This window comes from Crinia signifera, chromosome 6 (genome assembly GCF_055691185.1).
Source record: "Crinia signifera chromosome 6, ASM5569118v1, whole genome shotgun sequence".
In the NCBI taxonomy this organism is placed as follows: domain Eukaryota; kingdom Metazoa; phylum Chordata; class Amphibia; order Anura; family Myobatrachidae; genus Crinia; species Crinia signifera.
Genome location: NC_139222.1, coordinates 287,953,121 through 288,097,299, shown reverse-complemented (window position 1 = coordinate 288,097,299; position 144,179 = coordinate 287,953,121). Strand labels below are relative to the sequence as shown.

At 44.9% G+C, this 144,179-nt stretch overlaps 6 protein-coding genes and 1 gene segment (V, D, J or C); 2 read left to right on the top strand and 5 right to left on the bottom strand.

Annotated features, from left to right (window-relative positions):
* Nucleotides 1-6,136: 6,136 nt before the first annotated feature.
* On the bottom strand, nucleotides 6,137-9,621 carry LOC146009786 (trypsin-like). Its single transcript, XM_083150246.1, has 5 exons — nucleotides 9,540-9,621; nucleotides 9,276-9,429; nucleotides 6,941-7,198; nucleotides 6,539-6,671; nucleotides 6,137-6,383 (listed from the first exon to the last, which is right to left on the bottom strand). Exons 1-5 carry the CDS (start codon nucleotides 9,619-9,621, stop codon nucleotides 6,234-6,236), a joined length of 777 nt encoding a protein of 258 aa, XP_083006372.1. The 3' UTR covers nucleotides 6,137-6,233.
* Nucleotides 9,622-27,898: 18,277 nt separating this feature from the next.
* Nucleotides 27,899-102,168, bottom strand: LOC146009469 (trypsin-like). Of its 2 annotated transcripts, none has more exons than XM_083149888.1 (5): nucleotides 102,071-102,168; nucleotides 31,526-31,679; nucleotides 28,698-28,951; nucleotides 28,247-28,383; nucleotides 27,899-28,095 (listed from the first exon to the last, which is right to left on the bottom strand). In XM_083149888.1, exons 1-5 carry the CDS (start codon nucleotides 102,084-102,086, stop codon nucleotides 27,946-27,948), a joined length of 711 nt encoding a protein of 236 aa, XP_083006014.1. In that variant the 5' UTR covers nucleotides 102,087-102,168; the 3' UTR covers nucleotides 27,899-27,945. The 2 variants fall into 2 exon arrangements, with proteins under 2 accessions (XP_083006014.1, XP_083006012.1); XM_083149886.1 differs by lacking the exon at nucleotides 102,071-102,168 and adding an exon at nucleotides 31,790-31,835.
* On the bottom strand, nucleotides 54,528-57,679 carry LOC146007338 (trypsin-like). Its single transcript, XM_083145688.1, has 5 exons — nucleotides 57,634-57,679; nucleotides 57,373-57,523; nucleotides 55,368-55,621; nucleotides 54,930-55,066; nucleotides 54,528-54,778 (listed from the first exon to the last, which is right to left on the bottom strand). The coding sequence occupies exons 1-5, from the start codon at nucleotides 57,671-57,673 to the stop codon at nucleotides 54,629-54,631; spliced, it is 732 nt and encodes a 243-aa protein (XP_083001814.1). The 5' UTR covers nucleotides 57,674-57,679; the 3' UTR covers nucleotides 54,528-54,628.
* LOC146007337 (trypsin-like) lies at nucleotides 74,802-77,892 on the bottom strand. The gene is made up of 5 exons (XM_083145687.1): nucleotides 77,847-77,892; nucleotides 77,583-77,736; nucleotides 75,659-75,912; nucleotides 75,215-75,351; nucleotides 74,802-75,063 (listed from the first exon to the last, which is right to left on the bottom strand). The coding sequence occupies exons 1-5, from the start codon at nucleotides 77,884-77,886 to the stop codon at nucleotides 74,914-74,916; spliced, it is 735 nt and encodes a 244-aa protein (XP_083001813.1). The 5' UTR covers nucleotides 77,887-77,892; the 3' UTR covers nucleotides 74,802-74,913.
* LOC146007336 (trypsin-like) lies at nucleotides 92,417-94,812 on the top strand. The gene is made up of 5 exons (XM_083145686.1): nucleotides 92,417-92,462; nucleotides 92,625-92,778; nucleotides 93,697-93,950; nucleotides 94,264-94,400; nucleotides 94,550-94,812. The coding sequence occupies exons 1-5, from the start codon at nucleotides 92,423-92,425 to the stop codon at nucleotides 94,697-94,699; spliced, it is 735 nt and encodes a 244-aa protein (XP_083001812.1). The 5' UTR covers nucleotides 92,417-92,422; the 3' UTR covers nucleotides 94,700-94,812.
* A 9,299-nt stretch (nucleotides 102,169-111,467) lies between the features above and the next one.
* LOC146009785 (trypsin-like) lies at nucleotides 111,468-114,499 on the top strand. The gene is made up of 5 exons (XM_083150245.1): nucleotides 111,468-111,507; nucleotides 111,618-111,768; nucleotides 113,454-113,707; nucleotides 114,022-114,158; nucleotides 114,308-114,499. The coding sequence occupies exons 1-5, from the start codon at nucleotides 111,468-111,470 to the stop codon at nucleotides 114,455-114,457; spliced, it is 732 nt and encodes a 243-aa protein (XP_083006371.1). The 3' UTR covers nucleotides 114,458-114,499.
* Nucleotides 114,500-124,264: 9,765 nt separating this feature from the next.
* On the bottom strand, nucleotides 124,265-124,883 carry LOC146009784 (T cell receptor alpha variable 9-2-like). The segment is given in 2 exon segments: nucleotides 124,265-124,599; nucleotides 124,739-124,883. Coding segments are annotated over 2 exon segments (480 nt in total).
* Between the last annotated feature and the right edge of the window lie 19,296 nt (nucleotides 124,884-144,179).

Below are 144,179 nucleotides of genomic sequence, written 5' to 3'. Positions count from 1 at the left end.
ACATGCACTGACACTAGGGGGAGGAAGGTACAGGTGGGAGACATTAGTCACAGGAAGAGGAGCAGCAGAACACGAGGACACGCACTGACATTAGAGGGAGGAAGGTACAGGTGGGAGACATTCTTCACAAGAAGAGGAGCAGCAGAACACAAGGACATGCACTGACACTAGAGGGAGGAAGGTACAGGTGGGAGACATTAGTCACAGGAAGAGGAGCAGCAGAACACGAGGACATGCACTGACACTGGGGGGGGGAAGGTACAGGTGGGAGACATTAGTCACAGGAAGAGGAGCAGCAGAACACGAGGACATGCACTGACACTAGGGGGAGGAAGGTACAGGTGGGAGACATTCTTCACAGGAAGAGGAGCAGCAGAACACGAGGACATGCACTGACACTAGAGGGAGGAAGGTACAGGTGGGAGACATTCTTCACAGGAAGAGGAGCAGCAGAACACTGGGACATGCTAGAGGGAGGAAGGTACAGGTGGGAGACATTATTCACAGGAAGAGGAGCAACAGAACATGAGGACATGCACTGACACTAGAGGGAGGAAGGTACAGGTGGGAGACATTCTTCACAGGAAGAGGAGCAGCAGAACACTGGGACATGCTAGAGGGAGGAAGGTACAGGTGGGAGACATTCTTCACAGGAAGAGGAGCAACAGAACACGAGGACATACACTGACACTAGAGGGAGGAAGATTCAGGGGAAATCTGAGGAAGAATTACTTCACAGAAAGAGTAGTAGATTAGTGGAATAGCCTACCATCAGAGGTGGTAGACGCAAATACAGTAGTACAATTTAAACATGCTTGGGATAAGCATATTGATATCCTTACAAAAAAATAAGGATCAAATATGGTTTGAGGTAACAGGTTTAAAAAAGGGGCAGACTAGATGGGCCAAGTGGTTCTTATCTGCCGTCACATTCTATGTTTCTATGTTTCTATAGACAATGTTGACCCAATGACCCATGCCCCAGAACCAATATGGGTTTTCATGAAGGCAATAATGCCTTTACCTTGACGCGTTTCACTCCATAGGGGTTTTACCAAGAATTTATCTAGTCATTCTTAGAAATAGTTACTAAAAAATACAACCTTAAACATTTGAAGAAAATAACTCCAAAAACCTAAGAGAATTAATTGGGAGATATCCGTATTGTAGAGGAGTTTTCCTTTTTTTTTTATTTATCTTAATACTGCACAATCGTATTTCTATTTCCTGAGTAGATTCTGTTTTTATTATTATCTTATGTGTGTGCTGAGCTCATGAAGTATGTTTGGCTTTATGTCTTTATCTATGTATGTAACCACAAATAGGGAAACATAACCATACAGGACAAATAGCGATAACAGAGTATGCTGCCGGTGAATGGAGACGTGAACCTGGAGGTTCTCATAACCTTTGTGTGCACCAAGAAGACCTTGTGTCTTAACCTTTATGCTGGTGTTTCCACATTTTTGTGTCCATGTCTCTAATCACATTCTAAAATCTCTCCAGGCTTGCTTAATACAGGAAAGGCTCCCAAAAATGGTGTGGTGATCCAGCCCCCCAGAAAGGTGAGCAAGTATCCCTTATAGTTGGCATAGTCTGAGGTGGACCTGGAATTGCATCTTCATACTCCCCCCCCCTCCCCTTTATACAGTATCTGCTTTTTTGGCAACGTATAGTGCTGCAGAGCCACGTTGACCCGAATGCCATGCCCCTGGTCAGCCCACCTTTCTGTCATGCCTCCTATTTGCCTACCAAGCAGGGTAGGGAACAGGAAAATAAGTACTCATCTATATTGCTGATGGTTTCTTACAGTTGCCCGAACAATTTGACATATTTGTTCAGAAGAAATTACTGTATATACTCAAGTATATGTCATCTCGAATATAAGCTGAGGCACCTAATTTTACCACAAAAAAACCTGGGAAAACTTATTGACTAGAGTATAAGTCTAGGGTGAGACTCACCTGCTCTGGTTCTCTGAGAGCTTGTTGATGTTGGTTCACAACTTGGTTTTCTTGATGTGTGTTACTGCAGCTGGGACCCAGGTTGGACTCTTGAACAGGCAGCTCCTGGAAATGGCTGAAGTACCACAACACCCAGCAAATCCCGCCTCCTGGAAGGTGCATGTCTGGCTGCTCTGCTGACTCCATATCACCCCTGGTGCAGCAGAGTGACAGGTGTGATGCATGAGCATGGACAGTGGTTGTGCTGTGTACACAGCACATCCCTGCAGAACCCTTCTCTGCTAAACCCCCTACTTTTTGTATATATCAGGACACCCCAGGACCCTGTGTGCGTGTATGTGTGACAGTCGGGCAGAGAGCAGTGGGCTGCCGCAGCCCAGCTGTCTTCAGAGCAGGTCTGCTGCTGTTTGAAATCTTGCGCAGTCATGAGCCAACCGATTGGCTGGCAACCTGGCGCAAGATTTCAAATAGCCGCAGAACCGCTCTGAAGACAGTCGGGCTGCGGAAGCCTTATGCTCTCTGCCCGGCTGTCACACATATGCACACACAGGCCGGGGAGATCAGGCAGTTCTCACTCTCACTGATGCAGGCAGCGTCCGGCGGAGCCTTGGACCTGTTATCTGGTATAAGCTATTTAGCATAGAAAATGTGCTGAAAAAGTTGGCTTATACTTAACTATATACGGCACATTTGAAAAAAAAATCTGGGTTTTTATTCTTCAAACATGTCCTGTTAATTTTAACAATGATAATAAAAAAAAATTTTTTTGCAATTTCAAGTACGTGAAATAATAACACATTCTTCTTCTTTATCTTCTTCTTTATCTTCTTCTTTTTCTTATTACATTCATTTATGAGGAGCCACAAGTGGTTGGTAGAGCTGTACATTATAATTAGTATTTTCTAATAACACTGCAAAGAAATACATTGTCATAGAGAAGTGAAGATTTCCTAGAAGGTAGGGTTTCTTTACGGTCAGGGCAGTTTTAGTTTGTAATTCTGTGCCAGAAGTACTGTAGTGTCGGCAGACTCAATAAATACATTTAATAGAGGGCTAGACAAATTTATAGCAGAGAAAAACATGCAGGGTTACAACCATCAAAGTAATGTACATTAAGGGACCGGTCAGTGATTCACTGGACACTAACTGAGGGGCGTCTAGCTTAAAATTAGTCAGTTAAGTCACATGTATTTCACATGGCTTGAACTCGATGGACAATTATCATTTTTTCAACCTTACAAACTATTTCAATAATCTTGATCAGTAATTTATCCAAATAACATATAAAAAAATAAACCCGTACTGATACAAAAAGCAACATAAAGCCTGAAAATATATAATACATAAACAATACAGTCTATATGGAATGTCAATTGGTGCTGTAGTACAGTAAAATTCTCTTTTCACTCTGTGGTTGAGTGACCCATAATGTATTTCCTAAATGTAACACAATAAAAACACCCTTTATTAAGGGTCAACCGATTTGCCTTACTGGATGTTACAGGTCTCCTATTGGGTGTATATAACAACTCCTTCAGTGTATTATCTGGACTCCCATGTTAAATGCACCCCATTTTTTCATACCCCTACTATCCAACTACGCATGGAGTTTATTCTATATAGTGTGGCGAGCGCAGCGAGCCACCGTGCCCGAAGCGTGGTGAGCGCAGCTAGCCCCGCGAGGGGACGCGGTCTCATAAGAAAAACGGGAGTCCAGATATTACATAAGTACCCAGATTTTCTTTGCCGATTACCTTCAAAAACTGTGTGCAAGTGTACCTAGAAATATTGTTTTTGATGGCACAAGGTGGTCACACCACATATTGATGTGATTTTGATTTCTCTCCTGTACACTCACTTTGATACAGGTAGTGTAGTTCTGATGTTATTAGTAATGCACTAAATTTGTCCTTAAGGACTTTTTTTATATAGTATACTTAAAAAGATTGACTTTGGTGGTAGAATTCCCTTTAAAAATTGGTTCTTCTTTTAATAATTTTCTTTTTTATATCGACTGTTTCATAAAGTTTATGTTAAGAGCCATATTTGGTTATATGCAGTATGCCCAATCATATTTCAGGATAGTTAGAGAAATCAGTTCTTTCGATTTTCCAACCTTTTTCTTGCTGTTTTCTATAAGATGGTTGGAAAATCTTTAAATCAATTGTATTTAGATAATCAGGATATTTTCTTATGTGTAGTTTGTTTTTAATCTTTAAATCTGCCAATTTGGTGTATTATCCAACCACCTTCCTTGATGTTCATTTGTGATATCTAACTGTTAATTGGATTTTAAAGTTTTGCTATGGATATGGACATTATTTGTCCAAAAAATTAAATTTAAGAAAATTATTTCAGTTTCATTGCAGTTAAAAATAAATAGATTTTTAAAATATTTGAGGAAATATAAAAAAACACTCATCATCTCCCCCTATACAGAAAATATCATCTATAAAGCAGATCCATCATACAAGGTTTGCCCCCTCTCTTCTGTATAATGCAATGACCTTTATGTCCTAGTAGTCAGTGAAGAAATTACAATACTGTACAATGCTGTGGCAAACCCGGTGCCCATCGCTGTCCCAACTTGCTGTAAATAAAAAGTGGCATTTAACTAAAAATATTTAAATATCATCCAAGATTAATGTCTGGTGATCATACAGATCACTGGACTTTAACAATTGGGTTGATAACTAGTACAAATGAGAGTACTAGATGTGAGCTACATGGTTAATCACAGATCCTCAATTGCTGGCCTTAGAAAATCAATTATATTCTTGTTTTAATGAAATCAAGGTTCTAGCAATCCCAATAAATCCTTCAGAATACCAACTTTTATACAGCGGTTCCTCCAGCATTTGCTCCAACCTCAGCCTAGTGCTTCAGCTTCTCCACAGTCACTCTGCCCCATGGTAATACAAAACACACCTTTTAATGAAACAGTACAAGGTAAACAAAGATTGGGCCATTACTAGTGCAAGGTTTAAAAGTACCCTTAAAATAGCATACACAGCCCACTAAGCCTCAGTGCAGCAACAGTGGTAATCCGTCCACCCCCTGAAATTCAATAGATACACTACATCAACCCTCAGAACAGTGGCCTAGCAATAGCTCCTGCACACCCTGTGGTGACTTGGTAGTACTGGGTGACTTGTGGGTGTTTCGGGGTCTATGGCGGAGTCTATTGCTAACACTATCAACATTAAAAATGCCCCTGAGATAATTATTATGGATTCGAGAGGAGGCAGTGACTATTTTGGGAGGGACATTTTTAATGGTTCAAATGTGACAGACACAGACTCTGGCAGCGGTAGGAGGTAGGGTGAGTCGACTGACAATGAGCAGGTACCGTGAGGGTGGGGTTTTTGAGGGGTGGCGCATTAAATGTTTTCCAGCAGGGGAGGGGGTGTGGTTTATTATTTATAGTTATGCCACTGCTTCAGAAGTGATGAATGGCATGTATACTTTAAAAGCACTTTATCTCCATTATCTTTTCTTTTCCATGTGATATCCACTGAGCCAAGAGATACATTATTGTTATACAGGACACTGGATTAGTGGGTAGGAGGACTAGAGGGAGCACCACGAATCGTTGCCTGTCTATGGTGTGCACCTACAGCACTCTCTGGTAGGCAGACATATTTGTACATTGGACAGTGTCCCGTTAGAGTTGCTATTCTGTATTTTTGAGCATTGGCTGTATGGTGCTTGCTGCTGTACATCTTATTTAGTCCCTCTTCTAATTGCTGGAAAGACTCAGATTTCTCTCAGCCAGTTGCTTTATGCATCCATGAAGTGGAATCTGTGTGCATGTCATGTGGTAAGGATTACTGTCATTACAAAGTGCCTTCAGACTACACTGTGCCATGCAGCAATGGCTGGCAGAAATGGGCAACATAGTAGAAACGGGTCTCTCTATCCCTCCCAGCTATTAGTACCTAAACCCACAAAACATTCACAGCTTATATAGTAAGACACCCAGAGCAACTGTTATCTCTGTAACCATGATATGTACTAAGCACCACTTCACTAATACACCAATGTTATCCAATGTGAATTTTGTAAAGACGTGTCTCTGTTTCAGATTGCCGAGATACAACAATTGCAGTATTAGGGTTCATGCTGACTCTATGGCAATAAGTACAATAACATCAGTGTCACCCATAAATACGTTTATTCAGAATATACAGCACAAAGTTTTATTTCAAGTGAAAGGCTTGAGGATAAACATGAGATGAAATGATCTGTATAACAATAATATGCAGGAGCTTAGTTGCTGGCCAAGGTGCTGGAGATCCAGGAGTTGTAGTTGCAAACCTTGGTGTAGACACCGGGGTAGTTCCTCAGGGCACATCCGTATCCCCAGGAGACAACACCCTGGAGCTGTCCGTTACAGACGACGGGTCCACCAGAGTCTCCCTGAACAGAGGAGGGAGATTGTTAGATATATAACGTCATGATGGCTGCTGGGTAGTTACAATGCTGCCTACTGTGCGATCATGCCACTTGTATACATCACACACACACATTATAGTGATACCATCAGTACTATAGTGATACAGCAGGGACATTACCTGGCAGGAATCCTTGCCACCCTCAATGTAACCAACACAGATCATGTTGTTGGTGATCTCTCCTGGGTAGGCGCTGGTACACTGAGCAGAGGTCAGGATGGGGGCGTTCAGGCACTGCAGCTGGTTTGGCATGCTGGCTGCAGAGAAACACATTCAATTTAGTCTATATTCTCCCATCTTATACTGTACATTGCTGTAATATGTCATCATACGTCCAGTATTTGGGCTCCACAATATACCATATCCATTCTGTTGTAGGAGGGAATGCATTATTCTAGTTGGAAATGTTCCTAATTACGGTATAATTGTATTAATGTCTACATTTGACACTATTAGCGTTACTTTGTTAACCATGTCAGAAACGAATGATCCAGTGCAAGCAATGGACTTTGGTTCTGTAACTTACTGCCGCTGCTGAGAGTGTTTCCCCATCCGGAGATCAGACAGCTGGTGCCAGCGGCTGCGCAGCCAGAGGGCAGAGATGCAGTCTTGACGTAGGCGTTGAGGGTGGCGGGGGAGGCGAGCTTGATCAACCAGATGTCGTTGTCCAGAGTTCTGGAGTTGTAGCTGCCATGTCTGATGACCTTGGCGGAGTTGATGAACTGCTCGGTACCCTCACTTGTGGCGATGTTATGTTCTCCCAGTCTGACCTGGACGCTCCTGGTTGGATGGAAATTCAAGACAATTAGCAATAGTAAGAAAACCTAGAACTTCAGGTGATGACTGATGGAGTGGTAGGATGGATAGGACGGATTAAATTCTCATACCAAAGGATATTGACTATTTCAGACCCTGAACAATACTCAGGCTTTTCACTGGCTGACCTGAATGATTACCCCAGTATGAAGCCCCATACACACGGGGGAGATATATTGCTCAGTTTCTCCTTTTCATCAGCGACCAGAGATGGTCGCTGATGAAAAAGAAACTGCCGGGGGGAGCCCGGCAGTGGTAATCAGCTAGTCGCATGAGCATGTTCCTGCGACCAGCGATCACTACAGGGGTAAAAACTGGAGCGCGCACCCGGCGATACAAAATCGCCCCCGTGTGTACGCACCTTAAGGACTTCTTTATTCACAACTAACCAACTGACCCTCCTATCAAGCAAGAATCAAGCCAGTTATTTAGTTAACCCAGGAGTTGCCAAACCGATCTTCAAGATCTACCAACGGTCTACGTTTTCCAAATCACCTAGCTGGAGCACAGGTGCAGTCATTACTAACTGTCACATTTACGAGATCACCTATCTGGTGCACAGCTGTAGTCAATACTATCTGTCAAATTCCCAGATCACCTAGCTGGTGCACAGCTGTAGTTATTACTAACTGTCACATTACCCAGATCACCGAGCTGGTGCACAGGTGTAGTCATTACAAACTGTCACACTCCCCAGATCACCTAGCTGGTGCACAGGTGTAGTCATTACTAACTGTCACATTACCCAGACCACCTAGCTGGTGCACAGCTGCAGTCATTACTAACTGTCACATGTCACATATCACCTAGCTGTTGCAAAGCTGTAGTCATCACTGTCACATTCCCAGATTACCTAGTTGGTGCACAGCTGTAGTCAACACTAACTGTCACATTCCCAGATCACCTAGCTGGTGCACAGCTGTAATCATTACTGTCACATTTTCAAACATCCTGCATTTATTCCTACTATAGATCTACAGCTTGCCTGAGAAACATGAACTGTTGGTAGATCTTGAGGACAGGTGTGACCATGCCTGGTCTAACCCCCTAGTAATCCATGAATACTTAGTGTCTGCTAAATTATTGTACATATGCCTTGTAGCAGTGAGAAGCAACCAACCCACTAACCAACCAACCAACAAACAACCTAACAAGTCCTGGGGCACAGGTGCAGTCATTACTAACTGTCACATTTACGAGATCACCTAGCTGGTGCACAGCTGTAGTCAATACTATCTGTCACATTCCCATATCACCTAGCTGGTGCACAGCTGTAGTCATTACTAACTGTCACATTACCTAGATCACCTACCTGGTGCACAGCTGTAGTCATTACTAACTGTCACATGTCCCATATCACCTAGCTGGTGCACAGATGTAGTCAATACTAAATGTCACATTCCCACGTCACCTAGCTGGAGCACAGCTGTAGTCATTAGTAACTGTCACATGTCCCACATCACCTAGCTGGTGCACAGATGTAGTCAATACTAAATGTCACATTCCCAGACCACCTAGATGGTGCACAGCTGTAGTCATTACTAACTGTCATGTGTCCCATATCACCTAGCTGGTGCACAGCTGTAGTCAATACTAACTGTCACATGTCCCATATCACTTAGCTGGTGCACAGCTGTAGTCATTACTAACTGTCACATTACCCAGATCAGCTAGCTGCTGCACAGCTGTAGTCATTACTAACTGTCACATTTCCCCAGATCACCTAGCTGGTGCACAGCTGTATGCATTACTAAATGTCACATTTTCAAACATCCTGCATTTATTCCTACTATAGATCTACAGGTTACCTGAGAACCATGAACTGTTGGTAGATCTTGAGGGCAGGTTTGACCACACCTGGTATAACCAAACAATCATCAACCACCTAGTAAACCATGAATACTTAGTGTCTGCTAAATTATTGTACATATGACCTGTAGCAGTGAGAAGCAACCAACCCACTAACCAACCAACCAACAACCTAACTAGTCATACAACCAACCTTTATGGACACTGTCTACGTGATAATGGTTGTACTTACGCCTTGTAGCAGTGAGCAGCAGAGACCACCCACAGGCTGGTAATGAGGGTTCCACCACAGAAGTGGTATCCAGAGTTCAGGGACACCTGGTAGGGTACAGCGTTCTTGGTACATGTGTACCCTCCGACGATCTTATCATCGTCCTCAAAGGCAGCTATAAGAGAGGACACTGACTAGCACCTTGGCACCGTTACACAATATAACATACAGTAAAGCCACCTACCACCAGATGCACCAGGGTATCTGTAAGGGAATGAGACTCACCGGCGGCTCCGAGGAGCACACAGATCACGAGAAATTTCATGGTGGACAGAAGTTCAATGAGTGGTTTTCTGGACTCCAACATGCCTATTTATATGTTTTACCTCTGTGTGTACATTGCACAATGTGTCCGTATGGCCAAACCTCTGTTAATGTGTATAAAATATGCATTGCTATCATTTGTGTGTTACTGTTGGCCTTGAAAGTTATCAATACTCTTGGAAAGTTAAACATGTTCTATATTTTCTCTTTAGCGTTAGGCATCTGCTTGGGGATTTCGCAGAACGGCCTGCCAGCCAGATACCCGCTGACAGCTGTGCATGGAAACTTACAATAATGTGTGACTGTGTGTGACTGTGTGAGGAGCACATTCTTTGTATCAGGAAAAACATATTTACAACTGCATTTACCTCTAATACAATGTGTTCATTCTATGGATATTTCTCAATGAACACAGTAGCTTCCAAATGGAGGAAAATCATCATACCTTAGTGATGGTGACCATGAGTAAGAACCATCAATATTTTCTTTGCTATCTCATGTGATAAAATTGATCAAAATCAATTTCATTACGATCCTCATGCTAGGTACAATATAATATCATATTGTCACATTACTAATAAATATGAAGAAACAAAGTTAAATCACTAATTAAACAAACATCTGACTATAAAACTAATTAGGTGTACAGATGGCTTACTGGCACAGAACCACAACAACGTGGTCTACGGCCTCATAATAGACGCCCATGTCCCATGACACAACAAGGTGCAGAACGGTCTCAAGCTTCATCTTCATTGTATATTGTCTAGCAATGAAGGGTTGCGGCCTAATAGAATCTGCCATAGTGGACAAAGGAAAAGGATCTACAAAACGATCAAACCGCAAATTAAAAATGTATATAAACTGTCATATCGGCCACTGTCAGAGGCTGAAGAGAAGGTCTTCAACAAAGGCCTCTCGTTTGTGCCCACAAACAGGCACAATGCATATGGATGGAAAATCGACCTCCACAGAATGAGTAGAAATCTCCCCCTTCCTGAATTCTTCTAACACCAGACTCCCAAAAGTAAAGATGGCCCACTTACAGGCTTTTTGCAATCCCACAGTAGATCCACCTTTAACCCGCCCTCCCAAAATGCCCCAATTAAAACATTTACTCGCCTCATGGATGCTTCTATGACCAGATTCTCAGCAGTTCCTATACCCCATCATTCTACTCTATCCGCAAGTAAATCCAAAGCACTTTTATCACTCATTGAGGATAAGAGCATAAACCTTTACCCCACAGATAAAGGTGATTGTTGTACAAAATCTTATAGATCAGAAATAATGGGCCAGCTTTCTAATCGACAGGTTTAGCAATAATTGGCAACTGATCCTACTGATAAATATTGCAATGAGTTGACCATGATTTAAAAAAAAAAAAACAGTGACATTCTCATTTAAAAGATACCACCACCTTTCTCATTTGTCTGAGCCAGATCACAGACATACCCCACTACAATTATGTCTACAATGGACGTTACATCATTGTACACGTCCATTTCACACAATGAAGGACTTTTAGCTAGGGAATAATTTATGGAGGGCCTTGGGGATAATTTCAAGTTGGACAAGCTGCTTTTTCTCCATTTATTGGGGTTGGTACTAACCAGCAACTAATTTCTTTATGGCGGCCAAATATATCTACAAGAAGGCTGTGCCATGGGTTCCACTGTGGCCCTGTCATATGCCAATGTGTTCATGGTGGAACAGGATAGGATATTCTTTGCCAATAACAGATACAGTGCTAATATCATCATGCTGTGTAGATATATATATGACCTATTCATGCTGTGGGATGGTGATAGCCTCTTTGGTAGACTTGTGGACACTATCAATAGTATGCCCCGGCAAATTAAACTTACCTACTTCTGGAGCCGAGATCACATTGCCATCCTGGATGTGTCTGTTTACCTCAAGGATGGCAGTATCTCTACTAACATCTTTTATATGAAAGCACTGACCACAATGTGCTTCTCCTATCAAGCAGTCACCACCCTCCCCCCGATTAAAAGCTGCCCGCATATGTAGCAAAACAACAGACCTACCTGTGCAGTTGGATGTCATTATCAACAAATTTTGTGAAAGAGGGTACCTGTTGAGTCCTTTTTAAGCTTCAAAGAATAAAGTACTAAAGCTGTATCATAAAAAATTACTCAGCCAAACAGCAACTCTAGCAAAAACAAAGTCTTTCTGCAGATCACCACGTATGACTTGAAGAGCCTACGAGTTTAAATGTCTGTGTTTTGCTCTTTTGCAATATGACTTTCCCATTGACTTCCTTTAATACATGCTGAAGACATACTATGACTGCCAGAACTAGTATGGGGTTGGTCCTGCTCTTCTATAACTCATAACAACCTTTTTATGTGTTGACCATATTCATGTTGATGTTATTCTTTTGTCAACATTTTTCCCATGTCAACCTTTTGCACGTTGACCACTTGATGTCACAAAACGTACCAGGAAAGACTAAAAGACCTTAATATTTATACTTTAGAGCAGAGAAGGGAAAGGGGGGACATGATAGAAACTTTCAAATATATCAAGGGTTTTAACAAGGTACAGGTGGGAGACATTCTTCACAGGAAGAGGAGCAGCAGAACACGAGGACATGCAATGACACTAGAGGGAGGAAGGTACAGGTGGGAGACATTCATCACAGGAAGAGGAGCAGCAGAACACGAGGACATGCACTGACACTAGAGGGAGGAAGGTACAGGTGGGAGACATTCTTCACAGGAAGAGGAGCAGCAGAACACGAGGACATGCACTGACACTAGAGGGAGGAAGGTACAGGTGGGAGACATTCTTCACAGGAAGAGGAGCAGCAGAACACGAGGACATGCACTGACACTAGAGGGAGGAAGGTACAGGTGGGAGACATTAGTCACAGGATGAGGAGCAGCAGAACACGAGGACATGCACTGACACTAGAGGGAGGAAGTTACAGGTGGGAGACATTCTTCACAGGAAGAGGAGCAACAGAACACGAGGACATGCACTGACATTAGGGGGAGGAAGGTACAGGTGGGAGACATTCTTCACAGGAAGAGGAGCAGCAGAACACGAGGACATGCACTGACACTAGAGGGAGGAAGGTACAGGTGGGAGACATTAGTCACAGGAAGAGGAGCAACAGAACACAAGGACATGCACTGACACTAGAGGGAGGAAGGTACAGGTGGGAGACATTAGTCACAGGAAGAGGAGCAGTAGAACATGAGGACACGCACTGACACTAGAGGGAGGAAGGTACAGGTGGGAGACATCCTTCACAGGAAGAGGAGCAGCAGAACACGAGGACATGCACTGACACTGGGGGGAGGAAGGTACAGGTGGGAGACATTAGTCACAAGAAGAGGAGCAGCAGAACATGAGGACATGCACTGACACTAGAGGGAGGAAGGTACAGGTGGGAGACATTCTTCACAGGAAGAGGAGCAGCAGAACACGAGGACATGCACTGACACTAGGGGGAGGAAGGTACAGGTGGGAGACATTCTTCACAGGAAGAGGAGCAGCAGAACACGAGGACATACACTGACACTAGAGGGAGGAAGATTCAGGGGAAATCTGAGGAAAAATTACTTCACAGAAAGAGTAGTAGATAAGTTTAATAGCCTACCATCAGAGGTGGTAGACGCAAATACAGTAGTACAATGTAAACATGCTTGGGATAGGCATAGTGATATCCTTACAAAAAAATCATGATCAAATATGGTTTGAGGTAACAGGTTTAAAAAGGGGCAGACTAGATGGGCCAAGTGGTTGTTATCTGCCGTCACATTCTATGTTTCTATGTTTCTATAGACAATGTTGACCCAATGACCCATGCCCCAGAACCAATATGGGTTTTCATGAAGGCAATAATGCCTTTACCTTGACGCGTTTCACTCCATAGGGGTTTTACCAAGAATTTATCTAGTCATTCTTAGACATAGTTACTAAAATACAACCTTAAACATTTGAAGAAAATAACTCCAAAAACCTAAGAGAATTAATTGGGAGATATCCGTATTGTTATCTTAATACTGCACAATCGTATTTCTATTTCCTGAGTAGATTCTGTTTTTATTATTATCTTATGTGTGTGCTGAGCTCATGAAGTATGTTTGGCTTTATGTCTTCATCTATGTATGTAACCACAAATAGGGAAACATAACCATACAGGACAAATAGCGATAACAGAGTATGCTGCCGGTGACTGGAGACGTGAACCTGGAGGTTCTCACAACCTTTGTGTGCACCAAGAAGACCTTGTGTCTTAACCTCTGTGCTGCGGTTTCCTCATTTTTGTTCTGTGTCCATGTTTCTCATCACATTCTAAAATCTCTCCAGGCTTGCTTAATCCAGGAAAGGCTCCCATGGTGGTCCAGCCCCCCCAAAAAGGTGAGCAAGTATCCCTTTGCACCCCACACCAGGAGCCAATAGTTGGCAGTCTTAGGTGGACCTGGAATTGCATCATCATACCCCCCCCCCCCCTCCCCTTTATACAGTATCTACTTTTTTTGGAAATGTATAGTGCTGCAAAGCCACGATGACCCGAATGCAATGCCACTGGTCAGCCCACCTTTCTGTCATGCCTCCTATTTGCCTACCAAGCAGGGTAGGGAACAGGAAAATAAGTACTCATCTATATTGCTGATGGTTTCTTACAGTTGCCCGACCAATTTGACATATTTGTTCAGAAGAAATTACAGTATTTTTTACTTAGCACGGCGCCCATCGCGGGCATTGAATTCACAAAAAAATCGGGTGCGACGCGACCGACGCGATGCCAGCGATTTCCCATAGGGAACAATGTTAAATGTCTCAATTGACCCGATTTTTCCATAGGAAACAATGTTAAATGGCCCACAGAGGCCAAATAGGCACCCTGAAGTGTGAAATGGCCCCCACAATTGTTAACGCCACCCCACGATCAACGTGAACCCGAAGCGTGGTGAGCGCAGCGAGCCTGCGAGGGGCAGCTGTGCGCTCGCCACACTATTCTATTCTCAACTCCACGCCGACGTGGATAGTGGGGGTATGAAAAGGTCGTAGGACGCGTACCGCCGCCCCTCGCGGGCTCGCCACGCTTCGGCTTGACGTTGATCGTGGGGTGGCGTTAACAATTGTGGGGGCCATTTCACACTTCAGGGTGGCTATTTGGCCTCTGTGGGCCATTTAACATTGTTTCCTATGGAAAAATCGGGTCAATTGAGGCATTGAACATGAAAATCGGGTCAATTGAGACATTTAACATTGTTCCCTATAGGAAGTCGCGGGCATCGCGTCGGTCGCGTCGCACCCGATTTTTAGTGCATTCAATGGCCGCGATTTAGCATAAAAAATTTGCTGAAAAAGTCGGCTTACACTTAACTATATACGGTACATTTGAAAAAAAAATCAGGGTTTTTATTCTTCAAACATGTCCTGTTAAATTTAACAATGATAATCAAAAAATTATTTTTTGAAATTTTTCAAGTACGTGAAATAAAAACACATTCTTCTTCTTTATCTTCTCCTTTATCTTCTTATTATATTCTTCTTTTTCTTATTACATTCATATATGAGGAGCCACAAGTGGTTGGTAGAGCTGTACATTATAATTATTATTTTCTAATAACACTGCAAAGAAATACATTGCAGTCCTTCTGTTTGTATAAATCCACTTTTCCAAATAACAGAACAGCACAATTCTTTTTGTAATTGTCATAGCAAATCTCTACTTGAAAATTATTATTTTTTTTTTTTTTTTGCACCTGGCGTTCAGTGTGCAGTTCTGGGCCCACACCATATAAAGGCTATTATTGAATTGGAAAAGGTACAGAAAAGGGCAACTAAACTCATCAGGGGGTCTAGAGTAATTGAGCTAAGAGGAAAAATGATTCAGTTTTGGGTATGTTTGTGTCCGTGAAATGGCATTTATGAGGGGATATGATCAATATCTACAAATATATCAGTGTTCAATATAGGGAACAGTTAGGAACTCTGTTTACTCTGAGGACTATGCATAGGACACACAGGTACCTGTTGAGATTAGAGAAGTGAAGATTTCCTAGAAGGTACTGTAGGGTTTCTTTACGGTCAGGGCAGTTTTAGTTTGTAATTCTCTGCCAGAAGTACTGTAGTGTCAGCAGACTCAATAAATACATTTAATAGAGGGCTAGACAAATTTATAGCAGAGAAAAACATGCAGGGTTACACCCATCAGAGTAATGTACATTAACCCCTTCCCGACATTTGACGTACATTTACGTCATGGTCGGGAAGCACTTCCCGACACATGGCGTAAATGTACGTCATGGATTTAAACTGTCACCGCGTCTATAGACGCGGTGACAGTTTCAACATGTCTGCTGTCCCTGACAGCAGACATGTCCGTGCATGCCCCGGGGGGGCTGCGATGCCGCCCCCCCGTCGGCGATCGCTGTGATTGGCTGTTCAGTGTGAACAGCCATTCACAGCGTTTTCCTGTGTCACCGGCGAATAACGTTCGCCGGTGACACGGGATCAGAGGTGATTGGTGCTGTAAAGTACAGCACCAATCACCGCGGGGTGTAAGGGTGACACTGGTGTCACCCCACCTCACCCCGCCCGCCCCCAAAGGCCGTGATTGGTCCGTCGGACCGACGGACCAATCACAGCCAAGGAGGGAGATTTAAACAAACGGTGACTGCACTGCAGACGCCATTCCGGTCTGGAAAGCGTGCAGTGCGGTCACCGTACCCCCCTGCCGCCATACTGACCAGAAATACTTGCTGCAATACTTACCTGATCGCTGCTGATTGCTTCCTGGATCCTGTGCAATAATTGTGCCATACTGTGATATTGTGCTGCTGCACTGTATTAGTATTAGCTAGATAGATAGAGAGATAGATAGAGATAGATAGAGAGAGATAGAGAGAGATAGAGAGAGATAGAGAGAGAGAGATAGAGAGAGATAGAGAGAGATAGAGAGAGATAGAGAGAGAGATAGTGTCAGAGAGTGCTATATTTTGTGCTGCTGCAGTGTGATATAGTTATAGATAGAGAGAGAGAGATAGAGAGAGAGAGATAGAGAGAGAGGCCTACTGACAGAGTGCTATATTTTGTGCTGCTGCAGTGTGATAGTTATAGAGAGATAGAGAGAGATAGAGAGAGAGAGATAGAGAGAGATAGAGAGAGATAGTGACAGATTGTGCTATATATTTTTTATATAACTGACTGCTGCCCCCTCCTTTTGTGCTGATCAGTATAAATTAACTGATCAGTAACTTTTTGGGGGCGCAGGTTTTTTTTTATATATAGATATACCTGTGAGTGCTGCTGCTGCAGTGTCATAGAGTGTTAGATAGTGTTAGATAGTGAGAGATAGAGAGATAGAGAGAGATAGTGATAGAGAGTGCTAAATTTTGTGTCTGCTGTCCCCGCCTTTTGTGCTGATCACTATATCTGAGGTGATCAGCAACTTTTTTGGGGGTACAGAGGTTTTTTTTTTTTTATATATACCTGTCAGTTGCACCAAAGGTTGTGCACCTGCTGCACCTCACTGGTAATCAGTGTCGCATCACTGATCACCTTTTTTTTTTGTGTGTGTGCTGTGGGGTATTTTTTTAATTTTTTTTTTTACACACACTGTGATTTTGTGGGTGTCCTGTGGCCGCTGTGCGCTGATCAGTGACGTACATCACTGATCATCTCTTTCGGCACAGGGTTGATCTATTTTTTTTTTTTTTTTTGATCAAATTCCTGTTGCCTTTGAGCGCTGTTCAGTGACAGACGTTACTGACCAACATCTGTGCTCAATTTTTGGCGCAGGACCTTTTTTTTTTTAACCCCTTCCTTTTTTTTTTTTTTAACCCCTTCATTTTTTTTTTTTTTTATTGGTATAAAGTATTTTTTTTTTTTTCTGCACCACATACACACTACACACTACATACCCCCCGGATTGAAATAAAGTTTGTGCCCCCCCTACACTATACACGTGTTGAAACATTTCACTACCGGTAACACAAAAATAAAAATGGCATCCCAAATGTCCTCCCAAATGTCCTCCCAAATGTCCTCCCAATCATCCAGGAGAATGTATTCAGTGGAGGAGGCATATGCCATGCTTGCTTCTGACTCTGACACAGCCAGTGATGCAAGCGGGGAATTTGAAGGATTTGCCTTAAGCTCCTCTTCCTCCTCTGCTGATGAGGGACCCCCTCAAAGACGCCCCCGTAGATCAGCTGAGATTCCCCCCCCAATAATTGATCTAGTATGGACCCCACCACCAGACAATTTTGAGCCCCAGGTTCCTGAGTTTTTGGCCATGCCAGGAATCCAATTTGATTCCACAGGTCTCAGAGAAATTGACTTTTTCAAATTATTTTTCTCTGATGATTTTATAAATTTAATGGTGGACCAAACTAATTTATATGCCCAGCAGTTTATTGCTCAAAACCCCACGTCATCATTTGCTAGGTGGACCCCTGTAGATGCAGTAGAGATGATGACGTTTTGGGGTCTGGTGTTTCATATGGGCATAGTAAAAAAGCCAGAAATTAGGCAATATTGGAGTACAGATGTTCTGTACAGTACTCCATTTTACCGTATGGCCATGCCCCGGACTCGATTTGAGACAATTCTTAAATTCATACATTACACCGATAATGCACAGTGCCCACCCAGAGATGATCCCACCTTTGACCGGCTATTCAAAGTCAGGCCGGTCATTGATCATTTCAGTGCCAAATTTGAAGAGGTGTACATCCCTGAAAAATTTATTTGTATCGACGAGTCCCTTATACATTTTAAAGGAAGGGTTAAATTCCGCCAGTACCTTCCCAGTAAGAGGGCAAGGTATGGCATAAAAATGTATAAACTGTGTGAAAGCACCTCAGGGTACACCCACAGGTTTAGGGTTTATGAAGGGAAGGATTCAAGAATTCAACCGCCAGAATGCCCCCCCTCCCTCGTAGGTGTTAGTGGGAAAATTGTCTGGGATTTAGTGCACCCCTTCCTGGATAAAGGTTATCACCTCTATGTGGATAACTTTTACACTAGCATCCCCCTGTTTAAGGCCCTTGGTTCAAGAGGTACAGCAGCTTGCGGTACTGTGCGCAAGAACCAAAGAGGCCTCCCAAAAACGCACATTGCCCAAGTAATGAGAAGGGGTGAAAGCAGGGGAATATGCACCGAAAATATGTTGTTGGTCAAATATAAGGACAAGAGGGATGTCCTTATACTGACAACAATTCACGGAGACAGTACCACCTCCGTCCCTGTACGAGGTACCAGTACCCACACCTCAAAACCTAATTGTATCCTGGATTACAATAGGTACATGGGCGGAGTGGATCTTTCAGATCAGGTACTGAAGCCGTACAGTGCCCTGCGGAAAACAAAAATCTGGTACAAGAAGGTGGCCGTGTATATCATCCAGATGGCACTGTATAACGCTTACGTGCTATTCCGTTCTACCGGCCAGAGGGGGACATTTATGCACTTTCAAGAGGAAGTCATAAAGGGCCTAATATTTGGGAACCAGCAGGCAGAGGGCCCCAGTACTTCTAGTACTGGCCCCCGTATTGTACCAGGGCAGCATTTTCCTGATGAAATCCCCTCCACTGGAAAAAAGGGCAGGACACAAAAAAGGTGCAAAGTTTGCTATAAAAAGGGAATAAGAAAGCAAACTATTTTCCAGTGTGACACTTGCCCCGACAAACCCGGCCTATGTATAAAGGAGTGTTTTAAATTATACCACACATCTATGGAATATTAGGTTCATAATTTCACCGTGCTTCGGGGGTCTTGCTAATGCCACATAGCACCCACCATTCATTCCACCAGAATCTGAGCCGCAAAATCCAAAAATCACTCCTTCCCTTCTGAGTCCTGCCATGCACCCAACTGGTATTTTTTGGTCACATGTGAGGCATTGCCGTACTCGGGAGAAATTGGGGCACAGATTTTGGGGTGCTTTTTCTCCTTCATACCTTCTGAAAATGAAAAATTTTGAGCCAGAACTGCATTTTTGTGTAAAAAATGTAATTTTTCTTTTTCACTGCCCACTTGTATCAAAATTGGTGAAACCCCTGGGGGTTTTAAATGTACACTATACCCCTAGATGAATTCCCTGAGGGGTGTAGTTTTCAAAATGGGGTGACTTGTGGGGGGGTTCCACTGTATTGGTGCTTGGGGGGTCTTGCTAATGCGACATAGCACCCACCAAAATTCCACCAGAATTTGTGCTGCAAACTCCAAATATCACTCCTTCCCTTCTGAGTCCTGCCACTTTTTGGTCACACATGAGGCATTGCCGTACTCGGGAGAAATTGGGGCACAGATTTTGGGGTGCTTTGTCTCCTTCATTCCTTGTGAAAATGAAATATTTTGAGCCAGAACTGCATTTTTGTGTAAAAAAATGTAATTTTTCATTTTCACTGCCCACTTGTATCAAAATTGGTGAAACCCCTGGGGGTTTGAAATGTACACTATACCCCTAGATGAATTCCCTGAGGGGTGTAGTTTGCAAAATGGGGTGACTTGTGGGGGGGTTCCACTGTATTGGTGCAACATAGCACCCACCATTCATTCCACCAGAATCTGTGCTGCAAAATCCAAAAATCACTCCTTCCCTTCTGAGTTCTGCCATGCACCCAACTGGTATTTTTTGGTCACATGTGAGGCATTGCCGTACTCGGGAGAAATTGGGGCACAGATTTTGGGGTGCTTTTTCTCCTTCATACCTTCTGAAAATGAAAAATTTTGAGCCAGAACTGCATTTTTGTGTAAAAAATGTAATTTTTCTTTTTCACTGCCCACTTGTATCAAAATTGGTGAAACCCCTGGGGGTTTTAAATGTACACTATACCCCTAGATGAATTCCCTGAGGGGTGTAGTTTGCAAAATGGGGTCACTTGTGGGGGGGTTCTACTGTATTGGTGCTTGGGGGGTCTTGCTAATGCGACATAGCACCCACCAAAATTCCACCAGAATCTGAGCTGCAAAATCCAAAAATCACTCCTTCCCTTTTGAGTCCTGCCATGCACCCAACTGGTATTTTTTGGTCACATGTGAGGCATTGCCGTACTCGGGAGAAATTGGGGCACAGATTTTGGGGTGCTTTTTCTCCTTCATACCTTCTGAAAATGAAAAATTTTGAGCCAGAACTGCATTTTTGTGTAAAAAATGTAATTTTTCATGTTCACTGCCCACTTGTATCAAAATTGGTGAAACCCCTGGGGGTTTGAAATGTACACTATACCCCTAGATGAATTCCCTGAGGGGTGTAGTTTGCAAAATGGGGTGACTTGTGGGGGGGTTCCACTGTATTGGTGCTTGGGGGGTCTTGCTAATGCGACATAGCACCCACCAAAATTCCACCAGAATCTGAGCCACAAAATCCAAAAATCACTCCTTCCGTTCTGAGTCCTGCCATGCACCCAACTGGTATTTTTTGGTCACATGTGAGGCATTGCCGTACTCGGAAGAAATTGGGGCACATATTTTGGGGTGCTTTTTCTCCTTCATACCTTCTGAAAATGAAAAATTGTGAGCCAGAACTGCATTTTTGTGTAAAAAAATGTAATTTTTCATTTTCACTGCCCACTTGTATCAAAATTGGTGAAACCCCTGGGGGTTTGAAATGTACACTATACCCCTAGATGAATTCCCTGAGGGGTGTACTTTGCAAAATGGGGTGACTTGTGGGGGGGTTCCACTGTATTGGTGCTTGGGGGGTCTTGCTAATGCGACATAGCACCCACCAAAATTCCACCAGAATCTGAGCTGCAAAATCCAAAAATCACTCCTTCCCTTCTGAGTCCTGCCATGCACCCAACTGGTATTTTTTGGTCACATGTGAGGCATTGCCGTACTCGGGAGAAATTGGGGCACAGATTTTGGGGTGCTTTTTCTCCTTCATACCTTCTGAAAATGAAAAATTTTGAGCCAGAACTGCATTTTTGTGTAAAAAATGTAATTTTTTCTTTTTCACTGCCCACTTGTATCAAAATTGGTGAAACCCCTGGGGGTTTGAAATGTACACTATACCCCTAGATGAATTCCCTGAGGGGTGTAGTTTTCAAAATGGGGTGACTTGTGGGGGGGTTCCACTGTATTGGTGCTTGGGGGGTCTTGCTAATGCGACATAGCACCCACCAAAATTCCACCAGAATCTGAGCCGCAAAATCCAAAAATCACTCCTTCCGTTCTGAGTCCTGCCATGCACCCAACTGGTATTTTTTGGTCACATGTGAGGCATTGCCGTACTCGGAAGAAATTGGGGCACATATTTTGGGGTGCTTTTTCTCCTTCATACCTTCTGAAAATGAAAAATTGTGAGCCAGAACTGCATTTTTGTGTAAAAAAATGTAATTTTTCATTTTCACTGCCCACTTGTATCAAAATTGGTGAAACCCCTGGGGGTTTGAAATGTACACTATACCCCTAGATGAATTCCCTGAGGGGTGTACTTTGCAAAATGGGGTGACTTGTGGGGGGGTTCCACTGTATTGGTGCAACATAGCACCCACCATTCATTCCACCAGAATCTGTGCTGCAAAATCCAAAAATCACTCCTTCCCTTCTGAGTCCTGCCATGCACCCAACTGGTATTTTTTGGTCACATGTGAGGCATTGCCGTACTCGGGAGAAATTGGGGCACAGATTTTGGGGTGCTTTTTCTCCTTCATACCTTCTGAAAATGAAAAATTTTGAGCCAGAACTGCATTTTTGTGTAAAAAAATGTAATTTTTCATTTTCACTGCCCACTTGTATCAAAATTGGTGAAACCCCTGGGGGTTTGAAATGTACACTATACCCCTAGATGAATTCCCTGAGGGGTGTAGTTTGCAAAATGGGGTGACTTGTGGGGGGGTTCCACTGTATTGGTGCTTGGGGGGTCTTGCTAATGCGACATAGCACCCACCAAAATTCCACCAGAATCTGAGCTGCAAAATCCAAAAATCACTCCTTCCCTTTTGAGTCCTGCCATGCACCCAACTGGTATTTTTTGGTCACATGTGAGGCATTGCTGTACTCGGGAGAAATTGGGGCACAGATTTTGGGGTGCTTTGTCTCCTTCATACCTTCTGAAAATGACAAATTTGGAGCCAGAACTGCATTTTTGTGTAAAAAAAATAATTTTTCATTTTCACTGCCCAGTTGTACCACAATTGGTGAAACCCCTGCGGGTTTGAAATGTACACTATACCCCTAGCTGAATTCCCTGAGGGGTGTAGTTTGCAAAATGGGGTCACTTGTGGGGGGGTTCCTAACTTTTAGCATGTTATGGTGCCTAGAAACCTACATGGTGCCTAAAAAATAATCTCATAAAAAGGAGGCTCCAAAATCAAGTAGGTGCTCCTTCTATTATGAAGCCTGTGGTTTGGTCACCGTGCACACTAGGGCCACATATAGGATATTTATGAAAACAAAAGAATTGGGGGAATCAATTTTTAGTCACATTTCTCTAGTAAAATGTACTGTGTTCCTTAGAAAAATGTATTAAAATTGCAAATCTGCAAAAAAAAAGAAATTTTGAAATTTCACCTACACTTTGTTTTAATTCCTGTGAAACACCTAAAGGGTTAACAAACTTCCAAAATGCTGTTTTGAATACTGTGAGGGGTGCAGTTTTTGAAATGGCATCATTTATGGGGGTGTCTCACATACAAGTCCCTCAAAGTCACATCAGAACTGAACTGGTCCCTAAAAAAATCAGTGTTTGAAATTTTCTTGAAAATTTGAGAATTTGCTATTCATATTGTAAGCCTCCTAGTGTCCCAAAAAATTAAAAGGAAGTTGAAATAATGATGTCAACATAAAGTAGACATATGGTCTATGTTAGTTATTCACTATTTTGAGTGGTAAGATTATTTGTCTCACAAGCAGAAAATTTAACATTTTGCAAATCGCTAAATTTTCCATTTTTTCACGATATTTTGGTATTTTTCACAAAAAAACACAGACTGTATCGACGAAAATTTACCACTAACTTGAAGTACAATGTGTCACGAAAAAACAATCTCAAAATCACTGGGATAAGTAAAAGCAAAAAAAAGTTATCCCCACTTAAGTGAGACATGTCAGAATTGAAAAAAAGGGCTCTGTCAGGAAGGCAAAAACAGGCTCTGTCAGGAAGGGGTTAAGGGACCGGTCAGTGATTCACTGGACACTAACTGAGGGGCGTCTAGCTTAAAATTAGTCAGTTAAGTCACTTATATTTCACATGGCTTGAACTCGATGGACAATTATCATTTTTCAACCTTACAAACTATTTCAATAATCCTGATCAGTAATTTGAATCCAAATGACCTGATCACCCCTCAGATTTGACACCCACGGTCCCTGCTATTTCAAATTGGATCCAGCACCATCCCTACCAGGAGAATTATACTCCCAGCGGATTTGATATAACCATCAACCATCTCCACACTCCCAGTGGGTGCAACATTTGGGATACCCACACATCCATCCGAGGCTTCGATACATCTGGAGGCACGCCACCCCCTTAAACAAGCCCGGCTGAGATTACAGAGGTTCCAGTGTTCCCCCAAGTACCATTTTCAAGACCCATCTGGTACCACATCCATCATGGCTGTGAACTAATTATTCCTCACAAAGTGAACTGGCCCCTCACTTTGCTACAACAATACAGGAGAATCCAATATCTCCAGGTGTGGATCCACCCATCCAATTCCACCAACAGGATTCCAAACACAGGACCTACCAATTGGACTGGACTTTTCATACCGATCTAAGGGTGACTATATCATCAGTGTCATTTTTAATAATTTTTTACTGTTATTTTTAATTTTGTCTCTATTTAATTTATGTAAGAGATTCATAATAAATTGTACAAACTCTTTTTTCATCACACACCTGACCATTTTTAATTGATTAATCCATCATAAATGTTTACACCATTTTATATTATTTAGTGCAGTCAACCACCTCCTCTTTTGTTCTCCATTGTATTGGGGTTGACTCCCCCTTTTCTAGACTGCTGCTTCATTAGCCAAACCTACTCAGACATCAGCTCCTTTTTGTGGATATTCATATCCCCTTATTTTCTTAGGACACACAGGTACCTGTTGAGATTAGAGAAGTGAAGATTTCGTAGAAGGTACTGTAGGGTTTCTTTACGGTCAGGGCAGTTTTAGTTTGTAATTCTCTGCCAGAAGTACTGTAGTGTCGGCAGACTCAATAAATACATTTAATAGAGGGCTAGACAAATTTATAGCAGAGAAAAACATGCAGGGTTACACCCATCAGAGTAATGTACATTAAGGGACCGGTCAGTGATTCACTGGACACTAACTGAGGGGCGTCTAGCTTAAAATTAGTCAGTTAAGTCACTTATATTTCACATGGCTTGAACTCGATGGACAATTATCATTTTTCAACCTTACAAACTATTTCAATAATCCTGATCAGTAATTTGAATCCAAATAATATATAAATAAATAAATACAATAAAATAAAAAACCCGTACTCTTACAAAAAGCAACATAAAGCCTGAAAATATATAATACATAAACAATACAGTCTATATGGAATGTCAAGTGGTGCTGTAGTACAGTAAAATTCTCTCTGCGCTCTGTGGTTGTGGGAATGAGTGACCCATAATGTATTTCATAAATGTAACACAACAAAAACACCCTTTATTAAGGGTCAACCGATTTGCCTTACTGGATGTTACAGGCCTCCTATTGGGTGTATATAACAACTCCTTCAGATTTGGACCTTGATAGGCAATCAACAACGACAGGATTGACTATATTCCACCACGTTTGGGCCATACAGTAAGCCATAATTGCCAATTATTTTATATGGAGGACAGGGTGATATGTACTGTAAATTCATGTCAAATTTGATGCCAAGCATTATGCTTTCTGGGTTCTGCAATAACTTTAAACTCCATGGAGTGTCATAACACATATTTTCCATGCCGATTACCTTCAAAAACTGTGTGCAAGTGTACCTAGAAATATTGTTTTTGATGGCACAAGGTGGTCACACCACATATTGATGTGATTTAGATTTCTCTCCTGTACACTCACTTTTTTTATATAGTATACTTAAAAAGATTGACTTTGGTGGTAGAATTCCCTTGAAAAACTGGATTTTCTTTTAATAAATTTCTTTTTTTATATTGACTGTTTCATAATGTTTATGTTAAGAGTCATAGTTGGTTATATGCTCATTCATATTTCAGGATAGTTTGGAGAAATCAGTTCTTTTGATTTTCCAACCTTTTTGTTGCTATTTTCTATAAGATGGTTGGAAAATCTTTTAATCAATTGTATTTAGATAATCAGGATATTTTCTTATGTGTAGTTTGTTTTTAATCTTTAAATCTGCCAATTTGTTGTATTATCCAACCACCTTCTTGATGTTCACTTGTGATATCTAACTGTTAATTGGATTTTAAAGTTTTGCTATGGATTTGGACATTATTTGTCCAAAAATTTAAATTTAAGAAAATTATTTCAGTTTCATTGCAGTTAAAAATAAATTGGTTTTTAAAATATTTGAGGAAATATAAAAAAAACACTCATCATCTCCCCCTATAAAGAAAATATAATCTATAATGCAGATCCATCATACAAGGTTTGCCCCCTCTCTTCTGTATAATTCAATGACCTTTATGTCCTAGTAGTCAGTGAAAAAATTACAATACTGTACAATGCTGGGGCAAACCTGGTGCCCATCGCTGTCCCAACTTGCTGTAAATAAAAAGTGGCATTTAACTAAAAATATTTAAATATCATCCAAGATTAATGTCTGGTGATCATACAGATCACTGGACTTTAACAATTGGGTTGATAACTAGTACAAATGAGAGTACTAGATGTGAGCTATATGGTTAATCACATATCCTCAATTTCTGGCCTTAGAAAATAAATTATATTCTTGTTTTAATGAAATCAAGGTTCTAGCAATCCCAATAAATCCTTCAGAATACCAACTTTTATACAGCGGTTCCTCCAGCATTTCCTCCAACCTCAGCCTAGTGCCTCAGCTTCTCCACAGTCACTCTGCCCCATGGTAATACAAAACACACCTTCTAATGGCACAGTACAAGGTAAACAAAGATTGGGCCATTACTAGTGCAAGGTTTACAAGTACCCTTTAAATAGCATACACAGCCCACTCAGCCTCAGTGCAGCAACAGTGGTAATCCGTCCACCCCTGAAATTCAATAGATACACTACATCAACCCTCAGAACAGTGGCCTAACAATAGCACCTGCACACCCTGTGGTGACTTGGTAGTACTGGGTGACTTGTGGGTGTTTCGGGGTCTATGGCGGAGTCTATTGCTAACACTATCAACATTAAAAATGCCCCTGAGATAATAATTATGGATGCGAGAGGAGGCAGTGACCAATATTGGGAGGGACATTTTTAATGGTTCAGATGTGACAGACACAGACTCTGGCAGCGGTAGGAGGTAGGGTGAGTCGACTGACAATGAGCAGGTACCGTGAGGGTGGGGTTTTTGAGGGGTGGTGCATTAAATGTTTTCCAGCAGGGCAGGGGGTGTGGTTCATTATTTATAGTTATGCCACTGCTTCAGAAGTGATGAATGGCATGTATACCTTTAAGGTACTTTATCTCCATTCTATTTTATTTTCCATGTGATATCCACTGAGCCAAGAGATACTTTCTGTTATACAGGACACTGGATTAGTGGGTAGGAGGACTAGAGGGAGAACCACGGAACGCTGCCTGTCTATGGTGTGCACCTACAGCACTCTCTGGTAGGCAGACATATTTTTACATTGGACAGTGTCCCGTTAGAGTTGCTATTCTGTATTTTTGAGCATTGGCTGTATGGTGCTTGCTGCTGTACATCTTATTTAGTCCCTCTTCTAACTGCTGGAAAGACTCATATTTCTCTCAGCCAGTTGCTTTATGCATCCATGGAGTGGAATCTGTGTGCATGTCATGTGGTAAGGATTACTGTCGTTACAAAGTGCCTTCAGACTACACTGTGCCATGCAACCAATGGCTGGCAGAAATGGGCAACATAGTAGAAACGGGTCTCTCTATCCCTCCCAGCTATTAGTACCTAAACCCACAAAACATTCACAGCTTATATAGTAAGACACCCAGAGCAACTGTTATCTGTGTAACCATGATATGTACTAAGCACCACTTCACTAATACACCAATGTTATCCAATGTGAATTTTGCAAAGAGGTGTCTCTGTTTCAGATTGCCGAGATACAACAATTGCAGTATTAGGGTTCATGCTGACTCTATGGCAATAAGTACAATAACATCAGTGTCACCCATAAACACGTTTATTCAGAATATACAGCACAAAGTTCTATTTCAAGTGAAAGGCTTGAGGATAAACATGAGATGAAATGATCTGTATAATAATATTATGCTGCAGCTTAGTTGCTGGCCAAGGTGCTGGAGATCCAGGAGTTGTAGTTGCAAACCTTGGTGTAGACACCGGGGTAGTTCCTCAGGGCACATCCGTATCCCCAGGAGACAACACCCTGGAGCTGTCCGTTACAGACCACGGGTCCACCAGAGTCTCCCTGAACAGAGGAGGGAGATTGTTAGATATAACGTCATGATGGCTGCTGGGTAGTTACAATGCTGTCTACTCTGCGATCATGCCACTTGTATACATCACACACACATTATAGTGATACCGTCAGTACTATAGTGATACAGCAGGGACATTACCTGGCAGGAATCCTTGCCACCCTCAATGTAACCAACACAGATCATGTTGTTGGTGATCTCTCCTGGGTAGGCGTTGCTACACTGAGCGGAGGTCAGGATGGGGGCGTTCAGGCACTGCAGCTGGTTTGGCATGCTGGCTGCAGAGAAACACATTCAATTTAGTCTATATTCTCCCATCTTATACTGTACATTGCTGTAATATGTCATCATACGTCCAGTATTTGGGCTCCACAATATACCATATCCATTCTGTTGTAGGAGGGAATGCATTATTCTAGTGGGAAATGTTCCTGAATGCAGTATAATTGCATTCATTTCTTCATATTATACTATTAGACTTTATTTCTGTTTTAATATATTTTTCATCCTTAAATAATATTTATTTCAGTAAGAAATAACTTCTGTAAACAGATTAATTGTGCAAGTAATGGACTTTGGTTCTGTAACTTACTGCCGCTGCTGAGAGTGTTTCCCCATCCGGAGATCAGACAGCTGGTGCCGGCGGCTGCGCAGCCAGAGGGCAGAGATGCAGTCTTGACGTAGGCGTTGAGGGTGGCGGGGGAGGCGAGCTTGATCAACCAGATGTCGTTGTCCAGGGTTCTGGAGTTGTAGCTGCCATGTCTGATGACCTTGGCGGAGTTGATGAACTGCTCGGTACCCTCACTTGTGGCGATGTTATGTTCTCCCAGTCTGACCTGGACGCTCCTGGATGAATGAAAACACAGGACAATGAGACAGAGAAGTATAAATCTGGTTCCTGAGAAAAGTAAGGCATTCTGCAGACAATGGTGAACATGTATCCTTTATCGGAATTTGACCATTTTGACAATCTATACTATGAGGAATAAGGGCATCCAGCAGAAGAGATTCCTTCAACTGCATACAAAAACTCAATAATCTTCACTTCTTGTAAGATCTCACGAGCAGGGCCCTCTCTACTCTCATGTTATTTTCATTCTCTTACTTAAACCATCTACAATGGTACCAAATCCTGTGGTTTTCTGCCACCATGATACTTATATCAGTGTCCTCTGCTAATGCAGCGATGGCTATGTGCCCTGTACTTGTCCTACACTGAATTTGTTGTTTCCTAATTTGCATTCTTGTTTATGTACTCTAATTAGGCACTGTGGACCTTTTGATGCCATATAAGTAAAGCATTATTGTAATAATTATAATGTGGCCCTTCTGACAGCTGCTTCTCTCCACAACTATCCATCCTCAATGCTACAGCCCGGCCGGCTCATTGTCCTCTCTAAACACACTTTGAACACATTCCCTCTCTTACAAGCCCTACACTGACTCCTCTTCCAAATCCAAATCAAGCTTTTCACCCTCACTTACAAAGCCTCACCCATTCCTCTCCCACCTACATTTCTGATCTTATCTCTCTTTACACTCCCTACCGCTCTCTTCGCTTCATAAATGCACACCATCTCTCCTCCCAACTGGTTATTTCCTCCCACTCCTGCCTCCAAGATTTTTCCCATTGTGCTTCCAACCTCTGGAATTCTCTACCTCTCCCTCAGATTCCCCACCTCTCTACAAAAGGTTAAATGAGCTGTCCAGACTGAGTTCTTCATCACACCCAGCCATCTTTCATTCTAAGCACTCACACTGTCTACCCCTTCTATGTCATCCTATCTCTATACTTGATGTGGCTATGTGTATACAGTATATCATGTACCTGTCCTACATTGTACTGCATGTCACCATCTTCTTGTATCACTCATTTGTTTATGTATTTATTAGCCAATGTGGAACCCTGATGGCACCATATTAATGAACAATAATAATACTAATAATACTACTAATTATAATTAATCACAGAGCTACAATGTATCATTAGTAAAATGACAATGTTAAAATACTAAAATCAGATCTAAGACCAGTATCTCTTAATTGTAGTGTTAAAAAAAATAAGTCCAACAAAACTACCTTTAACAGTGTAATAATTCACTAATAGGAGTGATACAAATGACCTACAAGTCTACAATCTCTGATGTGCAGGTCACATCTAAATAGCCAAATAACCAGCCTACCACATAGCTGATCAATGAACTAATTAACCACATCCAACCACCCAACCAACCAACCAACCAACTGATCACTAAACCAACCAACCAACCACCCAAGCAACAAGCCAACCAACCAACCACCCAACAAACTGACCAACCAACCACCCAACCAACCGACCCGCCAACTAGCCATACACAGGGGTGCCGAGAGAAGTGGGAGCAGGTACAGTTTACCCAGGCCCATGCCTCCCAGAAGAGCCCTGGTCTGGACACACATTTTTTTTAAATTGGTGGCGAGTGCGCCGGAATCAGCTGTTCAGCAGCGGCATTGGTAGTGCGGATGTGGGCAGACGTGGGCTGGCGTGCTGGCAGCAGCATCACAGAGGTCCTTCTGAGTGTCGTTCCACTCTCTGACTCCAGGGCGTAACTTGGGAGTTTACCGTGGCTCGGCGACAGGAGGACACTTAGGGTTAGTAGTTCTTGGGTGCCGGGAGGAACTGGGTCAGAGAGAGGCCACCACAACGGGTGTACCACCCACTCTGCAGAATCCAGCCGGCCGCCCTCCCCACATTCCCACCCCAACCGCCACCAGCAGGTGCCAGTGCCATATCTCCAGCCCAGTACTCCCAGACCTGGTTCCCCACCCACGTCCACCCATGTCCAGGTCACTGTGTTCCAAGGAAGGTGGGTGGGTGGTTGCTCTGTGTCTGCTGCTTCCCTGCATGCTGATGGGGCTGACATCCGACTCTGCATGTATCCCCTGGCAGAGCATGTACTGTAACTCCATGACAACGAGAATGTTAACCCCTGGCAAAGCATGTAACCCATGTCCGAGCATATAAATCCATGGCAACGAGCATGTTAACCCCTGGCAGAGCAAGTAAATCCTGGCAGAGCAGGTTAATCCCATGGCAATGAGCATGTTAATCCACTAATTTGCAATGAGCATTACGGTGTGTGGAATAAAGTGTAATGGGCATTATGGTATGTGGTAAAATATGTAATAGGTATTACGGTGTATGGCATAATGTGTACTTCCCACTACAATGTGTGGCATAATATGTAATGAGCATTATGGCACGTGTTATAATATGTAATGGGTGCAGTGGCGTAACAACGGGTCCGCAGAGTGTGCGGGGAGCTACGTCCGTGGGGGCCCCAGGAAGTTGTTGTACTGGGGGGGGGGGGGATTTCTCTTGGCGGCCCTGGCCATACAACAATCCATTATGGACACTGTCTACGTGATAATGGTTGTACTTACGCCTTGTAGCAGTGAGCAGCGGAGACCACCCACAGGCTGGTAATGAGGGTTCCACCACAGAAGTGGTATCCAGAGTTCAGGGACACCTGGTAGGGAACAGCGTTCTTGGTACAGGTGTACCCTCCGACGATCTTATCATCGTCCTCAAAGGCAGCTGTAAGAGAGGACACTGACTAACACCACGGCACCATTACCCAATATACCATACCATTGTGCCACCTACCACCAGAAGCACCAGGGTATCTGTAAGTGAATGATACTCACCGGCGGCTCCGAGGAGCACACAGATCAGGAGAAACTTCATGGTGGAGAGATGTTCAGTGAGTGGTTTGTTGGACTCATGGTCCCTATTTATATGTTTTACCTCCCCGCGTGTACATTGCACAACGTGTCCCCGGTTAATGTGTATAGAATATGCTCTGCTATCACTTGTTTGCTTCTTTGACAGTGGCCTTGACTGTTATCTCTATTCTTAGGAAAGTCAAACATGTTTTAGACTTTTCTTTTCAATATATATTTATTACTTATTGGTCTTCAACTTCTTATATGTGTGTAACAAGTTTTACATTTTTTGGGACAGAACTCTATACTTTACATACAGTATGTATTGATTTTGCAATATGTCTTCTGTATAACACATTCCAAACACTGATAACTAATGAACATGTCGACTTATTTCATGTGTGGACCTAGTGACTGTCGAACTTTAGTGGTGGACCTAATGACTGTCGACCTAAGGAGCCTGGTTGCAGGATCCTTGTGGGGCAGCAGGTCATGCTGTACCGGACCTGCTGCGCTGCTATGTGTGGATGTAGCTTTACTATGTTTCATGACCTCCTGTGTATGACCCAGCCTGAATTTGGACCTGTTTTGACTACCAGATTCTGACCTGGCTAGAAGACCATAGTAACATACAGATGGAGCAAGCTCTTATTAGAGCTGTTCCTGGAGATTCTATCGCAAATCGCTGCTGTGCGCCATCCACCAGAAAGGGGCGCATGCACAAGAGATGCTCCCATGCCCCCTTTATGATCCACCCCACCTCAGCCCTCTGCCCCCTCCCCGCGGCTCCCTGTTGCTCACCCGTAGCTCCATGCACCCCACCTTAAACCTGCCCGTCTCTCCATGCTCATGTGTGTGACCCTGTCAGATGCAGCACCTCTACATTTGTACAGGTTGAGGTGAAGGATGCTGGCAAAATGTGGTACACATGGAATGTTATTGTAAGAAATAGGTATGATAATCGTGCTTGGCGCCAAAGTTTAGGATATAACAGGGTTTATTGATACAAACACAATTAAAATGTTAAGAACATGTTAAACACAATACAGTGTGTAAACACACAAAACACAAGAAAATATTGGAAGTATTAAAATATTGGAAGTGTGAATCTTCTTACCCCTAAGGGTATTTGGAGCCAGCAAGGATGGAATATGGCAGGATGCAGTCCGGATTGTGCACAGCACAGTTGTGTAAAGTATTTTTCTGAGAGCCGATTCTCCAATCTGTTTTTTGGTGTTCTATATCCTTACTTGGGGAATTGACCAAACCCTGAATCGGCTTCTCTTCAAGGGAATAGACTCATATAAAAGAGCTCTAATAGATTGACCTAGGTCAGTCTCTTTTCCGATTCTATTTTTGTGGTCCAATTGAGCTGCTAATATGAGTTGTTTCCTTAATTATAATGATAGACTTGCTCGGAGACAAACTATTTTTTCTAAATGGGATCAACCCAGTGATGATAGTAATTCCAAGAATGTTAATGTTAATAATTTGAAGGATGATTTTAATCTTTTCGAGGATCTGTTGAAATCAGAAACAAAAAATTGGTTGGATGCAACTAACCTCCAAAAATATCTAGATAAAAAGATGATCCCCAGGGGACTTCGTCTTTTTAAACCTTCAGTATTTGGTGAAGATACAGCATTCCAAGAAAAATGGGACACAACTCTTGACAGATGTTCATTTGCACTTTTGGAGTTAGTTATTGAGTATAGGATACAAAAGACAAAATCCTTTGAACAACAAATAGAGACTCTAAAAGGTAAATTAGAACCATCAAGCAATAGTAGAGAATACAAGGAAAGGGACTCAGCCACTATGGATAAAATAAACAGATTTGAGCAGAATATAATAGATATGAAATGTAATAAATTTCAAAGAGATCTAGAGGATTACAAATCTGGGAATATCAGAGCATATAGGACTAAGAATAAATCCAAACACCAAATAAGGGATTATCCCCCCCAAAAACAATCAGATAGAGTTCAAAATATGAGAGTAAACGATAAAGGGACAAACTATAGGGAACAAAGAGACCAACCATATAGAAAAAAATCCTATCGGTCTAACCAAGGAAGAAGGGACCAATATAAAACCAATTCGGCATCAGACAGAATAGAAAGAGATCCAGGAGCCAGACCTAAAACTAACATATACAGTGAAAAGAATGAATCAGTTTTTTTTAGAGAAACAGAATTACCAGACAGGGAAAAACTACCAAGACGGGACTCCCAAAAAGAGAAGACTCTCAAGTCTAGAGGGGGAAGGGGGGGCAAGAAAGTGGAATTAAGAAAACAGAAAATTAAAGCACAAAGTGACACAAAAGGAGAGAATAAGGAAAAAATTATTTTTAACTTATCCTCTAAAATTTTGACCCCCGAAGAAACCAACTTACTAAGCAAAGGTCTTAAATTTTGCCCCTCCACCCCCGCAAATTTATTTTCTCTATTTGTAGAATTAAATAGATACATTCGTACACTCTGCAGGCAGAAGTATTTTGCAAATAAAAAACTTGATAATTGGGAGAAAACGCAATCCCAATTGTTTTGGATAGTCATGATGACATTAGCTACACTTTTAGCCCTTCTAGATGAAAATCTGATAACAACAGAAGGTGAAAATCCTTAAAAAAATAAGAAAAAATATTTTGACATTGATACATCCTCAATAAAACATAAATCAGATTTCTTTCCGATAAAGGCAAAGGGAACCCACATAGAGAGTTTTTACAAATTAACTCTAGATGATTTCAAAACATTATGTTCAACCAATAATAAGAGGAAGAATTTTAGTGATAACCTAACCAGAGGGAAGAAAAATCTTCTTGAGAAATTGATGAAAGATAAAACAGTAATAATAAAACAGGCAGAAAAGGGGGGGGGGGGGGATTATTATACAAGATAGAATCGACTATGTACAGGAAGCATCTAGACAGTTGGACGATGTCAGTACTTACCGCAGACTACTTACTGATCCAACTCTGGAATTTACCAGAGAATTAAAAACTTTACTTGATCAAGCCTTGATGATCAATATTATATCAAAGGAAGAATATCGCTTCCTATATGTGGAACATGCAGTTATTCCGGTTTACTACCATCTTCCAAAAATTCACAAATCCCTCACATCACCCCCGGGCCGTCCTATTATTTCAGGTGTTGGGTCTTTGTCTTTAAATCTTTCTCACTATGTAGATACTCACCTCCAACCACGAGTTCCCACACTAAGGTCATACATCAATGACACAACTCATTTTCTCAATTTAATCAGCCAAATAAAATGGAAAAACTCTTACGCTTTTATGACTCTTGACATACAGAGTTTGTACTCTAATATTCCCCACATATTGGGTGTAGAAACTGTGGAGAAGAGATTGGGTTCTGATAGTGACCTCAGTGTATACCACACTAAGTTTATTCTGGATTCTATTAAGTTTATTCTTAGTCACAATTATTTCATATTTTTGGGCACCTTTTACCTTTAGACAATGGGGACGGCCATGGGGACCAGGTTTGCGCTCAGCTATGCCAACCTCTACATGGGGTAGGTCGAAGACCAACTTGTGTGGAGGGGCGGCTGGGATGCAAACCTGGTCCTGTATGGCCGTTACATTGATGACCTATTTATTATTTGGGATGGGGATTTATCCACTGCACTTTCTTTTGTTTCACATTTGAATTCAAATTCCTTTCATCTCAAATTCACTCACACTTTTCACCAGAACACGATAGACTTCCTGGATATCAGCCTGACAATCAAAGACGGTCAAATTCATACCTCCAATTTCAGGAAAGAAGTTAACACCAATTCCTATCTGCATTTTAATAGTATGCATCATCCATCGTGGAAGAAAAACATTCCCAAGGGACAAATGCTTCGGCTAAGATGCAATTGCTCCAACTTGGATTCTATTGAGAACCAAGCTTGTGATCTGGGTAAAGCCTTCATTTCAAGAGGCTATCCCGAACATCTTGTAAAAGGAGCGATAGAAGAGGTCAGGAATTGTGACCGTGTCTCATTATTGAGGATGGATAAAAATAAAAATACAAAAAAGAACAGTGAACAGGAGGAAAACAAAAATAATAAATTACCTTTCATTTCCACATTCAATTCACAATATAGGGAGATTATAAATATAATTAACAAAAACTATAATATCCTCAGACAGGACAGTACACTTTATAGTATATTGCCCAACAAACCGACCTTTATCTTCAGAAAGAATAAGTCTTTGAAAACCCTGTTAGCCCCTAGCGAACTGAAGGAAATTACTGAAACAAATACAACAGACATAGCCAATAACAGCTGGCTAAATTCTAAACCCAATGGATGTTTCAAGTGTGGGAGAAATTCCTGTATCACCTGTAACTTTATCCAAAACAAAACAAAAACAATAATGATTGAAGGAGATAAAAAACCTATGGAGATAAGAGGCTTCATAAACTGTAACACGGATTACGTGATTTATTTATTGTCCTGCAGTTGTGGACTAAAATATGTGGGCGGTACTACGAGACCCTTACGTGTAAGGTTCCTGGAGCACCGTAGGAACATTCTTAATAAAAATGTACTCCATAGTGTCTCCAGACATTTTATCGAATACCATGAAAGTGATCCAAAACATTTAAAACTTCTGGGATTAGAACATATCAAAGTTACGAAACGTGGAGGCAATAGGTTCAAGACCCTTTGCAGCCAGGAGATATTTTGGATGTTTAAACATAATTCATTATATCTGAATGGCCTTAATGAACAAATGGAACTTAATGTGGTTCTCTAGAGAATCCAAGAGATCTATAAAGACTGTAATCATGATAAGTTTTGCTTTTGATTATTACAGGGTTACTATATACTTTGCCTTTAGGGTTTAATTACCATCTCTCTCAGCCTCTAAGCCGATGAAAGCTATGTATTTTCTTTGTTTACTGTCTCTTTACAATGATTTGTACCATGTACCTCCGTAACCACTGTTTGCAAAGCCTGTATGCTGTACCATCACTAGTTGCACACCCGTTGAACAACAAGCTGGCAGGGTGTGCCAGCTTTGGAAGAAAAGTGCTACAACCAGTCGAACTCATGCTTCAGTTGCCATGAAAATAATATTATTACTGCTGCCTTTGAGCAGCATGATCAAGATGGCGCCGCTGATGGCTGCCTAGGAGCTGTGCAGCTCAGCCAAATATGTTCCATGTGTGATAACTGTACTGTCTCTCTGCTTGTATTGTTACCTACCTGGCTGTTTCTGTGACCAGTGGCGCCGCTGATGGCTGCCTAGGCGCTGTTCAGCTCGGTGGGTATGTGCTCCCTATGTGATAACTGTACTTAATGTTACCTTCCTGGCTGTTGCAGCGACCAGTGGCGCCGCTGATGGCTGCCTAGGCGCTGTGCAGCTTGGCCAAATATGTTCCATGTGTGATAACTGTACTGTCTCTCTGCTTGTATTGTTACCTACCTGGCTGTTTCTGTGACCAGTGGCGCCGCTGATGGCTGCCTAGGCGCTGTTCAGCTCGGTGGGTATGTGCTCCCTATGTGATAACTGTACTTAATGTTACCTTCCTGGCTGTTGCAGCGACCAGTGGCGCCGCTGATGGCTGCCTAGGCGCTGTGCAGCTCGGCGGGTATGTGTTCCCCACATGTAATGTCTTAATGTAATATATGTAATGCCTTCACCCCCCCACCTTCATCCCTGCTTGATGCTGCACTGTAAATCCACAAAAAATTCCTAGTGTGCGCAAGCATACATGGCCAATAAAGTTGATTCTGATTCTGATTCTGATTATCATTAATACAGCTGCTTGTTCCAGGACCCATTAGGGTTCAACATTCAGTGTTTCTCCTTCACCTATTGTTATTGCCTTTTCCTTAAAAACTAATAAATAATATTGGAAATATTCTCTCTCTGTCAGATAAGTTTAAATTTAGCATGATCATTTCTATTAATTATGGTCAGTTACCTATTTCTTGCTAAAAGCTAAAAAATAATAAAAATCAAAAGTCTTGTATATATATATATGGGATAAAATCCGGCCAAATAGCACCAACATGTACAGTATAGCATACCTTTACAGTTTGATATGTTTTAATGTATCCAAACAAGAAACAAATAAGGTTTCCCCCTTTCTCCCCCCCTCCCCCTATTTTCCCTGTCTGAACACTACCATTAAAAGTCCAAAGACGATTATGTACCTCATTTCTCCTTTTATATTTTCATAATCATAATGTTTATATTTATATTATTATTTTTATTTATTATTATTATTATTTTCTTTCTTATCTTTATTCACTCATTTTTTATTATTTTTTTATTTATATACTTAAATCTATCTTATATATATGTGTATATATTTTTTTTCCTTTTTGATATACATAATTCATGGTATACACCTCTTAGTGTATAATTCTATAATTGGTCCCGTCCTAATGAATGATCTCTACTGAATGAACTCCATCATCTATGTTTGCGTTCCATTTAAAGTCAAAAGAGCATCTTGGGTTCCATTTACGCATATATCTGCGCTCCATGGAAGCAGGAAATTGGGCATACTGTGTTCCATATAGCCGCAGTACCGAGTGCCGGAAGTGACGTGACGGCAATACAACAGGTCACCCAATAATGCCGGAGTAGTGACGATATGTAACTTCCGGACTTCTGGGACACCGCAATTGACCAATATTAAAATTTTTAACATATGATAATATTACCATCTAACGAAACGCCCCTGGTGGGATACGGATAAGTGCTTCTTTACAAGTTAAGACGCATTAGCATGACCCGTCGCTATGGTTACCCATATATGACGATAGGAATAAGAAGCCGGAACGTCACTTCCGGTTTCAGCAAAACATAACATTATTATTATTATAATTTTATTTATAAGGCGCCACAAGTGTTTCGCAGCGCCGTACAAAGGAACAATACAGGGAGACAAAACTTGGCATAACATTGAATAAATAACAAAAATACAGTACAAATAAAGAGCGCCACAGTTCAATACACATTACAGCTTAAATGTAAGTAGTGAGGACCCAATCAACATACAACTAGAGGCTTGAGGCCAATGATGGAGATGAGTATGAAGATGGTCACTGAGTTGTTGTTGTTGTTCTATGTGATTATAAGTGATCTACTGAATACATTCTGAAATGTCATGCCAATACTACTGCCCAAATCTATACTGAGCACCTTTAGTAAATAAATGTGTATCTAGGACATTTCTACTTGTTAATAAATAATGACATTGTTAACCCGGAAGCAGTTAGACCGAAATAGGTCACACTGTGTCCGTCTTTTCTTTATTTCTTCACCTTTTTAAACTTTTAATTTTATTACAAATCTATTTGAATATTACTTACATATATAGTCTCCAAGCAAATAGTAAGATTTGTTTTTAATGTATCTAGAAGTACATGCATCAATTATCTATGCAAATTACCTACACAGGAAGTAGGGTATATAAGTGAGCATCCTGTTTGAGAAAATACACCTTGATAAAGCTGTGAGCCAACACAGCGAAACGCGTTGGTGTTTGCTGGTCACTATTGGAGAGAGACTATCACCAAGTCCCCTAATGAAGTGCTGACCACCTGCTCTATTCACATCTGATCCTGTCCTAAAGACCGTTCCCTTGAAACCGTGCAGAGCCTAAAGAATCCTGATTGCCAAATCCAACTGGAAGGACATCCCGGGCTGGCTACCATATATCATCTTTTGCCAACGGGCACACCTCCTAGGCAGTTACCAGGACATACCATCATATGGCCATAAATCACACGGACGCTCTCTGGACTTTTATGGACACAAGTTCTTGGATCAGTGCAGGTCCTATCAACACCACACGGGTGACAATACAAATACCCCAGCTCTCCCAACAGGTCCATTGCTAGTTATTGTTTTTATATTTATTATTTTTCTTGTGTTTATTGTATATATGTGTATGAATTTATTTATTATTTATTAAATAATTTTTATTGAATTGATGCAAGCATCTGAAACAGTATTTTTCTGAGCGCCGATTCTCCTCTCTGTTTTTTGTTGTTCTATATTCTTACTTGGGGAATTGACCATCCCCTGAATCGGCTGCTCTTCAAGGGAATAGACTCATATAAAAGCGCTCTAATAGATTGACCTAGGTCAGTCTCTTTTCCAAGTCCGGATTGTGCACCCTGCTTGAGGCTCCAAATACCTTAGCACTGGGTTGGTCCTGATTGGTCCTGATTGGAGCCTCAAGCAGAGTGCACAATCCAGACTGCATCCTGCCATATTCCATCCTTGCTGGCTCCAAATACCCTTAGGGGTAAGAAGATTCACACTTCCAATATTTTCTTGTGTTTTGTGTGTTTACACACTGTATTGTGTTTTTCATGTTCTTAACATTTTAATTGTGTTTGTATCAATAAAGGGTGTGGTATGGGACTCCGACAGTCGGGATCCCGACAGTCATTATCCCGACGTTGGGATCCCGACTGCCCAGAGTCAGGCAGCATGGCGAGTGCAAAAAAGCCCCTTGCGGGCTCGCTGCGCTCGCCACGCTGCGGGCACGGTGGCTCGCTACGCGAGCCACCTATTCTATTCTCCCTCTATGGGGGTCGTGGACCCCCACGAGGGAAAATAGCAGGTGGCCGTCGGTCACCCGGATGCCGGCGTTTTGACAGTCGGGATGCCGACGTCGGGATAATGACTGTCGGGATCCCGACTGTCGGGAACCCATCTGGCACCCTCAATAAACCCTGTTATATCCTAAACTTTGGCGCCAAGCACGATTATCACACCTATTTCTTACAAAAATTTCCATAACCTGAAGGTCTGAGGGTGACCTTAGTGATAATCGTTAGGCAGCCGAAGGAGGCGCGCAAGACCGAGTACCCCCAAAAAACCATAACCAATTATGAAATGTTATTGGTTGCAGGTCCTTTAGCAATTTTGCTTTGACTTGTCAGGTGTCACGAGAGAATCTACCATAGAAATAAGGAAAATAGGATTACAGTATGGCAAATATATCACAAGATGATTGGCTTGTTATTATTTATGTTATTATTTTATTTTTATTTACAGGGCCGCTTGTTACGAGGCCTCCTCCGCCACGCCTTGCGACAGAATGTTGTGTACAGTGGGAGACCATGGGATCAGTAACAGATTCAGCATATTGTCATTCTCCTGCTTATCGGCTTCGTCATTGTCACCCATATTATTATCGTCATCTTCATTCTGAGACCTTGCAACACATCCTCATATCTTCTCACGGTGCGCGCCTTTTTAGCTGCAGTAATGTCACAACCAAGTAAAGATTTTCTCCTAGGCATTGTGACAACTCCAAAAAAATGAACCATTAAAAAAAAAATGTCTATACTGTAGCTTTTTAACCTACTGTACATTAATTGAGTTAGTCCAAAGTCTATTCTCCCTGTGCTTGTGTGGGTTTCCGCCAGGTGCTCCATTTCCTCACACAATCCAAAAATACACCAGTAAAGAACAAAGTTTATCATGATGTGGTGCACCTGAGAGAAAGAAATTGTTCATACATAAAATATAAGTTTTATTGATTAATATATAAAAAATGCAAAGTATAAAAACACACGTAGATACATAAAGGATACATACATACAAAGTGAAGGAGTGGTTAAAATGCTGTGTGGGTGTTATAATGCTCTGAAAATAAATCCAATTGCTTGCAACTTTTAATTTTTATATGTTTATTTTTGTATGTATTGTGTCCTTAATACAGTTGTAATATTATGTGCTGTCAAACAGCTAGGTCACACCTTCATGTATTAGGACAGGAGGGGAATATCAGAGTCTTAAGAAATGTATGTCCCAGTAAGGCTGGAGTCTAGTAAAATCCAGTCTGAGTCATTCAGTTACTTATCCTCCAGCCTTACCCCTTCAGCTACTGTTTCCCCCCAAAAATGGCCACAACGCATGTGCAATAGAAACATTAGTCACCAGAACATGGTAAGTGCCATGCTTTTGGAGACCTGCACATGTGCAGTAGACTCTGATGCATAGTCTACAGAACCATGGACAGGAGAGGGACCAACCTCCTCAATTAAACTGCCCTTGTAAACATGTTCATATAATTTTCCTTTAGCCTTTCCCTACATAGTTGAATCCAAATTTGCATTCTAGAAAATAATTATTTAGAGAACTACACAATTAAATCATTAATCCCATATAATTGCTGTTTTTTTTTAAATTATCCGAAGATGCTGTGTTGTGGTGAATTTACCCCATCACACGGTTCTTAGTTCTGATGTTATTAGGTCTTTTTTTTTAGTAATACTCTAAATTTGTCCTTAAGGATTTTTTTATATGCTTTTAACAATTGGCTTGGGTGGTAGAATGCCCTTTAAAAATTGGATCTTCTTAATAGTTTCCTTTTTTATATTGACTGTTTCCTAATGAATATGTTAAGAGCCATATTTGTTTATATACAGTATACCCATTCATATTTCAAGGTACCGGTAGTTTGGAGAAATCAGTTCTTTCAACCTTTTACTTGCGTTTTCTTTGAGATGATTGGAATAACTCTTTTTTCAAAATCTTTTACTCAGTTATAGTGAGATATTCAAGATTTTTGCTTATGTGCAGTATATATTTTAAATCTTTAAAACTGCCCTGTTGGTATATTATCCAACCATCTTCTATGATGTTCACTTGTGGAATCTAATTGTTAATTGGAATCTATAGTTTTTGGTGTCGATTCGGCAATTATACATCTAAAAAATACAAACTTAACATAATTATTTCAGTTTCATTGGAGTTAAAAATATATAATTTTTAAAATTTTGTAGATATATGCAAAAAACACTCATCATCTGCCCTTATAAAGATTACATAATCTATAAAGCATCTATAAAACAGGTCCATCATACAAGGTTTACACCCTCTCTTCTGTGCATTTCAATTACCTTTATGTCCTAGTAGTCTGTAAAGAAATTACAATACTGTAACCGGGGCAAACTTGGTGCCCATCGCTGTCCCAACTTGCTGTAAATAAAAAGTGTCATTAAATTAAAAATATTCAAATGCATCCTTAACCCCAAACTTTAATTGTATCCAAAGCAATAAAGCTGCCCATACACACTGCAATCCCGGCGTGCGTTCCGGGCTTAAATAGCATCCATCACATCGCATTGCATGCCTTGTGCATGCCTTGTTCACGCAATGCGATGCGAAGTGATGAAAAGCAAGTACAAAAAGTATGTGCAGCACATCCTTTTTCTACTGTGCGATGAGGTGCCACAGGAGCGCTCACCTCAAAGCACACATCGCACCGCCGGGAATCGCAGCGTGTATGGGCGGCATGACATCTGGATTGACCAGTACACAAAAACTTGCTGAATTCTTCAGTTCTTCCATTTTAATCACTAGAATTTCTAAACAGATCTTGACAGATAAATTAGATGTAGGATTATTTGTGCCAGGTGTTATGGGTCTACATGGAGGAGAGGTTGATGGGGTGTTTATTGTGAAAGTTGTGAAGCTGGGGATGCAGCACAGTCCAAAACTAAAAGAGAAGATCCACAAGCACATTACCTCAACAATGGATCCACTACCAAACTCCAATGCATCCATTGGCTAGCTAAATTCCTGTAGTCATTTCTTGTACCATATGGACCAAATGTCTAGAACCCTTATTATTATATTTTGTTTAGAGCCAATTAAACTACCAGTATAGTTTTGGATTGTGGGAGGAAACCCAGGCAAGTACGGGAAGAATATACAAACTCCACACAGTTAGGGCCATGGTGGGAATCGAACCCATGACCTCAGTGCTGTGAGACAGTAATGCTAACCATTACACCATCCGTACTGCCCCGTATATATAACACATGGTGGGATAGAACCCATGACCTCAGTGCTGTGAGGCAGTAATGTAACCATTACACCGTCCGTACTGCCCCGTATATATAACACACGGTGGGGATAGAACCCGTGACCTCAGTGCTGTGAGGCAGTAATGTAACCATTACACCATCCGTACTGCCCCGTATATATAACACATGGTGGGGATAGAACCCATGACCTCAGTGCTGTGAGGCAGTAATATAACCATTACACCATCCGTACTGCCGTATATATAACACATGGTGGGAATAGAACCCATGACCTCAGTGCTGTGAGACAGTAATGCTAACCATTACACCATCCGTACTGCCCCATATATATAACACATGGTGGGAATAGAACCCATGACCTCAGTGCTGTTAGACAGTAATGCTAACCATTACACCATCCGTATGGCTGTACTGTAACCATACAGATCACTAGACTTAAACAATTGTATGGATAACTTGTATGACTGAGGGTACTAGATGTGAGCTCTATGGGAGGGCTATATTAATCATTGCATCCACAATACGGTACATCATGCCTCTTGCCGCAGACATAAATCCTCATTTTTCAGGCTTAGGTAATCCATTATTCTGAACTCTTGTTTTAATGATATCAAGGTTCTAGCAATCCCAATAAATCCTTTAGAATACCAATTTATATGCAGCTGTTCCTCCTTATTGTCATCCAACTTTAGCCCATTGCCTCGGCTTCTCTCTCTTTTACTATGGGGCCACTTCCACAGGGACCAGGGGCACACTGACACACACACACACATTCCACAGGGACACACACACCCATACATTGCACATGGACCAGGGGAACACTGACACACACCCATACATTGCACATGGACCAGGGGCACACTGACACACACACATTCCACAGGGACACACACACACACACACACACACACACACACATTCCACAGTGACACACACACACACATTGCACAGGGACCAGGGGCACACTGACACACACACATTCCACAGGGACACACACACACACATTTCACAGTGACACACACACATTGCACAGGGACCAGGGGCACACTGACACACACACATTCCACAGGGACACACACACCCATACATTGCACATGGACCAGTAGCACAGTGGCACACACACACACACACACATTGCACAGGGACCAGGGGCACACTGACACACACCCATACATTGCACATGGTCCAGTGAAACACTGACACTGACACACACACCCATACATTGCACATGGACCAGGGGCACACTGACACACACCCATACATTGCACATGGACCAGGGGAACAATGACACACACCCATACATTGCACATGGACCAGGGGCACACTGACACACACACACACACACACACACACACACACACACACATTCCACAGGGACACACACACCCATACATTGCACATGGACCAGGGGCACACTGACACACACCCATACATTGCACATGGTCCAGTGAAACACTGACACTGACACACACACCCATACATTGCACATGGTCCAGTGAAACACTGACACTGACACACACACCCATACATTGCACATGGACCAGGGGCACACTGACACACACCCATACATTGCACATGGACCAGGGGAACAATGACACACACCCATACATTGCACATGGACCAGGGGCACACTGACACACACACACACACACACACATTCCACAGGGACACACACACCCATACATTGCACATGGACCAGGAGCACAGTGACACACACATACATTGCACATGGACCAGGGGAACACTGACACTAACACACACACCCATACATTGCACAGGGACTAGGGGCACACTGACACTGGCACACACCCATACATTGCACAGGGACCAGGGACACACTGACACTGGCACACACCCATACATTGCACAGGGATCAGGGGCACACCGACACACACACACATTGCACAGGGACCAGGAGCACAGTGACACACCCATACATTGCACATGGACCAGTGGAACACTGACACACACACCCATACATTGCACATGGACAAGGGGCACACTGACACTGGCACACACACATACATTGCACAGGGACCAGGGGCACACTGACACACACACACACATTCCACAGGGACACACACACCCATACATTGCACATGGACCAGGGGAACACTGACACACACCCATACATTTCACATGGACCAGGGGCACACTGACACACACACATTCCACAGGGACACACACACACACACACACACACACATTCCACAGTGACACACACACACACACATTGCACAGGGACCAGGGGCACACTGACACACACACATTCCACAGGGACACACACACACACATTTCACAGTGACACACACACATTGCACAGGGACCAGGGGCACACTGACACACACACATTCCACAGGGACACACACACCCATACATTGCACATGGACCAGTAGCACAGTGACACACACACACACACATTGCACAGGGACCAGGGGCACACTGACACACACCCATACATTGCACATGGTCCAGTGAAACACTGACACTGACACACACACCCATACATTGCACATGGACCAGGGGCACACTGACACACACCCATACATTGCACATGGACAAGGGGAACAATGACACACACCCATACATTGCACATGGACCAGGGGCACACTGACACACACACACACACACACACACATTCCACAGGGACACACACACCCATACATTGCACATGGACCAGGGGCACACTGACACACACCCATACATTGCACATGGTCCAGTGAAACACTGACACTGACACACACACCCATACATTGCACATGGACCAGGGGCACACTGACACACACCCATACATTGCACATGGACCAGGGGAACAATGACACACACACACACACACACACACACATTCCACAGGGACACACACACCCATACATTGCACATGGACCAGGAGCACAGTGACACACACATACATTGCACATGGACCAGGGGAACACTGACACTAACACACACACCCATACATTGCACAGGGACTAGGGGCACACTGACACTGGCACACACCCATACATTGCACAGGGACCAGGGGCACACTGACACTGGCACACACCCATACATTGCACAGGGATCAGGGGCACACCGACACACACACACATTGCACAGGGACCAGGAGCACAGTGACACACCCATACATTGCACATGGACCAGTGGAACACTGACACACACACCCATACATTGCACATGGACAAGGGGCACACTGACACTGGCACACACACATACATTGCACAGGGACCAGGGGCACACTGACACTGGCACACACACCCATACATTGCACATGGACCAGGGGCACACTGACACACACACCCATACATTGCACATGGACCAGGGGAACACTGACACTGACACACACCCATACATTGCACATGGACCAGGGGCACACTGACACTGGCACACACACATACATTGCACATGGACCAGTGGAACACTGACACTAACACACACACCCATACATTGCACATGGACCAGGGGCACACTGACACTGGCACACACACATACATTGCACAGGGACCAGGGGCACACCGACACACACACATACAGTATACATTGATCAGGAACCAGGGGAACATCCACACATGCACATACTTTGACAAGGGACCAGGTGCTCACACACATTTATTTATTTATTTATTTATTTACAGTTTCTTATATAGCGCAGCAGATTCCGTTGCGCTTTACAATAGTAGACAGTGATAAGACAAACTGGGTAACAACAGACAGACTCGGAGGTAGGAGGGCCCTGCTGCAAGCTTACAATCTATAGGGATATAGGGGGGGAAACATAAGGACAGGCACCAGTAATAGCATAGCAGTTACAAGTCCAGAAGGGATGCTATATAATACATAAGTGCCTCGGAGGGTTATGCATGTAGAACTTAAATATGATAGGCTTGCCTGAAGAGGTGAGTTTTCAGGGAACGCTTGAAAGTTTGGAGACTGGTACATTCCCCTCCTCCCTTCTCCGGGCAAGGAGTACCTGCGTTTCCGGCTTGAGGAACCGTGCTTTCATGACTCTGTGGGGCCTTGGAGCGCTGCTTGACATTTGATAGGAAGTGGTCTTAGGTGAAAGTTTCCGGGACTGGATCCAGCACACCTCTTATCCGACTGAATAGGACACCCTCACCGCATTTTTGGCACCTCTTGAGGATCTTTACCAAATCATTTGGTGATATGCTTTTTATGTCTTATTACAGTGGAGTAACTATAGCACCGCAGCCACCGCAGTCGCGGGGGGCGCTGTGCATGTGGGGACGCCGGGGGGCTGCGGTGCTATAGTAATGCCCCCGCCCCCCGTCCCCCGCAGGCTTACCTGTCTGCGCGTCCTGGCTCCCCTCCTGGCTTCAACTAATTCTATGGAGACAAACCATGATAAAATGCCCGCCCCATAAAGCAGACTGTTCTCTGAGACTGTCTGCGTTACGGGGCGGACATTTTATTTTTGGAGTTATTTTCCGAATTTAAAGAACTAACATAATTGGAGAGGATTCAATATACTCATTATGGAAAGTTTATTTATAACTCTCTGTTGGTATTGGTGAAAGACAACCACTGGGGGCGCTTTTGGAAAAACACTATTCTGTGCATGGCTTCTTGACATTTGGCTGGTGGAGCCGCATGACTCCCGGCCCATGAAGGTTCAGCACTGTATGCTGGCAAGCCCTGTGCAGGCAAGGGGGGCGGGATCAGTGACCTTGTCAGTCAGCCGCAAGTACTGGGGAAGGTGGCAGCCAGACATTGGTGCAGGGGGAGCAGCGGGCCATGGAAACAGCTTGGGCCCCATAGAAGCTGCACCCTCAGTAATTACACCAGTGACTAGAGGGAGCACCACGGATCTCTGCCTGTCTATGGTGCGCACCTACAGCACTCTCTGGTAGGCAGACCTATTTGTACATTGGACAGTGTCCCGTTAAGCTGGCCATACATCAGAAAGATATTGTACCCAATCATACAATCTCAATTGATTGTAAGATGGATTGTATGCAGATTGTGTGCACATCTTGTGTACACAATCATACAATCAATCATAAGATGGATTGTATGACTGATTGTATGATGGATTGTATGCAGATTGTGTGCACATCTTGTGTACAAAATCATGGAGCAGATGGATTGCATGACTGATTGTATGATGGATTGTATGCAGATTGTGTGCACATCTTGTATACACAATCATACAGCAGATGGATTGTATGACTGATTGTAAGATGGATTGTGTGTAGATTGTGTGTCCAAAAACCACCAAGGACTGCCGGGGATTTCAAGGGAAATTGTACACAATCATGAGTGCAATCGATCTTAAGATCGATCTTTCTGATGTATGGCCAGCTTTAGAGTTACAATTGTGTATTTTTGAGCATTAGCTGTGTGGTGCTTGTAGCTATACATCTTATTTTGTCCTTCTAATTGGTGGAAAGACTCAGATTTCTCTCTTTCAGTAACTTTATGCGTCCATGCACCTGGAGGAGTGGATTCCGCATGCATGCCATGTGGTAAGGATTACTCTCATTACCAAGTGCTTTCAGACTACACCGTACCATGCCATGCCATTAATGTCAGGCAGAAATGGGCAACATGGTAGAAACGCGTCTCTCTATCCCTCCCAGCTATTAGTATAGAGACCTACAAAACATTCACAGCTTATATAGTAAGACACCCAGAGCAACTGTTATCTCTGTAACACCATGATATGTACTAAGCTCCTCTAATATACTGTCACCCTACAGTATGTGTGTTTTGTAGAGACGTGTCTATGCTGATATACAACCATTGCCGTATTACGGGTCATCATTATACTATATAAAAATGAATGAATATAAAAACACAAAATAATACATGTTACACTTCAATGTGGTTTATGCAAATTGGACTAATAAAAAAGCTTTATACTTCGAATTTGTGGAGTCCCGCTTGTTCCTATTGTGCTCTTTACTGTATATTCAGTTGGTTTTGTTTTTATAAAATATCAGCTGGAGGATGAAACATTTGGTCAGTGTCCATATACCTTGCAGGATTCAAAAGCAGCTGGAGGAAGAATTGTCTCTTGTTTTAGGAGAGTCCTTGCGACTGAGCAAGTTGTGTTATCCACTATAGAGCAAGTGATGGTTTCCCAACAGGCAAAGCAAAATCGCCTGAATGAAGCTGAAATCGATTTAAAGAGCTGGTCTAATGCGGGATATCCAGAAGGGGTTTTAAAATGTCCAATTGCTGTAAGGTGCCGGTGCTTACTAACGCAGTGCGTTGACACCTGGCAACTTTATCAAAGGTGTAGCATCCAGTATATGGTCTGTGTTTATATACCACTAAACAGGAAGTTGCATTAAATCATTGTTCTATTACCCAATAGATCTAATTATATCTTAAAAACAGCTCAAATTACATATAAATAGTATACTAAACTCCTATTCAAGGAGGCAGATCTAATATAAGTATAATAAATTATTAAATATACCTTACACTTCATCTTCCGGCCCGTGGAACGCACGCAATGACCACTTCTGGTAGTCTCAGCATGTGGCGCAACCTGAGCTTCCGGTTTGTGTGGCACATACTATTTCCTGTTTAATGCATCTCATAAGCCTGGAGATCAGCTGGCTTTAACCATTTAGGTCAGTGGTTCCCAACCTTTTTTCTCTCCCGTACCCCTTGATTAGGCTTTTCATTTATAAGTACCCCTCCTCTCAATTTTAAATTTCCACAGTACTTATGAGTGGAAGTGAGCAGTATGCGTGGAGGTAGCTGCGGACTAGTATATGGTCAGGAATCAGGTCCGTCTTTGTCTGGCCGCTGGCTGTGTATTGTCTCCAGAGTTCCCGCTAACGCCTGTAGGATTAATGCTTCTTACACCCATGTCAGCACAGGGCAGATGTTCACAGGTAGCTCTCAGTGAATTGCTGGTTGGGCAAAAGCACGAGTAGACGCCGATGACGCTGCAGATGGAACTGGGAAAGACACAACGTGGCTTGTTTCCATGGCATTGGTAGACTTCTTTTACCATTGGGAGACTTTTTCTTCTTCCGCCATTACCAATATTATTTCCAAGTACCCCCATCTGGTCTGCAGAGTACCCCCAGGAGTACTAGTACTCCAGGCTGGGAACCACCGATTTAGGTCATGGAATTACCCTTTCTGACTTTTGGACCGCAGAATGTTTCCTGGACTGGGGATCACTTTATAATTCTTAATAACATAAATTATTCAATTAATGTCAAAAGGGGAATCTCTTGTGTTATAATATAGTTAGCAAAGAGGGGGAAGTCACTTAAGTAGAAGGTGTTATTTCAATACATAATAATTTATTGCTCTCCGTGGAGTACCCATACAGTTCAATATTGCGGGACTTGATAAGTGTCATTTAAATACATTATTAATCTGATGAAGGCGCTGACACCTTTACCGGAGGCGGAGAAACGCATCATATGACTACAAACCATCCTACCATCCTTTCTGGAGCTCCAGAACGCGATCCCCGCACCTGCCTACAGGAAAAGCAAGTACTGTCAAAACTTTTAATCAGCACTATAATCACAAGTACAGCCAACAGCAAGCAAACATTGGGATCTTTTTATACATTTCTTTAAAGGAGCAAGTGTTCCTATTTTTTTAGAATTGCATACAACTAGGATTTGGGTGCAGTCTGGCCAGACAGTGGACTGTACTGAATTCTCCTGTGTACTAGACAGTGTCCTTTAAAAACGGCTGGCATACTGTCGACAGGAAGGATCCAATAATATCTTGATACAACTCAATCTACAGATGCCATACATTAACATAATCTTGAGCCATCTTTGTTTGCATTTTATATTATTTATTTGTAATAATTTATTTTTTTCTTATATGTATTTTTTCTCTCTTGGAGTCATTATTAATATATGTCTATTGGTTTTTAATGTCTATCAGCATCACTGGCCAGTGAAAATCATATTTGTTTAAATGAACTCTAAAATATATTTTATACATTGTTTCTAGCGCGTGTACATGTATTTTTCTTCTTTTGTATCATATTGGGAATGGGCATTTCCTTCGCACGCTGCCTGCACCCTATACGTATGGAGACACTTTTTTGAATATCTGTTTATTTTTTCCTGTACGTATATTGGTATATGTCAAATAACCACTAAGTAGTGGAACTAATAGGACTTTGAGTTAACAGGATTAAGCCCCGGTTTCCACTTTTTAGTTCTATTATTAATAAGAGACTCTGAGAAAGTTCTATAAATGTTCTGCTAATACTGTATCTATTTATCTACTATATAAACCAACCATATATATTCCATAGATTTATATTGTCAATGCTCATTTTCTGTATTCTCTAAACAATGTTCACTATAGAACTTTCTCAGAGTCTCTTATTAATAATGTATTTAAATCACACTGATCAAGTCCCGCGATATTGAAATGTATGGGTACTCCCGCAACGCAATAAATTATGTATTGAAATATTTCCTTCTACTTAAGTGACTTCCCCCTCTTTGCTAATTATATTATAACAATGGAGATTCCCCTTTTGACATTAATTGACTAACTAATGTTATTAAGAATTATAAAGTGACCTCCGCTCCAGATGGAACGCAAACAGGAAACATTCTGCGGTCCAACAGCTGGAAATGGTAATTCCATGACCTAAATGTTTAAGGTGCGTACACACGGGGCAATATTATCGCTGGCAATATATTGCTCAGCAATCATATTGCTCAGTGTCCCGTTTTCATCTGCGAACAGAGATGGTCGCAGATGAAAAGGTCACACTGCCGGGAGAAGAGGCAGGGGATGTCGCTGGTCGGAGGAGCATGTTCCTCCGACCAGCGACCATTCAGGGGCTGAAAACGGGAGCGCGCACCCGGTGATTTATCGCTGGTGCACACTCCAATCCCTGGCAATATGGGAACTCAGCGACCATATTTCCAGCAATATTTGCTATAATCGCCCCCGTGTGTACGCACCTTTAGAGCAAGCTGATCTCCGACTTGTGAGATGCATTAAACAGGAAATAATATGCGCCTCCTCCAGCTGATCTTTTATAAAAACAAAACCAACTGAATATAAAGAGCACAAAAGGAATAAGCGGGACTCCACAAATTATAAGTATAAAGCTTTTGGTACTTATGTAATATCTGGGCTCCCGTTTTTCTTATGAGACCGCGTCCCCTCACAGGGCTCGCTGTGCTCGCCGCGCTTCGGGCACGGTGGCTCGCTGCGCTCGCCACACTATATAAAATCAACTCCATGCGTAGTTGGATAGTAGGGGTATGAAAAAATGGGGTGCATTTAACATGGGAGCCCAGATAATACATAAGTACCAAGCTTTTTTATTAGTCCAATTTGCATAACCCACATTGAAGTGTACACTGCAAATAACATGTATTATTTTGTGTTTTTATATTCGGTACTTGTTTCCTAGCACGGCCACACCGATTTAGATCGGGGTGGTCGTGTCGGAAAAATCGGGTCGATCGCATCGCATGCGATTTGGTCGCATGCGATGCGATCGACGCGACCGACCGATTTTGGACCCGATTTTTTTCATTGAATCCAATGTAAATTGGGTCCCTGGGACCCAATTTTACATTGGATTAAATGAAAAAAATTCCCAACCCCCCCAAATGTAAGCGCGTAAACTCCAGCCCACGATAGACGACAACCCGAAGCGTGGCGAGCGCAGCGAGCCCGCGAGGGGCGGCGGTACGCGTCCTCCGACCTTTTCATGCCCTACTATCCACTAGGGCGTGGAGTGAGAATAGAATAGTGTGGCGAGCGCAGCGAGCCACCGAGCCTGAAGCGTGGCGAGCGCAGCGAGCGCAGCGAGCCCCGCGAGGGGACGCGGATACCTTCACAGGTAAACGCATCCCTTCGCGGGCTTCACAGGTGTCCGCGTCGCCACGGACACCTGTGAAGCCCGCAAGGGGACGCGTATAACTATGAAGGTATCCGCGTCCCCTCGCGGGGCTCGCTGCGCTCGCCACGCTTCGGGCTCGGTGGCTGGCTGCGCTCGCCACACTATTATGTTCTCACTCCACGCCCTAGTGGATAGTAGGGCATGAAAAGGTCGGAGGACGCGTACCGCCGCCCCTCGCGCGCTCGCTGCGCTCGCCACGCTTCGGGTTGGCGTCTATCGTGGGGTGACGACGGGGACATCTATAATGTGAAATGGGTCATATTGGCCCATTTCACATTTTTTCACAATTTTTCACCATTTCAATGTTAAAAAATATTTTAACATTGAAGCCTATGCAAAAATCGGGGGCATCGCGTCGCATCACGTCGGGACCAATGTTAATGGTCCCGACCGACGCGATGCCCCCGATATTTTAACTTTCCCGACAAGATTTCAATGTTAAAATATTTTTTAACATTGAAGCCTATGGAAATATCGGGGGCATCGCGTCGGTCGCGTCGGGACCAATGTTAATGGTCCCGACCGACGCGATGCCCCCGATATTGTATCCTAGCCGGCAAAATGGACCTGATTTCAAAAGAAATCGGGTCCATCGGGGGTAATCGTGTCCCTTAATTAAGGGACACGATTACTCCAGATTGTGGCCGTGCTAGGAAACAAGTACCTTATATTCATTCATTTTCACTGCTTATAGTATAATGCTGTCTCGATTGAGACAGAAATAAACATTTCCTAATCTGTAGCACAGTACCTAATTCATCCCCAATTTTTATTATAGACCAGCTAAACTGTAGCGCTCCACAACCTCTTGTTTCTTTGTTTGTTCATATATAAAGGGGAGCTGACCCTCTCCAGTGGGAGCAGTTTGGCACCCCACCCTAATCCTGTAGGTGCTTGTTTTTTTTTTTTTTTTGCTCGTTGGCAAAAAATCCTTTTGTACAGTATTAAGGTTCATACTGACTCTATGACAATAAGTACAGTAACATCAGTGTCACCCATAAACATGTTTATTCAGAATATACAGCACAAAGTTTTATTTCAAGTGAAAGGCTTGAGGATAAACATGAGATGAAATGATCTGTATAACAATATTATACAGGAGCTTAGTTGCTGGCCAAGGTGCTGGAGATCCAGGAGTTGTAGTTGCAAACCTTGGTGTAGACACCGGGGTAGTTCCTCAGGGCACATCCGTATCCCCAGGAGACAACACCCTGGAGCTGTCCGTTACAGACCACGGGTCCACCAGAGTCTCCCTGAACAGAGGAGGGAGATTGTTAGAGATCATGTCATGATGGCTGCTGGGTAGTTACAATGCTGCCTACTGTGCGATCATGCCACTTGTATACATCACACACACATTATAGTGATACCGTCAGTACTATAGTGATACAGCAGGGACATTACCTGGCAGGAATCCTTGCCACCCTCAATGTAACCAACACAGATCATGTTGTTGGTGATCTCTCCTGGGTAGGCGTTGCTACACTGAGCGGAGGTCAGGATGGGGGCGTTCAGGCACTGCAGCTGGTTTGGCATGCTGGCTGCAGAGAAACACATTCAATTTAGTCTACATTCTCCCATCTTATACTGTACATTGCTGTAATATGTCATCATACGTCCAGTATTTGGGCTCCACAATATACCATATCCATTCTGTTGTAGGAGGGAATGCATTATTCTAGTGGGAAATGTTCCTGAATAAAGTATAATTTTATTAATTTCTACATGTTATACTATTAGCCTTTAATTCTGTTTTATTTAATATTATTTTCATTCTAAAATAATATTTTGTCAGAAACGAATGATCCAGTGCAAGTAATGGACTTTGGATCTGTAACTTACTGCCGCTGCTGAGAGTGTTTCCCCATCCGGAGATCAGACAGCTGGTGCCGGCGGCTGCGCAGCCAGAGGGCAGAGATGCAGTCTTGACGTAGGCGTTGAGGGTGGCGGGGGAGGCGAGCTTGATCAACCAGATGTCATTGTCCAGGGTTCTGGAGTTGTAGCTGCCATGTCTGATGACCTTGGCGGAGTTGATGAACTGCTCTGTACCCTCACTTGTGGCGATGTTATGTTCTCCCAGTCTGACCTGGACGCTCCTGGATGAATGGAAACACAGGACAATAAGACAGAGAAGTATAAATCTGGCTCCTGAGAAAAGTAAGGCATTCTGGAGACAATGGTGAACATGTTTCCTGTATCGGAGCTTGACCAGTGTGACAATCTATACCATGAGGAATAATGACAGTGTATGGGCACCCAGTAGAAGAGATTCCTTCACCTCCACACAGAAACTCAATAATCTCCTCTTCTTGTAAGCTCTCACGAGCAGGGCCCTCTCTACCCTCATGTTATTTTTCTTCTCTTACACAAACCATCATCAATGGTACCAAATCCTGTGGTTTTCTGCCACCATGATACAGTATTTATATCAGTGTCCTCTGCTAATGCAGCGATGGCTATGTGCCCTGTACTCGTCTTACATTGTATTAATTGTTTCCTAATTTGCTTTCTCATTTATGTGCTCTAAATGGACATTGTGGATCTTTTTTGATGCCATATAAATAAAGCATAATAATAAAAATAATAATAATTATAATTTTTCCTTCATGGCTTCTCTCCACACCCATCTATCCTCAATGCAGCCCAGCTCATCTTCCTCTCCAAAGACAATATGTCCACCTCCCTCTCTTACAAGCCCTACACTGACTCCCCTTCCAAATCCAAGCTTTTCACCCTCAGTTACAAAGCCTCACCCATTCATCGCCCACCTACATTTCTGATCTTATCTCTTTACACTCCCTACCGCTCTCTTCGCTTCATAAATGCACACCACCTCTCCTCCCAACTGGTTATTACCTCCAATCCCTGACTCCAAGATTTTTCCCATTGTGCTTCCTACCTCTGGAATTCTCTACCTCTCCCTCAGATTCCCCAATTCTCTACAAAAGGTTAAATGAGCTGTCCAGACTGAGTTCTTCATCACACCCAGCCATCTTTCATTCTAAACACTCACACTGTCTTACCCTTCTATGTCATCCACAATGCGGAACCCTGATGGCACCATATTAATAACGATAATAATAATAAGAATGAATCACAGAGCAAAAATGTATCATTAGTAAAACGATAATGTTAATATAATCAGATCTAAGAACAGTGTTTCCTACAGATGTAGTGATTTATATAGTTAAGCTTGTCATACATCTACAGATTGATTGTTAGATCTCGCTGGTTGGAACAGAAACCTGGTAACATCTGAATGACAGTTTGGCAGGTTTTTAGCATTTCAAAACAAATGGTCAACTGTCATTTGCACTAATCCATTTCCAGGTTTTTGTTCCAACCAGCCAGATCAGACAATATACTGTATCTGTAGATGTATGGCCAGCTTAAATACAAAAAATCTACCTTTAATAGTATATTAATACTTGCTTCAATCTGTAGTATATGAGTAGTAAAAATTACCTGCTAGTATACAATCTCTGACATGCAGGTCACAAACAATTAACCAGGCATCTAACTGGCATACTAACCAGCCTACCACATGGCTGATCAACTAACGAATAAAGCAAATTAACCACCTAAACAACCAGTTAACCACAAACCAGCCAACCACACTCCCAACTAACTGACTGACCAACCAACCAACCAAACCACCAGTCAACTGACCAACCACCCTCCCAACCAACCAACCAACTAACCAACCAACCACCCAACCAACCAACCAACCAACTAACCACCCAATAAACCAAACAACCAACATCCTAACCAAACAACCTCCCCCCCCCCAACTAGCCATACAACCAACCATTATTGACACTGTCTACAGGATAATAGTTGTACTTACGCCTTGTAGCAGTGAGCAGCGGAGACCACCCACAGGCTGGTAATGAGGGTACCACCACAGAAGTGGTATCCAGAGTTCAGGGACACCTGGTAGGGAACAGCGTTCTTGGTACAGGTGTACCCTCCGACGATCTTATCGTCCTCAAGGGCAGCTGTAAGAGACGACACTGACTAGCACCACGGCACCGTTACACAATATACCATACCATTGTGCCACCTACCACCAGAAGCACCAGGGTATCTGTAAGGGAATGAGACTCACCGGCGGCTCCGAGGAGCACACAGATCAGGAGAAACTTCATGGTGGAGAGATGTCCAGTTAGTGGTTTGTTGGACTCATGGTCCCTATTTATATGTTTTACCTCCCCGCCTGTACATTGCATAATATGTCCCCGGTTAATGTGTATAGAATATGCTCTGCTATCACTTGTTTGCTTCTTTAACAGTGGCCTTGACTGTTATCTCTATTCTTAGGAAAGTCAAACATGTTTTAGATTTTTTTTTTTTTTTTTATATTTATTACTTATTGGTCTTCAACTTATTATATGTGTGTAATAAGTTTTTACATTTTCAAATGAATTTTTTGGGACAAGAACTTTACATGGTGATTTTGCAATATGTCTTCTGTATAAATGCCCATAATACTGCAACACCTTCCAAACACAGATAACCAACTCAGACCAACTTAGGTCGGCAGTCATTAGGTCAACCTCTAAAGTTCGACACTAGAAATAGGTCGACATGCATTAGGTTGACATGGTCATTAGGCTGACACAAGAATTGCACGGAATAGGTCAACATGAAAAAGGTCGACATGAGCTTTTCATGGTTTTTGGTGTCTATGTTGATTTAAGTCAAGATGCACAAATCATCTTTTCTTTAAAAAATGTAGTAGATGCCAATAGTAATGGCAGCGCGTTCCACCTGAACACTGATATATAGTATAGGAATGCGGAAATGAATGACAATGCGTTCCAACGGAAGGATCTACACTTATGCATATGAATAAGACAGAAATAAATAGGTACAGCTAAAATTTAAGATGAATTACCGCAGAATGAAATAATATAAAATCAAAATCTATACAGGAGTGTCAAAGAAACCACCTTACCTCAAAATCGAGGTTTAACCCTCCAGGGTATAGTGTACTATACCCTACAAATTAAAACTTAAAAATGGTTCTCATTTCAATTTTTGGAAGCAATAATTCCTTAACTTGACGCGTTTTGCACCATAGGGGGTTGTTGTCAAAGAATTTATCTAGTCATTCTTAGAAATAGCTAACAAAATATACGACCTGGGTCTTAATTATACAGTATGTAGAAAAAAGCTCCAAAAACATAGTAGATAAAATTGGAAGATATCCGTATTATTAAGAAGTTTTACTTTTTAAAATTTTAATCTTAATACTGCACATTGCGGGCATTGGCAGCAAGTACCTTGGTGGGTGTCTGGTGTTGCCATGCCAGAGACACCGGATGGAAGTGATGAATGAGCCAGTGGCTCCCTGCAGCGCAGGGGTCTTGGCACCATTGGCATGGTGATCAGCTGCTTCTGGATCACGCAGGAGCGCACTTTTTCTAGGGCATGTGCGCCGCACTGAAAGTTCTTTTAAAGGTACAGTATGATTATTAAGAAAGGTCAGCCTTGCATCTGCAGCAGGCTTCTCCTTATTAAAGGAAGATCCTGGCAGACATTCGCTGGCAGAGTATAGGCATTCACACCTACTCCAGCATTCCCAGTGCTTAATAGTCTCCTGACTACTAGTTATTGACCTTGGCTGTCTTAATGATAAAGCTTATTATCTCTACACTCATCCTGTTTAGCAGGATGCAGTTTTTGGCAGAAATAAAATGAGTAGGGGTTCCCCGTATTTTCTGAACCAGCACTGGGCTTTTGGAGCTGGCCTTGGTTCTCAAAATATGGGGGACAAAATGAGTGGGGTCCCCCATATTTGGGAGACCAGCACCGGGCTCTTGAGCTTGTCCTGGTTCCATAGCCTGGTACATATAGCTTCCCTGTAAAGGAAATATTAAATAAAAACACAATCTCGGTTTTAAAATATTTTATTAAACTAGTTCTTCTTTCTTCACCTAGGGGGAATTGTCCCCCTCCCCAGGCTTCTGTGACATCTTCACCTAGAGGTGGCAGCCTTTTAAGCTCTATTGCATGGCCACCACCTCCCAGGGCTTCAACATCTTCATCTGTGTTCTTGCTCTATACCTGGGGGACTTGGCGTCTTCTCTGCCTACCTCCTGTCTCGAGCTGGCTAATATAGCCAGCTCTAGGCGGTGGAGCGATGATGTGGTGAACTATGATTTGCTGGCTACAGACATTTTGAAATGTACATATTTCCCCTGCACTACCAGATTCTGACATGGCTAGACAACCATGATAGTTCCTAACTCCATTACCTTATCAAGGTATATTGGTTCAAAGAGGGGAACTTGGACAGAGGGCCACAACCAGTGTGTCGGTAGCAGTGGAGCCCAAATCCCACTTGGAGGGGTCGTTGGTGAATTACACAGACAGAGTAAGATTCTGCACCTCTGTGTCAGGTTTTGACAGTCTCCAACTGCAAGCTTCAGACTTGTGAAAGAATACTCTGGCCCTCAAACAGAGAATTTATCCCTCTGGTGGACCCTCTCCTAAAAAAATTCTGGAACATCTACTCGTAAGAGTAGAAAAGCAGGAGCAGGATCAAGCACAAATCATGCAGTGTCTGCAAACGCTGATGCAGCAGATCTCCTCCGGCACCAGCAGCAACAGTTCTTCAGTGGGCAGCAGCTGCTCTACTTTGGATTCCCAACCGTCTAAACTCGATGGGAATCCCAAGATGGTTGGGGTTTCCTGAATCAGTGTTCAATTCAGTTAGAGATCCAAACTGCAAAGTTTATGTCAGAGAGAGCAAAGGTGGCTTGACCCTAACACACCACAAGCAGAACCTCTTCATCAAAGTGATATTGTTAGAGCAGATAGTTTTGCTTCATGCTTTCCTAGACTCGGGAACTGATGGTAATTTAATCACTGCCGAGGTCGTTCATCTGTTGGGAATTCAACGGCAAACTCTTCAAATCTCTCTGCATTTTATTGGAGTGGATACCTTTAGGTTACCTTCAGCTGTCAAAGTTCCCATGCAAGTTCTCCATAGGGAACTCATCTCTTTTCTCGTGCTTGCTTCAGCAGAGGCTCTTATTATCCTCGATTTGCCCTGTCTACAGCAGCATGCACAAATGCTGGATTGGAATAAACCACAAGTTCTGGAAGATGTTTATAAGAGATTAAACTGCCCTTCCATGTCGTTTCCTCTGCCACCTTGTCTTCTAGTTCTTCTAGGCCTGGACCATATTTAGCCTTCACTGACATATTCAGTAAGAAGGATGCTGAGAAATTACTGGCTCACAAGAGGGGGGACTTTTCTATTGATTTAGTACCTGGGAAGACACCGCCTCATAGTAGAGTATTTCCTTTAGCTTTAGAAGAATCCCAGGCCATCTCTGAATATATTAAAGAGAATTTGGAACGGGATTTATTAGAGAATCCTAATCTCCAGCTGGTGAGTTACTGTTCTTTGCCAAGAATAAAGATGGGGGTCTTAGACCTTGTATAGATTATTGGGGCTTGAATGCTATGACTGTTAAAGACCGTTTTCCACTTCTGTTAATCTCCGAGTTATTCGACAGGATCAAGGTGTGCAGATATTTTTTAAGTTGGATTTACGCTGGTCTTATAACTTGATTAGAATTAGAGCGGTGAATGAGTGGAAAACCACTTTTAATACTCGAGAAGGGCATTACGAATATCTGGTGATGCCCTTTGACTTAAGTAATGCTCCAGGGGTGTTTGAAAAGTACATGAATTACATTTTCTGTGATGTATTGAATAAATTCCTGCTGATCTATTTGGATAACATTTTATTGAATTAATTAATCTCTATTAAATAAATTTCATGTCTGTAAAGTGCAATCTCATCTTCGAAAGTAGCAACTCTACCGTAAACTAGAGAAGTGTAGCTTTGAACAAAGAGAGATACCATTTTTGTGCACAGATTTGCATATGATCCAGTAAAGCTCTCATCTGGGCTCAACCAGCAGGCCACAAGGCTATACAACGGTTCCTGGGGTTCTGTAATTCAATTTATTAAAAACTACTTTTCAGTAGTGGTTCCCATTACCAAACGCACTTGGAAAAGGGAGGAGACCAAGAATTGGTCTCCGGAAGCTAAACAAGCCTTTTTTTTCACTTGAAGCAACTCTTCGTTTCTGATCCTATTCTTAGATGTTCTGATCCTGATCAGCTGTTCTTTCTTGAGGTTAATGATTCATCAGTTGGCGTTAGGACAGTCCTTTACCAAAGGGATGCAGCTAATAAATGGTGCCTTTGTGGATGCTTTTCAAGGATATTCCAACCAACTGAGCAAAATGATGTGGTCGGGAGTTGCTTGCCATCAAGTAGGCTCTAGAGTGGCGTCATTGGTTGGAAGGCGCAAAGTTTCTGTTAACTGTGTATTCAGAAAAGAGAGTGTAAATAAAATTGGGGCTTTCCATTAAGTGTTCTTTAAATAGGAACCACGACACGTGATAAAAGTTTGCGGAACTAGAATGGATTCAGTCTGGCCACTGCACTTCCTGTCGGCTTTTGCATTTCAAATTTGTGCCTGTCGTCTTTTTGACAGCGGTGAAGGTCCAGATTTGGCCTGCATTCCAAAGTGTGCTTCAACAATCTTTATTAACAGATAACCATGTCCCAAATTGTACAACTGATAAAAGATGGGTAAAAAAAGATTTTTAAGACACTTAAAATTTTTTTAAAAGGTCACATAAAAAATGACTTTCATAAAATACATCAACTAAATAAAAAAGCGTAAAGAGTGACTATTCCAAAAAATACTTTAGCTCAAAGTCATTGTTAAGCCCTGTGGGGATCAAGGTTTTTAACTCAAAGATTCATTTCATTTCTTCTTGTGACAATCTTTTTTCTTTGTCACTGCTTCTATACTTGGGCATAATAATCTAAAGTCTCCAGAATTTCTTTAAGTGACATTCCTTACTATTATGTTTTTTTCTTAAATATTGTACTGTATATGCCCGGGAATGCGCATGTGAACTTTTATATACAGTATTGGAAAGACTTTGTGTAATCTCAAAGTCCGTTTAGCGGAACATATATATATAATATTAGGAAGGGTTTAGAAACCCATGCATTGTCTGTACATTTTAAGAAAAACATAATAGTAAGGAACGTCACATTATGAAATTCTGCGGACTTGAGATGATTATGCCCAAGTATAGAAGTCGTGACATAGAAAAAAGATTGTCACAGCAAGAAATTAAATGGATATTTAAGTTAAAAACTTTGATCCCCACAGGGCTTAACAATGACTTTGAGCTAAAGTGTTTTTTGGAATAGTCACTCTTTACGCTTTTTTATCTAGTCATTTGTTTAAGTGTCTTAATAAATCTTTTTACACGTCTTTTATTCCCATTCTTAAGATGTACAATTTGGTAATAAAGATTGTTGAAGCGCACTTTGGAATGCAGGGGAATGTAGGCCAAATCCGGAACTTCTAGAATACAAATTTGGAACTCAAAAGCCCACAGGAAGTGCAGCGGCCATACTGTATCCTGTCTACTTTCGGAAATGCAGTTAGCGTCTTTGGACTTGGAAACCCTGGTGCTTCTTCATTATTAGGGGTATAAAGAAGGGGTCAATAGCCATGGTCTCCACACTTCTGAGGAAGATCTGTTCCAGCTCGAAATGCGTTGAGTGTGGCTACTGTTCTTTTTTATACTGGGCACTATTGGATACCAGCAGGTAACATCTATCCTCCATTTGGGACCGTGTGGGACTCCCTGAGGGACTTCTAAGTACTATCGTGAATGTTGTTGTGCCACTGGATGTTGTTTTATACTGCCAATACCATCTATAATTTGTAAGTACAATTGAATTAAAACCTTTAAAAGTCTAAAGGTTCTGCACTATGATTGTTTTATTCTCTATGGTCTCTCATTGAGTCCCTGATCTGGGACTAGAAACCACTGTATTTCAGGTTCTGCTTCCACCAAAGAGACCCGTTAAAGTCAGCAGAGAAACCCCACAAATATTTCCACCAGATCAATGTATTTCACGTGTTTGAACACATGGTGGTACCTATTAAAGAAAACTTTAGGGAAAGCGCCGATTTTATTTACATTCTCTTTTCTATGTATGCTCTTATGTTTAGTGGTGACAAAACACTAAGTGTGTTCCTTTGGCTGTACTTCCTGATTGCTCTAGATTTATTTACAGTAACTTCTGTTTATTGGAACTGTGTATACAGGTCACAGGAATCTATTATATTTAAAGATAGCTCATTGTTTAAATTATCAGCAGGCTAGATGATCATTATTTTTTGATCATTTAATTCTTTAAATTGTCGCCTTCTTAAGAGGCTTATGAGCAAAACATTATTTTGAAGTACTTTATATATTTTGCTAAAGTTCAGATTCCTTCTGGGAAACCGTTTGTGGCTCTTATTTTGCATACCAACTTAATGGATAGGGATCATTCTTCTTTATTCACGGATCATGAAAGTTTTGAGAAGACCATGGAGTTAGTCCTTCAGAAATATTAGTGGCAATTGGTACAGAAGGATGTCAAGATCTATGTAGCTACCTGTGCTAATTGCGCCCAACTTAAAAGTACAACTCGAGCTCCAGTAGGTCTATTGCATGCCCTTCCTATTCCAGACCATCTATGAATGGCTATCTCCATGGATTTTATACCAGTGCTACCTGTTAGCTATGGATTCAACACCATATGGGCAGTGGTGGATCGATTTTGTAAACCAGTTCACTTGTTTCCTTTAAAAGGCCTTCCTTTAGCTCCTAAGTTGGTTGAAATCTTTATTTCAGTCTTCATGGATTTCCCTGCAACATTGTATCAGATCATGGAGTTCAGTTGGTATCCGGACATATTTGCATGTCAACCTTTCTGTTTGTCTAACTAATGGTGTCTATCTAATGGCTGTCTATCTTTTTGCTGTAGATCCCTTGTCCCTGATCCGTTCAGTTTACATCCATATTCTGTTGAGCCAATCCTCCTCCTCCTCCTCCTCTTCCTCTTCCCATTTTTATTATTTTCAAATAACACCACAAAGTAGTACACTGCAGTTCTTGTGTTTGTATGAATTCATCTTTCCAAAAAACAGTTGGGGCTCTTACAATGTTTTACAAATGGGAATCAAACAAAACTTGTAAAGGGGTAATCAAAGCAGCTAAAATATTATATGAAGAGTGCATAGCCACTGAAAGCAAAAACAACCCAAAGACATTTTTTAAATACATAAATAGTAAACGTTTAATTAAGGAAAACATAGGCCCACTAACTGATACTAGTGGAAAAAGTGTTACTGAGGACAAGGGAAAAGCAAAACTGTTAAATGAGTTCTTCTCATCAGTATTTACTAAGGGAGAGCAGACTGTGGAACGAACATTTAACACAAACGGGACAAATAAGCCAGATCTCATTGTGGATTTCACGCCGAAAGAAATAATACTGAGGCTAAGCAAACTCAAAACAAATAAGTCACCAGGACCAGATGGGATTCATCCGAGGGTATTAATGGAATTAAGGGATGAACTAGCTACCCCCCTACATTATATCTTTAGCAAGTCACTATCGTCAGGTATAGTACCAAAAGATTGGAGAATAGCAGAGGTAGTGCCAATATTCAAAAAAGGAAAAAAGGAAGATCCAGCTAATTACAGACCCGTTAGTTTAACATCAATTGTGGGTAAACTATTTGAAGGATTTTTAAGGGATGGTATCCAGGAATATTTAGATCATCACCTTCTACTCAGTACTAACCAACATGGGTTCGTGAAAAATCGTTCATGCCAAACTAATCTACTAGGGTTCTATGAAGAGGTTAGCAAAAACCTCGATAATGGAAATGCTGTAGATGTGATTTTCCTAGATTTTGCTAAAGCATTTGATACTGTCCCACACATGAGATTGATTAATAAAATGGAGAACCTAGGATTGGGTGAAAATATCTGCAGATGGGTAGGGAATTGGCTATGTAATAGAGAACAAAGAGTGGTTGTGAATGGTGCCGTATCAGATATGATACCGGTACTAAGTGGAGTGCCCCAGGGTTCGGTTTTGGGGCCCATTTTGTTTAACATTTTTATTAACGATATTGGGATAGGGTTACTCAGCAATGTATCCATCTTTGCGGACGATACAAAACTTAGCAAAGTCATCAAATCACCAGAAGATGTCACCATGCTTCAAAATGATCTTGCAATTCTAGATGAGTGGGCAAAAAAATGGAAGATGAGGTTCAATGTAGATAAATGTAAGGTTATGCACCTTGGGAGACACAACCAGTGTGCAAGTTACAACCTTAGCGGAGAGGAACTGGGTAATTCCATACTTGAAAAGGATCTAGGAGTCCAAATAGACAGCAATCTAGGATGTAGTGCCCATTGTAATGTAGCTACAAAAAAGGCCAACAAAATTCTGGCATGTATTAAGAGGGGAATGGAAACTAGGGACTCAAGGGTAATTATGCCACTATATAAAGCATTGGTGAGACCTCACCTAGAGTACGGAGTACAGTTCTGGGCCCCACACTATGAAAAGGACATCATAGAATTAGAAAAAGTCCAAAGGCGAGCAACAAAGCTTATTAGGGGAATGGAGAATTTAAGCTACGGGGAGAGATTAAGCAATTTGGGACTATTTACATTAGAAAAGAGACGTTTAAGGGGGGACATGCTCAACATGTACAAGTATATCAAGGGCCAATATAAGGAACTGTCACACACCCTATTTTCTACTAGAAAGGAATCTAGGACGCGAGGGCATGAGTATAGATTAGAAGAAAAAAGATTTCATTCAGCTAGTAGAAAGAATTTCTTTACGGTCAGAACAGTCAAACTCTGGAACTCTCTTCCCAGAGAGGTGGTAACGGCTGGCTCATTAAATGCGTTCAAGGCAAAGTTGGACAAACATTTACTGGAGAAAAACATCCATGGGTACAAATAAGAAATATAATTTGTCTGTAAAATACCAGAACCAACCAAATCAGCAATGGATATCTATACCAGGTTGAACTAGATGGACGCAAGTCTTTTTTCAGCCTTACCTACTATGTAACTATGTAACATGTCAACTGATCATTTTTTAAACTAAGTGTCTGAAGGGAGGCATGATGCTGTAGACTTTTGAAATTGCCTTTCCATTGCCCATAAATGATACACACTTTTTATATGAACACCCACTTGGATGGAAGTCAGAGAGAATAGAAGTTCATTATCTAGTGTTTTTGGATTTTGGTAATGTACAGTACAGGTTGAGGTGGAAGAGACTGGAAAATGTGGTACACGTGAAATGTTATTGGTTGCAGGTCCTTTAGCAATTTTGCTTTGGCTTGTCGGGTGTCAGGAGAGAATCTATTGTAAAAAGAAGGTAAAAATGTTGACAGTATGGCAAATATATTACAATATGAATGGCTTGTTATTATTCATGTAATTATTTTATTTTTATTTACAGGGCCGCTTGTTACGAGGCCTCTTCCACCACGCCTTGCAACAGAATGTTGTTTAGAGTGGGAGACCATGGGATCAATAACAGATTCGGCATATTGCCCTTCTCTTGCTTATCGGCTTTGTCATTGTCACCCATATCATTATAATCATCCTATTCATTCTAAGACCCTGCGTTTCTTGCAACACGTCCTCATACTGTATCTTCTCACAGTACTCGCCGTAATGTCACAACCAAGTAATGATTTTCTCCTAGGCATTGTGACAACTCCAAAAAAAATGAACCATTTAAAAAAAAATGTATAGCTCTTTGACCTACTGTACATTTATAGAGCTATTCCAATGTCTATTCTCTCTGTGCTTGTGTGGGTTTCTGCCAGGTGCTCCGTTTCCTCACACAATCCAAAAACACACCAGTAGAGAACAAGGTTCATCACAGTGTGGTGCACCAGAGAGAAATAAATTGTTCATACATATAATATAAATGTTTTTATTAGTATATATAAAAATGTGAAGTATAAAAACACATACAGTACATACATAAAGGAGACATACACAGTGAAGGGGTGGTTAAAATGCTGTGCAGGTGTGTTAATGCACTGAATTTATTTCTTTAAGAGATCCAATTGTTTGTGTCTTTTTTATTTTTTATATTTTAATTTTTTTTATATACAGTATTGTGTTTTTAATACAGTTGTAATATTATGTGCTGCCAAGCTAGGTCACACTCATGTATTAGGACGTTCCCAGAAACCCCTAATCTCAAGGGGAATATCAGAGTTGCCTAATAAATGTATGTCCCAGTAAGGCTGGAGTCTAGTAAAATCCAGTGTGAGTCATTCAGTTACATAGACTCCAGCCTTACCACGTCAGTTACTGTATCCACAAAAAATGGGCACAACGCATGCACAGTAGAAACATTAGTTCCCGGAACATGGCACAGATGGAGTGCCTTTCAGTCAGTGCTGAGGCTCACCAGATTGTCCCCGCTGGAGAGGCAATCCATCTAACTGGGACACTTGAGCATCTCTCACGCACGTGCGTCCCAGTTTCTGGGTAGTGGGGGACGCGAACACTACCTGTCTCCACTTCAAGGAGATGGGCAGGGTAAGGGGGTGGTGCAGGGAGATGGCAGAAATTGATGGGGACCATTGGGGAAGCGGCAGGGACCAGTGGGGAGCTCCGTCGGAAGGGGACACGCAAGCGTCTAATGCATGGGCATCCCCTTGAGGGGGCTGGTGGTTGGTGATCCAACTGCTATACCTTCACTGAAGGAGCCGGGCTCCATCTGTAGGCGCCATGCTTTTGGAGACCTGCATATGTGCAGTAGACTCTGGTGCATAGTCTACAGAACCATGGACAGGAGAGGGACCAACCTCCTCAGTTAAATGCCCTTTTACTTCCCTACATACTGTATTTGAATCCAAATTTGCATTCTAGAAAATAAATATTTAGAGAACTAAACAATAAAATCATTAATCCTATCTATTTGCTGTTTTTTTTTTTTATTATTATCCGAAGATGCTGTGTTGTGGTGAATTTACACCATCACACAGTTATTAGATCTAATGTTATTAGGTGTTTTCTTCTAGAAATGCACTAACTATGTCCTTAAGGACTTTTTTATATGCTTATAACAATTGGCTTGGGTGGTAGAATGCCCTTAAAAATTGGATCTTCTTTTAATAGTTTCCTTTTTATATTGACTGTTTCCTAATGAATATGTTGAGCCATATTTGGTTATATACAGTATGCCCATTCATATTTCAAGGTAGTTTGGAGAAATCAGTTCTCTCAATATTCCAACTTTTTACTTGGCATTTTCTTTGAGATGGTCGGAATAACTCATCTTCCAAAATATTGTTCTCAATTATATTGAGATATTCAGGATATTTCCTTATGTGCAGTATATTTGTAATCATTAAAACGGCCCTGTTGGTATGTTATCCAAATACCTTCAATGATGAACGGTTAATTGGAATCTATGCTTTTGGTGTAGGTTTGGCCATTATATATCTAAAAATACAAATTGTAGAAAATTATTTCAGTTTAATTGGAGTTAAAAAGTTACATTTTGTTTAAAATATTGTAGAAGATGAAAAAAAAAAACACTCATCACCTCCCCCTATGAAGACTGCATCATCTATAAAGCATCCATAAATCAGATCCATCATACAAGGTTTACCCCCTTTCTTCTGTACATTTCAATGACCTTTATTTCCCCTAGTAGTCTGTGAAGAAATTACAATACTGTAGCTGGGGCAAACTTGGTGCCCATCGCTGTCCCAACTTGCTGTAAATAAAAAGTGGCATTGCACTAAAAATATTCAAATATCAATATTAATTCTTTAAAATCTTGGGAATAAGCACTCTGATATATGCAGATACAGGTTTGCATCCTGAATCCCAAACTTTAGTTGGTACTTGTTTCCTAGCACGGCCACAACGATCATAATCGCGGGCATCGGGGGTAAAATCGGGGCCATCGCGGGCATCGCATGCACTAAAAAAATCGGGTGCGATGGGCCAGACGCGATGCCCGCGATTTCCCCATAGAGAACAATGTTAAATGCCGCAATTTACCCGCGATGACCCCGATTTCCCATAGGAAACAATGTGAAATGGATCAATTTACCCAAATTATCATAGGGAACAATGGTAAATGGGCCAAAAACACCCCTGAACATTAAAATGTCCCCCCAAAAGAACTAGACGCCACCCCGCGATCAACGTGAACCCGAAGCGTGGCGAGCGCAGCGAGCCTGCGAGGGGCGGCGGTACGCGTCCTCCGACCTTTTCATACCCCCACTATCCACGTCGGCGTGGAGTTGAGAATAGAATAGTGTGGCGAGCGCAGAGAGCCACCGAGCCCGAAGCGTGGTGAGCGCAGCGGATACCTTCACAGTTATACGCGTCCCCTCGCGGGCTTCCCAGGTGCCCATGGCGACGCGGACACCTGTGAAGCCCGCGAAGGGACGCATTTACCTGTGAAGGTATCCGCGTCCCCTCGCAGGGCTCGCTGCGCTCGCCACGCTTCGGGCTCGGTGGCTCGCTGCGCTCGCTACACTATTCTATTCTCAACTCCACGCCAACGTGGATAGTGGGGGTATGAAAAGGTCGCAGGACGTGTACCGCCGCCCCTCGCGGCCTCGCTGCACTCGCCACGCTTCGGGTTCACGTTGATCGCGGGGTGGCGTAAACTACTTTTGGGGGTACATTTCACTGGTCAGGGGTTTTTTGGGGGGTTTCTGGCCCATTTACCATTCTTCCCTATGATGATTTGGGTAAAGTTACCCATTTAACATTGTTCCCTATGGGGAAATCGCGGCCATCGCGTGTGGACCATTTAAGCATTTTTAGCCGCACACGACGCGACCGACCCGATTTTCACTGTTTTCAATGCATTTCAATGGAAAAATCGGGGGCATCGCGTCGGTCGCGTCGCAGGCCACTAAAAATTCCCCCCGATGGCCGCGATTGTGGCCGTGCTAGGAAACAAGTACCCTTTAGTTGTATCCAAATCAATTACATCTGGACTGACCAGTACGCAAAAACTGATTGTTTCTGCTGAATTCTTCAGTTCTTCCATTTTTAATCATTAGAATTTCTAAATTTAATCTTGGCAGATACATTTTATGTAGGATTGTTTGTGGCAGGGATTATGGGTCTACTCGGTGGAGAGGTTGATGGGGTGTTTATTGTGAAAGTTGTGAAGTTGGGGATGCAGCACAGTCCAAAACTAAAAGAGAAGGTCCACACCAACCACATTCTCAAACACTGTTCGGTAGTCAGTTTAAAGTCAGGGAACCAGCCAGCTAAAGCACAGGACCTCAACAATGGATCCGCTACCAAAACTCCAATGCTATTCAGCTTCCATTGGGTAGCTAAATGTCGGCCCACCCCCACAGACTGAGGTCTTCCCCATTCCTGAACTCATTTCTTGTACCATATGGAGTAAATGTCTGGTGACCATACAGATCACTGGACTTTAACATTTGTGTGGATAACTAGTTTGAATTAGAGTACTAGATGTGAGCTCTATGGGAGGAATATAGTAATTATTGCATCCACAATACATTACATCAAGCCTCTTAAGGTGCGTACCCACGGTAAGATATAGTGCAAAATCTAGCACACTATCTAGCTAGTTTCGAATAGCATGCTAGATAGTGCACTATATCTTACCGTGTGTACGCACTATCTGACGTACGATGCATGCTCCCACCGGTCGTCTGGGAGGGAGCTGCTCGGGTGAGCATGCAACTGAATCTGGCTAGAAAGCATAAGCTAGTGTAGTGTAGTACAGCTGTGATGTCATATCTTATATGATATCTTATGCACATTGTACGTTATTTTAAGCACAAATCTTATGCTTTTGACCACTGGGACTTTCCTGGGAAATCGTATACAATATCATACGGAACATAAATCGTACCGTGGGTACGCACCTTTACTGCAGACAAACTAATCACATATCCTCAATTTTCATGCTTTGATAATCAATTATTCTCTTGTTTTAATGATATCAAGGTTCTACCAATCCCAATAAATCCTTTAGAATACCAACTTGTATACAGTCATTCCTCCAGAATTTCGTCCATCCTCAGCCTATTGCCTCAGCTTTTCCATGGTCATAATAAGAATACAGGAATGAAAAGTCTACACAGATATATAATAGGGAGCGCCACACAACTGGATGGATAATTGTAAGAAATGTATTACTGTATAAACAATATAATAAAACCAAATGAATAAACAAATTTAGTACTATATAAAATCATACATACATATACATAAAAAATATGAATGCACTCCTTATGAATTAATAAGACATTTTGGAGAATTTTTATTTCCAGAGATATTAATTCAAGCTCCACCGCTAACTGGAATGTCATTGTGCCTATTTAGGGTATAATTGAAATCTCACCCTGTGTTGATATTGGTAATGAAGCTTCGGACTGAAGATTGGTGCTCCAATTGCTGTTATTGCCGCAGTCCGGCAGTAAAAACCATTGGACATCTTCAATAAAGGAGATTCAAGGGTGCGGACACTAGGCTCACACACGGGCGGCCTGATTCCCGCTGACTATGGTCACCGTTAATGAATAGTTGGAGCCGCAAACAGATCCAATCCTGACAGCTGGCTATTACATTCAGGAGGTCTCCTCCAAGGGACAGCGGCAATTGGAGAACCAATCTTCAGTCCGAAGCTTCCTTACCAATATCGACATAGGGTGATATTTCAATTAAACCTCAAATAGGCACATTGACATTCCAATTAGTGGTGGAGTTTGAATGAATATCTCTGGACATGGCTATATAAAAATTCTCCAAAAATGTGTTATGAATTTATAAGGAGTGCGTTAACTTTTTATCTATACGTATGTATGATTTTATCAGTGGCTTAACTATTAATTAAGCTCCCCCTGCCGCACATTTTGGCAGCACCCCCCCCACCCTTTAACCCCCCCCCCCCACCACCTTACCCCTCCACCCCCCCTTTACACCTCCACCGATACCTGCCGCTGTGCCGTATAAGTCTACGGTCCCGGGTCTCCCTGCTCTCCCGGCTCCTGCTAATGAAAACTGACACTTAGAAAATGGCTGCCCCCATACAGCAGACCATTTTTAAGGATTCTAGAGGATGCCTGCGCCTCCTCTAGCATCCTCAAAAACGGTTGGAAGTACGGGGGCAGCCATTTTCTAAGTGTCAGTTTTCATTAGCAGGAGCAGGGAGAGCAGGGAGAGCCGGGACTGCAGACTGATGCGGCACAGCAGCAGGTACTGGCAGCGGCATTAAGTGGAGGCAGTCGGCAGCAGGTAACAATAGCCCCGCAGCCCCCCCGGTGCCCTCACATACTAAGCGCCTCCCCGCCACCACGGGGGCTGCGGGGCTATAGTTACGCCACTGGATTTTATACATGACTAAATTTGTTTATTCATTTGGTTCTATTATATTGTTTATACAGTACAGGTTGAGTATCCCTAATCCAAAATGCACAGGACCAGAACAATTTTGGATAACAGATTATTCCGTATTTCAGAATAATATTTCAATGAGGTATCTTGATGTGCCTTTTGTTTATGTTGTACAAACACATCAAACACATGAAATACATACAGATATATTTTGTTTGTGCATAAAACAAGTTTTCAAAACATCAGATAGTGAATTTGAATGCAAAGCAGTCCTGTCCTTGTACATATTTAGTGCCAGTTACATATCATGTCCTCAGTAGTGCTGGTACAGATGTCCCCAATAGTGCACTTTCTGGAATGTACAGTTTTTGGAATACTTTGGATAATGGATACTCAACCTGTAATACATTTATTTCATCAATTATCCATCCAGTTGTGTGGTACTCCCTATGATAAATATATATGTAGACTTTTCAACATTCCTATATTCTTATTATGTTTATTTAAGCAACCTCCAGATTGCTACTGGAAGATGGCTGTTTCATTTAGATTTATTCAGTTAGTGTCATTTTTTGAATATATTATCTATTTAAATTAACTTGTGGTTTATAATATCTGTGTTTGTACCCAATTACTTTTTGTGTTTTCCATGGTCAACCAGCCTCATATTAGTGCAAAACACACCTTCTGAACACTACACTAATGAAACACTACAAGGTAAAGAATGATGGGGCAAGGTTTACAAGTACCCTTAAAATAGCACACACACACACACACACACACACACACACACACACCCCACTCAGCCTCAGTGCAGCAAGAGCAGTAATCCATCCATCCTCTGAAGTTGACTAGATACACTCCATCAACCCTCAGAACACTGGCCTAGCAATAGCCCCTGCACACCGTGCGGTGACTTGGAGGCACTGGGTGAATTGTGGCTGGTGTGTGGTCTATGGAGTCTATTGTTAACACTACCAGGATGTATGATCCCACTGCCCCTCCGAACATTGAATATGCCCCTCCAAAAATTCCTGCCACCTCAGATGAGATAGTTTTTAATTGGATGCAAGAGGAGGCAGTGGCCATTTTGGGAGGAATATTTTTAATGATGCAGATGTGACAGACACAGACTCTGGTGGCGGTAGGAGGTAGGGTGAGTCTACTGACAATGAGCAAGTACCGTGAGGGTGGGGTTTTTTGAGGGGGGGGGGGGGCATATTAAAGTTTTGTCCAGCAGGGGAGGGGGTGTGGTACATTATTCATAGTTACGCCACTGCTTCAGAAGTGATGAATGCCATGTATACTTTTAAAGCACTTTATCTCCATTCTCTTTTCCATGTGATATCCACTGAGCCAAGAGATACTTTCTTGTTACACAGGACACTGGATTAGGAGGACTAGAGGGAGAACCACGGAACACTGCCTGTCTATGTTGTGCACCTACAGCACTCTCTGGTAGGCAGACCTATTTGTACATTGGACAGTGTCCCATTAGAGGTGCTATTCTGTGTGGTGCTTGTAGCTATATATCTTATTTAGTCCCTCTTCAAATTGGTGGAAAGACTCAGATTTCTCTCTGTCAGTTGCTTTATGAATCCATGCACCCGGAGTGGAATCTGTGTGCATGCCATGTGGTAAGGATTACTTTCATTAACGAGTGCCGGAACCTTCAGACTACACTGCGCCATGCAATGCGACCAAGGGCTGGCAGAAATGGGCAACATGGTAGAAACGCTTCTTTCTATCCCTCCCAGCTATTAGAACCGAGACCCACAAAACATTCACAGCTTATATTGTAAGACACCCAGAGCAACTGTTACCTCTGTAACCATGATATGTACTAAGCACCTCTAATATACTGTCATCCTATGTGCATTTTGTAAAGAGGTGTCTCTGTTTCAGATTGCCGATATACAACAATTGCCGTATTAAGGATCATACTGACTCTATGGCAATAAGTACAAACACATCAGTGTCAACCAGAAATACGTTTATTCAGAATATACAGCACAAAGTTTTATTTCAAGTGAAAGGCTTGAGGATAAACATGAGATGAAATGATCTGTATAATAATATTATGCTGCAGCTTAGTTGCTGGCCAAGGTGCTGGAGATCCAGGAGTTGTAGTTGCAAACCTTGGTGTAGACACCGGGGTAGTTCCTCAGGGCACATCCGTATCCCCAGGAGACAACACCCTGGAGCTGTCCGTTACAGACCACGGGTCCACCAGAGTCTCCCTGAACAGAGGAGATAGATTGTTAGAGATCATGTCATGATGGTTGCTGGGTAGTTACAATGCTGCCTACTGTGCGATCATGCCACTTGTATACATCACACACACATTATAGTGATACCGTCAGTACTATAGTGATACAGCAGGGACATTACCTGGCAGGAATCCTTGCCACCCTCAATGTAACCAACACAGATCATGTTGTTGGTGATCTCTCCTGGGTAGGCGTTGCTACACTGAGCGGAGGTCAGGATGGGGGCGTTCAGGCACTGCAGCTGGTTTGGCATGCTGGCTGCAGAGAAACACATTCAATTTAGTCTATATTCTCCCATCTTATACTGTACATTGCTGTAATATGTCATCATACGTCCAGTATTTGGGCTCCACAATATACCATATCCATTCTGGTGTAGGAGGGAATGCATTATTCTAGTGGGAAATGTTCCTGAATGCAGTATAATTGTATTAATTTCTACATATTATACTATTAGCCTTTATTTCTGTTTTAATTAATATTATTATTATTTTCATTCTAAAATAATATTTTGTCAGAAACGAATGATCCAGTGCAAGTAATGGACTGTGGTTCTGTAACTTACTGCCGCTGCTGAGAGTGTTTCCCCATCCGGAGATCAGACAGCTGGTGCCGGCGGCTGCGCAGCCAGAGGGCAGAGATGCAGTCTTGACGTAGGCGTTGAGGGTGGCGGGGGAGGCGAGCTTGATCAACCAGATGTCGTTGTCCAGGGTTCTGGAGTTGTAGCTGCCATGTCTGATGACCTTGGCGGAGTTGATGAACTGCTCGGTACCCTCACTTGTGGCGATGTTATGTTCTCCCAGTCTGACCTGGACACTCCTGGATGAATGGAAACAAAGGACAATGAGACAGAGAAGTATAAATCTGGTTCCTGAGAAAAGAAAGGCATTCTGGAGACAATAGTGAACATGTTTCCTGTATCGGAGCTTGACCAGTGTGACAATCTATACAATGAGGAATAATGACAGTGTATGGGCACCCAGTAGAAGAGATTCCTTCACCTCCACACAGAAACTCAATAATCTCCTCTTCTTGTAAGCTCTCACGAGCAGGGCCCTCTCTACCCTCATGTTATTTTCCTTCTCTTACATGCTGTAAACCATCATCAATGGTACCAAATCCTGTGGTTTTCTGTCACCAGGATAATTCTATCAGTGTCCTCTGCTAATGCAGCGATGGCTATGTGCCGTGTACTCGTCTTACATTGTATTAATTGTTTCCTAATTTGTTCTATAATTAGGCACCCTGGATCCCTTGTGATGCCATATAAATAAAGCATAAAAATAATAATAATAATAATTATTATAATTTTGCCTTCCTGACACCTGCTTCTCTCCACATCAATTTATCCTCAATGCTACAGCCCGGCACATCTTCCTCTCCAAACAAACTATGACCACCTTCCCTCTCTTACAAGCCCTACACTGGCTCTCCTTCCAAATCCAAGCTTTTCACCCTTACTTACAAAGTCTAACCCTTCCTCTTCCACCTACATTTCTGATCTTATCTCTCTTTACACTCCCTGCTGCTCTCTTTACTTCACAAATGCACGTCACCTCTCCTGCCAACTGGTTATTACCTCCCACTGCTGCCTCCAAGATTTTTCCCATTGTGCTTCCTACCTTTGGAATTCTCTACCTCTCCTTCAGATTCCTCAGCCATTTTTGATTCTAAGCACTCCTGTCTCTCTACTTGATGTATATATCCTGTTCCTGTCCTACATTGTACTGTAAGTTGTCATTTTCTTGTTTCACTCATTTGTTTATGTATTTATTAGTCAATGCGGAACCCTGATGGTGCCATATTAATTTATGATTATAATAATGAATTACAGAGCGAAAATGTATCATTAGTAAAATGACAATGTTAAAATACTATAATCAGATCTAAGATCAGAATCTCTTACAATTGTAGTGTTTTTAGGTCCAAGAAATCTACCTTTAATAGTGTACTAATATTAGCTTTAATCTGTAGTATAGGAGTAGTATAATTGGGATGCTGGATGACTGCCGGACAATTGAGATCCCAACAGTCAGTATACGGACATCGGAATCCCAACTGCTGGTGCTCTGACAGGGGGAACCCAACTGACTATTCTCCTTTGTGGGGGTCCATGACCTCCATAGAGAGAGAATAAAACCTGTGGCACCGAGCCCGCAGCGTGGTGAGCGCAGCAAGCCCGCAAGGGGTTCATTGTGCTTGCCTCCCTGTCAGAGCATCAGCAGTCAGGATTTTGATGTTGGTATACTGACTGTTGGGATCCCAATTGTCAGGCAGTCGTACCCTACCCATTTAAATGACCTGTAAGTATACAATCTAAGGTCACAAACAATTAACCAGGCATCTAACCAACAAGCCAACCCACCACCCAAACAAGCATCTACCCAACCAACCAACCACCTAACTGACCAACTTGCAACTAGCAACTTGCAACTAGCCATACAACAATCCATTATGGACACTGTCTACAGGATAATGGTTGTACTTACGCCTTGTAGCAGTGAGCAGCGGAGACTACCCACAGGCTGGTAATGAGGGTTCCACCACAGAAGTGGTATCCAGAGTTCAGGGACACCTGGTAGGGTACAGCGTTCTTGGTACATGTGTACCCTCCGACGATCTTATCATCGTCCTCAAAGGCAGCTGTAAGAGAGGACACTGACTAGCACCACGGCACCGTTACACAATATACCATAAAATTGTGCCACCTACCACCAGAAGCACCAGGGTATCTGTAAGAGAATGATACTCACCGGCGGCTCCGAGGAGCACACAGATCAGGAGAAACTTCATGGTGGAGAGATGTCCAGTGAGTGGTTTGTTGGACTCATCGTCCCTATTTATATGTTTTACCTCCCCGCGTGTACATTGCACAACGTGTCCCCAGTTAATGTGTATAGAATATGCTCTGCTATCATTTGTTTGCTTCTTTGACAGTGGCCTTCACTGTTATCTCTATTCTTAGGAAAGTCAAACATGTTTTTGAAAAAAAAAATTATCATTTTTTATTATTTATTGTACTTCATCTTATTATATGTTTGGTGTGTAACAAGTTTTAACATCTTCAAAGGATTTTTCTTAGGACAAGAACTCAAGAACAAGAACTGATTTTGAAATATATCTTCTGGATAAATGCCCATAATAGTGCAACACCTTCCAAAAACAGTTTCCCAACTCAGATATCAGAACGGTGGGCAAGGGTATGGGTCATAACTTAGGTCCACAGTCATTGGGTCAACCCTTAAAGGATGACAGTGCCTTGGTCGACACATGAAATAGGTCAACCTGCATTAGGTTGACACAAGCATTAGGTTGCCATGAAAAGGTGGACATGTGTTTTTCATGATTTTTGTTGTCTATGTCGACTTACGCACACTATTATAGTCTCACCCTATGCCCACTTGGATAGTAAAGTATGAAAATCCACCTGGAAAACTCATGTTGACCCTTTCCAATGCTTGTAGACCTAGGGGCCACATCGCGTGGGCAATGGGTGACCCACAGAGAACACCACCTGGCTCTTCTATGAGGTGTGTCGTATATTATAAAACATGCACCACTTGGCTTAACCACTGCATCATTGGGGCTTTTCTTTCTTCTGTGCTGACCCTATTCAGAACTTTTCGTGTTGGTCACTTTCTAGAATTAATATCAGTAAAACATTTTCAGGCAGAACCCGCACAATTATATCTTTCTCTTTTCTAGAAAACTTATGCCCCTTTCAGACCGCACTTTAAAAACGGTATATTGCCGTTTTTTTACCGTTTTAAAACGGTAATGTGTGCGGTCTGAAAGGTGCAGGACCACTTAACCGGTTAGAAAAAAACGTTTTTTCTAACCGGTTAAAATGCAGGGTCCTACCCGTTTCAGAACCGGTATTTTAGGCTCAAAATCGGTTCTGAAACGGTATTTAGGACCCAGCCAATGAGCTGGGTCCTAAATTCAGCACAGTGAATACTTAATGAGCGCTCATTAAGTATTCACAGCACTGGAGCCCCCCCCGCGCGCGTCGACACCCCCCGCGCGCGTGTCGACGCCCCCCCCCCCCCGCGCGTGTCGGCGCCCACCCCCCCGTGTCGACTTACCCCGTGCCGGTATCTCCGTTGTGGTTCCCGGCACTGCAGCTCAGTATGCTCGGAAAGCACTTATGAAAAAAGTGTCTTTCAGAAAATGGCTGCCCCCATACGAAAGACAGTTTTTTTAAACAGGGTTTCCTATGGGGCAGCCATTTTCTGGAAGACACTTTTTTCATAAGTGCTTTCCGAGCATACTGAGCTGCAGTGCCGGGATCCACAACGGAGGTACCGGCACGGGGTAAGTCGACACAGGGGGGGGGGGGGGGCGCCGACACGCGGGGGGGGGGGGGGGGGGCGCGTCGACACGCACGGGGGCGTCGACATGCGCGGGGGGCGTCGACACGCTCTCGGTCGACACGCGCGAGGGGGGGAGGAGGGGGGGAGGAGGGGGGAGCTGCACGAAGGGGAGTGCTGAAGGCTGCACTGGCTTTGACCCTGTATTTGGAAAGTTTCCAAAAACGGGTCTGCCAGTGTCAAAAAATCGGCACTTAAACGGTAATATACCGTTTAAGTGCTGCGGTGTGAAAGGGGTTTTATCTGGCAGACCCGTTTTTGGAAACGTTTCCAAATACAGGGTCAAAGCCAGAGATGCGGTCTGAAAGCAGCATTAGAGTTTTAGCAAACTTTGCAAAGCTGCAATCAGGTCCAAATATATGCGGACACATTGCTAAAATGTGAGCGCTTCACTCTACAGTTTGCACATCACTATCAGCCCTTCCCCTCGAGTGGTCCAAACACACCTTTGTTGTCTGGACTGCTCCCACAAAACATTCCATCCCTGCCCCCAACCGTCCATCGCTACCCTGTCATTGCCCCCAAAGTATAGTCACCAGCCCTGTCGCAACTTAAACTGTGGTCATGGGGAGACTGCAGTTAAAGTGCTCTTGGACTCACACTCCGCCGGCCAGAGACAGCCTCATTGGTTTGCCGGCCAACCCCTCTTCCCTTTGACCTACTTTTGCCCCCCCCCCCCCTGCTAGTGGCTACCAATTATAAAACCTATGGACAATTAGAAGCACAATACAGCACCACCACATAACTGACCCTAAGTATGACAGGTAAGCCCAATTGACTTAATTTAACATTTACTCCCCAAAATTAGAGATGAGCAAGTTTGGTTCCTAGATAAATTTACCTGATCTGAGGCGGCATCCGAGCTTTCCGATCCATCCCACCATTTTTCCGGACCTAGAACAAGGCCGAAGGTCATCTTCCTGCTGCTGGATTCTTGCGAGACTCAGAGAATAGCATTTATATTCATTTATAAAGTTTTTTTCTCATTAACAATTAAAATTACTTTCTATTTTAGTGCAGTGCCGGTTGTTGATTGTATGTGCATTTTTTCTATGTGGTTTGAGTACCCACATCTCACTGCAGCTTGAATAGAAAACGTAAACTCAGAAAGGTATTACTAGGTTCTACACACCGTGATCTTGGAGCGCATAGCCACCTCCCCCTATTTATTGTGTTTTTCAGTACAGGTATGGACTGTCTGACATGTCTACTTGGATGCTGTCACAATGTAATCCTCCACCATTTTTGCAATGGTGACAGCATCATATGCATAGCTGGATTAAAGGGGGGGGAGGCTCAGGGGGGGCAGTGGCCCTTGGTCCCCCTCTATCTAGGGCTGGCAGTGCATTACTGGGAGTTGACTAAGTCCCATGAGACTTTGCACAAGTGGTCAGAGGCTGAGAGGCTTGTGCTGAGCTCTGATTGGTGAAGCTCATCACATGCTTTTCAGGCCCGAGGAGGACAGCAGCAACAGCCTCATTTTTGGAGGGTTTTTAATCCGAGGCAGCACTGAGCCTGTGAAGACTCCTAAGGTACAGAGGGACAAACAAAGCCTTTTCATGTGGTGTATATATATATAATTTTTCTCTCCCCCTGCAGTTAACCATTGACTATTAATCCTTTAACCTGAGGGTATGGGCACTTCCCAATTAGAGCTTTCAGATTATCTGCCATTCTAGATCCCACTCTCTCACATAATTTTTCCATATTCTTTCTGGTGGACCACAATTATTATCGGTGCAACTCCAGATGCCCTGACTAGCACACTTACCATGGGGTTTACATGTGCTCTCCCAACAACTTTGGAGTTTGCATGTACTCTCAGTGCAATGATTCTACCTTTGCTTTATAACATGTCCTTACATTTGAACTTGCCTCCTTTAACTAGTCAGTGACATTATACATATGTATGATGTACATACTGTACAAGGCTTTGCTGCTAATATTGCCACTTGCTTGTATCTGCTATTTTAGTGACTCTATGGTCTGTAAGTTTATACTGCCTTTACTCTGTGTTTTGATAGTGTAATATTCTCCCATGCAGTTTCTAAAGTAACACATGCCCCCCTAAGGCTTAGGGGGTATGCAATTTGCCGCCGCTATATACTATGTGGGAAATAGCGGCGGCTCCTTATTCAATGCTGTCTTAAGCAACTGCATTGAAGCGGAATCACGGCAGAATGGGCCCGACTTTAGAAGCAGTCGGGCCCGTTCTGCCAATAACGGCCGTGGATCACCAATCCTGATAATCTCCTCACCAGCAGGTCTTTGCACTGCTGGAAACTGAGACACAACATAAACATTAAACATATGATCAAGCACGGTGGTCTGATTTCAACAGATTGACCACACTCAAATCCTGGCAAAGCAAATTAAGGGCTTCCTCCATAAGACCTATATACTTTAGAGCAGTGGTAGCCAACCCTAGCCCTCGAGAGCTACCAACAGTTCACATTTTCCAGACAACCTAGCTGCTGCACAGCTGCACTCGTTAATCACTGACACATTTTAAAAGATACACAGATGGAGCTAATTAGCTCACTTGTGATTCTGTGAGGAGACCTGCAAAACATGCACTGTTGGTAGCTCTCGAGGACTAGGGTTGGCTACCCCAACTTTAGAGAACCACCACACTTTAGCTCCTCCTTCATTTTCTCCAGCTGCTTCACAGAAATTATTCTTTATTATCCTTTGCTTATGGCATAGGTGGATGTATAGGCTTGAATTGCCTTTTGCTGCTTCTCCATCCTCTGAAGCATATAGAAGGTTGAGTTCCACTACATCACTACCTCTTGCTTCATGTGATTACAGGGCAGGTTCAAGAGGGTTTGTTGGTGCTCTTCAGCAGGCAGTCGCTGAATGGCGAAAGTGGCCCACAATTTTTGGGCCACCAAAGGCATCTCCGCATGCCCGTCATTTAAAAGAAAATTATTGTGTAAGCAAAACATGGGGCATGCTGGAATTTGCCCAGATTTAATGTCCGCACAATATTGGTGGCATTGTCAGATACCACAAATCCCCAGGAGAGTCTAAGTGCTGTAAGCCATTGCGCAATGATTTCCTTCAGTTTCTCTAAGAGGATCTCAGTGTTTGTTGTGCCTCCTAATGAAACCGGGGATGCACTGCGTAGCCTGCCTTGGAAGGAACCGGTATTTCTGAGATGCTGCTACTGGTGCCGCTGCTGTTGTTGTATAAGGCAATACATCTTCCCAATGGGCTGTCACAGTCATATACAGTAGTCCTTACATTGCCCTGTAGCACCTGTCCACATGTCGGTGGTTAAGTGGACAGTGGGTACAACTGCATATTTCAGGACACTGAGGACTATTTTTCTGACGTCTCTGTATATTTAGGGTATTAGCTGCCTAGTGAAGTGGAATCAAGATGGGATTTGGTACGGGGACACACTACTTCTATCAATTGTCTAAATCCCACTGCACTAATGTCAGATACTGGATCTAACATCTATCACCATCATAGCTGTAAAGGCCGGAGTAATCCGCTTTGCAATATGATGACTGCTGTCATACTTCATCTTCATCACAAAGAAGTGTTGGATGGTCAATTGCTGAGTTAAAGCAGTGGTAATGCAACTTCCTCTTCAGGATGATGAACGACTCCCAGCATCAGCAGCGACAGCAGTAGGCGCAGCACTGTAGGATCCTCCGGAGGAATCCCGGATGGGAGAGGAGTCAGTCTTGCCTGTGACATGGCCTGAAGTAGTAATACCCATCCTGACAGAGGAGGTCACTGAGTAGGAGGGAGTTTGTGCTGTGGATTGCAGGCGCCTGGATACAAGACAAAGGGATTTAGGTTTCACTAGACTGCTTATGCTCTTAGCCAAAGTGACGGAACTTGATAGTGACTTATAATGAATGTGCTGTAGGTGATGTACTGTATAAGGGAGGATATTTCCAGGTTGTTACATTTACCTATTACAGCTTTACATAGGCTACATATAGCGATACAGTTGTTGTCCAGATAGGGGTAGAAATAATTCCAGGCCGATGAGGTAGATCTTTTGTTCTGCTCAGGCATGATGATGGGCGTTTTCACCCTATGGACAACAACTGCCTCGCCCAGTGTCACCAGAATCACCATCAGAACCCTCCTTGTCAACTTCCTCCACAGCGCCAGCTGCACACATATCCTCCTCCTGGTGTCCTTCAACAGTCACATCTTCAATTTGAATATCAGAAACTGGACTGTGGGTGTTCCTTCCAGCACTTACTGAGGGCATGCAAATGGTGGAAGGAGCCACCTCTTCCCGCCCAGTGTTGGGAAGGTCATGCATCGCAACCCCCGACACACAATGAATTAGGCCCCATTTTTTTCTGTAATATAAGTAATTACTGTAATTATTCTTATTGTTTATTTAGCATTACATAAAATAGCATCAAAACAATTAAATAACGTATTACAGTACAAGGCAATGTAGGACAAGTACATGGTAAATAAAGACCTTTCCATCAGGGTACAGGGCAATGAAGCAATTATCAGAGTGGCAGAAATATATATATATTTAAGAAAAGAACATGAGGAGAGAGGGCCCTGCTCGAGAGAGCTTACATTCTAAAGAGGAGGGTTATACAGATGGGGGTGACACAGAAGGGGTAGAAGTGAGTGTAAACATAAGTTTAGAATGAGAGATGGCTGGGACTAATGAAGAAGTAGGTCTCCTCCCGTTTAAAGTTTTGTAGGGAGGTGGAGAGTCTGATTACGGAGGGGTAGAGAGTTCCAAAGATATGGAGCACAACGGCCAAAATCTTGGTGGTGGGAATTGGGGGAATTAACCAGTTTGCAGGAGAAGCGACGCACATTTGTGGGGGGCGTAAGGGAGTGTAAAGAGAGATAAGGTCAGATATGTACAGTATTTGGGAGTGTAAAGAGAGATAAGGTCAGATATGTACAGTAGGTGGGAGTGTTAAGAGAGATAAGGTCAGATATGTACAGTAGGTCAGAGTGTAAAGAGAGATAAGGTCAGATATGTACAGTAGGTGGGAGTGTAAAGAGAGATAAGGTCAGATATGTACAGTAGGTAGGAGTGTAAAGAGAGATAAGGTCAGCTATGTACAGTAGGTGGGAGTGTAAAGAGAGATAAGGTCAGCTATGTACAGTAGGTAGGAGTGTAAAGAGAGATAAGGTCAGATATGTACAGTAGGTCAGAGTGTAAAGAGAGATAAGGTCAGATATGTACAGTAGGTGGGAGTGTAAAGAGAGATAAGGTCAGCTATGTACAGTAGGTGGGAGTGTAAAGAGAGATAAGGTCAGATATGTACAGTAGGTGGGAGTGTAAAGAGAGATAAGGTCAGATATGTACAGTAGGTGGGAGTGTAAAGAGAGATAAGGTCAGATATGTACTGTAGGTGGGAGTGTAAAGAGAGATAAGGTCAGATATGTACAGTAGGTGGGAGTGTAAAGAGAGATAAGGTCAGATATGTACAGTAGGTAGGAGTGTTAAGAGAGATAAGGTCAGATATGTACAGTAGGTCAGAGTGTAAAGAGAGATAAGGTCAGATATGTACAGTAGGTGGGAGTGTAAAGAGAGATAAGGTCAGATATGTACAGTAGGTAGGAGTGTAAAGAGAGATAAGGTCAGCTATGTACAGTAGGTGGGAGTGTAAAGAGAGATAAGGTCAGATATGTACAGTAGGTAGGAGTGTAAAGAGAGATAAGGTCAGATATGTACAGTAGGTCAGAGTGTAAAGAGAGATAAGGTCAGATATGTACAGTAGGTGGGAGTGTAAAGAGAGATAAGGTCAGCTATGTACAGTAGGTGGGAGTGTAAAGAGAGATAAGGTCAGATATGTACAGTAGGTGGGAGTGTAAAGAGAGATAAGGTTAGATATGTACAGTAGGTGGGAGTGTAAAGAGAGATAAGGTCAGAAATGTACAGTAGGTGGGAGTGTAAAGAGAGATAAGGTCAGATATGTACAGTAGGTGGGAGTGTAAAGAGACATAAGGTCAGATATATACAGTAGGTGAGAGTGTAAAGAGGGATAAGGTCAAATATGTACAGTAGGTGGGAGTGTAAAGAGAGATAAGGTCAGATATGTACAGTGAGTGAGAGTGTAAAGAGAGATAAGGTCAGATATGTACAGTAGGTGGCAGTGTAAAGAGAGATAAGGTCAGATATATACAGTAGGTGAGAGTGTAAAGAGAGATAAGGTCAGATATGTATAGTAGGTGGGAGTGTAAAGAGAGATAAGGTCAGATATGTACAGTAGGTAGGAGTGTAAAGAGAGATAAGGTCAGATATGTACAGTAGGTCAGAGTGTAAAGAGAGATACGGTCAGATATGTACAGTAGGTCAGAGTGTAAATAGAGATAAGGTCAGCTATGTACAGTAGGTAGGAGTGTAAAGAGAGATAAGGTCAGATATGTACAGTAGGTCAGAGTGTAAAGAGAGATACGGTCAGATATGTACAGTAGGTCAGAGTGTAAAGAGAGATAAGGTCAGATATGTACAGTAGGTAGGAGTGTAAAGAGAGATAAGGTCAGCTATGTACAGTAGGTGGGAGTGTAAAGAGAGATAAGGTCAGATATGTACAGTAGGTAGGAGTGTAAAGAGAGATAAGGTCAGATATGTACAGTAGGTCAGAGTGTAAAGAGAGATAAGGTCAGCTATGTACAGTAGGTGGGAGTGTAAAGAGAGATAAGGTCAGCTATGTACAGTAGGTGGGAGTGTAAAGAGAGATAAGGTCAGATATGTACAGTAGGTGGGAGTGTAAAGAGAGATAAGGTGAGATATCTACAGTAGGTGGGAGTGTAAAAAGAGATAAGGTCAGATATATACAGTAGGTGGGAGTCTAAAGAGAGATAAGGTCAGATATGTACAGTAGGTGGGAGTGTAAAGAGAGATAAGGTCAGATATGTACAGTAGGTGGGAGTGTAAAGAGAGATAAGGTCAGATATGTACAGTAGGTGGGAGTGTAAAGAGAGATAAGGTCAGATATATACAGTAGGTGAGAGTGTAAAGAGAGATAAGGTCAAATATGTACAGTAGGTGGGAGTGTAAAGAGAGATAAGGTCAGATATGTACAGTAGGTGGGAGTGTAAAGAGAGATAAGGTCAGATATATACAGTATGTGAGAGTGTAAAGAGAGATAAGGTCAGATATGTACAGTAGGTGGGAGTGTAAAGAGAGATAAGGTCAGATATGTACAGTAGGTAGGAGTGTAAAGAGAGATAAGGTCAGATATGTACAGTAGGTCAGAGTGTAAAGAGAGATACAGTCAGATATGTACAGTAGGTGGGAGTGTAATAAGAGATAAGGTCAGCTATGTACAGTAGGTGGGAGTGTAAAGAGAGATAAGGTCAGATATGTACAGTATGTGGGAGTGTAAAGAGAGATAATGTCAGATTTATACAGTAGGTGAGAGTGTAAAGAGAGATAAGGTCAGATATGTACAGTAGGTGAGAGTGTAAAGAGAGATAAGGTCAGATATGTACAGTAGGCGGGAGTGTAAAGAGAGATAAGGTCATATATGTACAGTAGGTGAGAGTAGAATCAGTGATGACTTTGGAGTGTGAGGAGCTTGAATTGTCCACTTCCCACCTACCACAAGAAAACAAATTCTATAATGTATTTGGGGGCCCAAACCAATATTTTGGCTAGGGCCCCATTAGGTCTAAATATGTCTCTTGGTGGCTGATGAGGGCATGTCTAGTCCTCCTGAAGCACCTGCATTTATGAAGCCACCTCCCCATATACCTCCCCCAAATGCTGACACCTTGTCACTCATATAACTTTTTCTCAATAACAATATTCTTATCAAAAAGAAAGAGAGCGCATAAATTACCAACCTTATTATAAAAAGTATATAATAGGTTAGATATACATTTAAACATATTAAGATACAGATTATTTATAGGAGCATCTCTTTTCCCTGGAGATATAATGAACTAGTTTGTTAGCTGCTCAGAAACAGTTCAAATGCTCTCTCCCTGTCAGGGACCGGACATCATGATATCCCATACTGGAGACCAGTGTTATTTTAAACCTCTAGGCAAATGCAGGGGGGATTTACAATTGCCCAGAAATACCCTTCTCTTGGCAAGTGGCTCAAATTATGACAATAGCAATTGTATTTAATAGTATTATAAGAGCTGTGGTCACATCATGCAGTGTATAGGACAGAGCAGAGCTGCTGCACATGCCCAGTGGTACCAGCTTCTTCTACCAAGTTTGCTGTGAGTGTAGATCTGAGTCCTCAATCTCTGCACTGGACCAGAGAGCAGCTGCCAGGAAGAAGAGACAGGAGCCTTACCAGGAGGCGGGAGAATGTGAGAAACTGCAGTACTTGTTCTATTATGTTAGTGAATTTATTATGGTATGTTTTACCCTTTTCCTGACTATTTATTTATAGTATATAAATGTGTGATACAACCTATGTGTGATATAGCCTATACTATAGACCTTCTATATTAGATTTTACTTCGGTATTCCATACAGTATCCAGTTTATAAGAAGACCAATGTGTACATTAATGCCTGGGGTCATTACTGGGTTCTTCTCCATCCCCCCCCCCCCAGACTCCCGCACTTGCGCCAATTTTCTGCAGAGGACGGGATGTGGAACCCCCCCCCTTCCCCCTAGAAATCCTGCATGTGCTACTGCAACTTCCCCCCTTCAAATACAATCCTGAAATCTACCCGCCACATTCAGTGACTGCAGCTAGGTACTGTATGAAAGTGGCCAGTGATCCACTTATCCCAGCTGTGGTCCGGCGCTGGTGATGTGACCCATTGTTGGTTACTCTCTAAATGCAGTAGGGGGAGGCAGGGCCGGTGCTAGGTTGTCCGGCGCCCTCCTGCAAACCATAAATTTTGCGCCCTTTCACATTGCCATTGTAACAAGCTGCAGCCCGTTTGTGGGAGCGTATGCAACATGCAATCCTATGGAGGATCTCGGGTGCATGTACATGTATGCATACACCATCTCAGTACTGTGTCCGCAAAATGTTGCAGGCACTAAAGGTGCCCATACACACTGAGAGAATCGCATACGTTATGGGCTAGATCACATCGCACGGCATGCATGCAATGTGTGTGCGATGTGATCCGAAAGCAGTACAAAAAGTATATGCAGCACATACGTTTAGTACTGTGCGATGCCCTCAGGAGCGCACATCGCATTGCACGTTGCTATTGCAGCATGTATGTCCGCCTTTGGGGACATAACCCAGCCCATTATTTAAAAAGTGTCTAAATTAATATTAAAAAATCTACAATTATTAAAAAAATTGTTATAAACATGTATAATAAAAGACTCACTCTTCTATCTGCGTAGGCAGGACGCTGAGGACGCCATTACACCCCTCTCATGACTGAGGGGGAAAAGAGGGGAGATAAGGAAATGTAAGAAGAGGGGAGGAGATAGAGGGGGCGGAGTGTTGAGGACTGGCAGTGGCACTGGCACAGCACACTGAGAAGAGGGAAGGAAGGTTGGCGCCAGGGCCGGCACTACCCACTCAGCAGCTCCTGCAAAGCAGGGAGGTGCCATGCTGAAAAGGCGCTGTCTTCCTCCCTGCTCTGCTAAAGCTGCCTCAGCCCTCACTGTCACTGCCTCCTGCACGCTGCCCCCAGCGCCTGTCTGACAGCGGCCGGGCGGCAGTATAAAGAGCTGCTCCCTGCACCGTGAGTGCACACAGCCTGCACACCGCCCACAGTGCCTGTCTGACAGCGGGCGGGTGGCAGTATAAAGAGCTGCTCCCTGCACTTCGAGTGCACACAGCCTGCATGCTGCCCGCAGTACCTGTCTGACAGCGGGCAGTAGTATGGAGAGGCTGAGCAGCTCTCTGCACCGCGCACACACTGTCCTCCTTCTGTGACCTGCCCACTCTTCCTCGCGGACACTTGTGCTGAGGCATGTAGTGCTGTCTGTGAATGCCTGGATGACATGTCATGTACGGATCCGCCCCCTAGCCATTGCTCCCTGCGCCTGTCAGCTGTCAATCAAATGACGAACAGGCAGCAGCGACGCCCTTCCTTCCCTCTTCTCAGTGTGCTGTGCCACTGCCAGTCCTCAACACTCTGCCCCCTCTATCTCCTCCTTCTCTCCGCTCATTTCCACCTCAGTCACAAGAGGGGTGTAAAGGTGTCCTCAGCATCCCGCCTACGCAGATAGAAGAGGAGGGACTGCACAAGAGTTAAACAGCAAAAGAACAGTGAGTCTTTTATTACACATGTTTAGAACAAATTTTTAAATAATTGCAGATTAATTTAGACACTTTTTAAATAATGGGCTGGGCTATGTGCCTAAAGGTGGCCATACACGCTTCAATAGCAGCGTGCGATGCTATGTGCGCTCCTGCGGGCATCGCACAGTACAAAAAGTATGTGCTGCACATACTTTTTGTACTGCTTTCGGATCGCATCGCACACAAATTGCATGCATGCCATGCGATGCGATCTAGCCCTTAGCGTATGCGATTCTCGCAGCGTGTATGGGCACCTTTAGTGCCTGCAACATTTTGCAGACACAGCACTGAGATGGTGTATGCATACATGTACATGCACCCGAGATCCTCCATAGGGTCACATGTTGCATACGCTCCCACAATCAGGCTGCAGCTTGTTGCAATGGCAATGTGAAAGGGCGCAAAATTTATGGTTTGCAGGAGGGCGCCGGACACACTAGCACCGGCCCTGGTTGGCGCTGCTGCCTGTTCATCATTTGATTGACAGCTGACAGGTGCAGGGAGCAATGGGTAGGGGGCGGATCCGGAGATGACATGTCATCCAGGCATTCACAGACAGCACTACATGCCTCAGCGCAAGTGTCCGTGAGGAAGAGGGGGCAGGTCGCAGGAGGAGGACAGTGTGTGCGCGGTATAGGGAGCTGCTCAGCCTCTCCATACTGTCGTCCGCTGTCAGACAGGTGCTGCGGGCGGCGTGCAGGAGGCAGTGACAGTGAGGGCTGAGGTAGGTTTAGCAGAGCAGGGAGGGAGACAGCGCCTTTTCAGCATGGCGCCACCCTGCTTTGCAGGAGCTGCTGAGTGGGTAGCGCCGGCCCTGGGGGGAGGAAGGACGCTGCCACTAGTAGATAATAGCAGGCTCTCTTAAGCTCCACAGAACAATTGCCCCGCTACCCAGGTGTATTTCTCCACCCACAGCGCTTGGCAGATTCTTCAGTATCAGGCAGCCAATAGTGTTAAACCTGTGATTAGTAATTACACATGGGATTAGTGATTACACGTGGGCATAAAATGATCAACATAAAGAAGTCAATAATGAGATATTACGTAGTTGCCTTCCAGTTCCACTCGCATCAACACAGCTTCTGTAACAGCAACTGGGATGACTTCCAAGAAGACCTCATAGAGAACCGGAACGGGGGCATTAACCTGAGTTTTGTTTAACAAAAGTGAAAAATATCACTTTTAATGCTCTTATGTCCAATTTGGATCCTCAACATTTTGGACCAGGTTTGGACCTTGTTCAACAGGCATCAGAAACCGCAACAATTACAATTACAGCGCCATCATGGACTTCATTTAATTAAGTTGACCTTTTTTCAAATGTTGACCCTTTTGGGTTGACCTTTTGACTGTCGACATAATAAAAAAAAAAACTCTTTCTTTTTTAATAAGAATATTATTAATTATCAAAGTTCTATAGTTTGGGGCAATCCAAGTTGCTGTTCGAGAGCTGCACTAATTGTTTTTTGGGGTGATCAACTCAATTGTTCATAATTATATTTATTATTTATTTATTAGCGGTTTCTTATATAGCGCACACAGATTCCGCAGCGCTTTATATGATTACAACTGTTATCACTTGTCACTCAGATTGCAAACTGGTTATTTGTGCATTTGTAATTGCTATGGATTAGTGATAGCGAATGCTAAGCAGCTTTGGGTAATGCACAGGTGCATGTTACAGTTTTGATGCATGCAAAAGTGTTCAGTGTGGCTTTGGTGCATGCACAATTGCACAGTGCGGTTTTGACAAATGCACAGGAGCTTGGTACAGCTTTGTTGCATGTACAGGTGCGCAGTGTGGCTTTACTGTATGCAGAGGTGCACAATACGGATTTGGTGCATGCACTGGTGTTCAGTGAAGCTTTGTTGCATGTACAGGTGCGCAGTGTGGCTTTACTGTATGCAGAGGTTCACAATACGGATTTTGTGGATGCACTCGTGTTCAGTGAAGCTTTGTTGCATGCACAGGTGCACAGTGTGGCTTTGGAGCATGCACAGGTGCACAGTGTGGCTTTGGGGCATGCACAGGCGCATAGTGTGGCTTTGGGGCATACACAGTGTGGCTTTGGGGCATGCACAGGTGCATAGTGTGGTTTGGAAAATGCATTGGTATGTGGTGCATGTTTAGTGCATGCACAAGTGCACAGTATGACTTAAGTGCATGCATGGGTGCGCAGTGTGGCTTTAGCGCATGCACAGGTGCGCAGTGTGGTTTTAGGACATGCACAGGTGCAAGGTGTGGCTTTAGTGCATGCACAGGTGCGAAGTGAAGCTTTGTTGCATGCACAGTCACATAGTGAAGCTTTGGTGCATGTACTGGGGCGCCGTACAACTTTGGTGCATGCATAGTGGCAAGAAATGCTCCATTGAGTCTGATACTGACATTACAGGCACCGTTGACCATTGTCTGACCACGCTGATCCTACTCTGACATTAGCGTCACCGGTTGACATATCTGTAGGTATTACGGTCAATTATACAGAATAGGGACAGTCTGGGAACATTTGTAAAACCGAACATTTTCATACAGGTGCAAAAAAATAGATTCCAGAAATCAAGTCCTAATGTCATTTAATTTTTCCATGGCTTAAAATAGAAGTGAAGGTCATATATGAAGGAACACACTACTGATAGCGCCAACTCTTCCCTACACATTAACAGAATCCATGAGTAGGTGCAGGTGGTGCGTTTCCAGTTAAGTATATAAGGGCCATGGACGTCTGCAGAAAACCAGTCCCTGAAAACTCCTCCAACATGAAGCTTTTCCTGATCTGTGTGCTCCTCGGAGCTGCCGGTGAGTCCCCGATATCGACATGTTCAGCCATTACTCTTCTGTAAATAATGATGCTATTTTGTGGGGTACCATAATGTATATAGCATTGGAGGCAGGCGTAGAAGGCTTGTGTGCTCTAAACTTTCCTGGTGCCGCATAGATAATCCGTGTCATCTCTTACAGCTGCCTTTGAGGATGATGATAAGATCGTCGGAGGGTACACCTGTACCAAGAACGCTGTTCCCTACCAGGTGTCCCTGAACTCTGGATACCACTTCTGTGGTGGAACCCTCATTACCAGCCTGTGGGTGGTCTCCGCTGCTCACTGCTACAAGGCGTAAGTACAACCATTATCCAGAAGACAGTGTCCATAAAGGTTGATTGTAAGGCTAGTTGGGTGGTCAGTTGGTTGGGTGGTTGGTTGGTTGGTTGGTTAGTGGGTTGGTTGATTAGTTTGCTTCTCACTGCTACAAGGCGTAAGTAAAACAATTATCCAGAAGACAGTGTCCATAAAGGTTGGTTGTATGGCTTTTTGGGTGGTCTGTTGGTTGGGTGGTCAGTTGATTAGTTTGCTCCTCACTGCTACAAGGCGTAAGTACAACAATTATCCAGTAGACAGTGTCCATAAAGGTTGGTTGTATGGCTAGTTGGGTGGTCTGTTGGTTGGGTGGTCGGTTGATTAGTTTGCTTCTCACTGCTACAAGGCGTAAGTACAATCATTTAGCATATGGATCATAAATATTATGGGTGGTTGGTCCTAATCAATACTAGACCACTCCAAGCGTCCCTAGGAGGCCTGGAGTGCGTGTAAAGCCTGCAGGGTGCACTGCTGTAATGGCCAAAGGACAGGTGGACAGTTCTTAGTAGTGATACTGGCTGCAGGGTGCTGAATGCAGATGCACAGACAGTGAGGGTGCCACCCCTATAGCCCTATGCTTTGTGCCAAGGCAATGGCCACACCACCCACCACACAGCCCTGATTGTCACTAGCACTCTACAGATATTCTATTGTCATCAGCCTGATGACAATACCCTCCGTGGTATTGAAACTTTACTAATACTTCAATAAACCTATGAAGTTATTTTCGTGAATGAAGTATTCTTGGAGTGCCGCACAATAGCCTGGTTAATATATATATGTCACATGACCTACAGCCAACATCAACTGCAAAGTATTACAAGATTCATGATTAACATTTATTAGAAATTCCTGAAAGACTGTGAACCAGATTGTCTTGTATTTCCATCCAACCAGGAGCGTCCAGGTCAGACTGGGAGAACATAACATCGCCACAAGTGAGGGTACCGAGCAGTTCATCAACTCCGCCAAGGTCATCAGACATGGCAGCTACAACTCCAGAACCCTGGACAACGACATCTGGTTGATCAAGCTCGCCTCCCCCGCCACCCTCAACGCCTACGTCAAGACTGCATCTCTGCCCTCTGGCTGCGCAGCCGCCGGCACCAGCTGTCTGATCTCCGGATGGGGAAACACTCTCAGCAGCGGCAGTAAGTTACAGAACCAAAGTCCATTGCTTGCACAATTTATCTGTTTACAGAAGTTATTTTTTACTGAACATTTTTTTTTTACTTAGAATGAAAATAATATTAATTAAGACAGAAATAAAGGCTAATAGTGTAAAATGTAAAACTGAATGCAATTATTCAGGAACATTTCCCACTAGAATAATGCATTCCCTCCTACAACAGAATGGATATGGTATATTGTGGACCCCAAATACTGGACGTATGATGACATATTACAGCAATGTACAGTATAAGATGGGAGAATGTAGACTAAATTGAATGTGTTTCTCTGCAGCCAGCATGCCAAACCAGCTGCAGTGCCTGAACGCCCCCATCCTGACCTCCGCTCAGTGTAGCAACGCCTACCCAGGAGAGATCACCAACAACATGATCTGTGTTGGTTACATTGAGGGTGGCAAGGATTCTTGCCAGGTAATGTCCCTGCTGTATCACTATAGTACTGACGGTATTACTATAATGTGTGTGATGTATACAAGTGGCATGATTGCACAGTAGATAGCATTGTAATTACCCAGCAGCCATCATGACATGATCTCTAACAATCTATCTCCTCTGTTCAGGGAGACTCTGGTGGACCCGTGGTCTGTAACGGACAGCTCCAGGGTGTTGTCTCTTGGGGATACGGATGTGCCCTGAGGAACTACCCCGGTGTCTACACCAAGGTTTGCAACTACAACTCCTGGATCTCCAGCACCTTGGCCAGCAACTAAGCTACATCAGGAATTATACAGTTCATTCCATCGCTCACCTCTCTTGACACCAATTATTAACGTAACATGAACTAGTAATTCTCTGTTCACCAAGGGACTGAATAAAGCATTTTCTTGATCCAAACAAGTTTTATTTTTATTATTTTGAACATATTGCATATAGAAAGGGAATACACATGTATACTGTATGTGTTCTAAATAGGTTCTAATTCTGATGTTTGGTGTTTGTTATGCATGTGTGGCCCTCGCTCCTCAAGGGGTCCTCAAGGGGTTTGCTTTTGCAAAACAATTATTATTGTGTACGTGTCACTGAGTTTAAAAAGGAACTGATATACCACAGTGCACAGTCCCTGCTCTCCAGCAAGAAGTATCCTACATCATATGCAGCATCCACCACTGTCTCAGCCCTCCATGTGTCTTAGCTCCCATCTTCTCATGTTTCTCAGTCCTCATCTCCCCTATGTCTCTCAGTCTATCCCGTCCCCTATGTCTCCAATAACAGTATTATTTAAGCAGTCACTAACTACCGGAGAAACTGTAGAGGTTCGGAAAAGAGAGAAAGTAGTACCACTGCACAAAAGTGGAAGCAAGGAAGATGCTTACATCAGTAGTAGGGACAGGTAGTATTAGAAACACTCTGAAAAGGAAAAAGGATAAGTTGTAGATTATCTTAAATCCAGCTATTTACAGTATCCCAAACAGCATTGATTTACACAAGGGGAGATCATGTCAAATAAATCTTGCCTTTTTGACTCTGTGATTAATGTTATAGATAAATGGGGACATAGATATAGCTTATCTAGACTTTAGTAAGGCCTTTGTCACTGTCCTAATAACAGACTGCTAATTAAGATAGAAAGCATGGGATTGTATACTATCACTAGGTGATTCATCGCGCCCTACGGGCGCTCTTCACACCATCGTAAGGGGCTGCGCCCCCTTAATTTGTGAACGTTTGTATTGTGAGAATTATGGTTAGAATTGTATGAAAGATGGCCTGTATTGCAACTTGAGTTATAGGTGAAATTTGTTAAATAGAGAGCATATGATGTGGAAGGGGGTGTGTATTGTTTTGTTTAATTAAAAAGTGGTTACAGAGTAAGATGTACATTGATAGTGTGGAGGGTACAGTGACATTTGTGGGTGTAGGGGGGTGTGTGTGCGTGCATGTTGTTTAGGTGTGTGTGCAATAGTATAGTAGGGTATTTTTGAGTCAGCAGCTCCTCACTGGCGGAGGTCACGGCACAGGAAAACAGGAGGCTGGGTAGTGATAGGGGTGTGTGGGCATAAGGGGGACTAAAGAGGAGCGTGGGGGACACTGTGCAGTTTCTGCCAGTGGGTGAGGGTCCAGCGTGGCAGCAAAGGAGTACAGGACGGTGGCCCTGAGTCACTGTCTCATCTTACTGGGTGGGAGTAAGGGTGCATGAGAGCAGGAGGCTGGGCTATGAGGCATTATAGGGGTATGTGGGCAACACAGCGTCAGCGACTCCCCAGTGGTGGAAGTTACGGTTCAGGAGAGCAGGAAGCTGGGTAGTGATAGGGGTGTGTGGGCATACGGGGTACTAAAGAGGAGGGTGAGGAATACTGTGCAGCTTCTGCCAGTGGGTGAGGGTCCAGCGTGGCAGCACAGGAGTACAGTACGGTGCCCTTGAGTCAGTGTCTCCTCCTACTGGGTGTTAGTAGGTGCATGAGAGCAGGAGACTGGGTGGTAAAGTATGATAGGGGAATGTCAGCAACACAGGGTGAGCGGGTCCCCACTGGCGGAAGTTACGGGGCAGGAGAACAGGAGGCAGGGCAGTGATAGAGGTGTGTGGGCATGAGGGGTAATAAAGGTTTTTGCCTGTTGCAGAGTAGGGATGGGCATTGGTGCAGACGCCATCGATGGTTGGCATTGATGGTAATTTTGCACCCTGTCATCGATAGTAGTAAAATATTACTTGGATAACCGTTGATTGTTGTAGCTATCGATGGTCATCCATTATATCTGACTGAATAGGCCGTGGGACAATCAGAACTCGGTGGTGGGACTGTCGGGTGTGGGGGGCGGAGCTATGTCCGTGTCCCGGCACCATAAAAAAATGTGAAACTTGATCGGTTCTCCTTTGCCATTGATGTAGAGAAACCATCTGGTCCTCCCACATAGATGGCAAAAGTATTTAATATCAGCCATAAACCATCGATGATTTGAAATCATTGATGGTCGATGGGCATCCCTAGAATTGGAGGAGGGTGGGGGACAGTATGCAGCTCCCGGCAGTGGGAGAGCGTCTCCTCCCACTGGGAGGGAGTGAGGGTGCATGAGAGCAGGAGGCTGTATAATAGTGGTATGTGGGCAAGACATTGATAAAAGTTGTGGCACTGGTGCAGAGGACCGTGGGGACACAGTTCTGGCAGTGGGGGAACCTGCAGCGCGGCAGCCAGGGCCAGATTTTCAAACTAGGGGCGGCATCTGCTTGTGACGGTACAGGATCCCCCATTCTCACGGGGGTACGTGAAATGTGGGGCGGGGTCGCGGGGGTCCTCTGGGGGGTGGATTTGCCGGAAGGGGGTCAGCGGGGTCTGCAAATTGCAGGAGGGGAAGGCACGGGGGTCCGCCAACTGTGGGAGGGGGCGGGGGTCCGCAAATTGCTGGAGAGGGTTATGGGGGGTCAGTAAATCGTGGAAGGGGGGTTGCGGGGGTCTGTGAATAGCGGGAGGGGGCGCGATGGTGCCGTGAATCGCTGGAGGAATGCGTGGGGTGCCATGAATCGCGATAGGGGAGCGGGGGTGCCGTGAATCAAGAGAGAGGGGGGGGGGCACAGGGGGGTCTAGAATTGCGGGTGGGGGGGGGCACGGGGGTCCGCGAATCATAGGAAAGGGCGGGGGTCCATAAATCACGGGAGGGGGGCTGGAGGGGCGTGAATTGCAGGAGGGGGGGTCGCAAATCGTGGTTTGCGGGTGTCCGTGAATCACGTAAGAGGGCGCGAGGGGTGCCGTGATTTACGGGAGGGGCGCGCGGGGGGTGTGTGCCGTGAATCACAGGAGGGGGGGTAGGGGGGCTAGTATAACAGGAGGGAGGGGGGGTGCGGAGGTCCGGGGTGGGGTGCTGGCAGAGGGGGGGGGGGTTGCGGGCAGACCTGCAGCTCACCTGGTGTCTGTGGAGTAATGGTGGATGGTGGGCGTGTACTGTAGCCCTGGCTGGGCGGAAGGAGGTGATGTCAAGGGGGTGGTGGTGTGTAGAACACTGGTCTTTTCCCTAGGGGGGACGGGTTTGTGTATCTCGCTGGGCAGGAACGTTATATACACAGGGGATGAGTGACAGATCTGGCTAAATATATAAGAGATTAGGTGATTCATCGTGCCCTACGTGCACTCTTCACACCGGCGTAAGTGGCTGCGCCCCCTTAATTTGTGAATGTTTGTATTTTGTGAAATATGGTTAGAATTGTATGAAAGGTGCCTATACTGCAACTTGAGTTATAGGTGAAATGTGTTAAATAAAGAGCATATGATTTGGAAGGGGGTGTGTATTGTTTTGTTTAATTAAAAAGTGGGGTACTTGTGGAGTATCACGGCTCCCATCGCATGCCATCGCATGCGTTTTTTAACAGAAAAGCATCCAAATGCATTGAAATTACTATCAAACATGTTCAATGGCCCCCAAATGTCATTTTTGAGGCTGTACCACCCCCACTATCAACGCGAACCCAAAGCGTGGCGAGCGCAGCGAGGCCGCGAGGGGCGGCAGTACACGTCCTACGCCCTTTTTATACCCCCACTATCCACGGTGGTGTGGAGTTGAGAATAGAAAGTGTGGCGAGCGCAGCGAGTGGACGCGGACACCTTTGAAGCCCGCGAGGGGACGCGGATACCTGTGAAGGTATCCGTGTCCCCTCGCGGGGCTCGCTGCGCTTGCCACACTTCGGGCTCGGTAGTTTGCTGCGCTCGCCACACTTTCTGTTCTCAACTGCACGCCGACATGGATAGTGGGGGTATGAAAAGGTCGTAGGACGCGTACCGCCGCCCCTCGCGGCCTCGCTGCGCTCGCCACGCTTCGGGTTCGCGTTGATAGTGGGGGTGGTGCAGCCTCAAAAATGACATTTGGGGGCCATTGAACATGTTTGATACTAATTTCAATGCATTTGGATGCTTTTCTGTTAAAAAACGCATGCGATGCGATCAAATCGCATGTGATGCGATCACATGCGATGCGATTTTTTGATATACGATGCACATCGTGGGAGCCGTGATTGTCCACAAGTACCAAAAGTGGTTACAGAGTAAGATGTACATTGATAGTGTGGAGGGTACAGTGACATTTGTGGGTGTGGGGGTGTGTGTGCGTGCATGTTGTTGAGGAGTGTGTGTGTGTGCAATAGTATAGTAGGGTGTTCTTGAGTCAGCGGCTCCCCAGTGGTGGAAGTTACGGTTCAGGAAAGCAGGAAGCTGGGTAGTGATAGGGGTGTGTGGGCATACGGGGGACTAAAGAGGAGGGTGGGGGACACTGTGCAGCCTCTGCCAGTGGGTGACGGTCCAGCGTGGCAGCACAGGAGTACAGGACGGTGCCCCTGAGTCAGTGTCTCCTCCTACTGGGTGGGAGTTAGGGTGCATGAGAGCAGGAGGCTGGGTGGTAAAGCATGATAGGGGAATGTGGGCAACACAGGGTGAGCGGGTTCCCCCTGGCGGAAGTTACAGGGCAGGAGAACAGGAGGCAGGGCAGTGATAGAGGTGTGTGGGCATGAGGGGTAGTAAAGGTTTTTGGCTGTTGCTGAGTAGGGATAGGCATTGGTGCAGACGCCATCGATGGTTGGCATTGATGGTGATTTTGAACCCTGCCATCGATAGTAGTAACATATTACTTGGATAACCATTGATTGTTGTAGCTATCGATGGTCATCCATTATATCTGACTGAATAGGCCGTGGGTCAATCCGAACTTGGTGGTGGGACTTCTGGGTGTAGGGGGCGGAGCTATGCTCCGTGTCCCGGCACCTTAAAAAAATTTGAAACTTGATTGGTTTTCCTTTGCCATCGATGTAGGGAAACCATCTGGTCCTCCCACATCGATGGCAAAGTATTCAACATCGGCCATAAACCATCGATTATTTTAAATCATTGATGGTCGATGGGCATCCCTAGAACTGGAGGAGGGTGGGGGACAGTATGCCGCTCCTGGCAGTGGGTGAGCGTCTCCTCCCACTGGGAGGGAGTGAGGGGGTGTATAAGAGCAGGAGGCTGTATAATAGTGGTATGTGGGCAAGACATTGATAAAAGTTGTGGCGCTGGTGCAGAGGACCGTAGGGACACTTCTGGCAGGAGCCAGGGCTGGATTTCCCACCTAGTTACATTGTCTTTACTGAGCCCTTATATTGCTGCTTTTGGAAGCAAAGTTTAAATGAGAGCAAGTTCTGATCATGGTTTCCCTTACTTAAGTTTTTTATATTGACTCTAAATGATTTGTTTTTACTAGATGCCGTATAGCCAGGGGTGCTTTTAGGGAGGAGGAGGAGGCCGGTGTGCAGCCTCCTCCCACCGAGCCCCCTCCTCTCTCCCGGAAGCATTGACCCGGCCACCCAATGCAATAAAGTATGAGCATAACAGCTCTCAGCCTCTAATGGTCTTTTATTATTCCCAGAAACCTGTTACCCCTCGCTGTACCACATCTCATTACTCCAATCAATTTCTAGATAATTAAAATCCCTCCTTATACAAGCCTGACCCAGTTCTACAGCCTGTGCTATTTGCAGTAGGAGTTGAGCTTCCCCAGTCCCACTGATATCTGCCGGTTTATAGCATGACCCTATAGCCTATTATAGCATGACCGTATCAGCAATTTCTTAGAATATTTAACTCCACCTGATATTTCCACCAATAATGTCTCCATGTTATCACCAATACCCTTATAAATACCTTCTTTTATGCATTTGACATCGGCTTAACATAAAGACGTACTCCTCCTCTTCTTCTTTGTGTTACCCTATCACTCCTGATGAGAGAACATAGCCCTTCAATCACCCCAACATGTCTCAGTAATACCTGTAATATCATATTGCTTGTTCATTGCTACTAAATCCAACTCCCCCATTTTACCTGAAAGGCTTCTTGCATTTACAAGCATGCATTTTATCCAATTGCCTTCCTTCATTGGTACTTTGTTTGTGGTGATATTATATTTTTACTTATAAAATAAGGGCTTATCCTTATTGGCTATGCTTCCCCTCCTCCCCTCTTCATACACCCTACACCAGTCCATTAGCCATGCATTATCCTCCCTAATCTCCCTCTGCCTCTGTGGACTAGATTATATTTCTGAAAATATCACCTTTGCCATAACTTTATGACCTACAGTAGATCCCTGTAATAATTTTTAAGGACACCCCACCTACCTCTAACTTGTAATGGGAAAGATCACACCAATGGATGAAGACCAAATCAAGTGAGTACCCACTCACTTGAGGCATAACCAGATTAAAATAAGGATACTATACTCCAGGTCACCCTCTATGGGCAGTATTCAATGAGAATACTGACGACGTGCAGCGAATCCTGTTTAGGATTCGCTGCACATTCGCCACTGCTCGCTGCGTTCCGGAGCCACGGCTCACTCGCCACTGCACATTCGCTCACTGCCCCTGACTGGCGAATTTTAACTCATGCAGCGATGCCGCAGGGAGCCCGAGGACAGCGGCAGGCAGGGAGATGGAAGTCTCCCTGCCTGCCTCAGAACGTTTGTGGGGGAGAGGTGGGCCCCCCGGGTGCCAGGCAGCACAGGCTGCCCCCCGGCGGTGCCAGCAGGGGACCGGGTATATTCACTACACCCGATCATGCATATGTAATGATCGGGAGAAGTGAATATATGAATATCTAATGAGCGGCTTGGCTCCGGCCCCCTGCTGGCTGGTCTGTGTACAGCACATGAATAAAAATAGCATGCCCCTCCTCAGAGTAAAATTCCTGATTTTTTTACACCAAATGTAAAAAACAAAACACTTTATTTTAAAAGTTCACATTCCACTTCACCATAAAAAGATAGCGATTGCTACTCGGTGAATCATGGCGAAAAAAACCTTGAAATGTATTCGCCATGTGGTCATTGAATAGGGTGATTCACCGTTTTAGTCAAAAATTCGCCTTACAGCACAAAATCGCCATAAAAACCTGGCGAATCAGCCTCATTGAATACCGCCCTATGTGTTTTTTTACAAGGTGCTTGAATGCACAGTCACACATTTCGCCTATATGGATTTTTTTGGTACAGTGCCCCTTTGGGCACACAATACACAACAATCTAAGTTTTAATGAATGATAGAGTGCTCTTTTATTATTAGAGTGGTTTTAAGTTTCACAATGCACCAACGTTCCAATCAATGAAATAATCAATCAATACTTTACCTGCTTGCCAATACATCCTACACCTCCATTTCCCTGTATTGCTCCGAGGCACCTTCTTTTAAAAACATTCTTTGATGGGGTTGCATTGAACTGCCATCCTGCCTGCTGCTGCTGTGCCACAGTGTTTCATAGATTTGCTGTATTCTGCTGTGTGTTTGTGCAGCTGCTCTGTTGCTTAGTAACCAACCAGCCTTTGGCCTATATTGGTGAACAATATTGTGAGCTGTGAGGTCGCAAAACTGACCTGAAATTACTGGAAATTGATTATTTAAATGATAATAATAATAATAATAATAATAATAATAATAATAATAATAATAATAATAATAATAATAATAATAGTGCAGGAACAAAAACAGGCCCAATAACATAAGTGTAGTTATTTTAGCAATAATAACAAAATAGGATCTTAAACCAAAACTAACACATTTGAGGAATGTTTTTGCCAAAACTAGAAAATAAAACTAAAACCGTAAGGTTGGTTTTGGCTAAACCAAAACTCAAGGGTCTGCACACATCTCTACTTAAAAGTTGAATCTTTTAAAGAGAGATATGGAGATATACAGTACTGTAGATTGGATCACAATAAAAAACATCTGGCTATAAATTGTTTCTGGAACCAAAACCACCGCATCTTTGCCCAACTTCCTCAGGAGACCCTTCTAAGCATTGCACAGGACACTATCATATTACTGGTCAATTATTACCTTAGTGTGGTCATGGTGGACCCAGGAAGTATTCATCATGTGACAGGTGGACATTTTGGAAAGATTTTGGTTCCCCACCTTGATTACCTCTACATCTTCTCTCATCAAACTATTCTCATCTGCCTCTCCACCGTCACCCACTTTCTTCTCCCTTTCTCTATAGCCACCCACCACGCCCTCTTCACCACAGAAAACACTTAACACAGTAAAATAAAAAATAATAAATACAAAAAATTCTGTCTCTCAGTAAATAATAATAAAAAAAACAGAAAAAACACCTGAAAAAAAAAAGATAAGAAATGACGATGATGACTTAGACAAAGAGAAAACAAATGCTCCGCTGCAATCAGACAGCGTCAGTGGGCGCCCCTTATTATTATATTAATTTATTTCAAAATAATAGAGCATACACAAAGAATACAGGTCAATGCAGCTGCTCAGGAAAAGATATTGCTGGTTAGCGGCGGAGTGAACCTGGAGGTTCTCACAACCTTTGTCTCTACTAGCGAGCAGCAAGACCTTGTGCCTTAAATAGGGTTTTAAATATTTACAAAAGTGAAAACGAAGTTCACGACATTGAATACTGTAGAATTGCTAATTGCAAATACACCTGGAGTGGCAGCCGTTTGATATACCAAGGATGTTCACCAATATCCCAACAGAAATGCAAAATATTTGTACTGCAATGACATTAGGCCAGAAAGCATATACAGTAGAGATGGGGTAGGTAACCTTTTTTGTGCCAAGGGCCGTTTAAATGGGGAAAAAATCTTTCGGGGGCCATATGAAAACATTTATCTTACAAATTGTCCTGCTGCAGCCGTCCCACACTCCGGCAGCTGCCACTGAATAGGACTGACAGTCTCATGCTGCTGTTGATTAAGAGGAATCTCGAGTGAACTACCGACCTCCCGCGAGAATTCCCCTGTACTTGACTCCCGGCAAAACCGCTGGGCAGGTGGGTGGGCCACCCAGACCGGCTACGGGGGCCGCATATGGCTCCCTGGCCTGAGGTTCCCCACCCCTGCAGTAGAGCAATAAAAACACAGATTTAAGCGGGTGAATCCAAAATGATCTTCACTCTGACTGTAAAATTTGTTTTAATCAACTTTCGGGAAATACATCATTTTGCAATATAATCTTCTCGCTTTGTCATCCGTCAACAATCTGTCACATTCTCTCATTAAATAATGTTTTAGGCTGCGTTGCGAGCCACAAATGAACCCAAGTCTATCAAGGTTTATGGCATAGTCATATTGCAGCATCACTCGTCTATCCAACATTATCAGTTCACAAGCGCGCTCAATGGCCCTTATTCAGATCTGATCGCAGTACAAATTTGTTCTCAAAATGGGCAAAACCATGTGCACTGCAGGTGGGGCAGATGTAACAGGTGCAGAGAGAGTTAGATTTGTGTGAGTTACTTTGTTTCTGTGCAAGGTAAATACTGGCTGCATTATTTTTACACTGAAATTTAGATTTCAGTCTCAACACACCCCACCCAAATTTAACACTCTCTGCACATGTTACATCTGCCCCACCTGCAGTGCACATGGTTTTGCCCATTTTAAGAACAAATTTGTACTGCGCCTAGATCTGAATAAGGGCTGAAAGAGTTGTGGATGTTAAAGGGTCTCCGGCTCCTTCTTCATGGCTGACACTTGTGTAATATTCTTTGAAGTTCTTTATCTATTCCACATGTGGCCCAACCTTTTCATCTATTGGGAATTGCTGGGGATAGATTTATATTGCACTAATCTTTCTCCCTCAGGTATTTTAATGGGTCTAATCTTCCAGTTTCAGCAATAATCAATTTTAAAAATCCATAAAAGTCCAGTGTACAGTACATGCAAAACAAAGGAACATAATTGTACAACAAGGATTCTAACAAAGTGATTATAATAAAGCAGTAGCCCGGAATAAATGGGAAAGTCATGAGTCATAAGTAGCACTTCCATGGAAAGCCCCCATCAAGGTCATTAGGAACTAGTGTTTTTCATTTATGTATTAACTTCATCAGTTTGGAATCATTTAAGGCAGGCATGTCCAACGTTGGCCCTCCAGATGTTGTGAAACTACACATCCCAGCATGCTTTGCCACAGTTTTGCTATTAGAGAATGCTAAAACTATTGCAAAGCATGCTGGGATGTGTAGTTTCACAACATCTGGAGGGCCAACGTTGGACATGCCTGATTTAAGGGGTAATGAGTGAATTAGCAGCATCTAGTGATTAGGTAGTTAATGCGCTCGTTGCGAATGGTTGTGTACGGCCAGCGTAGAATTCGCAGCTGAGCAAAAATGTCCAAAACCCATCGTAACATGCTCTTCATCAAGTTATGTTTCCACTGGGCTCCAGTCACTGCAAGCTTAGAGTAGCCAGGGCCTTACGTGGCAGCTGCGATGAATACAGCCATATCTGGCCTGAAGCTGACCTCACACACCTTTCCCTAAAATGCATTGGCACGCCTACAGTAACTTTTTTCTGTCATGCTTGAGTTTCTCTTCGCACTCCCACTAAATGGCTGCTTACCACCCCCATATGCTGACTTCCTGTCACTCACCTTTCTAAACGCTAGCGAAGGAAAAAAGTAGCAAGATTTTAAGGCAAATTCTGGGGTAATAAGTTGTCGGCTTCTGCAAAGACAGCAGAATCCGCCCCCCCCCCCCCCCTGTATCCTTAGGGGGAACTTATTTGTCAGTATGGTTGAGGACGAACCCTGACTTTGTGCATCAAAATCTCCACTACTAGATATTAATTCAGCAAGATGTTGAAGTTATGTTTATGGGCATTGTGGGGATTTTTGAACCCACTCCTTCTAGAGTGGAGAGACCACTTCCATTGCTGTGACAGGGCTCCCGATGCAGCAACATGCACCCTTCGGCTTGATGGAAGTTTATCTTTTGTCTTTTTGATCAAGTCACCTGCTTTAAGGTGTTTTTTGTTTGTTTTGTTTTGACATGCAAACCAGAGGACTAGCTACTGACTGTATATTCCACTGAAGTAGTTCCACCGAATATAGAAAGATTCTAGTAGGGTTTTTGTTTTCACTTCGAGTCCGCTGACCGTGTCCTTTTGTTGTCCGCTAGTAACATCTTTCCCACCCATTTCTTTGTGTGCATGGTTCAGATTGAGCATATGTAATTGGCATTTTAGAGTATCATTTATTAACTTCTTATAGTTTGGGGTACAGGACATTTCATAATATCCTATTATTGGGGCGCTAGGGTGTTTTCTATGTGTGTTTAATGGGTCAGTGCTCAGGATGTAGGAATCCTGATACTGGTCAGAAGGCTGCCGCTGGAATCCCAAAATCCTGGTTATAATTATGCTGGGGTGCGTTAGGCCATGGGAAGCAGAGTTAGGCACTAGGCGGAAGGGTTAGGCTGCAGGAAGGGAGGGTTAGGGATATGCACTAAAGGGGTGGTTATGGTTAGGTACTTTGGGGGCAGGTTAGGTTTAGACTGTGGCACAGGAGTGGGGGGGGGGTTAGGGTAAGTAACTAAAGGGACAGTTAGGGTTTGGCTGTGGAGGGGTAGGGTAAGCATCAAGCATGATTGATAAAACTTGTGAAAATCAAATAATTTGTATGTTATTAACCTCAATGACATCTATTTCCAGTCAATTCCAGCTCATTTTAACAGCAACAGAGCAGCTGCACAAGGATATTGTCCTTTGACCGTCCCACCCTCCTTATGTTGTATATTAAAGAGCACTTGTACAGTTTACCAAACCAAGAACTTCAGCAGCAGGGACTGATGGTTTTGTGGCTGAAGTGCATGATTTGTTTGGGCCCCACAAACAAGCTACCAGTGGGCTTAAGGCGACTAAGCTAATAGTGATATCAATGATTTCTAAAGTGGCAAGATGTCGTCATTATCATCCTTATCTTCTCCTTCATCATTGTGTACATCAGGCATGTCAAATTCAGGGCCCGCGGGCCGCATGCGGCCCTGGCCACCTACTTTTGTGGTCCACAGGCTGACAGGCTGCTGACAGTGACAAGTAGCACTGGCACCTGCTAAAAGCACTGCTGGGAATGGGCTTCAAGGGCTGCTGATGGGCTTGAAGTGTCTTCTGAAGCCCGGTCCCAGCAGTGCTTTGCGCGGGTACACGGGTGACGTCACCACACACCCGCACACCGGTGTAGGCCACTTACACATCAAGGAGTACCAAAAATGTATCAAAGGAGTCGGTGGAGGCAGTCGGAGCGGCAGACGTGGGAAGGAAGGCATATTTCTGGCGGCTGAAGGCGCAGGGGTTAAAAATCGCCATCAGGAGCAGCGAGCCACTGCGGCGTTGAATAGGGTGACAAGGAGGGCTGGCAGCGAATGCTCCAGCCCTCCGGAATGGGGCGAATGTGCAGCGAATCCTAAACAGGATTCGCTGTACATGCCGAAAAAAGGCACTAAATACTGGCCAATATCAATTTATCCCTCCTGGTATCTCTTTTTCGTGTGTGGCATGTTTGTATTGTTTATAATATTGAAAACTTAGCTTTTAATAAAAATAACATATAATAAAGTATTCAACCGACAAACAAGACATTAACATACATCTCTTATATATTTAGCCAGATCTGTCACTCAACCCCTGTGGAGAACGTTCCTGTGTAGAACAGTTTCACTTTCATGTGTATGACGTTCCACCCCCTTGACATCCCTCCCCCCGCCCAGCCAGGGCTACAGTACACGCCCACCATCCACCATTACTCCACAGCCACCATCCACCATTACTCCTGCACATCCCTACCCTCTGCCAGGACCCCCGCGACCCCCCTCCCGCGATTCGCGGGACCCCCTGTGACCCCCCCCCGCGATTTGCGGGACCCCCCCACGACCCCCCCTCCCGCGATTCGCGGGACCCCCCGCGACCCCCCTCCCGCGAATCGCGGGACCCCCGCGCCCCCCCCCCCTCCCGCGAATCGCGGGACCCCCGCGACCCCCCTCCCGCGATTCGCGGGACCCCCGCGACCCCCCTCCCGCGATTCGCGGGACCCCCGCGATCCCCCCTCCTGCGATTCGCGGGACCCCCACGACCCCCCCTCCCGCGATTTGCGGGACCCCCGCGACCCCCCCTCCCGCGATTCGCGGGACCCCCGTGACCCCCCCTCCCGCCATTCGCGGGACCCCGCAACCACCCTCCCGCGAGTCGCGGGACCCCCGCTTTTCACCCTCCCGCGAGTCGCGGGACCCCCGCGACCCCCCCTCCCGTGATTCGCGGGACCCCCGCGAACCCCCCCTCCCGCGATTCGCGGGACCCCCGCGAACCCCCTCCCGCGATTCGCGGGACCCCCGCGACCACCCCGGTATCCGGACTATTGTTAGACAGCCATTACATCGACACCATTAGTTCGACAGCTCAATAGGTCGACATGGTTTTAGGTCGACATACCATTAGGTCGACATGTCATTATGTCGACAGCTCATTAGGTCGACATGTTTTTAGGTCGACAGTGTCTATGTCGACAGTCAAAAGGTCGACATGGGTTTTTGCACTGTTTATTGAGCTGACATGTGCCGACAGGCGGTATTTCATGCCCTACTATCCACTAGGGCGTGGTGGGAGAATAAAATAGTGTGCCGAGCGCAGCGAGGCACCGTGCCCGAAGCATAGCGAGCGGCTGCGGTACACTTTAAAATGTGTCCATGTCGACTGTGTCGACATTTCGGCCAAAAAAACAGTGAAAAAACCCATGTCGACCTTTTGACTGGCGACATAGACTCTGTCGACCTAATGGCAGTGTCGACCTAAAAACATGTCGACCTAATGAGCTGTCGACCTAATGAGCTGTCGACATAATGACATGTCGACCTAATGGTATGTCGACCTAAAACCATGTCGACCTATTGAGCTGTCGAACTAATGGTGTCGATGTAATGGCTGTCGATGTAAGTGCTGTCTAATATCCGTCCCAGACCCGACCACCCCCTCCCGCGATTTGCTGGACCTCCGCGACCACCCCCTCCCGCGAAACGCGGGACCCCCGCGACCCTCCCGCAAATCGCGGGACCCCAGCGACCCCTCCCTCCCGCGAGCCCCCTCCCGCGATTCGCAGGACCCCTGCATCCTCCCCTCCCGCGATTCGCCGGACCCCTGCGACCCCCCCTCCCGGCATTAAAAGGGCCCCCCGCGACCCCCCCTCCCGCGATTCACGGCACCCCCCCCCTACTGTGATTTGCGACCCCCCTCCCACAATTCGCGCCGCCCCCTCCCGCGATTCACGGAACCCCCCCGTAGCGCCCCCCCCCCCCCGCGATTTGCGGGCCCCCTCGGCACTTCTCGCGATTTGCGACCGCCCCCTAATTCACACATTCGGGGACCCCACCTCCCGCGATTCATGCCCCCCTCACGCAATTCACGGCACCCCCCACACCCCCCTTCCTGCAATTCGCAACCCCCCACGACCCCCCCTCCCGCGATTCACGAAACCCCCCGTTGCGCCCCCCTCCCGTGATTTGCGGGCCCCCTCGGCACCTCTCGCGATTTGCCACCGCCCCGTAATTCACACATTCGGGGACCCCCCCTCCCGCGATTCATGCCCCCTCACGCAATTCACGGCACACCCCATACCCCCCTTCCTGCGATTCGGAACCCCCCACGACCCCCCCTCCTGCGATTCATGCCCCCTCCTGCGATTCACGGACCCCCGCACCACCCCCCTGCGCCCACCCTCCCTTGATTCACGCCCCCCTCATGCAATTCACGGCAACCCCCCACACCCCCCCTCCTGCGATTCGCAGCCCCCCCACGACCACCCCCTCCTGCGATTCATGACCCCTCCCGTGATTCACGGACCCCCGCACCACCCCCCTTGACTCACGGCACCCCACGCGCCCCTCCCGCAATTCACGGACCTCCGCAACCCCCCCTCCCGCAATTCACTAACCCCGACAACCCCCCTCCCGCAATTTGCGGACCCCCCTTCCCACGATTCAAGCCCCCCCGCGCCCCTGCCCACGATTTGCGGACCCCCGCCCCCTCCCGCTAACCGCGGATCCCCACACACCACCCCCCCCCTCCCGCAATTTGCAGACCCCCCAGACCCCCTTCCGGCAATTCCACCCCCAGCGGACCACCGCGGCCCCCGCATTTCACGTACCCCCGTGACAATGGGGGATCCTGTACCACCACAAGCAGGTACCGCCCCTAGGTGGGAAATCCGGCCCTGGCTGCCGCACTGCAGGTTTCCCCACTGCCCTCTGCACCAGCGCCACAACTTTTATCAATGTCTTGCCCACATACCACTATTATACAGCCTCCTGCTCTCATGCACGCTCACTCCCTCCCAGTGGGAGGAGACGCTCACCCACTGCCGGGAGCTGCATACTGTCCCCCACCCTCCTCCAGTTCTAGGGATGCCCATCGACCATCAATGATTTTCAAATAATCGATGGTTTATGGCCGATGTTGAATACTTTTGCCATCAATGTGGGAGGACACTGCCCTGCCTCCTGTTCTCCTGCCCCGTAACTTCCGCCAGTGGAGACCCGCTCACCCTGTGTTGCCCACATTCCCCTATCATGCTTTACCGCCCAGCCTCCTGCTCTCATGCACCCTAACTCCCACCCAGTCGGAGGAGACACTGACTCCTGTATTTCTGTGCTGCCACGCTGGACCCTCACCCACTGGCAGAAGCTGCACAGTGTCCACCACCCTCTTTAGTCCCCCGTATGCCCACACACCCCTATCACTACCCAGCTTTCTGCTCTCCTGAACCGTAACTTCCACCACTGGGTAATCGCTGACGCTGTGTTGCCCACATACCCCTATCATGCCTCATATCCCAGCCTCCTGCTCTCATGCACGCTAACTCCCACCCAGTAGGAGGAGACACTGACTCAGGGCCACCGTCCGGTACTCCTGTGCTGCCACGCTGGACCCTCACCCACTGCCAGAAGCTGCAATACAGGGCATCTTTCATACAATTCTAACCATATTTCTCACAATACAAATGTTCACAAATTAAGGGGCGTAGCCCCTTACGCCGGTGTGAAGAGCGCCCGTAGGGCGCGATGAATCACCTAGTAAATACATATATACGGAGAAAAAGCCCATTACTTAGTGACTAATCACTGAAGTTACTGAGCTCTTCAGAACGACTTGTTTTCTATCACTAATGTTTACAAATGGGCACCGCATGGCCGGGAACTTGGTTTTCTACACCTGTGGCAACGGGTCTGATTGAAACACTTGAATTCAATAATTAACAGGTGTGGTCAAATATTTTTGGCCATATGGTACATATATTATATGCAGTATATTTAATATTAACTGGGAATAATTATAGTATTAGTCATTAGTGCATTTGTTAATTGTATTAGTTGTCATAACATTATGGTCACTTATCCAGAAAAAAATATTCCAAAATCACTATGTAAAGTACAGAGGTTTTTTATTTTTTTGCAAAAACATTCCTTTGCAAACTGAAAACTGTATAGACACATATATGAAATGAGGACCACTGACCGGTACCGCACCTAATCATATGGACAAAATATAGAAATGTGTTTAACTTTCCAAAACTAATGATAACAGACAAGGTCGTTATTTCAGTAACACAGAAATGATAGCAGAGCATATTCTATACACATTAACCGGGGACACATTATGCAATGTACACACGGGGAGGTAAAACAAATAAATAGGGACCATGAGTCCAGCAAACCACTCACTGGACATCTCTCCACCATGAAGTTTCTCCTGATCTGTGTGCTCCTCGGAGCCGCCGGTGAGTATCATTCCCTTACAGATACCCTGGTGCTTCTGGTGGTAGGTGGCACAACGGTATGGTATATTGTGTAACGGTGTCGTGGTGCTAGTCAGTGTCGTCTCTTACAGCTGCCCTTGAGGACGATAAGATCGTCGGAGGGTACACATGTACCAAGAACGCTGTTCCCTACCAGGTGTCCCTGAACTCTGGATACCACTTCTGTGGTGGTACCCTCATTACCAGCCTGTGGGTGGTCTCCGCTGCTCACTGCTACAAGGCGTAAGTACAACCATTATCACGTAGACAGTGTCCATAAAGGTTGGTTGTATGACTAGTTGGTTGGTTAGTTGGTGGTTGGTTGGTTAGTTGGTTAATTAGTTTGCTTCTCACTGCTACAAGGCATACGTACAATAATTTAGCAGATACTAAGTATTCATGGATTACTAGGTGGTTCCTTGATTGTTTGGTTAAGGTGCGCGCACACTAGAATCATTTTCTTGGCCGATATCGGTCGGATGTGTGGTCCCACGGATCTTTTGCTAAATCCTCTGATCTTACGTGCTGCATGAAAGATCAGAAGATTTTGCAAACGATTCATAGGAACGCACATCGGATCTTAAGATAAATCTTTGGTGAAAATGTGCGCTTGCCTGAAATCTTTTGTCCAGGACGGACAAAAGTTTTCAAGGCTAATTTATGCTCACGTCGCAGATCTTTCTAGTGTGTGGGCACCTTTAGACCAGGTATGGTCAAACCTGTCCTCAAGATCTACCAACATATCATGTTTCTCAGGCAACCTGTGGATCTATAGTAGGAATGAATGCAGCATGTTTGAAAATGTGACAGTTAGTAATGATTGCAGCTGTGCACCAGCTAGGTGATCTGGGAAATGTGACAGTTAGTAATGATTACAACTGTACACCAGCTAGGTGATCTGGGAAATGTGACAGTTAGTAATGACTACAGCTGTGCACCAGCTGGGTGATTTGGGACATGTGACAGTTAGCATTGACAACAGCTGTGCACCAGCTAGGTGATATGGGACATGTGACAGTTGGTAATGACTACAGCTGTGCAGCAGCTAGGTGGTCTGGGAAATGTGACAGCTGGTGCAGAGCTGTAGTCACTACTAACTAAGTGATATGGGACATGTGACAGTTGGTAATGACTACAGCTGTGCACCAGCTAGGTGATCTGGGAAATGTGACAGTTAGTATTGACTACAGCTGTGCACCAGCTAGGTGATCTGGGAAATGTGACAGTTAGTAATGACTACAGCTGTGCACCAGCTAGGTGATCTGGGAAATGTGACAGTTAGTAATGACTACAGCTGTGCACCAGCTAGGTGATCTGGGAAATGTGACAGTTAGTAATGACTACAGCTGTGCACCAGCTGGGTGATTTGGGACATGTGACAGTTAGTATTGACAACAGCTGTGCACCAGCTAGGTGATATGGGACATGTGACAGTTGGTAATGACTACAGCTGTGCACCAGCTAGGTGGTCTGGGAAATGTGACAGCTGGTGCACAGCTGTAGTCACTACTAACTAAGTGATATGGGACATGTGACAGTTGGTAATGACTACAGCTGTGCACCAGCTAGGTGATCTGGGAAATGTGACAGTTAGTATTGACTACAGCTGTGCACCAGCTAGGTGATCTGGGAAATGTGACAGTTAGTATTGACTACAGCTGTGCACCAGCTAGGTGATCTGGGAAATGTGACAGTTAGTATTGACTACAGCTGTGCACCAGCTAGGTGATCTGGGAAATGTGACAGTTAGTATTGACTACAGCTGTGCACAGCTAGGTGCTCAGGTGATCTGAAAATTCCAAGTAGTGGTCAATATCCTTTGATTTGATAATTACATCTGTCCTATCCACCCTACCACTCCATCAGTCATCACCTGAAGTTCTAGGTTTTCTTACTATTGCTCATTGTCTTGTATTTCGTTCATCCAGGAGTGTCCAGGTCAGACTGGGAGAACATAACATCGCCACAAGTGAGGGTACCGAGCAGTTCATCAACTCCGCCAAGGTCATCAGACATGGCAGCTACAACTCCAGAACCCTGGACAACGACATCTGGTTGATCAAGCTCGCCTCCCCCGCCACCCTCAACGCCTACGTCAAGACTGCATCTCTGCCCTCTGGCTGCGCAGCCGCCGGCACCAGCTGTCTGATCTCCGGATGGGGAAACACTCTCAGCAGCGGCAGTAAGTTACAGAACCAAAGTCCATTGCTTGCACAATTAATCTGTTTACAGAAGTTATTTCTTACTGAAATAAATATCATTTTAGGATGAAAAATGTATTAAAACAGAAATAAAGGCTAATAGTATAATATGTAGAAATTAATGCAATTATTCTATATTCAGGAACATTTCCCACTAGAATAATGCATTCCCTCCTACAACAGAATGGATATGGTATATTGTGGAGCCCAAATACTGGACGTATGATGACATATTACAGCAATGTACAGTATAAGATGGGAGAATGTAGACTAAATTGAATGTGTTTCTCTGCAGCCAGCATGCCAAACCAGCTGCAGTGCCTGAACGCCCCCATCCTGACCTCCGCTCAGTGTAGCAACGCCTACCCAGGAGAGATCACCAACAACATGATCTGTGTTGGTTACATTGAGGGTGGCAAGGATTCCTGCCAGGTAATGTCCCTGCTGTATCACTATAGTACTGACGGTATTACTATAATGTGTGTGATGTATACAAGTGGCTTGATTGCACAGTAGATAGCATTGTAACTACCCAGCAGCCATCATGACATGATCTCTAACAATCTCCCTCCTCTGTTCAGGGAGACTCTGGTGGACCCGTGGTCTGTAACGGACAGCTCCAGGGTGTTGTCTCCTGGGGATACGGATGTGCCCTGAGGAACTACCCCGGTGTCTACACCAAGGTTTGCAACTACAACTCCTGGATCTCCAGCACCTTGGCCAGCAACTAAGCTCCTGCCTCAACTCTCATCTCCATTTTTCAACTAAATCTTCTATTGAACTAAATAAAAATATTTCTTGATGGAAATGTGTTTTTCCCAGTTTATTTTTGCCTACAGAGTGAGCAGTTATTACTTCTCTAGGCTGTCTGTGATAGATTTGGGCACCTGAACAATGGGCACGTGTATTCAGCAGACATGTTTACCGAGTATACAGTAGGTAATTATTACAGGGACAATCGCTTATCAGGGATTCAATCCTGGTCTACAATATAGTAATTACTATACACACAGTACTACTGTATGAATTGTATTCATTGGTAACACACCCCGGAAAAAGGCAGCCAAGATTCCATTGTGAAAACATGGTTGGTATTTTTCACCAATCCAGACGCACCTTTCCATATATATAAAAGGCTAACTACTCCTCCCCTCTATGAGGTGAATTACCATCACTTACCACTAGACCCAGGTTATATGAAGGACTAAACTTGGGTCTCACACTGTATAATGGTTGACCCAGGTTTAAAGTGAAAACGCCGGACCTGGGTCTCCATCCTCTACACTGATCACTATGTACAGTACTGTACCTCCCAATTTTGAGAGCAAGTTAATATGGTTGAGTCTCTATTACAACCACTAAGCCAAGGCATCGAAATTTCCCTTCTTCTTGCCAATCGGTCATGTCCTCTCTACCATGTTGCTACTAGCTACCAGTGCAGAACCACTTGGCTGGGCTGGTTGTCAGAGACTCTCCATATTTACCAAAGTTCTGAGATGGTGAGGGACAAAACAGAAGGTGATGGGTTGGAAAAGGCATAGTCATAATGGATGAAGCCGCAATTGTTAAACAGGCAAAAACATTAGTCAATTTCAAGCACCAACTGAGATAGTCTATACTCTTGAGAAAATCTTCACAGGAGCCAGGGCTTTAGAAGACCTCACACCATTCATGCCTCAGATCTTATTGACTTAAGCTGTATTGCTGATCCAATATTTTTAAACTTTTTGAACATGGGAAGGGCACGGCCACTAGCTATAGCTGGTTCTGTGGTGTATGTATATGACATCAGGGAAGGGAAGACAAAATGAGTAAGTGCTATGAATCACATGCTGGGACCTTACTATCCCTGGTCCAATCACAGGCCTGTCGGCTGGCCAACATTTTTGCAAAGAGCTTCAGTTCTGATTTCAAAAGATAAATAGAGTGTGGACCTTTACCTCCTTTGAGGATCAGAATTTTCTACCCTAATGGTGGTACCACCTTATATAGCATTGAACAGCACAATCGGGTTTCTCACATTTTTAATAATAGATGGCAGAGAGGCCTTCAGGACCAGAACAGAGGTTACCTTCAGAGTCTTCAAAACCTTTTACGAAGAGGTTGCCTTGCTTAGTTTAGTGACTTGAGTTGAGTAGATTTTAGGTAAGGAAAAGGACTTTTGAAAGTGATCAATCTATATCTGTAGCATATAATTCCAGCATATATTGTACAATACACTCAGGAATATGTACTAGCTTGGCTGTAGAGTCTTCAATAGATTCATATGTATTAGATAATACTAAATGGCACATATAACAATACTATAAGCACGCAATTTGGGTCTTTTTTTTTATAAATTGGCATATTTTTTTATAGTTGGCAGCATAGCCAACTGACAGGTCTTAAGCTGGGGGGCACAGCACTAAAAAACTCTGATCATGTGCGGAATCTTGGTGTTGTCCTGGATAATGGCCTGACACTTAAACATCAGGTGTCAGCCACAATCAAATCCTCATTCTTTCATCTGAGAAACATAGCCAGAATCAAGCATTTAATTCCCTCAGAAGACCTGCCTAAAGTCATACATGCATTTATATCATCACGACTAGACTACTGCAATGCTCTCTACCTGGGTCTTCCAGCAAAAGAATTGCACCGCTTGCAGCTGGTACAAAATGCAGCCGCCAGACTATTAACTAACCAGCCCTGCTCCTGCCACATAACTCCCATTCTCTACGCCCTTCACTGGCTACCTGTAAAATGGCGAATCGTTTTCAAGATTGGCTTACTCACTTTCAAGGCCCTACATGACCAGGGCCCAAGGTACCTGCAACAGCTGCTGATCCCTTACTGTCCTACTCGATTACTACGATCCACTGAAGAAGGACTACTAACAGTACCCAGAATCTCCCTGAATTCATCTGGGGGTCGAGCTTTCAAATTAAATTAACCTCCGAGGATTCTCTTATGGGCCTTCCAGACCACAACAAGGAACATATCAAGGAATTGGTTTATGGAGAAAATCTTTGAAGGTTCTCTTCACTTCCATAACTATATCAGCTTTGTGTTTATGAGAATCGTTGACTGTAGGGTGGGCAGAAATGGGCGCTCTGTGGAAGCGGTGTATGGTAAGGACTGAGTGGTCAGACAATGATGTGGTAGAAACTGACTGTCTTAATATCAAGATAACACTTAATGCTACAAGGGAACCCCAGGTTGCAAGCGATCCAGCATGATCCAGCGTGTGAATTGCATAGAGATTTAGACAGTCCTACAAAACTACCATGACACTCCCATAAGTCAGGGTAGCTCCTTGAGATCAGATTATCACCACCTGGTTCTTGTGAAAAAAAAAAAATGCTAATTTTTACAGAAAGACATTTCTGGCAAATTTCTGTTAAATACAAGATGGAGGGCATGCAGTCAGGTTGCCGGCATTCAATATACTGACGCTGGCATCCCAACTGCCGTCAGAACCCCGACTTTTGAACTTTGAAAGACATCAGGATATTAATGCTAGAAAATCTTGAATGTCAGGCTGTGGGGCTAGGTTTCGGCTGCGAGGTGCTGGCTTTGGTGTAGGCACTAGCAGGGAGGGTTAGGGGCAGTGGCGTAACCATAGCAACGCAGACCCCGCGGTGATGGGGAGGCGCTGTGTAGGTGTGGGCACCGGGGGACTGCGGGGCTATTGTAATGCCGCTGCTGCCTGCCAGGAACTCACCTGCCACGTTTGTGGATGGAGCCCGGGACCCGCAGAAGATTTGTCTGCGGTCCCAGCTCCCCTGTTCCCTCTTGGATTCTGCTTCTTAACAACAGACCATCACAAAATGTCTGCCCCATACAGCAGAAAACTGTCTGCTTTATGGGGGCGGACATTTTGTGATGGTCCATTTTCATTAGATGCTGGAGCCAGGAGCAGACAGGGAAGCCGGGACCACAGACAAGGTGCCTGCTACTGCGGCTATTGGACGGGTAAGGCAGGGGGATGGGTAAGGCTGGGGAAGGGCAGGTGGGGGGTTAACTTTACTGTTCGGGGGGTTAACTGTGTGGGGGGGGGGGGCGCTGCCAAAATTTTGGCGGGGGGGGGACTTTTAGTTACGCCACTGGTTAGGGGCAGATTGTGAGGGTGGAGCTAGGGTTTGGCTGCTGCAAGGGAAGGTTGGTGGTAGATGGGGAGGGAGACAGAGGAAAATGGTATGGGGCAAAGTCAGAACCCGCTAGTAGCGGGCCGAATTTTGCGCCTTGCCCAATTTTACTAAGATGTGTATTTTACTTCACATGTGATGTTGCTATGGGCAACCAATCAGATCCTGTCTACTATCTTCTAGAGAGTGCTAAATAAATAAGAAGTGGTTTCTGACTGGTTGCCCATGGCAATATCACATGTGAAGTAGAATACACATCTTAGTAAATTTCCCCCTATGTCATCGGCAAATTTCACAGTCACCAAGCCATTTCCACTGGATGTGGATTTTATGGCTTTTCAATTGGAAATGCTGGCCGTTCCCCTGGGTATGCAGGCCGGTACATGACATACATACATACATGTAGGCATCTGCCCCATTTTCGGCCATCTCCTTCTGAAATAAATGTTCGTTTTCATGACATTCAGTGGTCGGCCAAGGAGTCAAAGCTCCGGAGCATACAGTATCACCAATTTCCAGTTTGGCATTTCAACTTTGAAGCTGGCCGCGAGCAGATTGGATCTCATGGACCTGCAGCCAATCAGGAGCTGCCACCGCAGTCGCCCCTGACTGCCAGCCGGACCGTGAACCCCAAATGGCTTGTGACCAGCTCCTAATAAAGCCGTGCTTTACCTCTATGGCATCCTGATCCCAAAGGCCCAGCCGCTGCTGGGTCATAGGGTCGACAGTAAGAAGGTCAATATGGAAATTGTCGACATGCCTTAGGTCGACAGGGTTGAAAGTTCGCCACATGAAAAAGGTCAACATGCCTTGTACAGGGTCGAAAAGTCAACACGAACAATAGGTTGACGTGGAGAGGGTTTGTGTTTATGTCAATATACGTTGACATAAACACCTTATAAATGTTCCGCGTCCCCTCGCATTGCTCGCTGCCCTCCGCACACTATTAGAATCGTATGCAATGTTCACTTGGACAGTAAAGTATGAAAAACCACTTGTTTTGGAAAAAAATGTGAAAAACTCATGTCAAGCTTTCCATGTCAACAATTTTCATGCTGACTATTACATGTATCAAATATCTGACCATGTTAACCTACAGTAAGGTATGTTCACATTTTTTATATGTCGACCTATGGCCTGTCAACCAATAGTGGACGACTGTCGACTTTTTTATTGTCGACATGACGACTGCATCCCAGATTATTAATTTACTCTATTTCCATGTAATAAATGTATTTCATATCTACAAAAGCTTGAAGCTCTTTTCTTATGCACAAACTTTCTACGGAGAGACTTTGTGAGAACCTCCAGGTTCTCTATTATCCAAAAATATATTATTCCGTCTTATCAGTGACCTTGTATCTGTCCTACACTGCACACTGTCTCCTCGTGTGCTGTACACTGCACGCTGTCTCCTCGTGTGCTGTACACTGCACGCTGTCTCCTCGTGTGCTGTACACTGCACGCTGTCTCCTCGTGTGCTGTGCATTGCATGCTGTCTCCTTGTGTGCTGTGCCTGCACGCTGTCTCCTCGTGTTCTGTATATTGCACGCTGTCTCCTCGTGTGCTGTACCTGCACGCTGTCTCCTCGTGTTCTGTATACTGCACGCTGTCTCCTCGTGTGCTGTACCTGCACGCTGTCTCCTCGTGTTCTGTATACTGCATGCTGTCTCCTCGTGTGCTGTACACTGCACGCTGTCTCCTCGTGTGCTGTACACTGCACGCTGTCTCCTCGTGTGCTGTACACTGCACGCTGTCTCCTCGTGTGCTGTACCTGCACGCTGTCTCCTCGAGTTCTGTACACTGCACGCTGTCTCCTCGTGTGCTGTACACTGCACGCTTTCTCCTCGTGTTCTGTACACTGCACGCTGTCTCCTCGTGTGCTGAACATTGCATGCTGTCTCCTCGTGTTCTGTACACTGCACGCTGTCTCCTCGTGTGCTGTACCTGCACGCTGTCTCCTCGTGTGCTGTACACTGCACGCTGTCTCCTCATGTTCTGTACACTGCACGCCGTCTCCTCGTGTGCTGTACCTGCACGCTGTCTCCTTGTGTGCTGTACACTGCATGCTGTCTCCTCGTGTTCTGTACACTGCACGCTGTCTCCTCGTGTGCTGTACACTGCACGCTGTCTCCTCGTGTGCTGTACCTGCACGCTGTCTCCTCGTGTTCTGTATACTGCATGCTGTCTCCTCGTGTGCTGTACACTGCACGCTGTCTCCTCATGTGCTGTACACTGCACGCTGTCTCCTCGTGTGCTGTACACTGCACGCTGTCTCCTCGTGTGCTGTACCTGCACGCTGTCTCCTCGTGTTCTGTACACTGCACGCTGTCTCCTCGTGTGCTGTACACTGCACGCTTTCTCCTCGTGTTCTGTACACTGCACGCTGTCTCCTCGTGTGCTGTACCTGCACGCTGTCTCCTTGTGTGCTGTACACTGCATGCTGTCTCCTCGTGTTCTGTACACTGCACGCTGTCTCCTCGTGTGCTGTACCTGCATGCTGTCTTCTAGTGTGCTGTACACTGCACGATGGCTACTCGTGTGCTGTACACTGCATGCTGTCTCCTCGTGTGCTGTACCTGCACGCTGTCTCCTCGTGTGCTGTGCACTGCACGCTGTCTCCTCGTGTGCTGTACACTGCACGCTGTCTCCTCGTGTGCTGTACACTGCGCGCTGTCTCCTCGTGTGCTATACACTGCACGCTGTCTCCTCGTGTGCTGTACACTGCACGCTGTCTCCTCGTGTGCTGTACAGTGCATGCTGTCTCCTCGTGTGCTGTACCTGCATGCTGTCTCCTCGTGTTCTGTACACTGCACGCTGTCTCCTCGTGTGCTGTACACTGCATGCTGTCTCCTCGTGTGCTGTACACTGCACGATGGCTACTCGTGTGCTGTACACTGCATGCTGTCTCCTCGTGTGCTGTACCTGCATGCTGTCTCCTCGTGTGCTGTACACTGCACGCTGTCTCCTCGTGTTCTGTATACTGCACACTGTCTCCTCGTGTGCTGTACACTGCACGCTGTCTCCTCGTGTGCTGTACACTGCACGCTGTCTCCTCGTGTGCTGTACACTGCACGCTGTCTCCTCGTGTGCTGTACACTGCACGCTGTCTCCTCGTGTGCTGTACACTGCACGCTGTCTCCTCGTGTGTTGTACATTGCACGCTGTCTCCTCGTGTGCTGTACCTGCACGCTGTCTCCTCGTGTTCTGTATACTGCACGCTGTCTCCTCGTGTGCTGTACACTGCACGCTGTCTCCTCGTGTGCTGTACACTGCACGCTGTCTCCTCGTGTGCTGTACCTGCACGCTGTCTCCTCGTGTTCTGTATACTGCACGCTGTCTCCTCGTGTGCTGTACCTGCATGCTGTCTCCTCGTGTGCTGTACACTGCACGCTGTCTCCTCGTGTGCTGTACACTGCACGCTGTCTCCTCGTGTTCTGTATACTGCACGCTGTCTCCTCGTGTGCTGTACACTGCACGCTGTCTCCTCGTGTGCTGTACACTGCACGCTGTCTCCTCGTGTGCTGTACCTGCACGCTGTCTCCTCGTGTTCTGTATACTGCACGCTGTCTCCTCGTGTGCTGTACCTGCATGCTGTCTCCTCGTGTGCTGTACACTGCACGCTGTCTCCTCGTGTGCTGTACCTGCATGCTGTCTCCTCGTGTGCTGTACACTGCACGATGGCTACTCGTGTGCTGAATACCAGCAAAATACAATGAAAAGAAAATGGAGCATTTGTGTAATTTACTTATTTTTCTATATACTTTAATATGTAATATATAATATAAAATAAAATATAAAAAATCATATAAATTATTATTAGGTACTTGTTTCCTAGCACGGCGCCCATCGCATCGTATACCATAAGCCATACAATGGTATGCGATACGATGTTACACGATGGCAGCCAATGTTATACAATTTTAATCGTATACCATCGCATTGTATGCCATTGTATGCCATATACAATGGTATACGATTTAAAATTGTATAAGCACCCTAATGGATGTTTTAAATGCTAAATAGGCCCCCTGTAAGATTATTAATTGTATAAGCACCGTAAGGGATGCTTACAATGTTAAAAGCACCCCCACGCCACCCCCACTATCAACCCCAACCCGAAGCGAGCCTGCGAGGGGCGGGCAGTACACGTCCTCCGACCTTTTCATACCCCCACCATCCACGTCAGCGTGGAGATGATTCTAAATAGTGTGGCGATCGCAGCGAGCCACCGAGCCCGAAGCGTGGCGAGCGCAGCGCGCCCCACGAGGCTCGCTGTCCTCGCGGGGCCCGCTATGCTCGCCACGCTTCAGACTCGGTGGCTCGCTGCACTCAGCACACTATCTAAAATCAACTCCACGCCGACATGCATAGTGGGGGTATGAAAAGGTTGGAGGACGTGTACTGCCACCCCTCGCGGGTTCGCTGCGCTCACCGCGCTTCGGGTTGGCGTTGATAGTGGGGGTGGCGTGGGGATGCATTTAACATTGTAAGCACCCATTAGGGTGCTTATACAATTAAAAATCGTATAGGGTGCTTAAATCGCATCTCATGCGGCTATATGGCATGCGATGTGATACAATGCATAAGATGCCATACGACTGAAAATCGTGGGCGCCGTGCTATGAAACAAGTACCTATTATTTTTATCATATTTATTAATAATATTATTCATAATATTAATCATTTTCTCAGTTTCATGAACTTTGATAACTTTATATAATGATCCAGTGTCACCTGCCAGAAAAAAATATGGAGATGGAACATTTATTTGTTAATCTATTTTGGGGGCATGTCCTTAACTCTATTTTGATTACTTTAAACTGCACTTCCTGTTTGTGTCATACGTAACTCGGGAGCCTTTCCACATTGTGATTGTTGGTTTCACACAATCGCTGTAAGAGGAATTTTAAAGCAGAAAACATAAATGTTCTTCTATATAGGTGTTAAAGTGTCTTTTATGATGTCAGGGGTTTCCCGAATCCCTCCAACTCATGGAAGCTATCATGTGAGGGGAAGGGTGGGATTACTTCTGGAAGCAACAGAAACAAGATTGCTGAGTTTCTCCTCCACAACAGGGAGAAGGAGAGTCTGAAGGTTCCTGATCCACAGACAATAAAAGGTGAGCACTGTCAGAGTGCCTGTCTATCCTGTCAGTGGGCCTTCCTAACCTGTCAGTGGGTCTATCTAACCTGTCAGTGTGCCTGCCTAACCTGTCTCAGTGGGTCTGTCTAACCTGTCAGTGGGCCTGCCTAAGCTGTCAGTGGGTCTGTCTAACCTGTCAGTGGGCCTGCCTAAGCTGTCAGTGTGCCTGCTTAACCTGTCAATGCGCCTTCCTAAGCTGTCAGTGTGACTGTCTTACCTGTCAATGGGCCTGCCTAACCTGTCAATGGGCCTGCCTAACCTGTCAATGGGTCTGTCTAACCTGTCAGTGCACATGCCTAACCTGTCAGTGGGTCTGCCTAACCTGTCAATGGGTCTGTCTAACCTGTCAGTGCACCTGCCTAACCTGTCAGTGGGCCTGCCTAACCTGTCAATGCGCCTGCCTAACCTGTCAGTGTGACGTCTAGCCATATCAGTGTGTCTGTCAGTTTTAATTTATTACCAACCAATAAAGAAATGACCAAATAGCATCAGTAGAATTCATATCCAATAGCAGTAGGTTGCTTCCGCTGGGAACCGTCATCTTCAGCATCCATTATTTACCGACTCATACGCACCTGCAAATAATGGATTATATAAAAAAACTTTTAAATGACAAGTCACTTCTGTACGTGCAGTCCCATGTTTTGGGCTTCATGTGTCCCGTCTCTGTGACGTCATGTGGATGAGATAACACTACGATCTACAAGTATGCATATGTGCGCAGTCATACAGGACACTTTCTTACAAATATATCTAGCAAAGAATTAAAGAGAGGACATCGGGGGCCACCTTAGTTCTGCCTTTATATAAATACTGCTATAAAAATACAGAAAATGATAAAATAAACTATTAAACTAATAATGTCCACAAAGCTACATCTTTTTCCAGGGCTGCCATCAGAATTGGCGGGTTAAAGAGTGACAAAATAGGCAGGGCCCCTCTTCCATTTCTCCAGCCCCTGGCTTGTCTGATGAGACCTGTGTCTGCAGCACTGGTCGCACTACTCAACCTCTACATTGCTTTAAGGGAAATGTGATCTTTGTTTATGACAAATTATACTTTATAACCTCCAGTCCTGGGCCCCCTTTCTGTCTGGGCCCCCGCAGTCCCCCTGTCTTTTATGTTATTTGAGCACACATGTCAGACAGTGATATCTGTGTCAGTAATGCACCATAGAGGAAGTGCTGGGGGAGGCTTAGTAACACGTACGGTGCAGTTACACAGCTGATAATGATCTAATACTTAGAGATGAGCAGGGAGAAGGTTTCAAGCTGTCTGCAGCTCCGACATCAGCTGCTGTGTGCTCACTGCACAGAAATACGCAGCCGAATCCTGGAGCTGGGCCGATGTCAACGTCAGCGTGGAGCTCAGCACCTCAGGCCTGCGCATTTTCCACCCTGATTGATACGGCGGCTCCATGTCTTCCTCCTGGGCGTTTATTGATAAGATCATAAGCTTCAGCCCCTCTCCGCGTTTCTGCTGGTACCAGTATGCGTTTAAGTAATTGGTGTCATCGTGCGCACAAGACAGAGCTATGCTGGAGTTTATCTTGGCTGCTAAATATGAATGTTGCTGGGTCACCTTGAGACCGCGGCTGAAACCTGAAAAACACACAAGGGTAAGGTGAGAGGGCGACAGGGTGAGGGGGTGACTGCACAGGAGATGGTGGGGAGAAGCCAATGTACTGTTTCCAGGGCTGTCGAAAGTCTTCTCTGTACCCTAGCCAAGACTGCAACTTACTCCCCCCCCCACTCCACTCTGCCACCACTACCCACTCTCCAGCCCAAGTAAAAGACTTGAGATGGCACCTTAGATGTTCCACAGCCGCCACCTGCATTAAGTCCAACCTGGATGTCTTTCTCACTTTCTCATAGACATCCTTCATGTTGGGATAGGCAGACTCGTTGGCGCCCCCAGATCCCAGTGTCCTAGGCTGCTGCCTATTGGTAGAGCCAGCCCTAACTGTGACATCAGAATACAGCAGATAATAAAGGCATACCTCTCAACATGACCCTCTCCAGGAGGGACAGAATGCTCTGTTTCTGGACATCCTTCTTAATTTATGATTGCCATCACCTGTCCTGAACAAGTTAATTGGTATGAAAGGTGTTTCACCACAGGTGATGGTCATCAGAAATTAGGAAGGAAGTTCAGAAACAGAGCATTCTGTCCCTCCTGGAGTGGCTCATGTTGGGAGGTATGATAAAGGCCACATCCCACCTTGGACATCAATGTCCCATGAAGGTTGCAGGCCGGGGGCAGATAATTTGGCTTTGCCACTCCATTTTCGGTTAAAACATTAGATAAAACAACGCGGGTCTTTGCTCGCACTTTTATTGGATGCGGCCAAAGTTTTCCTACGATAATATCCCGATGTCGCGTCTTGCCATCGCTCCATGGCCAATTGATGCTGCCCCTATAAATCAATTTTTTGGGGGGGACGGGGGGGGGGACGACATGGAGCAAATATTGTATTTGTATTCATCCCATTTAATAATAACAGCACCTGTAATATTAATTATACTATAGGACATGGGTCTTCAAACTGTGGCTCTCCAGATGTTGTGAAACTACAAATCCCAGCATGCCTTGCCACAGTTTTGCTATAAGGGAGTGTTAAAACTGTGGCAAGGCATGCTGGGATTTGCAGTTTCACAACATCTGGAGGGCCACAGTTTGAAGACCCATGCTATAGGATGTAATTATATAGTATCACCGACCATAGGCGCCGAAACTGTGGGTGCTCCGGCAGCACTGCCAGGACCCCACTGTGGCGCTGCCAGGACCCCCTGCCTACCTCCATCCAGGACTGGGGGGAGGGGGGCACCCTTGAGCACCCACCGGTAAAAAACGTAAACCGGCGCCCCTGTCACCGACAGGTGATAGGTCCGGCCTGACCATATCTCAGGAAGCAGAGGCCCTAAGTACAGACTTACACAATAACCAGCCCACACCGAGAAGCAGCGTCAGATGTCCTGTCATCTCAGCGACGAGGATTGGCCTCAATAAATAAGAAAGGATAAGTATTATTTATGAAATGCAGAAGTTAAGATTCATCCAATGTTTTCCCCATCGCTCGTATCTGTCGCAGCCTGGGAATAGTGTATATCTCAGTGACTGCACAAGATCCCCACCCCTCAGTACGCTTACCCTCTGTCATCACATCTGTTCTGTGGTCTCTCTGTACACCACAGACTCCTGTACACTCACCGATACATCGCCTCCCACAACACAGTGCTGATGGCGTCACAGGAAATCTTCTGTAACAGCCCGTACATTGGGGATTATTCTGATTCCCTCGCAAAGGCACAATCACTCTCTAATGGACAAAACCATGTGCACTGCAGGTGGGGCTGATGTAACATGTGCAGAGAGAGTTAGATTTGGGTGTTTTATTGTTTCTGTGCAGGGTAACTACTGACTGCTTTATTTTTACACTGTAATATAGATATCAGTTTGAAGTAAAACCCCACCCAAATCTAACTCTCTCTGCACATGTTACATCTGCCCCACCTGCAGTGCACATGGTTTTGTCCATTTGAGAAGGAATTTGCCTCTGCGAGTGAACCAGAATAAGGCCCCTAATTTGTTTTATGTACGAACCTCTTCTGCTTTATTGTTTATGTATTTATGCATTTGTGGCAGAGCAAGCTGCGCTACAATAACTGCCTGTCCGTGCGCTCAGGTGTCGACACCAAAACAAGTGAAATCCCACGAGTAAACCTTCTCCATGTTGACCTTTTTTAGTGTTGACCTTCTGCTGTGGACTTGATGGCTGTTGACGTAGACCTGTTGCCAACCTGTCCCTCACGAGCTACTGGTAGCTCGCGGTAGCAATCCTGGTTGCTCGACCACTCTGCAGCTGCCCGCCCGTCCCTCCATCGCCCGTCGGAGTGTGGATCATTAGGTTACCAGTATGTTGGATGACAGTCATTAGGTCGACACCATTAGGTCGACATGCATTTATGTCAACATGAGTGTAGGTCGACATGCAGGACATGGGAAGCTGAGCTCCGCTGTTGTCCGTCACACCGCCCGACCTCCTGAAAGGTTTGTGAGGGGGACGGAGAAGTGCAAGGGCGATGGGAGACAAAAAGGTGCAGGGGTGACAGTGGGAACAGAGAGGTGATGGAGGGGTGCAGAGGGGATGGAGACAGCAATACAACATGCACACAGCGTCTATTCAGAGAGGCTGGGGGCATGACCAGCAGCTCTCAGAGTGCTGGCCATGCTCCTATAGAAAAAAAATGGGGGACGTGACCTCGCTGGAGTACCACGATAATAGGTCATGCCCCCTAATTTCTGCCTCCAGTGTTGGGAGGTATGTACAGTGCGTGGCATATTGGATATTGCAGTGTGTGGCATAATGAGTCAGGGGCATTACAGTGTGTGGAATAATGTGTCAGGGGCATTACAGTGTGTGGCATAATGTGTCAGGGGCATTACAGTGTGTGGAATAATGTGTCAGGGGCATTACAGTGTGTGGCATAATGTGTCAGGGGCATTACAGTGTGTGGCATAATGTGTCAGGGGCATTACAGTGTGTGGCAGAATGTGCAAAGGGCATTTTTCAATCATTATGCAATGTTTTTTTTATTATTATATTAGTAGCTTTTCAGGCGGTTTATTTTGTCTCAAGTAGCTCACACCCCAAAAAGGTTGGAGACCACTGATCTAGACATTGTTTGTGAGCTATACCACACCATAATGGTGATAGCATTGTCTGTGGGGTGAAGAGCTCCCCCTGCAGGTCTGTCTAGGATCTGCGGTGTGACTGGGTGATGGCATTGTCTGTGTGATGAAGAGCTCCCCCTGCAGGTCTGTCTGTTGTCTGCGGTGTGACTGGGTGAGAGCATTGTCTCCATGGTGAAGAGCTCCCCCTGCAGGTCTGTCTGTGGTCTGCGGTGTGACTCGGTGAGAGCATTGTCTCCATGGTGAAGAGCTCCCCCTGCAGGTCTGTATGGTGTCTGTGGTGTGACTGTGTAATGGTGATAGCATTGTCTGTGTGGTGTAGAGCTCCCCCTGCAGGTCTGTCAGTGGTCTGCGGTGTGACTGGGTGATAGCATTGTCTGTGTGATGTGGAGCTCCCCCTGCAGGTCTGTCTAGGGTCTGTGGTGTGACTGGGTGATAACATTGTCAGTGTGGTGTAGAGCTCCCCCTGCAGGTCAGTCTGGGATCTGCGGTGTGACTGTGTAATGGTGATAGCATTGTCTGTGGGATGTAGAGCTCCCCCTACAGGTCTGTCTGGGATATGTGGTGTAACTGGGTGATACCATTGTCTGTGTGGTGAAGAGCTCCCCCTGCAGGTCTGTCTGGGGTCTGCGGTGTGACTGCATAATGGTGATAGCATTGTCTGTGTGGTGTAGAGCTCCCCCTGCAGGTCTGTCAGTGGTCTACGGTGTGACTGGGTGATAGCATTGTCAGTGTGGTGTAGAGCTCCCCCTGCAGGTCTGTCTGGGATCTGCAGTGTGACTGTGTAATGGTGAGAGCATTGTCTGTGGGATGTAGAGCTCCCTCTACGGGTTTGTCTCGGATCTGCAGTGTGACTGTGTAATGGTGACAGCATTGTCTGTGTAGTGAAGAGCTCCCCCTGCAGGTCTGTCTGGGATATGTGGTGTAACTGGGTGATAGCATTGTCTGTGTGGTGAAGAGCTCCCCCTGCAGGTCTGTCTGAGATCTGCGGTGTGACTGGGTGAGTTCATTGTCTGTGTGATGAAGAGCTCCCCCTGCAGGTCTGCCTGGGATCTGCGGTGTGACTGTGTAATGGTAATAGCATTGTCTGTGTGATGAAGAGCTCCCCCTGCAGGTCTGCCTGGGATCTGCGGTGTGACTGTGTAATGGTGATGGCATTGTCTGTGTGATGAAGAGCTCCCCCTGCAGGTCTGTCTGGGGTCTGCGGTGTGACTGTGTAATGGTGATAACATTGTCTGTGTGGTGTAGAGCTCCCCCTGCAGGTCTGTCAGTGGTCTGCGGTGTGACTGGGTGATAGCATTGTCTGTGTGATGAAGAGCTCCCTCTGCAGGTCTGTCTGGGGTCTGCAGTGTGACTGTGTAATGGTGATAGCATTGTCTGTGTGATGTAGAGCTCCCCCTGCAGGTCTGTCTGGGATATGTGGTGTAACTGGGTGATAGCATTGTCTGTGTGATGAAGAGCTCCCCCTGCAGGTCTGTCTGTGGTCTGCAGTGTGACTGTGTAATGGTGATAGCATTGTCTGTGTGATGTAGAGCTCCCCCTGCAGGTCTGTCTGGGGTCTGCAGTGTGACTGTGTAATGGTGATAGCATTGTCTGTGTGATGTAGAGCTCCCCCTGCAGGTCTGTCTGGGGTCTGCAGTGTGACTGTGTAATGGTGATGGCATTGTCTGTGTGTTGAAGAGCTCCCCCTGCAGGTCTGTCTGGGGTCTGCAGTGTGACTGTGTAATGGTGATAGCATTGTCTGTGTGGTGTAGAGCTCCCCCTGCAGGTCTGTCTGGGGTCTGCGGTGTGACTGTGTAATGGTGATAGCATTGTCTGTGTGATGTAGAGCTCCCCCTGCAGGTCTGTCTGGGGTCTGCAGTGTGACTGTGAAATGGTGATAGCATTGTCTGTGTGATGAAGAGCTCCCCCTGCAGGTCTGTCTGGGATCTGCGGTGTGACTGGGTGAGAGCTTTGTCTGTGTGATGAAGAGCTCCACCCGCAGGTCTGTCTGGGATCTGCGGTGCGACTGGGTGAGAGCATTGTCTGTGTGATGAAGAGCTCCCCCTGCAGGTCTGTCTTGGGTCTGCAGTGTGACTGTGAAATGGTGATAGCATTGTCTGTGTGATGAAGAGCTCCCCCTGCAGGTCTGTCTGGGATCTGCGGTGTGACTGTATAATGGTGATAGCATTGTCTGTGTGATGAAGAGCTCCCCCTGCAGGTCTGTCTGGGATCTGCGGTGTGACTGTATAATGGTGATAGCATTGTCTGTGTGATGAAGAGCTCCCCCTGCACGTCTGTCTGGGATCTGCGGTGTGACTGTATAATGGTGATAGCATTGTCTGTGTGATGAAGAGCTCCCCCTGCAGGTCTGTCTGGGATCTGCGGTGTGACTGTATAATGGTGATAGCATTGTCTGTGTGATGAAGAGCTCCCCCTGCAGGTCTGTCTGGGGTCTGCGGTGTGACTGTGTAATGGTGATAGCATTGTCTGTGTGATGTAGAGCTCCCCCTGCAGGTCTGTCTGGGATCTGCGGTGTGACTGGGTGAGAGCTTTGTCTGTGTGATGAAGAGCTCCCCCCGCAGGTCTGTCTGGGATCTGCGGTGCGACTGGGTGAGAGCATTGTCTGTGTGATGAAGAGCTCCCCCTGCAGGTCTGTCTGGGGTCTGCGGTGTGACTGTGAAATGGTGATAGCATTGTCTGTGTGATGAAGAGCTCCCCCTGCAGGTCTGTCTGGGATCTGCGGTGTGACTGTATAATGGTGATAGCATTGTCTGTGTGATGAAGAGCTCCCCCTGCAGGTCTGTCTGGGATCTGCGGTGTGACTGTATAATGGTGATAGCATTGTCTGTGTGATGAAGAGCTCCCCCTGCAGGTCTGTCTGGGATCTGCGGTGTGACTGTATAATGGTGATAGCATTGTCTGTGTGATGAAGAGCTCCCCCTGCAGGTCTGTCTGGGATCTGCGGTGTGACTGTATAATGGTGATAGCATTGTCTGTGTGATGAAGAGCTCCCCCTGCAGGTCTGTCTGGGGTCTGCGGTGTGACTGTGTAATGGTGATAGCATTGTCTGTGTGATGTAGAGCTCCCCCTGCAGGTCTGTCTGGGGTCTGCGGTGTGACTGTATAATGGTGATAGCATTGTCTGTGTGATGAAGAGCTCCCCCTGCAGGTCTGTCTGGGATCTGCGGTGTGACTGTATAATGGTGATAGCATTGTCTGTGTGGTGTAGATCAGGTCTGCCTGGGATATGTGGTGTAACTGTGTGATAGCATTGTCTGTGTGGTGTAGAGCTCCCCCTGCAGGTCTGTCAGTTGTCTACGGTGTGCATGCGCACAGCGTCTATTCAGCGCCGACGAGAGGCGAAAACGGGGGCGTGACAGGAATTTGTGTCATCCAGCGAGGTCACGCCCCCTTTTATCGAAGCCACGCCCCCTTTTCAGGAGCGCACGCAGCTTCGCCGCGCGAGCGTCCTGACCTCCCAACTACAAAAGTAGGGAGGTATGTCACTGACCGGTATCATTAATGAAATCGCTTTGCATACACTAAATATAGCATTAGCCCAGGAGTTCCAGAGACACACTTCACAATATCACTCGTAGACCCTCAGTCAGCTTGTGTCAACCTTCTGTCTATGCCGACCTAGTGCATGTTTATCTTTTCCATGTGTGGACCATTAGTGGTGGATTTAGTGACTGTCGACCTAGATACTGTGGACCATTTCATCCGGACCCAAGCAAAGGTAGGGAACACAGGTATAAAATGTGTTGACTATTTGTGTGCCGATTATTATCAATAATGAAATAGTTCAGTAAAACTGGGCCATGCCCCTGTTTTCGCCGCTGTGGGGGAACGCCCGGCAGCTTTACGAGCTCAAGGCTATCCCCCCAGCCCCTCTGACTACAGGAACATACGCTGTCCATCTATTCATAGGTGATGGGGGGACTCCCAACTGCTCCCCCCTCCACATCAATGCACTGCCAGCCCCGGGTGGGAAGCGGGAACGTCCCAAAAAACGGGATGTTCCTGCGATAAGTGGGACAGTTGGGAGGTACGCTGTTATGTTTGTAATACCTATTCATTGCTGAGAGGTGTAAAATGAAATTGTACAGAATATATTAGTCTTGTGTATGGACTTTAATATGCAGAATCTATCCTTTATACAGTATGGGACAGATGTGAAGGAAGAATAAAAGTGATGAAACGGGTATAAGTCCCTCTCCTCGGTATTGAAGGAGTAGACCAGGGGTCTTCAACCCATGGCCCGCGGGCCACGAGTGGCCCGCGGAGCTGATCTCAGTGGCCCCCTGCCCACCGGCCCGCCATGCACAGGATTTTTTTTTTTTTAAGTAAAAGAAAATGCTGCCGAGGGAGGCAGTGTAATGGAGTCCCCTTGGGTGCCGCCTACACGATTTCCATTGACTGCAGGCAGGGCAGAGGAGTGGATCCAGCGCGGCTGAGGGAGGAGGAGGCACGTCTGGTCACGAGCTGGGAAGTTGGGACCCGGCGAAGCTGCGGGAGGAGGAGACGCAGCTGGCGGGAGCAGGGGACCCGGCACTGGAACTGCAGGAGGAGGAGGCACAGCTGGCGGAGGGGATCCGGCGAAACTGCAGGAGGAGGCATGGATGGTGGAAGCAGGTGACCCGTCATAGCTGCAAGATGAGGAGGTACATCTGGCCGGGAGCAGGGGACCTGGCAAAGCTGCAGGCATTACTGGGGGCATTGTGTGTGGGGCATTACTGGGGGCATTGTGTGTGAAGGGCACTGCTGGGGCATTGTGTGTGAGGGGCACTGCTGGGGCATTGTGTGAGGGGCACTGCTGGGGCATTGTGTGAGGGGCACTGCTGGGGCATTGTGTGAGGGGCACTGCTGGGGCATTGTGTGTGAGGGGCACTGCTGGGGCATTGTGTGTGAGGGGCACTGCTGGGGCATTGTGTGTGAGGGGCACTGCTGGGGCATTGTGTGTGAGGGGCACTGCTGGGGCATTGTGTGTGAGGGGCACTGCTGGGGCATTGTGTGTGAGGGGCACTGCTGGGGCATTAGGTGAGGGGCACTGCTGGGGCATCATATGTATAAGCAGGAGTACTGCTGGCATTATGGTCTGTGGCATAATGGGCATCAGTGTGGGGCATAATGTGCAATGGGCATAATTTTGTGTGGATTAATGTGTAATGGGCATCACGGTGCGGCATAATGTGTAATGGGCATTATGGTGTATGACATAATGTACAACAGGTATTACGGTGTGTGGCATAATGTCTAATGGACACTATGGTGTGATGCACAATGTGTAATGGGCATTACGGATAAACAGTGTAACAGTGTATATTGATTTAAGTAGCCTTTCATTGTTTGGGTTTGATCTGTGAGGCATACTATTTCACTGTGGGCCTTCATGTTTATATGTCACTGTGCAGCCTTCAGTCAACTTAAGCGTGTGAGGACAATGACCATTTCTGCGGTAACCAATGTCTGGTCCTGCAGGTTGCAAAAGAGGTGTCAGGTAATTGTTTTCCTGCTAGTTCACACTTGTTATAATTAGACCACGCCCCTTATAATTAGGTCACACCCATTTTTGGGAGCGCGCCTACGGCGCGTGCAATTTATTTAATATCACATTATATATGGGGGGGGGGGGCACATATTTTACTGTTTGCACTGGAACCCAAATTGGCTGCTGATAACTATTAGGGTGGGTGTGTGTGTGTGGGGTTATGTGCTGAGTATGGGCGGCTGTGCCAACTATCTATGAAGGACTGTGCTGACGTTATAGGGGAGCTGTGATTCTATGGAGCTGTCCGAAATTCCGTAGGCGATTTTAGTGGCCCTCGGGCTTCACTGGATTTTTTTAGGTGGCCCACGCTGTCTTAAAGGTTGAAGACCCCTGGAGTAGACTATTCCTACTCTGTCTATTCTATAGGCATGTTTATGGCCTGGACCTATAACACGGCTATTGGGGGTGAGAAAGGTGCCAATGACGTTGTATGCCTAGATATAGGGTTAAATAAAGTTGGGGTGCGCGTGTGCCCTGGGGAGCAGTTGCCCGCGCAAAGGGAAGGTATATAAGAGGGGTCGGAGAGCGGGATGAGGGAGAAGCAGAGCTACGCAGCAGGCAGGGCGGACAGCGTGACTGGGGGAAAGCAGGGTTTTACCTGAGACGGAGTTAAGTACAGCACCGGCTCCCCCGGCCGCTGTACATATAAGCCAGACAGGCGGAGTGTCTCCGGCAGCATCATCACAGGACCCGCACTGATATTTCATAGTTGGACGGGAGCGTCATCAGGAGGCGGGCTGCATCTCCGTCCTATGAGAGGCGGCGCCATTTTGGGGGCGTTAAGGAAGGCGGCGGTTTGTACCTGACAGCCGTCTAAGGGGATTGGTGAGTGGATAACCAGCCCCAATACAGCATAGAGCAGGGGTCTTCAACCCATGGCCCGCGGGCCACGAGTGGCCCGCGGAGCTGATCTCAGTGGCCCCCTGCCCACCGGCCCGCCATGCACAGGATTTTTTTTTTTTTAAGTAAAAGAAAATGCTGCCGAGGGAGGCAGTGTAATGGAGTCCCCTTGGGTGCCGCCTACACGATTTCCATTGACTGCAGGCAGGGCAGAGGAGTGGATCCAGCGCGGCTGAGGGAGGAGGAGGCACGTCTGGTCACGAGCTGGGAAGTTGGGACCCGGCGAAGCTGCGGGAGGAGGAGACGCAGCTGGCGGGAGCAGGGGACCCGGCACTGGAACTGCAGGAGGAGGAGGCACAGCTGGCGGAGGGGATCCGGCGAAACTGTAGGAGGAGGCATGGATGGTGGAAGCAGGTGACCCGTCATAGCTGCAAGATGAGGAGGTACATCTGGCCGGGAGCAGGGGACCTGGCAAAGCTGCAGGCATTACTGGGGGCATTGTGTGTGGGGCATTACTGGGGGCATTGTGTGTGAAGGGCACTGCTGGGGCATTGTGTGTGAGGGGCACTGCTGGGGCATTGTGTGAGGGGCACTGCTGGGGCATTGTGTGAGGGGCACTGCTGGGGCATTGTGTGAGGGGCACTGCTGGGGCATTGTGTGTGAGGGGCACTGCTGGGGCATTGTGTGTGAGGGGCACTGCTGGGGCATTGTGTGTGAGGGGCACTGCTGGGGCATTGTGTGTGAGGGGCACTGCTGGGGCATTGTGTGTGAGGGGCACTGCTGGGGCATTGTGTGTGAGGGGCACTGCTGGGGCATTAGGTGAGGGGCACTGCTGGGGCATCATATGTATAAGCAGGAGTACTGCTGGCATTATGGTCTGTGGCATAATGGGCATCAGTGTGGGGCATAATGTGCAATGGGCATAATTTTGTGTGGATTAATGTGTAATGGGCATCACGGTGCGGCATAATGTGTAATGGGCATTATGGTGTATGACATAATGTACAACAGGTATTACGGTGTGTGGCATAATGTCTAATGGACACTATGGTGTGATGCACAATGTGTAATGGGCATTACGGATAAACAGTGTAACAGTGTATATTGATTTAAGTAGCCTTTCATTGTTTGGGTTTGATCTGTGAGGCATACTATTTCACTGTGTGGGCCTTCATGTTTATATGTCACTGTGCAGCCTTCAGTCAACTTAAGCGTGTGAGGACAATGACCATTTCTGCGGTAACCAATGTCTGGTCCTGCAGGTTGCAAAAGAGGTGTCAGGTAATTGTTTTCCTGCTAGTTCACACTTGTTATAATTAGACCACGCCCCTTATAATTAGGTCACACCCATTTTTGGGAGCGCGCCTACGGCGCGTGCAATTTATTTAATATCACATTATATATGGGGGGGGGGGGGGCACATATTTTACTGTTTGCACTGGAACCCAAATTGGCTGCTGATAACTATTAGGGTGGGTGTGTGTGTGTGGGGTTATGTGCTGAGTATGGGCGGCTGTGCCAACTATCTATGAAGGACTGTGCTGACGTTATAGGGGAGCTGTGATTCTATGGAGCTGTCCGAAATTCCGTAGGCGATTTTAGTGGCCCTCGGGCTTCACTGGATTTTTTTAGGTGGCCCACGCTGTCTTAAAGGTTGAAGACCCCTGGCATAGAGCATCCTCTGGACATCCCCATACAGTGCAAAGAAAAGGCTGCCAGTTGGGATGGGACATCGAAAGAAAACATCGGTCAAATGATGTTTTTCAACATTGGTTGCAAAACATCATTTAGACCTAAACATTGGTACTGTGAACCCGATGTTAACCGATGTTAACCGATGTTTCGATATTTTTTAAAATAAACTGGTTACCAAAGCATATAATACACTAATAAGCTTCTGAAATGATAAATAATCCCTCTATTAAGTTTATCTTAGTGGGTTCTCCATGATACACTCTGACTCTCCGTAACAAGTTATAAAAAAACATGACTATGCTGGCATCTGTAATAGCAAGCTATTGCTAATTCATAAAAATTTTTTTTTTTTAATTTAAATACATTTATCACGATTGTTTTAATATGGAAAAACTTTGGGCCTAATTCAGAGATGGATGCAGTTGCACTCTGAAATCCACCGCTTAAGTATAAAAGATGCAACATTGCCAACATCAAACATCTGAGCAACCCTATTGTTGCTAAGAATAACCATCAGAACAAAGACGCTGGAGCCAGTGCAACTGCAAATTAATGTTTGAAACACATCTGCGTTTGACAAACCAGCCCCCATCCCCTCCCTCAAATAGAAACTACTGTACCTGTCACTCAGTATCTGCGTTCGCTGTTACTAATAAATCACTGTACATGTGCAGTGTGACTGACATTGCATTTCAAATAAATAAACTGTGCAAATGTCTGCATCCACAACTGAATCAGGCCCTTTGTAAGGTGCTGTGATATGCTTGCTGCATAATAATAAATCAATTGATAGATTGTAAGCTTGCGAGCAGGGCCCTCATACCTTCGACTGACTGTAAATACCCAGTTTGTTGTATCACTGTCTCCTATTGTAAAGCGCAAGTGAATATGCTGCGCTATATAAGAAACTATTAATAAATAAAATAAATATGAAGGGAGTTCACCACTATGTCACTACTAGTGACTATCGTATTATACTGTTCATTCTAGCACCTGCTATCTTTGAAAACCCATACAGTTCCTCTTCCCTGCCTGGAGAGTCGATGTCTGCTGTAGGGCTTCTAGCACAGTGTGGTATGTATATCAGCACTGATATGCAAACCAGACCTGTGCGACAGTGACTCACTAACAGCACCAGTTGCAGTGAGGCAGGGGTGGGGCTGTCCTGTGTGCTGCTGCTGAATGGCTGGCCAGACTGTCTTTCACTGTCAGCTACCACCCATAGCAGCAGCAGCACACAGCCACACACACATATGAAAGCCCAGCCAGCAGTGATACTGTCATGTTTGTTAATGGCTTTTTTTTTTATCAGTCTCTTAAGTTTTTAATGAATATAAATCAAGGAGAGAGTGAGCTGGCTGCAAAGCATTGAAAGCAGCACACATTGACACACAAAAGAAAAAACATTGGAAGATTGAGAAAAACATCGGGGGAGAAATCTAGCGATGTAGATGAAACATTGGATCCTCAACATTGCATGGTTAAACATCGAACATTGGAACCATAAATCCGATGTTACCGATGAAACATCATATGATTACCCATCCCTAGCTGCCAGTATTCACGTAGAGGTGGGTGTTGTGTGAGATGATGTGCAGCCACTGAACAGCATAGCAGCCGGCAGGAAGATGTCCGGGTAGCTGTATTGCAAACTCATGGAACTCTGAGGTGATCAGAGATGGATACTTAATTTATCTGTGTGAAATTAATTTACATATGGGCTAAATATTTATAAAAGCATTACCCAGTATTAACCCCAGCTACCCAGTATAACGAGAGACAGTTTACATTGTCCGACACGAGTGGGTACTGCATAACCTGTGCTCAGAACATAGGATACTGACAGGTTATACAGACCCAGCTACAGTCACTGGTACTTACAGATGTGTCCACATACATCTTGGCTTTTTTTCTCAATTTGTCACAACATGTAAAACACGGCTTAGCTGTTTTTCCAAATGTAGCAAGTAGATAGAGTCTAAAAAATTTCTGCAGCAGTAGAACTTGTATAAAGTAATAGATTAGAGAAGATCATTTTTAGAAAAATCACAAAGTGTGATTTTTGCAGAGTCCAAGGTGTGCCATATTGTGCCATACACGGTGCAATAAAACCAAGATATATGTGGACACATCTGTATGTATTATCTGGGCTCCCATGTTAAATGCACCCCATTTTTTCATACCCCTACTATCCAACTACGCATGGAGTTGATTTTATATAGCGTGGCGAGCGCAGCGAGCCCCGCGAGGGGACACGGTCTCATAAGAAAACCGGGAGCCCAGATATTACATAAGTACCCAGTCACTAGCCAGGGACAGCATTATATTACTGGTGTATATCAGCAGCAATAGGGCATAAATAGACTGGAATAGCACCGTTTGGGCCACACTATTTCTAATACCGCTTTCAGACCGCACTCCGAACACGGCTTATTGCCGTGTTCGCGGGGCCTAAACACGGGTCACGGTGCGGTCTGAAAAGGGCACCACGGGTTGAGCAACACGGGTGTTCAACCCTGGTATTGACCAGGGTTGAAAACGGCTATGACCCGTGTCAACTGCAGTGTGAACGGGTGCCTGGGTCGAGCGACCCGTGTCCCGTTCACAGTATGGAGGAGGCAGCACTGTCCGCTCCAAGTACTGCCTCCTCCCGAGCCCCCGATGATGCGCCGCCGCCCAGCACCGCCCCATGTGATGTCACCGACACGGCAATATGCTGTGTCGGAACTTTCAGACCGCATTGCCGTGTTGCTCTGGGGATGGGACCCGTGTCCTAATCCCGTGTGCGACACGGCATTTGCGGTCTGAAAGTAGTATAATTAGTCTGGCTTATAAGTAAGTCTTCCTTGAGACTAGACATTATTGTACCACAGAAGTTACTTTACAGTACAGACTGATATAATCTCCAGAGATAAGTAGAAGAATGCCTGCAGAACAGATACAGTATATATGGTATGAGCCCAATACATTGTTGCAAGCAGGCACCAGTTAACACAGAGAGACCCAGCATAACTCACCTCAACTACCAGAAGGATTACAATGTTGCCAAAGGTAATTCACATCATAAACTGAACTAACAAGCCCTGATACTTTTCAGTTAAAAGCTATTCAACAGGAAAGACTTCGCTTCGGCTAGTTAATACTGTCATATATGGAATTTCAGAGTTTAGTTGTTTCCAGCCTTTACTCTACTGGATTACAAATAACCCATAGGAAATTACACACCTATAATTGAAGTACTCACCTTACAGGACTCAGGTGGGAACATTTTTTGGTACTTTAATATAACTTAAACAAGCGCTTATAGGTATAGAAACAGTGTACACTTAAAATGTCTCTTATTGCGCAATAATAATATAAATGTAATTAAGGTCTGTAGGGTTTACCGTGGTGACCTACTGTTATAGTGTTATTGTATCGGAATTAAAATGTGTTTCTTTGTTCTAGCCTAAAACTGTATAAATGTATAACTGTTTTACTTTTAAAGAGGCATCCCTGAATTAGGATTGAGTCGGCCTACATTTCAACAGTTCCAGTCAAATAAAACTTTGGTGTTGGGGGATGCCCTTATCATAACCAAGTATTTGTGATGTGTGAAATTATTTATGTACTTAATATAATTGTGAAGTACCTCACTAGTTAGTTTGTATCTCAGGGTGATTCCCCAAGGTCGCCCTGATCCCATTAGTTAAATAACACTCAACCTTGGGGTGGAGGCACTAACTACCGCATATATATATTCCGTGCTGAAGACAGCGTTACATGTTGGTCCATCATTATGACGGGCTGCTCAGAGTACAGTATATTCTGTTACTATAATGACACAGCGCCACCTACTGTCGCAGTCTAAAATGCATGGTGAGACTGGCTCTACCACCTGCGGCATTAGGTTTTGTGCTGGCAGATGCACTGCCATCTGTAGCTGTGGCTGCTGGCTGCACAGAAATACACAGCGGAGTCCGCAGCCGTTACGTTCTGCAGATTCAACGTAGAGTTCAAAATGTTCGGCCGGTCCAGGGTCCAGGAGGTGAAGCCAGCTTCCATATCGCCCTCCTTGGCACCAGGAGAGTAGACGACCAGCTTTAGGCCCTGCTGTGGCTTATGTTGGTACCAATACATAGCGAAGAAGTTATTCTCGTCATGTCTGCAGCGGAGTCCCACCTGTGTCCCTGTCTCCGCTATGATAAGTTTCTGCTCCTGGACTATTTCCACCACCTGAGAGGAACCTGGAGGAGACAAAGGAGAGAGCTATGTGCAGATGTAATTGGGGTGTGTCTCTTTACTAGTTAGAGGGGTATTTATTAAAGTGCAGAGAGAGATAATGTACCAGCGAATCAGCTTTTATCATTCCGGTTACAGGCTGTGTTTGAAAAATGACAGTTGGGAGCTGACCAGCTACTATTTTGTCTCACTTTTTTTTATATAAATACCCCCATATATCATACAAGTATGATACTAATAGATGGGTGCTAAGCACTTGGGTTCTAGGCTGTGTTGCCTGCAGCTATCTCTGTTACATTAATAGAACCTTAGCTCTATCTTCATGGTTCCGTGCCGCCCTGTAACCCTACGTATCCCATAATTCAGCCTTACACAGTATGAGGTGCAGAGCCAACACCAGCGCCAAGGGTCTCGCCATCTCTCTAGTCAAATATTCCGGCTCCAAAGGAAGTAAAACAATGCGGAGAATAGATCTGTGAATGTCCGACATTCCCTGAGAGATTGACAGGGCTCAGAACTCTGTCAGTGGTGGTGATACTGAGCACCCGTCTGACTACTGATCGGGGTGTATAAGCCGTGTCTGCTCTCCTCCCATACTGAAGTGTGGAGATAATTCTCTGCAAGTAACCACATGTGACAATGCCGCCCGCGTGCCTTAGTTCTGTGTCACCAGGCAGGAGGATGACTTAGAACCCTGCATGTCACCAGACAGGAGGATGACTTAGAACTCTGCATGTCACCAGGCAGGAGGATGACTTAGAACTCTGGTTCTAGGCTGGTAGTTGGTATTATAATCATGTCTCAAGCTACATGGATAGAGATGTGCACAGTATAACTTCTGTGGTTCTAGGCTGGTAGTTGGTATTATAATCATGTCTCAAGCTACATGGATAGAGATGTGCACAGTACCACTTCTGTGGTTCTAGGCTGGTAGTTGTTATTATAATCACGTCTCACACTACATGGATAGAGATGTGCACAGTATAACTTCTGTGGTTCTAGGCTGGTAGTTGTTATTATAATCACGTCTCATGCTACATGAATAGAGATGTGCACAGTATAACTTCTCTGGTTCTAGGCTGGTAGTTGTCATTATAATCATGTCTCAAGCTACATGGATAGAGATGTGCACAGTACCACTTCTGTGGTTCTAGGCTGGTAGTTGGTATTATAATCATGTCTCAAGCTACATGGATAGAGATGTGCACAGTACCACTTCTGTGGTTCTAGGCTGGTAGTTGTTATTATAATCACGTCTCACACTACATGGATAGAGATGTGCACAGTATAACTTCTGTGGTTCTAGGCTGGTAGTTGTTATTATAATCACGTCTCACGCTACATGGATAGAGATGTGCACAGTATAACTTCTGTGGTTCTAGGCTGGTAGTTATTATAATCATGTCTCACGCTACATGGATAGAGATGTGCACAGTATAACTTCACTGGTTCTAGGCTGGTAGTTGGTATTATAATCATGCCTCACGCTACATGGATAGAGATGTGCACAGTATAACTTCTGTGGTTCTAGGCTGGTAGTTATTATAATCATGTCTCACGCTACATGGATAGAGATGTGCACAGTACCACTTCTCTGGTTCTAGGCTGGTAGTTATTATAATCATGTCTCACACTACATGGATAGAGATGTGCACAGTATAACTTCTGTGGTTCTAGGCTGGTAGTTGTTATTATAATCACGTCTCACGCTACATGGATAGAGATGTGCACAGTATAACTTCTCTGGTTCTAGGCTGGTAGTTGTCATTATAATCACGTCTCACGCTACATGGATAGAGATGTGCACAGTATAACTTCTCTGGTTCTAGGCTGGTGGTTGTTATTATAATCACGTCTCAAGCTACATGGATAGAGGTGTGCACAGTATAACTTCTGTGGTTCTAGGCTGGTAGTTGTTATTATAATCACGTCTCACACTACATGGATAGAGATGTGCACAGTATATCTTCTGTGGTTCTAGGCTGGTAGTTGTTATTATAATCACGTCTCACGCTACATGGATAGAGATGTGCACAGTATAACTTCTGTGGTTCTAGGCTGGTAGTTGTTATTATAATCACGTCTCACGCTACATGGATAGAGATGTGCACAGTATAACTTCTGTGGTTCTAGGCTGGTAGTTATTATAATCATGTCTCACGCTACATGTGCACAGTATAACTTCACTGGTTCTAGGCTGGTAGTTGTTATTATAATCATGCCTCACGCTACATGGATAGAGATGTGCACAGTATAACTTCTGTGGTTCTAGGCTGGTAGTTATTATAATCATGTCTCACGCTACATGGATAGAGATGTGCACAGTACCACTTCTCTGGTTCTAGGCTGGTAGTTATTATAATCATGTCTCACACTACATGGCTAGAGATGTGCACAGTATAACTTCTGTGGTTCTAGGCTGGTAGTTGTTATTATAATCACGTCTCATGCTACATGAATAGAGATGTGCACAGTATAACTTCTCTGGTTCTAGGCTGGTAGTTGTCATTATAATCATGTCTCACACTACATGGATAGAGATGTGCACAGTATAACTTCTCTGGTTCTAGGCTGGTGGTTGTTATTATAATCACGTCTCAAGCTACATGGATAGAGGTGTGCACAGTATAACTTATGTGGTTCTAGGCTGGTGGTTGTTATTGTAATCACGTCTCACGCTACGTGGATAGAGATGTGCACAGTATAACTTCCCTGGTTCTAGGCTGGTAGGTGTTATTATAATCACGTCTCACGCTACATGGATAGAGGTGTGCACAGTATAACTTCTGTGGTTCTAGGCTGGTGGTTGTTATGATAATCACGTCTCACGCTACATGGATCACCCCCCGCAAACGGCTGTTCTGCCCCCCCGCGAATGGCGGGTCTGCCCGGAACCCCCCCGTGGGATCTGCCCGCAAAGCACAATCACCCACACCCCGCTAGCGCCAGGTCTGCCTGCACCCCCCCCCCGCGCGAGCAACGGGGTCTGCCTTCACGTACAATCACCCCCATCCCCGCAAGTAACCCTACCTGCCCGACCCCCCCCCCCCCTCGCTGGAGCAGCGGTTATGACCACACCCCCCAACCAGCTGGAGCAGCGGATCTGCACGCCCCCTCCCTCTGGAGCAGCGGGTCTGCCAGCAAACCCCCCCGGAGCAGCAGTTCTGCACGCACCCCCCCACCCCTGCTGAATGAGGGCCCGTCGCAGCAGCACCATGCCCAGAAACGGGTTGGGGAAGTCGCCCCGTCCACAGCAGCACTAGCACTCTGCCAGGACACAGGTAGAGGGAGGGGGGACCGACCGGCCACAGCAGCACCGTGGCCGGACACAGGTGGGGGGAGGCGCCCCGTCCGTACAGGTACAGCCAGAGCCTTCTGCTATTGTTGTGTGTGGCAGTGTCAGGCCCACACCCCTCATCCATGCAGTGTCCCCAGCGCCACTTCACACTGCCCCACCAGGGTCCATAGCCACCCCCCTGCCCAGGTCCCCAGGCCCTCCTCAACCCCCTGTCAACAACCCCCCCCCCCCTGCTCGCTTCAGCCAGTGTCATCAGCCCACATCTCCTCATTCCCCTGCCAGGTTCACAAGCCCCCCTCAAACACCCCCACAGCATCCCCATCCGCACTGTCACCCCACCCCTGCGCTCTCCCGCCACTGTTACCAGCACACCTCCTCATTCCCCCAACAGGTGCCTCAGCCCCATTCATCCCCCAGTAGCATCCCCAACCACCACGCCAGACCCCCCCCCCCATTCGGTTTCCCCGCTGTGTCACCAGAGCACCTCCTCATTCCCCCGCCAGGTTCCCCAGCCCCCCTCCCCACAATACCCCAGCAGCATCCTAAACCGCATCGCCACCCTACTCCATTCTCCTGACAGTGTCACCAGTGCACCTCCTAAAACCCCCGCCAGGTCCCCCCCCCGCCTATATACCAACAGTGCCCTCTGCCCCTCCTCGATTCTTTCCCATGCCAGCATACCAAGCATAATTGTGCACACAAAACCCCCATTCACGGTACCCACCCTCCCATCCCCCAGCACCCACAGCACCCCCACAACTGCTCATCACTCAACCCGTGCACACCCTCACCTCACAAACCCACACCATCCAAACGGAAATCCACTGCATGTTTAACTCCAACCACCCAGTGTACCCACACCAGCAATTACCCAACCCACTCCACCCCCAAACACCCTCCCCC

What these genes read in the sequence shown, in the direction of transcription:
- LOC146009786 (XM_083150246.1), bottom strand. Translation starts at nt 9,621, where the DNA reads ATGTTGGAGTCCAGAAAACCACTCATTGAACTTCTGTCCACCATGAAA. An exon ending in TGTGCTCCTCGGAGCCGCCG is followed by an intron (nt 9,430 to 9,539) that starts GTGAGTCTCATT and finishes CCTCTCTTATAG; the next exon opens with CTGCCTTTGAGGACGATGAT. An exon ending in GCTGCTCACTGCTACAAGGC is followed by an intron (nt 7,199 to 9,275) that starts GTAAGTACAACC and finishes CCATCCAACCAG; the next exon opens with GAGCGTCCAGGTCAGACTGG.
- LOC146009469 (XM_083149886.1), bottom strand. Translation starts at nt 31,829, where the DNA reads ATGAAGTTTCTCCTGATCTGTGTGCTCCTCGGAGCCGCCG. An exon ending in GCTGCTCACTGCTACAAGGC is followed by an intron (nt 28,952 to 31,525) that starts GTAAGTACAACC and finishes TCATTCATCCAG; the next exon opens with GAGCGTCCAGGTCAGACTGG. An exon ending in AAACACTCTCAGCAGCGGCA is followed by an intron (nt 28,384 to 28,697) that starts GTAAGTTACAGA and finishes GTTTCTCTGCAG; the next exon opens with CCAGCATGCCAAACCAGCTG.
- LOC146007338 (XM_083145688.1), bottom strand. Translation starts at nt 57,673, where the DNA reads ATGAAGTTTCTCCTGATCTGTGTGCTCCTCGGAGCCGCCG. An exon ending in GCTGCTCACTGCTACAAGGC is followed by an intron (nt 55,622 to 57,372) that starts GTAAGTACAACT and finishes CCATTCATCCAG; the next exon opens with GAGCGTCCAGGTCAGACTGG. An exon ending in AAACACTCTCAGCAGCGGCA is followed by an intron (nt 55,067 to 55,367) that starts GTAAGTTACAGA and finishes GTTTCTCTGCAG; the next exon opens with CCAGCATGCCAAACCAGCTG.
- LOC146007337 (XM_083145687.1), bottom strand. Translation starts at nt 77,886, where the DNA reads ATGAAGTTTCTCCTGATCTGTGTGCTCCTCGGAGCCGCCG. An exon ending in AAACACTCTCAGCAGCGGCA is followed by an intron (nt 75,352 to 75,658) that starts GTAAGTTACAGA and finishes GTTTCTCTGCAG; the next exon opens with CCAGCATGCCAAACCAGCTG. An exon ending in GTGGCAAGGATTCCTGCCAG is followed by an intron (nt 75,064 to 75,214) that starts GTAATGTCCCTG and finishes TCCTCTGTTCAG; the next exon opens with GGAGACTCTGGTGGACCCGT.
- LOC146007336 (XM_083145686.1), top strand. Translation starts at nt 92,423, where the DNA reads ATGAAGCTTTTCCTGATCTGTGTGCTCCTCGGAGCTGCCG. An exon ending in GCTGCTCACTGCTACAAGGC is followed by an intron (nt 92,779 to 93,696) that starts GTAAGTACAACC and finishes CCATCCAACCAG; the next exon opens with GAGCGTCCAGGTCAGACTGG. An exon ending in AAACACTCTCAGCAGCGGCA is followed by an intron (nt 93,951 to 94,263) that starts GTAAGTTACAGA and finishes GTTTCTCTGCAG; the next exon opens with CCAGCATGCCAAACCAGCTG.
- LOC146009785 (XM_083150245.1), top strand. Translation starts at nt 111,468, where the DNA reads ATGAAGTTTCTCCTGATCTGTGTGCTCCTCGGAGCCGCCG. An exon ending in TGTGCTCCTCGGAGCCGCCG is followed by an intron (nt 111,508 to 111,617) that starts GTGAGTATCATT and finishes CGTCTCTTACAG; the next exon opens with CTGCCCTTGAGGACGATAAG. An exon ending in GTGGCAAGGATTCCTGCCAG is followed by an intron (nt 114,159 to 114,307) that starts GTAATGTCCCTG and finishes TCCTCTGTTCAG; the next exon opens with GGAGACTCTGGTGGACCCGT.